Source organism: Lichenostomus cassidix, chromosome 2 (assembly GCF_008360975.1).
Source record: "Lichenostomus cassidix isolate B80296 chromosome 2, HeHo_3.0, whole genome shotgun sequence".
Lineage (NCBI taxonomy): Eukaryota > Metazoa > Chordata > Aves > Passeriformes > Meliphagidae > Lichenostomus > Lichenostomus cassidix.
Genome location: NC_139482.1, coordinates 20,647,650 through 20,791,828, shown reverse-complemented (window position 1 = coordinate 20,791,828; position 144,179 = coordinate 20,647,650). Strand labels below are relative to the sequence as shown.

The 144,179-nt window shown below is 38.7% G+C and overlaps 1 protein-coding gene across 2 annotated transcripts; it reads right to left on the bottom strand.

Annotated features, from left to right (window-relative positions):
* Positions 1 to 26,249: 26,249 nt before the first annotated feature.
* Positions 26,250 to 140,377, bottom strand: ITGA8 (integrin subunit alpha 8). Of its 2 annotated transcripts, XR_014849721.1 has the most exons (31): positions 140,010 to 140,377; positions 139,737 to 139,861; positions 128,569 to 128,669; positions 125,888 to 126,011; positions 124,385 to 124,446; positions 123,386 to 123,431; positions 122,343 to 122,468; positions 121,179 to 121,223; positions 119,768 to 119,811; positions 118,762 to 118,818; positions 118,525 to 118,577; positions 112,811 to 113,016; positions 110,461 to 110,652; positions 97,989 to 98,034; positions 95,953 to 96,060; positions 88,749 to 88,804; positions 88,095 to 88,249; positions 86,832 to 86,969; positions 86,298 to 86,365; positions 85,182 to 85,329; positions 78,698 to 78,790; positions 73,110 to 73,189; positions 70,006 to 70,086; positions 64,334 to 64,439; positions 62,350 to 62,508; positions 56,786 to 56,911; positions 53,871 to 53,984; positions 41,024 to 41,125; positions 31,610 to 31,732; positions 29,778 to 30,355; positions 26,250 to 26,841 (listed from the first exon to the last, which is right to left on the bottom strand). XR_014849721.1 is itself a non-coding variant. In XM_085050622.1 (30 exons), exons 1-30 carry the CDS (start codon positions 140,192 to 140,194, stop codon positions 30,269 to 30,271), a joined length of 3,156 nt encoding a protein of 1,051 aa, XP_084906748.1. In that variant the 5' UTR covers positions 140,195 to 140,377; the 3' UTR covers positions 26,250 to 30,268. The 2 variants fall into 2 exon arrangements, 1 of the variants encoding a protein (XP_084906748.1); XM_085050622.1 differs by having other exon boundaries at positions 26,250 to 30,355.
* Positions 140,378 to 144,179: the final 3,802 nt, after the last annotated feature.

Here is a 144,179-nt window from a genome sequence, read left to right as displayed (position 1 = left end):
GCATTGACTAAACTATAAAGCTTTCCTCATCACTGGTAACACCTAAGCACAATAGAGTGTTGAAAGGCATGTCTGAGTTACGGACAGAAAACCCTGATCAGTGGTATTTTTATAGAACCCATTCAAACTTTCATTAGGAGAAATGCTGGGTACTGAGTGCATTGAGGCCTGCATGGAGTGCAGAGTTTCTGGTTTCAGAAATTTAACTCTTCATAAAAAGTTAGTAACACTTTTCATTGGCTGGTACCTGAACAAAACCTTGGGTAGCCTGAGGATACTCAGACTAGCATGCAGTGTCAGAGATATCACTGTACTTATACAAAGTCTTGCTAGTCTGGGCACACAAATTGGGTTTCCTTCCATTTATACAATGCCTGAAAGATACATTATTTAAAATTAACAAAGTAAATTATCAATAAGAAGAGTTCTGGGAACATTTGTTGCTCCATATTCTTGACTGTGTTCATGAAAGTTCTGCTCTCTATGTCTTAATCCATCTTCCTGTTTTAGGAAGATCCACTTGATCTCTCTACCTCTAGAACAACAATGGTAACCACATTTGAAGTGGTTGAAGTGAATTGTCACACAATCTGCCAGGACTTTAGCCATACATTTGTCCTGGGGGAATGCTGTGTGGGGCTGTACATCCTCCTCTCAGCTACATCCCCTCCTTCTTCTGTCTTTGGCTCATGCTGTACCAGAAAAGACAGTGTCAGCTGTAGAGCTCCTGGTCTGGAAATGTACCTGACCTTGAGTTGTTTAATTTTAAATAGTCTTTGCTGAAGAACAGTTAGGGAAGAATTGCTAGATGACCCCAAAATACTGTCCTTTTTATGGTTTGGCACAGGGATGTGGTCTGGAGTCCCCACACACACAGATCCTAAAATCGTGGGGCCAAACTTATTCTCTGTGTGCCTGTATTGGCACTAATGAAGTTACATCTGGGATGAATTTGGCCCTTAGCTTGCGAAAATGGAAACCTTATGAAAATCTATTGCTGGGTTAATGACAATGCTGAGCAGTAAGCAACTTTCCATTAGGTTCCAATACACATTGTAGTAAGTTGTTTTCCTTCTTTATTGGAACCCAGCCCTGTTTAATCAGGTTGCTAGAAGGTGGGAAGTGTCCAGAAATCTTATTTGCTCTTTGCTCCTCAAACACAGTATCTTTTAGGGCTAGAAAATCTGACTGTATGTACACCTGTGATGCACCAGCAGAGCAGCCTCCCCTGACAGGTCTGCTTTGCTTAGCAGCATCCAGGCACAACCTCCACTGTTTGCAAAGGTCTGGGGTTGATGGAGAAAGCAAAACCGATGTCCTGCCAGAATGGTGGAATGGGACATCTCCCTAATGCAGTAAGTATTACTTGAATGAGATATAGCTGGAGAACAACTCCCAGGAGAGAAGGGGTAAAATCTGTAAGAACAGAGTCCCATTTAAGTATGACCTCTGCCTGAGAGGGTAAAGACTGGAAGAAAACCTCACCTCAGCAATCAGGATAGGTAAAGAAATGCCTGTTCTCAGTGCAGCTCTGTTTTACCCTGCACTCTTGAGAGCAACACCAAGTGCACAACTGGCTTTGCAGAAGGTCTGCATGGGGCACAGGAGTGTTCACTGTGAATTCATGTTCCTGTCCCAGATTCTCAGTTCTGGTCGGGAGGGGATGTGTTGCCATCTCAGCAGGCTTTGCCACTGAAATCAATTTTGCTCTGACTGCAAGACACTAGTATTCATTGTGTTGCTGTAAAAAAATACCAGAGAAGAATAAAATGCTTATTTGAAAACAAGTTCAATAAAATGTTGCCAAATGTTAAAAAATGGAACTTTAAAAAAAGAATTTTAAAAAATCCATACAATAAAGATTTTCTCATAGCTTTTGGTTTTCAATCTCCTTTCTACTACTGAAAACAGTGGCCTTCATCTTGCACTTAACTTTTCTTGCAGCTTCACAGAAACTTCCACTGGAACATCAAAAACCCTTAAAATGTGCTGTTGCTTCACACTAACCATGCTCACACTATTATGATACAAATGAATGCATCTCTCAAAGCAGTCATTATACCTATAAAGAACTCAATGGCAATAGTATCTCTTAAGACCTCAAACAACTTAATGAATTGTAAACCATTCTAGATTTCATTAATTAGAGTGAACCTTTCCAGGTGTTCTTTAGCCAAATCACGGAAGTGGTGTCCAGGTTTATATACAAACAATGTTCCATTTGCTAGTTTATAGTTTCCTGTCCTTTGCCCTCTTTAAAACGTGAGATTCAAATCTGCTACTTCTTAATCTCCAGGAATCTCTTCTTGACTCTTGTGATCTCCTAGAAAATGTCAGTGAAAGGATTGCAGATGTGCCTTTCCTAAAAACTTATGTTATCTGGACTTCAAGCTCTGTTTGCTTTTAGTGCATCTAGAGTTTTTGTAGCTGATAACCGCTGTTATCTCTAACACATGGGAGACTCTCACCCTCCCTTTCCTTTCTGCAGACAGCTACAAATGAGCTGCTCAACAAATGTTCTGTTTGCTATCACCCAATATCTATTCCTCACTATCATTTTTCATTGACCCTATGATTATCCTTTGTCTGCTGTGTGTATATATATAAGATCATAAAACATTTATCACACTAACCACATATAAATTCCAGAACTGGACAGTTGTAAGGCATTATTTTATGTGGAACCCAAGTCACTTATCTGAATGATTTGCAGATGTGATCTCAGAACTGCCTCCAAGTGCAGAGGGAGGAATAGTTACTGTGAACAAGAGCCTCCCATACACGCTTTGCAGTGTCAGAGTCAGCGTCAGCCTCAGCTCCTAAGAAGTATGATAATCAAATTATGCAAAGTGGGCAAAAACCCCTTTTGATGACATAAACAGGAACACTTATTTTCAATTCCTTCAGGAAAAACAAATGAATTAACACTTGTGCTTGAATGATTATACTCAGGAGTACATGGTGGGTTTGCGATTGTTCTACTGATGATGACCCTGTCACTTTACATTGGGGTTCTCCACATGATTTCTGGAGCATGTTGGAAGAGCTGACAGTGCCCTAATTGCTCAGTAGAGAACTCCAATGACGTCAGTAGCAATGGGGTTATTGTTTATCTGCTTTTGAAATAGTCTGATATATTTAATTTTCCCCAGCAGTTTCCTGGAATTCTACAGCCTGGGTTTCCACACAAAATGTAGTGTATTTTGTATTTAGTAGCACCTTTTCTTGTTTATTCTCAACATTTTGCCTGTTCCATAAATGTAACAACCTGCGATGGACAATGAGGATTGAGAATGCACAAATGATTAGTATGCCTATTGCCACTCGAGGTATTCCTTATGTTACTTAACAATTCACTCCCTAAAACTGTATCTATTTTTTAAAGCTATCTTGAAGCATAGTATATATTTAGTATACATTATAGGAACTAATTTAAAATTCATGACCAACAAGTAAAAAAATTTCTACTCCTTGTGACATCCTTCCTTGTTGTAGCCAGCCCCAAAAATCCCCTGTAGCAGAACAAAAATTCATTTTACTTTCCAGGTAGGAACAAGGACCAAAAGCCAACTTCATTTATTTAAATATATGCAATGAATGTACTTATTACTATACCTTCAGCCATGGATGTTTGTGCAGTAACAAAGCAGTGATTGCCAGTATGAAATGGACCAATTAGTGTAGCTCATGTGCAGCACCCAGCAGACACTAACTAAATCACAGGGGTAATGTGATTCTCCTGAATAGACTGACATTTACAAGGACAATTGAGCCTTTAAATGTTCAGTAGGTGTATGGTGGGATTTCATCACATCTTTTCGTCTTCCCCATTTTGTTCTGCATGGCTCTCCTTTGAGCTCCCCTGTACTTGGTTTGGATAATGGTTAGAGTTATCATCTGATAAGTGATGTGGGTTACAGATTAAGGGGAAGTTTATTTTATAGGGATTAAAACAAAGTAATGTCAACAGATTTTAAAAGAAGTTATCCCACAGCCTCATTATTTGATTTTCTGCAGTACATCAAATTTTACATTCACATAGTAAACCACGGCTTTTCCATATCAAAACAGAGACAAAACTGGTCATAGCCTATCAGATAAAGGTATTTTCCACCAGAAACACACACCAGTGACTTTGCTTAAAGGTGTCTGTTTCTCCCTGACAAGAGTAATGTTAAGTTTTCAACCTCTCGCTAACCCTCAGTTTGTTTATAGTGCCAAATACAAACTGTGCATCCCAGCTAATATTTAAGTATGAATATTTGACGTGGGCTCCCGCTAGCTGCAGTGCAGGTTTTGCACACTCTCATTTTCACTGTTTAAAGTTTGCTGAGGTCCTTACCGCCTCCAGAGAGATCAGGGCAGGGCAGGGCAGGGCCGGGCAGGGCAGGGCCGGGCAGGGCAGGGCAGGGCAGGGCAGGGCAGGGCAGTGTAGGGCAGGGCAGGGTAGGGCAGGGCCGGGCAGGGCAGGGCAAGGCAGGGCAGGGCTGCACAGGGCAGGGCAGGGCAAGGCAGAGCTGCACAGGGCAGGGCAGGGCCGGGCAGGGCCGGGCAGGGCTGCACAGGGCAGGGCCGGGCAGGGCAGGGCAGGGCAGGGCAGGGCCGTGGCGCGGCAGGCGCGGCTCCGCTCCCCTCACAGCCAGGCCGAGGAGCCGCGGGGAGGTGCGGCCGCCGGGGGGCGCTGCGTCACAGGCCACTGAGCGGCCTCAGAGCTGAGGGCGCAGCGGCCGCGGGCCGGGCGGGGCGAGGCTGGGCTGGGCTGGGGCTGGGCTGGGGCTGGGGCAGGTGCTCGACGGCAGCGCGGTGCCCTCCTGTCCCATTCCATTCAGCGGACACAGCCGTGTGCCCGCGGGCCTCCCCGCTGTGCGGTGCAGGCGCTCGCCTCCCCGACAGGAGACCTTTGCCCGGCCAGCCCCGCGGTGGGCGCAGACCGAGCCCGGTGGCAAAATTCTGCAGGCAGAACCCTGCAGAGAACTAAGGACAGCTCTTGGTCTCAGAGCTGGCACCCGTTTCGTTAGTTCTGTTTAAAGAGACAAGCAAATTCTTCGGTCTCATTGAGTCCATTTAAAAATTATTTTTAAACTTCTCCTGGAATGTTCTTAGAATCGTAAAATCGTCGAGGTTGGAAGAGGCCTTTAAGATAATCAAGTCCAAGTGTCACCCTGGCACTACCACCGGAACCCCTAAACCACTAAACCACAGTACTCAGTGCCAGATCCAGACACCTCTTAACCACTTGCAGGCATGGTGACTCCAGTCGCTCTCTGAAAGGGGGAGTCAGCTGTTAAGGGGTTGGAATGGACCTCAAAGATCCTCTATTCCCAGCCTCTCTGCTATGGGCAGGGACACCACTCACCAAACCAAGAGGCCCAAGGCCTTAACCAACCTGGTTTTGAGCACCGCCAAGGATGGGACACTCACAACCTCCCTGGGAAACCTGTTCCAGTATCTCACCACCCTCGCAGTAAAGAATTTCTTCCTAATATCTAACCTCAATTTTCCCTCTTTCAGTTTCTACCATTACTCCTTGTCCTACCACTACAGTTCCTGATGAAGGATCCCTCTCCGGCTTCCCTGTAGTGCCCCTTCACATACTGGAAGGCTGCTATGAGTTCTCCATTCAACTTTCTCTTCTGCAGACTGAACAGCCCCAACTTTCTCCTTTCTCAGCCTGTCTTCTTATCAACTTTGTGGTTGTCACCTGGACTTGTTCCTATGACCTTCTTATGCTGGGGACACAGTTCTTTGGCTATTTTCCCCTCTTCATTTTTCTATCTTGATCCAACGTCTTTGCATTTTTCATTTCTATTCTCAAAACAAGCAGAAAAAGTGCTTTCTTCTGGTTTGTGTGCACCCTCAAGATATCATTCTAAATATTTTCGTTTACTTTTTTTTTAAATCCGCATATTTATCTGTGTCTTAGTCCAAGTGAAAACAAATACTTGAGTATTATGTCAGTTCCTCTCAATTCTGCTGCTTGACTGTGATTACACAGCACTCTCTGAAACACCCTTGAGACAGTGAAGTGGCTTAGAAGTGCTGTTTACAGCCCCTGACAGAGGCCCTGTTCCTCTTCCAGCTCTGTCTCCAAAGCTGATTAAAGCAACCACAGTATAAAATGAAGGTTGAGGTCAATTATACTGCCATCCTGGTCAAGCAATATTTGGTCCAGAATTAGAGAATTCGGACTTTTTGGACATTATATTCACCTCTGAGAGTCAGTTGAGAGACCCAGCAGTCCTGGGCAGCTGGCTACAGCTGTCAGCCTGATTTGTGGCCAAAGATGATGTATTCTATTTGAAACATTATATTTAAATTAAAGAATTAATTTTTTCCCCCGAGACTTCATAAAATATCATAAACAGGTAGAAATTAGACCATATATTACTTGATATTTCAAATCTTTAGGCAGTTCTGCAGAGTCTTTACTTTCAGCTGTGCCAAGAAGGCACTGACTGGCGCATTCTGCCTAAAGCTATCCCAAACTTAGTGGAAGACATTGTCACCTAAAGGGGAGAACTGCAAACTTTCTGTAACTGAGATTAATTTTGTGTGAAAAAGAAAATTATTCATAATATATATCTGCCATGAATTGCACTGGCAAGTGATGACATACTAAATAAGAGAAAACATTAAAAAATACCGAGATCTGGTGGTTCAATTCTGATTTTTTTCTCTTTCACAATAGTTATAATATTGAATAGGGAATCTTAAGAGCCATCGCTTGAAAGAAATCCAAATTTCATACAGCCGAGGAAAGTTTTCTTTCCTGCTTACATTTTGCATTGCAACACCAAGTTATATTTGTTCTCTTTTTGTGGGAGGATTCTACAGGTGGCTGGAGAGCAAGTAGACCAGACCTTTGGAGGCAAGTTGAGAGCAGATTAGTCAAAAGAACTGCCTAGAAGAGACAAAATTTTTATTTAAAAATATTATGTCCTGTTTTTTCCTTTTTCTAACTTAATATTGGGCATATGATTAACCCAGCAATGCATGATGCTCATGTGATGACCTTGCAAAGAAGTTGTATCCAATTCCCATGTTTGGCTGGAATCATGGGGCCTTACAGTGAACAGCAAGGGTCTGTGACACAGACCAGTGCTGAGAGGCAGTGGATATTAGGTTTGTCACAGTGCCACACTGTGAGGCACAGCTTCCACACAGGAGCTGGCTCCTCTCCTGCCAGCTCAGAGCTCAGGCAGAGTGAACACGTGTCTGTCTGCACCCATCTGCCCAAAGTCTCTCACATTACCCTGAAGGTAAGAAAATGCATTATATGCAGAACATACAGATTGCCCCATGGGTCCTGGTTCCCATTTGTGCAAATGGTACTGATTTCCATATATTGCTGATTCATCTTTAAAACAGCAAATCTTCAGAGTTTACTAGCTGAAGCTGCGCTCCCAAAATAGATTGTATTCCTGCTGATTTTCTGGAGTTCATGTGCAGTTTCCTTCTCCTGTAGAGTCTGGGGAACTGATACTTCACTTGATCTGAAGAGGCTATTTAGGAACTGAGCAACAGTTCTATGATGATATGAAGCCATTTAAGTCTTTAATGCTGGGTGCTTGGGCAGTGAGCATATGGGTTATGCCATCTTGTGCAATGCACAACCACACATTAATATACACAGAAACAATCTGAACTAGAATTCCCGTTCCCCACACTCCCATCTGAGAAACATAAATGAAGCCCAACAGAACAGGATTTTGCCCTCATGACTATTCCAATAACCATCCCACATCCTCTAGAATGTTCTTTCATAGTGTGTTTATGGGATAAAGTTTTCCCACTAAAAATCACCACAGGAATATTCTCTGTTCATCAAAACATGAAACCAAGTGGCTGCTTCTTCTTGAAAAGCATGAAGGCGTTGTTGTGAACATTGCTTTAGTATTTACAGGGGAAAGGAAAAAATAGCAGCTTTTTAGAGAGGTTTAACTCAAATCCCCATGTGCAGCAGTGTTGCCTCCAGCCTAAAGCCAATGGAGTTTTTGATCCTAAGCCTTGCAATCTGAAGTTATCCTGTGGTTCTGCAGTTGTGTTTATTTTGGAAGATACACAACAAATAACAAGAGGAAGGATATACGAGATAACACAGAAAGCTATAGGGAAAGGAGTTGCAGCTCCAAGGAGAAGGGAATTTTATGCATGTGGCCTCTGAAAACCAAAAAAATGTCTGTAGATAATATTTGATTTTTCTACGCTCCCTTAGGCAAACAGAAATAAAGGGCAGAGGGAAATTATGTTTTTTTCTAAATTATAGCCCTGGGTTACTAAGGATCAGATGTTTTAATCAGTAGATCTACTGAGGAGGGGAGCAGAAAGTTTTAGCCTGAAACTCCTAGAGAAGGTTGTAGGGCAGACAGGAAATCCACACTGTAAATGGGAATCTGCTGTGAGCTGACTGAAATGCTGAAGTTCTGTTCTGGGGAAAAAAAATACCCACCATCTGAATTTGCTTCCATCTCAGTTGGAATGAAAAATTAGAATTCATACTCCCCCATATACTAAGCATTCCCCAAAGCTGAGTTTTGGGAATACAAAAGTGACCTTATCAGAAAATTTCATTTGAGTGAAGTCATAACGTTTTGTCTTGATAAAGTCAACAGACTTTGTTTCAGCTTTTGATCTGGAAGCTATTTGACAGAGAACATGATGGAAGCCTGTTCTCTGAAACATGTATTGCTCCCTGAAAAATCTCATGGATTGTTTTTTCAAGCAAGCTGGGGCAAAAGAAGTTAATTGGAATATAACTCTGCAATGATGGCCATCATTGTAATAATCCAAGAGCCACTAAAGCATTCTAGTAAAGGGCAGTATTAAGAGTGGCAGCAGCTTGAAAATCCTTAGTGCCAGCAAGGATACTACATTTTATAGATATATACATATATATTTGTGCTACAGTATAATGAAATCTATTGAAAAACTGCTATATTTTTCAGTAACATTTTAAATGAGCATAATTAAGCAGATAAGGTCAAAGAAAAGAGTTGTTAGTACCTGAGCAGTTAATTGTGACTGGTCATTTGTTTTTAGTGGTAACTAGCACTTGTTATCACGAGGTCAGCTCCTCTTGAAAATGTCAGGATAGCCTTGCCAAGCAACCAACAAGCAGGAGTGAAAAAAGTAAGGATGAAAGTGTTACAAGTAAATTAAATTTTCATCAGTGGGAACAAGGAAAGAAAGAGCAAGAGAAAATGTTTTTGTCCTCAAAGAAATGGTAAAGGCAGCGAGATAAGGAATCTAGAGGCAAGGAAGAGCAGGATTCTGATTAAGAACAAATAAAAACACATTACCTTGGCCTGAGAAGCCCATCACTGCTAACTTTCATGAAAATTAAATCAGATGCCGATCTTAATATTCACTAATCATTAAAGAGGTGATTTAAAAAGTTGTGTAACTAAATGCAAGAAAAATTTCGCAGGTGAGCAGGTAAGGGAGAGGTGGACCACTGGCCACAGCTGATAGAAGCAAAGTGCATAGAAAAAGCGAAAAAGAAAAGTGATGAAAACAGTTATTAACTGTAATTGAGCTCGTAATGGAAGCAGACTAATTTCAGGTTCTACAGGAGAAAGACATGAAATATGTGCTCTGTTATCTGGTCTAATACCGAGGAGGAAGGCAGTTATTTTAAAGGAGATTCATATGGCTGATAAGGAGGAAGGAAATTAGGACAAGTTTAGATTAGGACATGGGAAACCAGGGAAGAACAAAACAACAAACACTGTCAAGAGATGAACTAGGTGACCTTGCAGGTTCCTTCACTCTTTATGAAGAGAGCAGGGTCTTAGTAGCAGATATTTAGGGTATCATGTTATTGGCTAACTTCAGCAGACTTTTCCTGCTAGAAAGAGTCCGCTTCTCTGCAATCTCTTTAGAATAATGAAATTACTAAAATGCAGCTCAGAGTTTCATCAAATCATCTCTTTAGAATACTGGCAATGAATAGAGGGGCAGCTTTTCTTCTCTTACTGTCTAGGTGTAGTGGTATCTGAGTTGAGAATTATTTTGGTGTCTTTCCAGCTGCTTTGTACTCTGCTGAGAAAAACCAGGGCTGACAATAATAATAATAATAATAATAATAATAATAATAATAGTCTGGGCTGCTCCGCAGTCACTTCATACAGAAGCCACCTTGTCCACACAGGGACTTGCATCCAGTTTGTATCTGTGGGTCACACTCCAGTAGTTTGCTCTAGCCTTGCACTGGGAGATATCACAGCCCACCATTTAATAGAATCCTAGAATGGTTTGGTTGGAAGGAACCGTAAAGATAATCTAACTGCCCTGCCATGGACAGGGATGCCTTCTGTTAGAGCAGGTTGTTTAAAGCCCCATCCAACCTGGCCTCGAACATCTCCAGGGATGGGGCATCCACAGCTTCTCTGAGGGGTACCTTTACGTATTGGAAGGCCACTATAAGGTCTCCCTGGAGCTTGGCTGAGCAACTCCCAATCTCTCAGTCTCTCTTCATAACAGAGGTGCTCCAGCACCCTGATCATCTTTGTGACTCTCCTCTGACCTGTTCCAGTAAATCCATGTCTTTCCTATGCTGAGGGTCCCAGAGCAGAGTCGAGGGGAAGGATCAGCTCCCTCAACCTGCTGGGCATGCTTCTACTGATGTGGCACAGCATGTGGATTGGCTTTTGGAGCTGCATGAGTACATTGCTGGCTCATATTCAGTTCTTCATCCACTGATACCCCTAAGGTCTCCTCTGCAGGACCACTCTCAATCCAGGCATTGTCCAGCCTGGGTCCACATTTGGGATTGCCCTGACCCGATCTTGTTGGTGTTCATGAGGCTCACATAGGCCCACCTCTAAAGCCTGTCAAGGTCCACCTCGATGTCATGGCTTCCATTCAGATTATCAACTGCTCCAGTCTGCTTGGTGTCATCCACAAACCCGCTGTGGGTGCACTCAATATCACTGTTCCTTCCCCAGTGAAGATGTTACATGATATTGATCCCATATGGATATGGGACAGTATCAAATGCTTTTCAATAGCCTAGGTAGATTTGAACTGGGCTGTTCTGGATATCCCAGCATTGTGGGGGAAAAGAATGAGAAAATACCAGTCTTTGCACCCAGATGTGCAGAAGTGTTGAAGAGAATTGATTAAGGGAATAGCCAGACAATCACTGGAATGCCATGCACTGTTGAATTAAGTCAAAGGGTACTGAGATGACAAACCAGTGTTCCCCCTCTATTGTCTGCATTTAGATGAGTTGGATGGAATTTTCGTAATGGATACCAATGTCTTGGATTTGATTCTTGCAAAAGCAGTAACTGAGTACTCTACAGATGTATGTGGGAATCCAGCTGGTATCTAGTAATGCTGGCTCTCTCCAGCCTGGTCAGGTGCTCCTCATCCCCAGCCTTTTCTCTCTGAGAACACGCACGTTGGAAGGAGCACTGCATTGGAGATAAATCTCTAGTCACCAACCACAGACTTGTAGGTTATAATACATGTCTGGGAGCCTTCTAAGTCCTTAGTTTTGGGCACATGCAAGGTAGTTTCTTTCTGAGTTCTCCTTCCCAGCTAACAAGAGTGACTAGAACTGTGGAGATGATATTAAGGTACTTTCTAGTAGTCCATCCACCAGTTCCTTCCTTCCTAAGCACTTATTTTTTCCCCTTCTTTCCTGTATTCTTTTTTATTTGCAGCCACTCTCTGACTGTTAAAAAAGTCAAGCAGCTACAGTGTGGCACAACAGGTAGGACTGCTGGAAAACACCTTCTCCAGAGCTGCACTTCACCCCCTATTTTCCTTCTTTGTTGAGCAACCCTCTCACTTACACTTGACCCCCAGCACCTGCACAAGAAGCATTTTAGAATTCCCCTTCACGAGTGCAGGTGGCCAGAAGGACACTTAACCAAATATTTCTGTCTTTTATTTTCATGCAAAGAGCAAGGTGTTTCAGTACAATTGGAAATAGTCTGATTAAAAATCATGTCCAGTTCTGCCTGAGTAGATTCATCAATAGTGAGGCAAGTGCTTGTCCTCTCACATTTGCATTAGCACCAGCAAGAGCACAAGGTGATTCCATCTCACGGGACAGGTTTCTCTGCATTTAGAGGAGAGATCAACAGTAGCAAATCAATAGGTTGGGTTACAGGCTTTCAATAGCCCCCATAGCCCAATGGAAGGGGCAGCTCCCAGACTGTCTGAAATTCACTCAGATATAAAAAGATGCAAAGCAAACCATGTACTTCTAGGACTATTTACTCTGACAGCCATGCTCTTTGTGGTGTAAGGGCAAGTCCAGCACCACGATGTCTTGCACAGGGAAAGCAGATGGAGGACATCAGTCGACATCAGCACTGCAGTGTTTTTGGTGACACCGGCACCTGTGATTACTGAAACAATCCATGGCAATTTTCTCTAGTTCTACTATGATCATCATAATCATCACTATCACATAAATGAGTACAGGCATGCCTGAATGAAGGAAGTACAAGAAGTGGTGGAAAAATGAAGGAGAGCAGATCTTTAGTGCCACTTTCCTGCAGAAGCCTGCCCTCTGTTTTGGTTTTAACAACAGACCTTGATGATCTGGAAACTGTTTTTTTCAGAACCCTTTGGAGAGAGAGGAGGTTCTGTACTAAAAAACTCTAGACAGCAACTCCAGGCAACATTTACTAGTCTTGAGAAAACTGACCTGTCATTAATATTAGTGGCTCCTTAGTGGTGCATCAGCTTGCTGCTCGGTGTTTGCAAACTTCTGTCAGTTCCTCCAGGGTCTCTAAAAAGCGTGGAGCTGCCACAGCTCCCCAGTGCTGCCGTTGACACCCAGCTCATCCAGTCTGTCCCTTGTTTGGACAAATCTCAGTAGCAAACTAATCTGATATACCAGGATCCACCACCAGAAAATTTGTGAGCAAGGTGGAGGCTCAGGCTAATCAGACTATCTGTTGCAGATAATTTGTCCAGCTTTAGCTTTATAAACAGTATGTAATCTGCCTTCTACCACTGTGTGAGGGTGTGGGAGACAGTGTGTACAAACACAACTGGAAAAGCCCCTGATACATACTGTCTTGTAATCGAGTATGTCCTAGAGAGGGAAAGAATAAACATGAGCAAACAATTCTGACTTTCCCCTAACCTTTGCAATGAAATCATCCCATAATTTATGGTTTGATTTTTTGAAATGACTTTTTATTGGATAAAAAAGCTCATGTGTGCATAAAAGTTCATCAGTCAAGAACATATATATACACACGACTCCTAAAGACTAGGAAGACCAGGCTCCTTTTTGAGTTTTTTTTCTCCAACAAAAAAAATCCAAAAAGAGAGAGTCAGGAAGAATGCCTTGTGTATGAGTTGGAATCCAGACAAGAGTGGAAAAAAGACCTTGCCCTTTTTGTGTTTTATGGCATTCTACTACCTTTTTAAAGTTATATTTTTTTTTGTGTCAGCACTCAGCAGATTTTAGGCAAGATAAAGTGACCATTCTTTTCTTTTTACCTCCTTTTTTCCACCACAGCACCTGGGATCTTAAAATGAAAAAAAGAACCTTGGTGATTTATCAACTCTAATTGTCTTGCAGTGGGGTTTCAGAGAGATCATTAGCCCACTCAGACATAAAGCAGATGTTCCAGTGATGACATGACAGCAGAAGGGAGTGTGTTTCTCTTTTGCCTCCTCCCTTTTTCTTATTCCTTATCAGATCTCATTCCCCTCAACACATATATCATTTCCATGGGTGTGTTGGTGGGAGTGGAGGGGCAGGAGCAGCTCTTGTAGCACGTGCCCTGTGAAGCCATCTCTGTACTGCGAGGTGTCCTCTGCTGTGCCTGGCCATGGCACACATGCACACAGGTACTGCTTCAGGATGGTAGCAAGGATTAGTAGCACTGCAATGGATACACAGGTGAGAGGCTGTTTTTGTGTCACACCTGAGTAAACCATCCCACCACAGGTACTTGAGTAAAACATCTCAACTGCTGTCCTGGCTTCATGTCCCAGCAATGAGGCCCTTTCCATGAAGCTGTTCATTTGCCCGCTGCCAGAGTGGAAAAGGCTCATGACAATACAGCTTCTGAAGCACATTTATTTAAGCAAAGTATTATTTATGAAGATTTTCCTTTTAAAAATAGATGTCCTCTGGCCTGAGGGAAAGCAATAAATGCTCTAAATTATGTTCTCAATCAAGAATTAATCTAGATGACTGGACAAGGGAGTAAAGAAAGGGAAAAACAAGAGCTTCAATTTTTAAAGAAGAATTTTTCCCCCAGCTGCCTGGCAGTCTGTGTCAGGAAGCACAGAACCTAGGGCACATTGGAGTCTGAAATGATAAAGAAAAATATTGTGGTTATATCTAGAATTTTAAAATACTTTCTCTAAGAAAAAACTCAAAGGAACAGAAAAGAAGAGAAATATCCCAGATAGCTGTCTTGACAAGAAACATTTCTCAAAGAAAAACCAATGGAAACCCTGCCAAATCAGGATCCTTAGTGCATGGTTATATATCAAATCCTTCTCCTTTTCCTCTTAAACCTGTGCTGCATGCAAGATTTATTTTATTCTTGTCATGGTAAATAAATCCATGGCTGCTTTCCATTTTATGAGTAAAGACCAAACTTTTAAGTACAATTGCACCCATTTTAAGTTTATCTGCACTCATAGTTATTACACTTAACACATTTACAACAGAAATCACGCAGAGGCATCATATCTCCAACAACATTTAGTGTGTTTCTAATATGAGGAACCCAGAAATGGGCTAAGCTAGAATACTTATCATTTTCCAGCTTCCAATTTCCCTTCCCTATTAAGAAAGCTGTGGAAGACTTTGAAAAGAGCTGAAGAGCTCACAGCTGCTGTTCTTCCATGCCAGAGCCAAGATATCCACAAAGACACAATCACCCTCTTTTTTCCCATTGCCCATCACTCTTCATGTGGAAAGAAGGGAGGTTTTGATAGCACCTCTGACTTTGTGATGGCAATGGGATGGCAATGGGATGGAAGACCCTTGCCTAACATTGCGAGGGTCTTCAGTGCTCCTGAGTCTTTTACAGATGAGCATTACCATTAATACTCCATACTTCCATCTGGAGTCAGTCTTGTAGTTTTGTGAGTAACTCCTGTAGTTTTGTGAGTAACCCTGTATTCTGTATGGCTGATGTTCATGTGTACCTGTGTCTTAAAAAAAAGACTCTAAATGTATTTGATAAAAGCTGCAGCACTGATGGAAGGTGAAGTTCTTTAACCCATTTGATTTTGGATGGTTCTTTGACTGCAAAGTAGCTTCAATCAAAATCAATGTGGCTCACATTGAGTGGATTACCAACTGAACAGATAAGAAGAGACAAATTATAATTTGGAAACAGGAGAACATTGGCAATGGAGCCTCATCACTTAGCAGGTGTGTTTCTAAAGGTATCCAGTTCTGCTCCCATGTTATTTAATGTTTTTTATCAATAATCCCATAAACCCCACAAGCATTACTGTAATATTAACATATAATAAATACTGATATTGATATAGCAATGATAGCAAACTCGCTGTTCAAAGGTGAAGTGTAAGAACATGAAGCAACTGCTGCAATTGAGACATGAACTTTCAAGAGTGAGGACTGTTAAATAGCTGACAAATCAGAATATCTCTCAGATTAATTTAACATAGTGTGTAATTAATTCCTGCATAATTAGATGCTCAGGAGATGCAAATAAGCAACCGAGCATGAAGAAAGGAAAAATCCAAGGCACAGTTTTGGCTTTGTGTTCATCATGATGGACTGTCAACCCAGTGCTTCCATAGCTGTCCTGTTGGGACCACTGGATTTGTTTCAAGAGGGAGGAAGGAGATCTCCTCCAAGGAGAGGTCTCTGTCCAAGTTTTTCCAAAGTGTTTTTCACCACTTTCCAACATAACTTCTCCTGCACATCCATTCTGGTGACACATATAGCTACCAGGAGTAGTTGCTGGAGATGGTGCAGGAACAATTCAAGCACACATGGGAATGTTCGAAAAGCCAGTTGCTAGATGCACTGCAGATGTTGCTTGTTTGGAACACTGGTAGCTGTTCTGCTCACAATAATTTCCAAAAATACATTGAACACTGATGTGAATAGCAAATTCTTTTTTAAATCAATACTTTCACTTTTGCATTGTTTTATTCTATATTAGATGCTTTAGAGAGAAAACAAAAAATGATTGTGAAGAGAAGCTAGAATATCTCAGGCCCAAGAAGAGGAAGATCAAGACAATGGGGAAGGCTATTTTTGTGCTCCGCTGAATGGCATTTTTAAAAACAAGTAGAGTTCAATATTTCTCACAGAACCTTGTCCTTAGTCTGACATGCTTGAGAGAAAAACAAAACGAGAACAGTATGCACAATATTGCATATTGCAAATACTCTATGCCTTACAAATGGAAAAAAAATCTGTCACTGTAAATGTTATTGCCTCATAGTTTAGTTTTTTTCTCTTCCCTGAATTTCACTATTCCAAAATTAGTTTGTTTATGAACTAACAAACTTATTAAACATGTGTAAAAGATTATGGTTTTATAGATAACACATTAATTTAAAAAAACCTTTGTAACTTTTGCCTAAATAAATATTAAATGTTTCAAACATTGACCCTTCTTTTCAGAAATAAGGTTGTTTTTAAGTGGTAAGGTTTAACATCTTTTAAAAATCAAAACCAGATGCAGATAAAACTTGAACATCAGAATCAGAAATTAGGTGCTTGTTTAAAAGAAATTTTAGTGACAACCTACATTTTCTTGAGAAGGGAGTGGATTTGAACTGCATACCACTCACTTGCATGGAACAAAAAAATGGCAACCTCAACCTTTGAGAACTGTAGTCTGAGGGAAATCCTAGACATGCAAGAGAAGCGGACTGGACCCTCTGCATGTGTATTTCTCCATCACTAATTTACACCAAAGAAAAGTATCTTCCTTTCCCACCTCTTCATTCCACATGCTCCTCAAAATTCAGAGTTGAGCCTGAAAGTGGAAGATGTCACCCACCAACGTAATATCTGTAACAGGTGAATGAAGCCGTGAGGCTGTGGCAAACTCAGTGCTGCTCTGCGCAGAGGGTCTTTTCCTCTGCCAAACACCCCCAATGCCAGTGACTTCAGCGAGGTCTGCAAGCACTTGGCTTGTCAGAAATACAAACCAAAAAGTATCAGAATTAGCCAAGTATGAAATTTGCTGCTATTACTGTGGCTGTGGCCTTTGTAGTTAGTTTCAACACAGGCAGAGTTTCTGATGCTGAGTTGCTCCTGACAGTGTGCATAAGGCCGAGTGGGTAGCACCAGTGTAAATCATCAACCCTGCTCTCAGCAGGGATGCTGTTGGCGTTCCTCACTGGAATTTGCACTGGGGCTGTGCTCTGTGAACAGCAGCAGCCTGTATCTGTACTTCTCAAGAAGAGGAAAGACATGGCTTTGTGGAAGAAACTTCCGCATTGCAGACATTCCAGTTGTTCCTTTGAGCCACAGCCATAACTGTCTCCAGATGTAACCCTTCACTTCTCCCTCTTTGCAAGTTTATTTTCCTTGTAAGGAAGAAAAACATGGAAAAGATTTTTGGTGGGTATAAACCAAACTGAGAAGTACTGAATGTAAAGAATGAAGAGGGCTTTATACGTTTGACAACAGCTAGTGAGCTGAGTCACAGACACAAAGCCATGAAAGAGCTAAACCCCATCAGATGCTTCTGTCTAGGTGAAATTCATCTTCTTGCCTAACATTGCGAGGGAGAGGAGTATGTGTGTGCTGGTGCAAACACAGGAGGGGAAATCTTCCTAAATGGCTTGAGCAAGGAACTCTGGCCTCTACAGCTCCTGCTACAAACTCTGGGCCAGTCTGAAATCTGGAGGTTCTGTAGAACACATCCTGCCTCAGAGGGTTCTACCATAGCAAACATGTATGCACAAGGCTATGGCAGCTCTATAGCTCTCATGCTTCTCTGAAGATGTTCCCTAGAGCAAGAAGAAGGTACACAGTGAAAGCTCTCAATTTTCATGTTTTTAAAATGTTCTCCTGATGAGAGTATGGTGATAATTCCGGATTTCAGTTTAAGTTTTGTGCATAAGCATATGCACTTTTAGTCTCTGTATGAAGAAGAATACTTCCTACTTTTCAAGGCTGGAGGGTCCCTGCAGCTAAACCTATGTCCAGGCATGACATAAAACACCTTTAGTTCCCCAGCCTGGGAACCCTATCTGACACTATGACTAAAGGCACGGGTGATGGGACCGAAATCATGTGTGCTATTGTGACCTTTTGGTGAATAACAGCATCATGGTAAAAGCTGAAGTGCTGACTGAGATTAGCTGCCTTTTAACAGAAATCCCCAAACTCCACTTTCCTCCCAGAGGAGCTGTGGATGGACCTGCCCAAGCATGTTCACAGCTGTGCTGCTCTCCAGAGAACCAGCTGAGCAGAGAGAAGCTGCAAGAAGAAAGTGTAGACCCGAGAAGAACTTTGGGGATTTTTTTTACTTTAGTCTACTAGATGGAGAAATCACAGCAGCAGTCTCAAAATAGTTGTTGTATTGACTCTGGTGATGTATTGCTGCTCTCTCTGGCCACATTAATGAAAGAAAAGATGTGGGCTTATTTTCCCTGCAAGCATACAGCACAGCTTGTCAAGGGACCTTCATGTAGATATTTCATTTTTCCAGAGGTTGCAGGTAAGGTAGCAGGCCCACCATATTTGTGCCTTTAAAAACAAACCCCACTGACAAATTGTAAATTTAAAAACAGATCAAGTAATTTCTGATGCCAGCAGCCCTTGGCATCTCCTAGATGCAGCCAAATGTGGCCTCATACCATTTACTTTTTCTTCACCCAGAAACCCTCCGGAGGCTGTCAGTTTGCAGAGTGGGCCTGATGCCCAGAGCTGGAGTCCAAGGGCAGAGGTCAGCTAAGACAAGAAGAGAAAACATGAAAACCTTTACTCATCAGTGACACCAAAATTCATTTTTGAGAAGGCCCAGGAAAGTACATGGGAGCAAGTGAAGACCTTCTAGTGAGGCATGGTGGGCACCTGAATTCCACTGCAAAACATCTCAGTGTGGAGCCTTGCTGTTTTGGTATGTGTGAGATACAGTAGTTCTCTTCCAAGGACAGGCTGAACTATTGATTCAGTAATTCACATTTGAAAGAAAACTGCACACACAGATGCAGTAGGCTGGGATTATTCCATATTTTATGTCAACACATAAATATCCTACAGAGCATTGTTTTTCTTTCCTTCCCCCAACTTCTCAGTTTTTTTGGTCTGGTTTATGTTTAGGTTCTTATTAAAAACATGTGAGAGTATCACAAACATGAATTTGCCTGCCAAGACCTAGGTCCCTAAAGCCATATGTAGCTATCTGGAGTGGCTCATTTTCAGAGATCAGAGTTCAGAGCATGGAAGAGCAAAGCATTGATTAAGGGGCCTACATACAAATACAGTTGCTTGTTTTTAATGGCCAGGTCAGAAAAAAATGTCCCAGTGTATTCAGGAAATTGAACATGAAAATGATGAATCTTTGAGCATCTGACAAGTTAAATATTTAAATGATTAGCAGAATATGGCAAGGCTGTAAACTTTTTGGGACATTCATTGGGGATCTCAAACAACATAGCTGGAATTCCAGGCTTCTTCAAGTTCATTTATTGGCAAGGGATCACATTTAGACTGATTGTTAGCAAAACTAAGGCTGATTTAAGAGGAATTTAGGAGCCTTAGTTCAACAGAGTAATTTGAACCACATACTAGTTGGGGCAGCCAGCCCACAGAGGTATCCAGCCTTAACAGTGCTGTTTCTACTGCTGCTGTCTGTAGATGCTTACACTTTACTGCACAAACTCAGAAGTCTATCAGCATGAGCATGTCATTGCCGGAGTTTCTGCAACTGGTACAGAATAACTCAAAGAATAACCCAAAGCCACTGAGCCTCTTTAGATGGTGCCACACACTGACAGGCTCAAGAAAGGATTAGAGAGAAAAGAACACTACACGTGTAACAACCTCTTGGCTACTGTACTCAGCCACAAAGCAGAGCAAGTGAATGCTAGAATTAATTAAACCTGTCAGGATCTGAACAACCATTTATTTCTCAGGAGAGGACCAAAACTGGGTGATGGACATGTCTGGAAGAGACACATGCATCATCCTTCCAACAGCTCTAGTGCCATTGGTGCAGAAAAAGACACTGGAGACCTGGGAACCACAGGACATCAAGCATGGGCACTTGGAGAGAGGGGATCTTCTTGGAGGGGATCTTCTTGGAGCACACAAAATCTCATGCTTTGAGCATTTTGTAACACAGAAGATGCAACCCACTCACTCCTATGAGCACAGACCACAACTTTCCAGTCCCAGATCACTCTACTCAGTTGACTGCAGCCAGACCCTCCCACTCTCTCTGTAGTCCCTCTGTGCTGTGGGCTGCGGTGAGCCACAGCACAGCCAGAGCAGAGTAGACAACACAGGGCTGAAATGAGCTCCTGGGCTCAACCTCTGCCTGCTCCTGGGCACAATCTCTGCCTGCTCATCTCCCCTGCATTGCAAATCAATGCTCTTCTGAAAAGTGGCCTTGGGACAGTACATCCCATGGCACCTAGTCCCTCAGCCCCAGCAAGGCAGGGAAAATAGCCCAAGTTGATGCCTGCTGTTTCCTCCTTGACAGCAGACTTGAGCCAGATGGGCTCAAGGGAGTTGCTGGAGGGTAAACTCAGCTGTCACTTCCACTGGCTGTATAAGGCATTGGAATAACTAAGAAAGATGCTCTGGGTTGCCTTGATGGGCCAGATGACTTCTATTTAGGTATTAAAATGCCCAATTTAGGAATCCAGAATAGGAAGTCTGCTTATGGCCCTGGCATGCTATGACCATTGCTTATTATGCTGCTCATAATTATGTCATTGTTTCCGTATGGTTGTGTTTTATTACATCCATCTGCTGCTCCGTATTTTATATTTAAAGTGCAGGCTTTCTGTGCCACAAATTTGCTCTATGCCTAGCACACAATACAGGCATGCCAACACCCAAATCCTGGACTTCCCCCACAGGTCCTGGTGGAAGCACTGAACAGCTGAATGAAATATTCAAGACACTTGATTGTGTGTAAAAATGCTTAATTTCTCCTTAGGGCACCAGCATTTGAGGTGTTTGTCTGCTGGTGCCTGCTATCTAGTGAGGCAAAAAAATTCAGGACTTGGAGGGCAAATTAAGAGATTGACTATCCTTTTAGCTTTTTGAGCTGTAGACATCATTGGAGCTTGTGGAGAAGAGACAATTTTTACAAAATTTTTACATGTCATCTTTACATCTGTGACACAAGCCAGCCACAACAAGAAACTGTGTTGTTAACACATAGGCTCCACTGCCAGCCTCTTTTACTCATAGTGGTTTTATGGCAGCTTTGGATGCTGATATGAAGTGATCCTGCTCAGTTTGACAAAAAGCCATGCCTAGGCCAAGACTGTCAAGTGTTATAATGTTTTTGACTGCTCAGCTTCAGGCAGGTCAGAATTTTTGGAGGGCATCCAGGGATTCAGTGCCCCAGTCACTTCATCTGTAACTGCTCCTGATTTGAGTCAACACACCAGCTTGGCTGTTGCTCAGGGACACACATTTTCATTCCTCAAAATCCTCTTCAGTGATCTGATCAGTGGTTGCTTGTGTATCTGTACTCCCATTCAGGGCTGTGCATCTCTTCTGCTACAGAAACAAAAATGCAATAACCTGCTGTGCAGTAGAGCATAGACAAGGCTCTACATTCCTATCTCATTGCTGAAAATCTCCAGGGTAATTCTAGAGAAGCTGTAGATGTGACATGCAATTCCTATATAATTCTATGTTCAAAAGAAATACAGAAGCTTGATCCTTTTAGTATTCATGGATCCAAAGCAGAAAATGTAGGTACTTAATGTTACTACTTCTTCCCACCTGAATTGTTCTACACAGCAGCTTGGAAAACTATTTGTATGAGTTCAGGAGCTTTATATGTATTGGATTGATGAGAATGGAATAAGCAGACTTTTTTCTGCAAGGCAAAGATGCATAAATAGCTCAAATCGCAGTATCCATTACTACTTTTTCATCAGCTTGGTTTTACTGCACTTTACCAGTTATAACTAAAGCAAGCATAAACAGCTGAAAAATAACCCCTATATTGTTTTTTTGGGTCTGTGGGGAAAGAAAGGGAGAAGTCACATGCATCTCCAATACAGGCAGTTGAACTTGAAGCAGCTGGTCCGTGAAGACTGATGTTACTCAGCACTGATACAGCTTTTTAAGCTTGTTTCAGCCTTAGAGAAACAGGAGAGTCCTGGTTTCCACCTGAGGAGTTTATTATTTGCAACACATATCCAGCACTGCTATTTGGTGGCCCTGCTGCAGATGAGGAAGCAAGGGATGAAGTGTTTTCCCAAAATTACATGAAGTTTGTGGGCAATCCCACTGCCCAAGCTAAGTCCAGCAGCCAAGCCCAAGGCCATCTTTTCCCTCCCATGTCCCCAGTGTACGCTGGGAACAAGCTGAAGGGCCTGGGGTGGTGATGAGGAAGATATTATAAAGATCCAGGGTATGTATTACATGGGCAACTTTGGGGATTGGGGCTGCCTTAGCAGCCAAGAGGAACAGGCAGAACTTAACTAGGAAAAGGTCACTGGGAGAGGTTGTTTTGAAAGGTGGTCTGCAAGGAATGGGCCAGGACATTGTTCTGGGACATGGGGGATCAGTCCAGAAACAAAAATGGGGAAGAGATAGAGCAAGATGAGCAGACCAGAAGGATGGTTTATCTTTGTGGAAGCCTATGTGTGGGTGAAACAGTGGGATATGAGTGATTTGGGGATGCCATCCCATTCAGCAGCCCTGTGAGAAGTACATGGTTGCTGTATCCTCTCTGGCTGGACTGAGGTCTGCCCAGACCTCCCTGGGAAGGAGAGGAGGTAGCCATGGGGTGAGACCTGCCTTTGGGAGACCTGTGGTGTCCAGCTAGGGCCCCATCACATCACAGGGCTGGCAAGCAGCTGGTGATGACACAAGTGGGGAGCTAGAGCAGGAGAGCTGCTGTCACTGTGGTGTAGGGAGGCTGGGGCGAATTAACGACTAGAAGCACAAGGAGGAGCTGGGAGGGGGCTGGAGGGTAGGCAAGCCACCCACTGCAGGAGGGAGCAAGGGAGGGAGCAAAGGGGCACAAAAGAAGAGAGTGCAGGGAGGAAAAGGGGAGGCCAAGCACAGAGCCCCTCAGTCCTATGGCAGCTGAGGAAGCACCTCTTCATGCCAGGTCTAGGACAATGCTGGAGCCAATCTCCATCTTTCCAAGCACTGCTCCTCCTTGGTGGTGCTCACACCCCACACTGCCACCTCCCCCTCTCCTGCAGACCTGCTCAGCAGGTCCCTTTGAGGGGCTGGTAGTTAAAAGCTCACCAGCTCTGAGTGTGCTTGCAAAAGACAATTCACATTTTTTCCTGCACTTCATTCCCACTCTCCAGAGAGAGCATTTTGGAGGTAATAAAATCCACTAAGCATGATCTACATAAAATCAGTATACATTTAACACAACACAACAACTGTAGTGATGACACTGAGGAGTCCGCAACATGTTTTACAAAATTATTTCCTCTTAAAGACATTGCAGTGAGTCAATGGTTTCACACAGATGTTTGCTTAAAATGGCTTGGGGGCCAAGTTCAGGCATACTTTGTTCTACTAAATTACAGAACAAAGACTTGGCTAGTTGCTTAGTGAAATAATCTGTAATAGATACTAAAAGACTGAATTTTTGTGTATATATGGGCATTAGAAAAGTGAGGTGGAGACTAAACACCCCTTCCCCCCAGTATCAAGTAGAATATATTCTCACCAGTCACATGGGAATTACTGAAAACTTGCAGACATGTTCATGAGACAGGACATATCCCTCAGCATTTTAAACAAGAAGCAGATGCAGAGGAGATAACGTTGATTTTCTACCATCCAGTTGAGTGTGGAGGAGCCAATGAAGCAAACGATATTAATGAAGCAGCACTCAACAGAGCAGAGCAAGATGCTCCAGAAATGATTGAGGCAAAGCGAGTATGTCCAAAGGACTGAAAACTGTGATGGTATCAGCATTTTCTCCTCTTGTGAGGGTAACTGCTCTTTCTGATTTGTTAATATCTTGTTACGTTGAACACAAATATCACTGTTAATAATGTCTAAGTGCTTCATTAGCATCATAATAAATTAAATGTAGAATTAAAGAACTAGTAAACCTTGAAAATATCAAGCAAACATTCATTACAGCCAAAATTAAACTGGTCTGTCATCTTTACTATATCAATCAACTTTTCAATTCCATTGTGACTTAGTTGTGCCTCCTTCAATCTGTTTACAAAGAATTACTTTGGTTCAACTACTTAAAACTGTATATAAAGACCAAAGCTTTCTGCATGTATAGAGAAGCTTTTTAGTGCATATAGCAACACTTGATAAAAACATCCCACTTAAACACCACTTTACTTCTTAGGTCTCCAGGGCAAGCCAGGCATAGACAGAAAGTTTCCACAAAAAATTTAGTTTCTACTGGTTTGAAAGAAAAGTCTTTCTATTACCTTTGGATAGCACAGTCTGTACCACTACAGTGAAAGATGTCACAGTGCCTCAGAAAATATTGAAGTCACTCTAAAACAGCAGTGAAGCCAGAAGCTGGAAAAAATTCAAGTGTCATGTCTTTATCACCTCCTTCCTTCTCTCAAAGTCAATGAATACAGCCCTTCATTTAGGAATGAGAGAGATTCACAGTTAACGCAATAGGCCTGTCACAGCTGCAGATATTTTTTTTCCTTTCATTATCTTACTACTAGGGAAATAGTCTTCCTCAAACTTTGCATGAGCAATGAATCAGTTGGCCATTGGGAAAAAAATCACTGTAGTAGGTCATTAATTTCATGATATTCTGAGGTCACAACTTCTCATCTGCTGTAGCTGAGTCTTATTTCTAATCCATCCATTTTTTACTAATCAACCTTTTTGTTACTTCTGTTCTACTCTGTGTTTAAAGGTTTGATTTCTCCTCTAGAGCCTCCTCCTCCTCTCTAAGTTGTTTATAGTTAATGTAGTATCCTGCAGCCTCCTTAACTGCTTGATAGCAAGGCCCTTGTGCCTAGCCACCTTGTTTATTCTTGTACCCATGGTGCTTGAGGGCAGGGCTTCTGTGGTGTCACATTCCCCTCAAGAAAAACAAACCTTTCGTAATTTTAGGTACTGAGAAAATTTAGTTTTGGTCCTTCTCCACAAAAAAACTTCTTTTTGGTGTACGGAGTCAAATTGTGAATGTCTCATTCTACCCCTAGTTTAATGGTGCCATTTACCCATGCTCTGCCTGTTCTCACATACAGGGCACATAGGAGGAGATGACAGACCTGGATCTTTAAACTAATATTTTTTGGTTTTTACATTAGTTGGCATGGGAGTATTTGTTACAACAAAGCCATAACACTCTTAGAAATCTCAGAAGACACCTGAGATATCTCCTGATGCCTCTTCCAAGGCTAAAATGGAAAAAAAATTAATCCAGATATAAGCCTGGGTCTCCTTTGAGACTTCACTGTTAGTTTAAATGTATTTTCTTTTTCGGGTCTTGCTATGCGGACCTATCTTTTCCCAAATGCTATTAAAGTATTAAAAAACAACAAAAAATCATTAAGGTTATTTGAACAGCCAAGAACTACCATATATATTCATAATGTAAAATTGCTACAAAGAATATGAAATCCATGGAAACTTTTTGCAGCTTCAGAAATTGTTTTCTGGTGCTATAGGTCTAATGCAGTAAATGGGCAGAGTGCTTTCACTGGGAAAATGTTAACCTTCGTGACCAGGAGGACATCACAAGAGAGATGGTGTTTGTGGTTTTGCCATACACTTGGTTTGGTTGCTATTTATTTGTCGTGTGCAAGTTTGAAACACACCCTCCTCTCCCCAGCTTTGCAGTGAGAATTGCTTGGTTTTGGGCTTTTACAGCAATGATAAACAGGTGCACACCCTGGCCCTCCTTGACAAGAGAATCTAAGGTTGATGCTTTGTTAATATGACTCTGAATATGAATTTGGGTAAACTGCTGAAAAGGAAGCTAGCCCCTGCAACACACTGACCATTTCACACAGCATGCTGAATTCTCTGTGCTGCTGTTATCCTGAGTATCTTCTGGAAAAGCAATATTGTCTGATGCAGTCCAATTTTGGAAAGAGTTCCTGTAATCTGCTTTACAAACACCCACTGAAACAAAGAACAGTATACAACCAAATGAAATGTACTGCATTGGTTAAGTAGAGTAACATGTTGAAAACAAAGGAAACCATCTGAAAAGTGAGTCGAACAATTACTTCCATTCTTTTTTTCTAAAAATCACTGTGTACAATAGGGTAGCATCTTGAATAGCTAAGTGCCTCTCCAATACAACACACAGACAAAACAAGAACAGTCCTTCAATATTAAAAGCATTCCTGCTGTGTCACATCATGGTGCCTGCACGAGCTGAATTCAAGACTTTTTATTGTTAAGAGGCACTACCATTACACTACATTTTAAAATGGATCTTTGCCAACAATCATAAATAAAAAACTCACTCATAAACAATTCCTAAAGGCAGTGTGTCAGATGGTATTTCATTAAAAAGAGGCTTGCTGCAATGGAGTACCACAGGCCATGGCTGGCTGGGGCTTTCTTTCCCCAGCATATTTCTAGGTGTTTTGTTGGTTCCCAGAAGGCTTTTTAGTTAATGTAAGCTATGCCTACCAGAAGATCCTTTATGCCAATGGATAGAAAGTTCACAGCTAAAATGTAGACAAAATCAGTGCTGCTTTCAAGAGCTGTCTAATGTGGGAAACCTGTAAAGGCTGTGAGAAGATAGAAGAAACTCAAAATGAGTTACAGAATGGTGACAAGAAAAAAGAATTAACCTGTGGTAAAATTAAAATTGTATCTGCTAAATATCTGTAAAGATTAAATCTGTAAGTGAAAACATATTCAAATATACTGATCCCTGTTACGCAAATTCTGAAATTTTTATGAAACAGAAAATATGATACAGTCTGATGCATGGATAAAATAACTGTATCTCAAATTCAACAAGAAGCATGTGAAGTAAAAGAACAATGTCTCTCTGTTTACTAGACTGCTGTGGTGGTCATAGCAATAAAGATTTTTTAAGGACTTTAATTTTTCAAGTAATCTTCTGTTTTTCCCGCTCTCTTGACTGCTCCAATGTTCTCTGCAATTAGCAGCTCACCACATACACTGGGAAGCATAAGGCTGAATTACTTTTACAAAAAGCTGCATTTAGTAACTCATTACAAAGCTGACATCACTGAAACAAAAGTTCAGTCATGTAGGGATGTGGCAGAGGTTATCGTGTAGCACATTACTAATATACTGGGGGGAAAGATTATGTCAACTGCCTGCTAGTGTCCACATCCAGGATGCAATCTCCCCAGGGAATAAACACTCTTGGCAAGCACTGAAACCCAGAAATCTTCACAAAGCTGTTTGCAATTTGCAGCCAAAACTATCCACAAATGCTGGGAATAGACTACAGTCCTTGACAGCACACAACTCCAGACATTTCCATGGGGGAAGTTTAATCTACAAGGATGTAGAAATATAAAACAAAGTATTGCTCAAAGTAACTGTTTGTCAGATCATGTGCCTCTAATTTGGTTTCCAGTGACATTACACAGCTGCAGCCAATGGATTCCAGCCAGGCCCAACAGTCACTGAAGTTCTTTTTTGTTTAAATTTAGTATCTGAACATGTTTTGCCTATCATTAAAATGGAGAGTAATTGCTCAAAAGTGAACTGTAGAAGTTGCAAATGCAAAGAACTTGTTTGGTCACTTAGTCCCATCCTCAGAACAATGTAGGATTGAAAACACATTGCAAGGAATACTGAAGAGCGCTGTGTTTGTTTTCCTTTCCTCCCCCCCCCCATTCCTTTTTTCTCCTTTATTGTAATCATTATCAGTATATTCAAAAGTTTAAAAAACAACCACAAATGCCAGTGTAAACATGCTTCAGGTATATAAGTAATATAAAGTATTGCACATACAAAAGTCCTATGTTCAGTATCTCCTTACAGTGCTATTTCATCAGAGTTGTGCAGATGACATGATTACAATGAGCTGCTGATATTATTTCTGAAGCTGCTACACACAATTAAATACTTACAAAAGCTAGAAGCTCATTTTTTTTTTCATGGAAGGATGATTTTGCCTGGAATGTATGGAATACAGAGGTGTGCAAATAGGGGGCACGCTTGCTTTGTGGTGGTGTTGATCAGCTGATCTCTCTTATCTACAAGGGATCTGCTCAAAACCATTTGGGGGAAGGAGCCTGTTAATGATTTTCTGGGGGACTAGGAAGCTGTCAGGCCCCCCTATCCCCAGGAAACAGAGGTGCTTGCTTGTGTGAAGCACACAGGTGCTTCACCTTCATGTTCTGAGGCACGTGTCTCCTTTCAGTAAGTCTTGTGGGCACACTGCATCTGATGAGCTAAAGACTCCATAATGGCCTTTTTGCAAATTTGCCTTAGATATGAAGATGTAACGCAGCTCCTGCTTGGATTTCCCAGGTAAGCCAGCATGCAAGAAATGATAAAACTGTAAAATCTCGTGTCAGACTGACAGAAGTGACAATGTCTCACGACTGCTTCTATTGTGAAGTATTAGGAAGCAGCAGAGCAGTTGTTTAAAAGGAGCCCAAAAGTGGCAGAATGGATGAGCCCATTTAACAGTTGAGAAGCTGAGATGGATTGGAAAGAAAAGTAACTCAGGAGAAGGCAAGTGGTGTGTATGTTTCATAAAATGAACAATCCCTCCTGAAATCTACACAATATAGCTAATTACACACTTATGGGCAGCACTGGAAGACTCAAGCTTTCACATACAAATTGGCACAGATCAGGGCTTAGAGCCCCTGCTGAGTTAAAGACCATTTGCTGATAGAAGGGAAAGAGTGAAATATCCCTTCTTCAGAATCCTAAACGCAGAAAAAATAATAAATACTAAGTGTATATTTTTACTCTTTACCTCAGAGTATTGTTCCTTCTTTTTGTTCTTGCTTGTCTGGCTGGCATCCTATTTTTCTGCATAAATACAAATTCTGCCACCCTTTCCTGCAAGACTTTGCTTAAAAAATAATTATATTAAGCCCTAAACTTTGCCAAAAGCAACACTTTTAAGATGCTGCCAGCTTGTAGATTGAAACATAAAAAAGGCAAAGATTTCTTTAGGTGAACAATTTTGGCAGTAGCTGTTCCATTATAAGAGGCAATTTCAACAAAGCAACAGGGCAATGGCCAAGAAAATTTAGCCCAGCCCCAAACCCTCCAAGCCTTTTCCGTATCACCAGCGTGGCAGCGTGATAATTTAAAACTGTTTCAGAAATGACTGTGTCAGTGTACAGCTGCCAGCCTTCAGCAAAGCAAGGACAGGCTAACTCATCCCTGCTCTATGCTGTGCATGAATTTAGTTAGCTGGGTGTGATACTGCCAGCTCTGGGCTGAAAGAGATACAACGTGTACTTGCTTATCATACGTCTCATCTTGTAAAGTGTTCCATAAATCTTCTGCTTTGCAAAACACTTCGTAGCCAAGGAATTTGTGTTCTGGATGTACAATGGTTTTACTGTTCTATTTACATGCAAAGTAAGTACATGATTTCTATTATTTTTATCTTTCTTCTCTCAAAATCTATGTTGATGATTATATCAGATACTTATTTCAAAAAGGTGGAAAAATAAATAATTGTGCCCCATCTATAAAGTTATTTATAGACTACCTTTGTGTTTCAGGAGTACTTTCACAGTACTGATATATTGCTTGTCTCCCTGAGCCATAATTTCATAAAAGTTCTTATTCTTAGGGAGGTTTCAAAGGCATTCTGCATGATACAGTAGCATTCAGAAGTTTTGTCCTGGTTCCTCTTCTAGACAATACAGCAATGAAGGCATTCTCTCCTTGAGAGATTTCAGCTTGTTCTGGAAGCATCTCAGTATACCACATGTGCTCAAAAGCATCTGCTGAAATGTGGACTGACTGGAATATGGGATAAACGTTCTGTTCAGTGGCGAATATGTTGATAAGGCAGTGATAAAGTTGCTTTCTTCGGCAAGGATGGCCGTCATGTGGCATGTTCTCAGAACATTGCATAGATCAGATTATGACACCATGTCACTTGCAGGTACAAAGGAAGACTGGTGGAAGGAATCCCTCATTTAATCCTCATAATGTTTCAGGCAGGATTCTGACTTGAACTGTCACTCTCTTCCTTTATGCATCAGTAGTCTTGTTATTTGTCAGCTGTTGCCTGTCAGCCATGTCATCTTGAGGAGGTCTAGCTCTGTCAAAGAAGCCACACTGCAGAAAACAGTCAACAGAAACAATGATGTCATGGTAAGACAACCATAGAAAGATTCAACTGCATTTTGATTCTTTGCTCAGGCAACCTGAAACATTGGACACAAAGTATGGCAGGCTGATAGACTGTGAAGGTATTTTATTTCTATCTAAATCATTCCCTATGAAAGTTTTAGGTGCAAGGCATTGAGTTCCAGAGCATAGCTTTAAAAACCCAAATATGAAAGATGTCTTTGCAGGAGATATAAAGTTGGTCTGAATGCCTATATGGACTAATAATAATGAGAAATCTGCTCATCTCAATTCAGCAATTCAGGCATTCATTCAGGAAAGAGATTTAGGTTGATAAGCAGTAATAATAAGAGGGGTATAATATGTGTTTGAAAATGTGCACAGGACAGAGATGTGACATAGTCTAAAGATCACTAAAGATGAGATTCCTCTCACCTTACTTTAACTGCCTAAAAGTCACTCATTTAGTGGAAAGGTTGAAAGCTCGAAAGCTCACAAGATGTTAAAGGAAGGTACCTCCAAAAGGTAATTTCTCTCATCCTTGCATGTTTAGCCATAGCTTTTTGCTGCTGTTGTCACCTGACTAGGTGACAACAGGCTGTACTTCTAACCGTACCCTTCAGGCAGCTAAGGATAGATGAGTCAGATCCTAACTTAGGGAATTATTTCAATCTTATTTTTAATGTCAACTGAATGAATGGAAGAAAGCTACACTGGCTCCCCATAATGTAGCAGTTTCCAGTAACTTGTCTTAAAACTTGTGGAGGAAGTGTAACAACCAACACAGAAATAGAAAACTTTAAAAAACAAAATATATGGTATATTAATATAAAAGGAAATATTCTAAAAGTTAATTCTTAGAACTGGGAGTGCTGTTACATGCTGACAAAAACTGGAAATTCCTGAATTATTCAGAGAAAACAAAATTAGAGTAACTTCTTTTTGAACCTAAACATCCTGAAATAGAGGATCATAGGTCTTGGGAAACAGAGCCAAACTCTGTATGCCCATTTATAACCAGACTTCAATAATAAAGGAGGACTTTGAAAACAAGTTCCCTGCATAAAGGTCAATGACACTAGCATGTCAGAAATGCCAAAACAAAAAAGACACGTGTACTGTGTTTTGCTCCAAAATGTTAAAGATCACAAAGTTCCAGCCTTTTTATTTTATCTGTTAGTATCTTCCAGCATCTTTCAGGGGTCTTTTTAAAGCAACACTAATAGGAATAATGCAACATACCTTCCATAAAGCTAGGGTCAGCAGAGCTAGTACTAGTAGTCCAAGAAGTATGGCTAGTATTATAACCCATAAAGGGATCTCAAAGGAGACATTTGGGGTGGACCAAATGACCGATGTTCTGATCTGTAATGAAAGGAATACATTTAATGAACAAAAATGAAGCAAATAAAGCACATCCAGCAGTAGATTACAAAGGTTAGATGCATTGACTTCAACAGCATTTTGCAGATTAGAAATATACATTGACTGAAGTTCTCCCATGTTGGCTTAATTTATTTTAATTTCCTTTCCTCTTGTTCATGATAATTGTTAGAAATGGAATACACACACACACACAAAAGTCTTGTCACATCAGACATACAAATCATTTTCCCATAATACAGGGCAAAAAAGATGCCCTTCTATGCAGATGCTTCAAGAACATTCAGGGAGCAAAGTTCTGCTCACATGCATTCTGGCACAGCTTAGGCCACTACACTGACTTGCACTGAATTATTCTGAAACAATGGTTGACTTCGGCCCAAACTCTTAATTCAAACCACAGTAGATACCAGCTACATTTTTCTTATTTTAATTTCTGCTGACATACTAATATACTTTTTTCCGATGATTTGCATTTCAGCTAAGCAGTCCAACAATGAAACACAAGCAGCATGCATTGTCCTTGTGATAAAGCCTAATGCAAAGTATGATATGATCTTTAAAAGAAGCCAAGCATACAGACTATTACCTAAACGGGAAACAAGCATGAAAGATGCTCTCTCACTGTCTAAGGCTGTACAAAGAAGCAGATGTTACCATCAGTTATCAAAGGTTTTAACTGACTTGGCAAAATTTCCCTTTAGACCATCATGTGGACAAAGAGTAACAGTAACCCTTCTGTATTTCTCCTTTGGGGACATCCACACTCTCCACTCTCCTTTCCATACCTTGTACAAAAGTTATTATATGCTCTCAGACTCTGCTTGGAAGGCTTCTCATCAGTCTCACTGAATATTTGCTCTGTCCCTACTGCTCCCAAGTGGGATGGATTTGAGTTTGAACTTTCCTTAGCTCTTCTGCCACAATGATGTCCCTTCAGTCTTAGTTTATTTTCTCAATTTTTTTTTTGTTAGCTTAGGAAGTGATTTCTTTCTGGGGTTTTCTCTTGGATGTCACTTGTCTACTCCTAGCCTCCCTTAAACAGGATAAGCATATGACAGATGGAAGTTATGTGGTTTATGAAAGGATGAAATCCGTTTACAAAGCAACTGATGACACAACTCTCAAATGATATTCCTCTTCTGTGCTCAAGGTACAGATAGAAAATCTACTCTTTTTAGTAAGTTTCTTGGCTATCACCCAGTCCCTGAGCTGCACTCATTGTAAAATGTCTTCTTTTTTTTTCTGGTATTACCTTAGTAATTGATGCACTTGAAATTTAACACACCACTAATTTCTAATTTGTACATTGAAGAAACAGCAGCCTAAGTTTTAAGAATGGACACAACTCTGTCATTCAGTTCAAAACTGTTTCCATTCCTATGCCTCTCACTTCTCTCCTTGCTGATGGCAAAATTAATAATGTAATCCTTCCTGCAACAGCCAGTCCTTTCTCACTTTTTCTTGTTATCAGCATTCTTTCATAGACTTTTCATTCTGAAAGCACCAGTAGATCTGTCTTCCAGCTACTGTCAGGCTTAATTGGAAGACTCTTTTAAATAGTCCTTTCCACTTCATCTGTTCAGCCAACTGCTCCCTGCTCTGACATAGCACTTACAGAGTTCACAGTCTGTAAGCCAACTTACTTGAGCTCTACTGATGCACATATTTTTTATAGTATACCTCAGATGGGAAAAAAAAGTAGGGACAAACTTTCTGTGTAGGACACCACTTGCTTTCTACCAAAGGTTACACAGAGGGTTACACAGAAAACACATAGTCCTGGTGTTTTCACTTTAACATTGGCCTGTACTCTGAAGATGAAGTACCTGCAGTGCTGGCCATACCATTGTTGATCTAACAAACACAGCTAATATATATCTTTGGAGCACCTCTAAATTATTTAGTAATAATTCTAAAATATTTCTAAAATAAATAATTCAAAAATATTTAAAAAAGATAACATATACAAAGAATAAATAAATATGTGATCCAATTAAATTAAAAAAAATTATTTTAAGGCAAACATCATTAACAAAACAAGCCATGAAATCTCACCCATATGTCCCAACAGATATCCTGATGGTGTGATCGAATGACCAACCACACCAGTGCAGGAATACCACTCCCTTTCCCAGCTTCCTCTTTGGGTTGCTTCTTAACCCTTGCAAAATTTCACAGGCTCTCTGCATCATTACATTTAGCAAGAACAGAGCTCATTTAGTAAGGATAAAATGTTTTTGAATGGCTCTGTTTGTGTCTCAGAGTGGCATTAAAATGCAAGGGCAGAGAAAATGAGAGAAGGGTCATCTGAACCCTGCAGAGATTCTTCCCAAGAAAAGAGATTCTTCCCTGTCTGCAGAGATTCTTCCCGAGAAAAGCTAATTAAGGAAAAAGATTAATTCAAGTAAAAGGTTAACTGACCAGAGAAAACAGAAAAGATGCAGTTGCAAGGGGTTGCATGAAGCCTATTGAAAACAATGAGCTCAGCTGTCAAAGAAAGAAATTATCTCCCTTCTGCTGCTTGAAAATCATGAATGCTGCCTTGAAGCAAGCCTGATCACTTACAACACAAGAGCTGGAAAGTGCTGATGAAAATTCATGGGCCCCAAGACAGCAAATTCAGATTGATTCAAAAAACCCCAACTCATTCACAATGTGCACTCCCTCTGTTGGTAAACTCTGAGGTATTACTCACAGTACAAATTTTAATTATTTGGAAAGGACCTGACACTCTCAACATAGAGATTGCATATCTTAATCTTCTAAGATATGAGTTTCACTACCATTTGAGTTTCTGCTCTTAACACTATCACTTGCTTGAGTATGTTGTTGTGAAGCTGGAGCACTAAAGTTACTAAAGCACTTACCAAAACCATCTTAAAAAATATTTTAAGACAGCAGCAAAAATAAAAGTCAAGCAGTGCTTTCTGTTGTCTCAAGTTTAACAAAATGACTGACCCAAATTTACAGCAAGATCAAATCACAGGGAAGACACGTTTGCATGCAAAGACTTTATTTTGCCATTTCTGCCACTGATGGCTTCAGCCAAAGTCCTAGGTGGCATACTGTAACTGATATAAATTCAAGAGGAAATGGGAGTCAGCATTGCTGCATTGGGGTGGATTGTAGAACATCAGCAAACAGAATAAAAAGATTCTGACAAGCTGCTGGCCAGGTATGGATGGCTTGGTACATGGACAGTTTTCCTGGCTCTGGCCGGGAAAGGATTGATTTTAGGAGTCGCCTGGAGGGCATATGGCCAGGACCTGAAGGTTGCTCTGTACCACTTCACACTATTGCTGGAGGTGGGGAGAAGGGAGTATTTTCCAAAGATCCTCCCAGTCGAGTAAGTGTGGCAGAGGGAGCTGCTGGGTATTGTCTGTTGTCAGCGAGTTTCCCTGTGAATCTTTCCTTTCTTGTGGCCTCTGTCATTAGTATTGTTGCTGTTACTGTTCATTTTCTTATCTCGTTGTTTCCTGTAAATTGTTCTTAATTCAACATGATCTTTATTTTTTGTGCCTCCAATTCTCCTGTTGAGAAAGATTCTCTGAGCTTTTGCCCCCCTTCCACCAGCACAGGTGCCTGTCTGTGGCTTCCAGGGCTGAAGGCTGAACTCTTAATTCAAATTCAAATTGTAGGTAACAGCTCTGGCACGATGGCTTATCAGCTAAGCATGCATTTGAAACCAGCACAGAAACCACTGAATCATCCCATGAAGGACCTTCACCTTGGAGGGGGCTTTGGGGGTCTCCAAAGACCACCAGGATATACAGAGCATGCATTGTGCACATGCTAATGATATTAATGACTTCTGAGAAATGATTTGTATAACCACTCCTATCCTGAAGAATGTAATTAATATTCATGATTTTACCTATAACACTGTGTCTCTGGGGTACTGCGTGTTTGGTGGAAACAATTCCCACACATCTGGTGCACCGAATAAAGCAAATACCCACTTCTCTGACTTGGTCTCTGAAGTGTTTCTGAGCTCGATTGGGGCGAATCACTGTCCATCCTGTTGCAGGGTGAGAGGGAGGAGAAAGTAGGGAAGATAGCAAGCGGTGCATGGTTTGGAGAGTGACAGTGGAAGAACTAAATTGGGGAGTACCATTTCTAAACCATGACAACAGTCTACTGAAATTGTACATCCTGAATATGGAAATTATCTAAGTGGGCAAGTACTTCTGTAGGAAGAATTTTTGGTTTACAGATTTCTTCAGATACTATTCAACTGAACCACATCTGGTTCCTTGGGCACCAAGTCCTCTTTAACCCAATCTAAGGTAACTACTTGAACACCATAGGTGCTCTCAGACAGGGGTGAAGTAAGCTGCTGCCTGGTGCTTGGGTCTGAATAGCTCATAGGGCTGCATATGACTGAACAGGAGCAAGAGCAACAACTAGACTCTTAATGTGTTCCAGTTCACTGTTAAATATTAGGTAGGATCAATTCAGACTTTGAAGCATGTTTGAGATCCTCCAGAAATCAGTGGAAACAGACTATTTCTTTAGGGATAGTAGATTTCATTAGGTTTGGGATAAAGCAGATAGTAGTGTATGCAACTAAAAGTACCTATGTTGCCTTTCCATGGCTTCTTTTATGCGCCGCTTCCTAGATGTTTGCTGTGGTTTTTTGCAGCAAATTTGTGTGTTGTGTTTTCTTTCCTCTTAGGCTATGAAAATAATAAGACAAGCTAGCTCTTCTTCTTTTATCTGTAGAACAAATACCAGCATGGATCCAGATAAGGACATGTGGATTTTCCTAAGGATGCTAAATAATTACGAGTGGTGTAGCAGCACTCAGCCTTGCTTGTCCTGCCTGAGTTCAGAATCCTTTCTCTCTTCCTCCTTCTGTCATTCTGCCTTTACAGAGAGTTGAGTGCAACTTGTGGTTTAATTTCAGTAGCTCAGGTGGAGCTTGGCAAATGTTGAAACATAAACAAGAAACTGTAATCTTGTAGAAGAGCAGGGTATCATGTTTATAATCCTTAGATTATCAGCAGTGAGCAAAACAGAGCAGAAAATAGGTATATCCTGTATAGAGCAGAATGCTGCTGCAAAACTGGCACATCGCTCTTCTTTTTTAGCCTGAGTGCAGCCAATGCTAATGAAGTATTTGTCTGCTAAAATCTTGAAACCATCCTGTCACACCCACACCCTTTTTCCATGAATCCTTCTTTGTCTTAGGTTTTGAAAGCAAGGGAATGGTTGTGCTAAGTACGTGAGATTCATTTCCTGAGCAGAGAATTATTTGTACGCATCAGTCTCGCTCCTGCCTGGGGTGCATTACCAATAGAATATAATGCCCCTGGCCTGCCACTCTTTATACTCTACACAAAGACTTGCAAGGCTACTAATGCAATTGCTGGTGAACAGTTTGACAACTGCAAGTCATGAACACCCACAGAGTTGAGGCAGAAGCTGGAGGGGAAGAAAGAAACAAAACATCCCTTCAGTTTTGTCTGCCTTGTTTCGCTATTTTCACAGAGGACTGTCCCTCCTTCACCCCATGCTGTCCACAACAGTTTTACATATGATTTTGATTTAAGACAAGTTTGTATTTTCAGCTTGGATTTCTGTTCTTCTCCATGTGGTAGGTTTAGTACTGCAGGATTAGAGCCAGGGAATGTTTCCATCTAAGGTGGCTTGTATGAAAAAGTGGAATTTTTGCACAAGGGTTGCATATGGACACTGTACTTTAGATGTGTGTTGGCTTTCCTCCCCATTCAGGACAAGACTTTAGGCTGAGCACTGAAAACAGTGCTTGCTTTTCTGTCGGGTGAAAAGCACAGCTCACAGACTTTAGAGGAGCCATCTGACTTCTGACACTGTTGAAGGTCTCACACCTTTTGTATGCAAAGGGTGCCAAAGAATGCCATCTGTTTCAGGCACTGAGATGAGTGTGAGAAGTCAAGCCAAGGGTTAAGGACAGAGCCTTTGTTCACCACTGGAAGTGAAATCCATGCTGGTCTTAGCAAAAATGCTGCCTGATGGTCTTTAACTCCTCCTGTTGTTCCATAAAAGTCACTTGTTCATGAAAGTGTTCTTCTGGGGAAGCTTTTATTTTCCTTTTTTAAAATGTGCCACAGTTAAGCCCATTTTAAGTGGATAAAATAATTACTAAGTTTTTTGCCACTGTTTCTTGTACAGTTTGGAATTTGCTTCTGATTGTGGTGTTACTCAGAGTGTCTTCAAAACAGTCTTTGATTCCTCCGGAAGGGAGCACAAAGCAGCGAGAAGCACATGTAGTGAGCTGCTGGTTCACTGGCAGTACCTTGTGTATAGATGGGAATTAGGTTTGACTGGTGCAAACTTCCAGCATCTGTGGAACTTATCCATAATTTACTCTGCTTCTTTAAGAAACAGTAGCTAAATCAATTATTATTTGAGCGCTACTACTTTTACTGCAAATTACGACCTTCCTTTAGTCTTCAGCAATTTTGTTTACAGAGGCTGGGAACAGGAATTCTTTTGTACTCCTACATGTCCCCATCCAACCTTTGCAGCATGATGTTCTTATATGTTCTGAAAAAAATGCTCAAAATAAAATGTAAAACTTCCCTTGGGCTTGAAGTCACATTTATGTTTGCACTTTACAAATGTTTATGCAAATATATTTCATGAGGAATATAACCTTGTCTAAAACAAAAGTACTATCACTGTGTAGTTGCTAAAAAGAGTTATAAGCCTTAGTCTGAAACCAATTTTACTCACTGCAGGACACTGGCCAAACAGTTTAGTCTAAAGGCATCCACAGTGAAAATTGTATCAAATGTTTAAGAAAAGCAATCATATTTTATTAAACTCCAAACTGGCTCAAGAATCATAAATTACAAGAGAAGAAATTGCTGCTTATTCCAAGTTTATACTTTTTGTAATAAAAAATACTTTCATGTTGCACATGAACTTCACCAAAGTAAGACAGTATTATTTACCACAATAATACCTGTAACAAAAATAAAGAAAATTTTCTCTTGAATGATATAGCTGTTAGCAAGGAAATCCAACCAGTTGTACAATATATGGTTGCATTCTTAAGCCTATCAAAATTAATGGAAATACTATTATTCCTGTCAGTGGATTCTGGTTTTAACTCCACTCTAATTTTCTGTTTGATGCATTTTAACACTAATGTTTTACTATAAAAGATCCATTCTGACATCTACCTAGCATTTCACACACTGTTGTATTATGACCCTGTGTTAAAGATCCATGTGTAGAAGACCTATGTTTCATGATGATGGAAATAAAGTCCTCATTGCTGCAAATAAGACTACATGACTCTGTAGTTTACTGATGTGTATGGGATTATTCATGCCATTGAAGCTAAATGCAAATATCAGTCCGCATAATTGGAATACAGCACTATATGAATTAAATGAAGAACAAATGCTCTATTATTTTAAATATATCACCTGCTCTATATAAACTTTGAAGTGTTAGCTGATTATTAGATATATACTTTTGAAAATTAATTTAAAAAATATTTAAATCTTTCTTCCACTTCCACCCTTTCATTGTCTGAAAGAAAACCATAAACCTTGAAAGAAATATTTGGAAGCTTTTAAAACACAACTAGTGATCTTTTTCAGAAGGAGCAAAAATATTAAGCATTGCCCAACTTCAAGGAGATATTTCATCTTGCAAGTGGAACATCAAAGAACTGGTGCATATAACACATCAAGCTGTAGAACTGGCAAGCATCCACTGCCATGTCCAGATATGAAACAACATAAAAGCGTTATCATTTTTCAACATTTTACAGTTGCCATTACAGGCATTTTACTGTAAATCATCTGCTGCAAATAACAAGCATTATACTGGCTGGAGTAAGAGAATGAAATGCTTATCTGATCATTTGGTAGATCATCTGACACTTGTTGAGAACAGCAGGCTATCACCTGGGGTAAAGCACTTCAGTCCAGATGAAGGCCCCACTATCAACAGAATTCTGCACATGTGTTTCTAGTATGGAACACATGCTGCAAGAAAATAAAAAGAGCCTGAGTATATCTGTCAGCTTGGTGCCTTTGAACCTTTCTGGATGAATACTGCATTAAGCACCAATTCTCTCTAGCAAAATCATGGTTCTTGTGATGGTGGAGACTGAAGTCTCTGTTCACACAGAACCAAGATTTTACCTTGTTTCTTCCCAGACCACGTACCAATTAACCATTCAATCTGTGCATGTACAAAACAAATCTTTGTATTCTGTATCCTCTAAAATATACTCAAAGTAAGTCATAAAGCGTATTATTCTGTTGGTTTTCTAGGTAAGAAAATATTCTGTTCCTACTATTACATCTCAACAGACTGATATGATGTATTTTCACCACAATTCAACTTGGTAAAGTCTGAACTTTTAAAAGTTTGAATTTTAAGCTTACCTTTTAAAAGGAGGACTGTAACTGATAAATCTTTATAGAGATGAGAACAGTAAGTCTTAAAATTTCAGATTACTTATACTAGAATCAATTTTTACACTCATATTTTACTTATTTCGATCAGTAATGACAAAATAGAGTAGATTTTAACCACAGTATTAGACACCATAAGAAGCAAATTACTTTAAAGTGCTCCCCAAACCCAATGCTTTGGCACCAGCAAACAAATCAAACTTATACCTCCAAAATTAATTTTTCATATAGTACTCCAGGGCCATATAAATGTTGGTCTGCACATAAGGCAATTACTTTAGTATCTATCTATCACGTCTGTAGGGACTACCAGGTAAATTCGTATCTTGCACTTGATGTACTGTGAGGTGGAAACCCTAAAGAGGCATACAAATCTTCCTGAAAATCAGGGTATCAAAGAAGCTTCATACAGATAAGAGAGAAGTTGCTGCAAACAATACACAAGCTTGTGTGAGAGAACTGCTGACTGGGAGAAGAGTGAGATCTCTAAACCTGACAGAAACATGACTTTGGATTTTGCATAAAGATTTCCTCCAGATTTTTTTTTTACCCCAAATGAAATAATTAGACAGTTTCTTTCACAGTTGTTTTCTTTTCTTTATTGCATCCTAATTGCAATAAAGTAGTCTGCACATTAGTACAGCAAGAAATTATTTTAAAATGTAATAAGAATCACGTAACATCAACTTCCACAGAAAGCAATGAAGTTATTTCCTTTAGGTACTACTTTAGGAATTTACACTAGAAACACAGGAAAGACCGATCTCAATATTTTAATCTATAAAAACTTTCACAGCTGTGATCAGAGTGACATGTGCTTTACACAAAGATATAATTTTCAGTTACTTACTGCTATGCTTCCCTCGGGGAGCTTTGCTGGTTGCACTTTATATGGCACACTCTTAACTTTGAAGGACACATTCGAAGAAAGACTATAGAGATCATTCTTTCTCTGAAATTATAGAAAAAAAAGGAATTATTAAACCCCATGTTTATATTTAAAAACATTATGAAAAATAAGCAGACAAAACCCCCCAGAGCACTGATTTCATAAGTAAAAGATGGTTTCTTTTGGTGAAGAATGTAGGAACACTGAGACTTGTATGTGTCCATGAGATAAATACAGCATAAAGCTGCAATACAAAGGCTACATGTTCAAAATGGGGAAGAAGAGTTAGATATTGTGAAAGATACATTCATTTGTTTCTCATATTTCTCTCTGAAATAAGTGAGTTAGAAGCATGGGAGAAGTTTATAAGGTGTCTGTGTTTTAAACCCTCACCTCTGCTTACCAAACTCAAGAACCAACATGAGTATATAGAGAACAAGTGCAGGTCTATGTTGAGAACAGTTTGGTAGAGCTTCCTGTTAACATCAAAGGAATGGCTGTGCCTTCCCACCAAAGAATAACAGCAGGAACAAGCATCTCTGAACTTCACTTACACAGAATCTCAGTATAGTTTGGGTTGGAAGTGCCCTCTGGAGATCAACTACCCCAGCTCCTCTGCCAAGGCAGAGTCACCTAGACCAGGCTACACTTAGAATGTGATTGATTTCCTATCTCAGTAGAACTCAAAAATCTCACTCACCTTGCTTGTTTACTAAGTTGTGTCAATGTTAGAGGAGTGTACAGCAGCCATTATTTAACTGACCACCTAGCAAAATATTTATACAGCTGTCATTAAGTATTTCAACAAACCCAAAGATGTGCAGAAAAAACATGCAACTGATTTTTTGGGTGACACTTCATGCAACTTGTCTTATATAAACCATCCCCTGTAGATTTGGGGTAGTGATATGGATCTCCTTTGAAAGTGCTTTGATATTCTCTGAAAAGCATTAGATGGTTAAGTGACAATATGGTCAGTGGAATCCAGAGGGCTAGGAGTTATGACTGTTATATCCTTTTTCTATATTATTATTATGCTACCTGCCTTAATCCTTTATAAGATATGATGACCAGATTTCAACATATTTAACTGATGATTTACAGAAAGACAGAGCCTTGTAAGTAAAGCAGTCTTGCCTTTTGTCACCAGCTTTTTATAGTCCAGTGTATTTGGAACATAGCTGTCACTTCCTAAATTCGCTTCTACAAAACCTTGTCCTTCCTTCTATTTCTCACACATTTAGGAGTTCTGCTCCATTGACAAAATTTTGTTCCTGTGTGATTGTTCCACATGTTTTGCCGTTTTCCCCTATAGCTTCCTGTTGCTTTAAAGACATAAACCCTCTCTAAGAACTGCTTTTCCTCATTCATCTGTTTTGTTGACCAAAGACTGAGGTAAGAAGACCCCTTGATATTTTGGGCTACTATTTCTTTTCTTCACTGATGGAGAAAGTTTTGTGAAAATGACCTGAAATAAGCATAACATAAACTGGGAACCAACTTGGATGCATTTGAATGACCATGGCCCAAATCAAAGTTTTCACAGAACTGCTGTGGTTGGAGGGCATATCTGGAGTTTGTTTGCTCCAACCACAGCCTCAGAGTAGAGTCAACTAGAGCAGTATGCTCAGGACCACATCCAGTTGGAGTTTGAATATCTCCAAGAATGGAAACTCCACAATCTCAAGAAGCAACTTATTCCAGTTTTTGAACACTCTCAAAGCAAAAAAGGCTTTTTTCTTATCTTTAAATGGAATTTCCTGCATTTCAATTTGTGCTTCTTCCCTGTTCCTGGATATCAAGAAGACCCTGCAGTGACTTCTTTATTACCTCCTATCAGACGTTTATACATGCTGATGAAATCCCTCCTGAGGTTTCTCTTCTCCAGACTGAACACCAACATCTCTCTCAGCCTCTCCTGGTACATCAAATGCTACAAGACCTTAATCACCATTGTGGCTCTCAGCTGGACTTGCTCCAGTATGTCCATCTCCCATTTGTTTCAGGGAGCCCAGGACTGAACTCCAGATCTGTTTCTGTGAGTACAGTGGAAGAATCAATTCCCTTGGCCTGCTGGCAACACTTCCTAACACAGCCCAACAGGTTGTTGACTTCCTTTCCTGCAAGGGCACACACAGTGGCCTCATGTTCAATGCTGTGCCCCGCAGGACTCCAAGATCCTTTGCTAGAACACTGCCTTCCAGTTGCTTGGTCCCCAGCCTGTACTGGTGCATAGGATGAATGCTCCTGTGGTGCAGCACTTTGCATTTCCATTTCACACTTGTATGAATTTCCTGCCAACTTGCTTCTCCAGCCTGTCGAGGTTCCTCTGAAAGGCAGTACAACCAACTGGTGTATCAACCACTCCTTCCACTTCATTACCATCTGCAAACTATTGAGCTATCAGGTTGCTAAGCATGATACCCCTTTTGTAAATCCATGCTGACAGCTTCCAATCACCTTCCTGTCCCTGAGATTTTCGCAAATGACTTCCCCATTTTTTCTCCATCACCTTCTCTTCTCGGGGATTGAAATAAGGTTGACTGACCTATAGATCTCTGAATCCTCCCTGAAGACAGGTGTTATCATTTGCTTTCTTGAAGTCTTCAGGAACTCCCCCCAGGCACCATGAATTTTCAAAGATAATTGAGAAAGATCTCACATTGTCATTGCCCCTCCCTCAGGACTTCTACGCATATTCTATCAGGTTCCTTGGACTTTTGTATGTCCAATTTGTTTAAATGTTCCCCTATTCTGATATTCCTCCACTGAAAGCAAATGTTGATAGCCGAAAGTTTCCTCTCTAGTTGCAGAGGCCTTGAATTACTGTATGCTGATTTTGCCAGTAAAGACAAAAGTGTTGGAGGCATTGAGTAACTCAGCCTTTTCCATGTTCCATTGAGCAGAAGACCTATATTTTCCTTAGTCTTCTTTTGGCTGCTGATATAGAAGCCTCCTTAATGCCCTTTAAGTCTCTTGCTAGGCTTAGGTCCTGGTGGGCTTCTACTTTCCTAACTCTGTCCCTGCATTCTCATATACTCTATATTCCTTGTCCAGTCCCTGTACTGAGTCAACTGACTCTGCTTCCACGTCTTTTGTGTTTCACAGAATCACAGGATCATAAAGACTGGGAAAGACCTCCAAGATGATTGAGTCCAACCCTTAACCTATCACCATCTTTGTATGTCTGAGTTGTACCAGGATGGTAAAACTCCATATATCAGGATGGACAGTTCTTGAGCATAAAGGACGTAATTATGATCCTGGAGACTCAGTAGTTCTTCTGGATTTCTATTTTTTCCAGTATCATCTCCCATGGACTTCTTCCAAAGAGATCCTTGTAAAGACTTCTCTCCTGAGCTCCAGGGCTGTAGTTCTGGTATTTGCCTTGTCCATTCAGTTACCTTTTTAAAAACTAATTTTCTCTGCAAATATGTGAGGCTTTACTGGTGGTAAAAAGCCCGCATATTTATTGCCTTCTGGAACTCATTTGGCTATGCCATAATTTTGTTCTTTTAAAATACTGAGAGCAGCTGAATAGTTATGATCAGAAAATTCAACTACTCCTTGGGGCTTATATTAGGAAAGAGCAATACTAAAAAATCTGTCTCAAACAGCTACACAGGGATAGTCAAATCAGCTCCTTAACACAGATGGCATCAAATGAAAGCGAACTACCTTTTCTATCAGTAGTGTTTAAAACGAAACATTAGACTTAGTAAATAAGTATTTTTATACACTTTCATGACGCTGATTATCTATGAGATGGTATTCAGAAATATAACTTCCTTATCACATTAATTATTTTCCATTTTCAGACTCAAGCCATTCTTCATGTTTTATGCTTCAACACTAGATTCCTCCTCACAAAAAATCTCAGCATGTTTCTGCGGCTATGTATCCAGAAAAAAAGTCTGAAAAAAGCCTTATACTCTCAATCCTAAGAAATTCATATTAAGCAGGATTCTGGATACGATTTATATGATTTATAAAAGTAATCTGTACGGAGAGAGCAAAATATATTATATTATTGAAGTAGACATTAGACATTCAGCCTGATTGGCTAAGGTACAGTAAAGGCATTAACTCTCTTAAAACCTCCTATAAAGGAAACACAGCACTAATGGAAAAATAAAGCCTTTCACCTACTATACATGGCTTATTTCATTTTCAGCTTATATCAGCAACAAGAACATCAGAGGAGGGTACTTCCTGTGGATTAATGCTTGGTTTGGGTTAATAAGCTTGGGTTGTTACCACAGCTATGAACTCGCTTCAGCCCTTGATTAGGCTCCTGGAAATGCTGGAATACAGGAATGGAGACTATGAAAGACTAGAGGGTATTTTCCTGCATTTACAGAATTATGTGTTTGTGGTAAAGGACTTGAAAACAATGACTGTGGTCAACACTGGCTGCAAGCAAGATTCTTACTTGTACTAACACCTTTAAGATACAAGCAGCTGTCTTTGCTTTTATAATTCTCAAAGCAATTGTAAGAAACAGCATTTTTTTACCATATAATTTTTTAAATAGCATATGTTTAAATATACAGTATTTACTGAAAGCCGCAGCACTTGTGGCTTGAAATTCAAGCTGAGGAGTTAATCATGGCTCAAAGGAAGGGGAAGAAAGAATTTGGTATTTGTGTCAGTGCCTAATGACCAACAGTAGAGAGCCCAGCCCCAACTGCGTTGGCCTTTTGTGGTTCCCCTTGTGTTAGAACAAGCAGAACCTGATCTTGTGCTTGTTGCTGAGACAGTAGTTTGCAATATTCTGGGAAGTAGGCAAAACATGGCCATCCCCTGTGTTGCCTGGGTGGTAGATCCTGCTGATGTATTTATTAAAGTTTCTCTCTCTCTACATGCTTTTGTTTTACAAATAGATTTTTGAACTGAATCCTTTGTTTTCTTTGAACATTGTGAGACAAAAAGGCCAGAAATGAAGGAAAGTGTTCCCAATAAATATTCAATGCAATGTTTTCCTAAGTACAATTGAGACTGAAATAATGTGAGAAGTGCTGGAAAATCTTTGACAATTTGAAGGACTCCAGGCTTCAGTGGAATGCTGGTGCTTTCTGCAGGAAGCTCAAGCACAGACCTGCTGACCCCCCCAAGCATCCCTAAGGCATGTAGGCATCCTGGGCAGAGAGCAGAATGAAATGCAGGGCCAAATTTGGCTCCCAGGGAGCTAGACTGAGGGTGGGAGGAGCAAAACCTTTAGCAGCTTAAAGACTGGCAGATCATTGCTGTTCTGCAGGTGTGAAGAGTGCAGCTACTGGAGAGACTCCGCAGAATGATTCTGCACCACTTTCTCTATGGAGAATTGTTCAGACTCTTGGAAATCCTTCTATTTCTTGCTAGGTGTAGCCCACCAAAGTCTCCCCAGCTGAAGTGCACACACTTTCCCTACAGCAAGCTGCATGCTGTGGTGGAATTTTTGCCCCAAGAACTAACGACTGCTGCACATGAAGTTCAGTGCTGTTACAACAATATTGTCACTACTTGATTAAAACTTGTTTCCCTTCTTGACTGCTGGAGTCTGGCACACTTTAAGGACAAGAGGGTAAGCAATACCTTTTAAATACATGCTTTGGGAATTCATTAGCTTGCCTTCTTTGATCAATACCTCCCAAAATCTGAACTGCTGTCAACAGAGTAGCTTACATAAATGCTGAAAGTAGAGCTCACACAACCACTTATTCTTGTATTAATTTCCTTAAAAACGTATGTATGACTCTATACATAGTCAAAAAGTATTTGTGCTATTTGTAGCAAGAGGATATGTCTACCCAAATATATCTGTGACCAAAGACAATACTCTGAAAATCAACACATCCTTCTCTTTGTCATTATTTTCTTACACTTCACATATTGTATTTTTACATTCATTTTAACAGCCTATTTTACGTTATAATAGAGGCAGCTATTTTGTTGTGATTCCAGAAGATTTCAATATGCAGATTATAATGGTTATCAATTTATTTATTTCTTCATATATCTAACACTACCTATACTATAGCACATCGAGCAAGATTCTCATGTTCTGATCTTGTCAACACTGAAAATATTTTAAATAAAAATAAAAGAAAACTAAACTAGGCCACACCCAAAAGACCTCCAGTTAGTTCAGCCCCATTCAAATGTCTCTTTCTTTTTAGACTTCTTTCCACATAAACAATTAAATCCAGTATAATATAGTATTTTAGGCCACAATGAAAGTTTTGATTTTTACTAATTTTGTTTTTTTCAAATAACAACAGGTTTTTGATGCAACTGAAATTTTTATTGACGACTTCCTCCTTTTGTTATTTTATATGGCTTGAAGGGCAGTACATAAAATGTTTGGCTTTTAATTGTCAGTCTAAATTAAAATAACTGACTTAAACTTCCATGCATGGCTTATATGTGGCAATGAATGAAGGCACAAGATGTCTCTCTCACTAATTTTTCTGCATCCACAGATGGGGAATTTTGGGCTACAGAATTATTCTTTGAAAATACTAGGCACTTTTCCCTTGACTGAGATGTTTTCCACTAGACACAGAAAGAGTTTCTGTGCTGGAGGATGCTGATGATAGGAGTTATTGTTCCTTGGGGTCACATTCCACTTACAGATCAAATAATTGCTCTCATAGTAAAGATGAGAGGAAGAGAAGTGAACAAATAAAGGATCTTACACAAGAGCTGGATCTCTCACCTGTCTCAGATCACTTCCACCAGTTCACCTCTCTTCTGAGCTCCAAGCCTCTGCTAACACACATGTGCTGCACAGTGTGTGGGGCCCCACTGCATGGGCTATCTGCATTCTCTAGCTCCTTTTGTGCAGCTAAACTGAATCCTCACCACAAAAGCATTACCTGGCCTAGAGAACTTTGGCTACACTAAAGAGGCTCTGACTTCACCAGTAATAAAATATGGAGATTTTCAACACAATTTCTCATCATGGAAACACAATTAGAGCATGCACTCTAACAGTGGTGACAGCTCCAGGCTCCAGGAAATGAAGGCAAAGGTGGATGACAGGGAGGACTTGTACTTGATGGTCCAAACCAACAAGGTGCTACATCAGGCTCTTCGTGGTTTTCTATACCCTTCCAGACCTCTCAATTTCTTTTTATGTCCTTGGTGCAGCTTCAGCAGAAAGGAACACCATCATTTTAAAAAGCAGGGATATGGGGCCTCTCAAGCTGAGTTTGAATTGAATTTGTGTCTTCCAGTCCTGAATTCTCTAATCATTAGACTGCCAGGTCTTGCTTCTGGCAATGAATATGGAATAAACCAAGTCCTCTGATTCCTCAAATTCTGTAGGTACCTCCTAAGCAATTTTTGGATTCTGTGTTTAGTGAGGGTGGATATATTCCCACTTAATCCTGATTTGGGTGTCTATCCTCCTGATAAGGGATAGCCTCATGTACCACCCTGATGGTTAGTGCAAGTCATTTGTTTTGGATACCAGTTTGGGGCCAGGCACTTAAGATACTGGTGTTGCAGCACACATCACTATTAATATGTCAAGCATACATTTCCATTTTTAGGCATCTAAAAAGAAACAGGATCAGTGCATGTTCAGAAACATTGAAATAATGAGGATTTAACAGAAAAACCAAAATTTGACTTTGGGTACCAAGAGAGCACCCATATGCAGTGGTGCATCTCTTGCCTTTCAACTTTTTCTGATTAAAACTAGATTTTTCTCCCTTCTAACTATTAAAGTTCATGCAATCAGGACTGCCAAATTCACAGATCTCAAACTGTCAAAAAGTCAAGAGAGAAACAATACAATTATATTCAAAAACATTAAAAGAAAATAAAATAAACTTCAAACTTCTTGGGAACATCACACACCCTTTGTGGTTTCTTTACATTACTGCCTCCCCTAACTCTCCCAGAACATTTGTATCATTGTGAGGAGTTTTCAGTACAGGCTTAATTAATAGCTAAGAATGAGCTGAATTCCATATCCCACAATGTTATAAGCTCCAAAGAGCCTGGAGCCCGAAGGTTGTCACAAATCAGACAGATGGTACAGATTCATCACTTAGAAATGCATTTTCAAAACAGATGTTTTACTAGAAAACTCCTGAGTCTTATATTTAAAAATGTCCATCTGTGTCAAGAATACTGGACAAGATCCCCTCGGGTCTCCCTCAGATGACTCAGAAATATGATTAGACAAATAGGGACATAATGGAGCTCCATCAGAAGACAATGTAACATAACCATGTAAGGTTGTTTCTGTTTTGCACGAGTCAGGCTATTATTTGCCTGATCAGCAAGTCTGATTCCAAAAGTCAGCTTTATTAGAGGGCTCATATTTATGGCCAAACTTTGAAGTTAATCCAAAAAAGTCTGTGATTCTTCTTGGCCTTTGCACAATGTCTGTCTCTGTCTCTGTTGGCTGGCTGGGAAATTTGGGCTGCTTTATTTACTCAAACATGTCTAATCATTGCATGTCATTTGACTGTCATTTGTTATGGGAGTTTGGGTTTTAAGGTGACAGATTACAACTGTCAAGAGACAAAAGGGTCAGCTGTTGTCAGTTAAACTAAGTGGAAGAGGAAGGAGTCACTCAATACATGACAGATCTTTTGTGGCAACAAAAGATACAGGCTGGCCCATATAACTTTGATGAAAAACAATAATTATTTAATCCTAGCATAAATCAATCACTTCCAACAAAATCTTTCTCAGGTTTGCATTAGCTATCTATAAGAAAAAAATACATCATGACACTGTGTTCTCAGCTTTAATGAGCACAAACGATTTCTTCTGCAAATCATCATGACTTCATGTAGATTATAACATGAGGAATGTTGTGTGTCACCAATATTTTGCTTTCTTTGGCATATGAAAATTTTTACATTAACTGAACGCGGTAAAGAGGTTGCAATTTTGCTTTAGATACTTTCTCCCTAAGTTTCTTTACAAAACCATGACTGTGGGGTTCAGTCTGGCTCTTGAGCAGTCCTTGCTGGTCCACAATCATCTCATCCTGATTCTGCATTTGACTGCATTTTAATCCTCAGTTTGAATCTGCAGACTTCAGCCTAGTTAAGAACACTTGCAGACTTACTAAGAGCAGATAACAACCTTTTTAGGAAACTAATTATGTTATACAGTCTTTTATGGTGATGGCTGTGTAACTGTGAATTTTAAAAGGGGCTATGAAAAGGGAACTGTTTTGAGATGAGTGGAAGGAAGACAACCAGACCCTAGGACACCATTTACTGTCTCTCTCCAAGTTTGCTTGCAAAGTAGAGATCATGTTATTCTGGCAGCTATTTAGACATAAATGGGGGGATGCAACAGTTCTCTGGGGACTACTTTTTTCTGCTTAGGAAAAAATTCTGTTGCTTTGAGTGGATTTTTTCTGAGTCTTAACAAGACTTGCGAGTTACTATTCAAAGGACACAGAAATGTTTACAGGGAAAAGGTAAAATCACAGCCCATAAAAAGTCTTGTTTGATAGTAAAGGTATGTAAGACCAGTGAAGTTAGCAGAAGATGATCTGGTACGGGTGTTTCCCAGGAGGTCTCCTACCCAGGAAATCTACAGGATGGATCATCCTTGTCCCTGCCCACAAGCTGGTATAACATTCCATCTCTGCCTGGAGCTCACCAAGTGAAGGGAAGTGCAGGCAAAGCATGCAGCATTTATTAAGGAGCATGGAGAAGCTAAAGGGAATGCAGCATTGGCATTGCCCAGTGTGCTTGCATATCCCAAGGCCCAGCTTTAACCATTTTCCCCACCCGGATCAGAAGGAGAGAAGACAAAATGTTTCAAATCAGCTGTATAATGCATCCTCTGAAGATATTTTGTCACTATCTACAGAATTAGGCAACCAGCTTTGGTATCTAACTTTCAGATTACTAAAATTACATGAAATGAGTTCCACTGCTCTTGCATTAAATATGCCACTCAATTCCATGCAGTTCTGAACCTAAGTCAGGCTACCTAAGGTTACAATCTAGAAAAAGATTCTGTTTGTACTGAGTCACTAAAAAGAGGAGATTTAGTCTCTGTAGCTATTTTGTTCCAATTGTTACACATCCTCTGTCACAGACAAAAACTCAGAAAAACTCTGTTTTCCATTAATTTTGTTTAATTTCTTACAGATATTTCTTGTTATATACTTAATTAGACTTAGGAAAACCTTTATGAGGCTAATTCCCACTGAAATAGCTGTAAATAGCCTAGGAATTTCATCTAAGAATCTGTGCACAGGGTTTTTCTCACAAGACCTTGTTTTTGGCCTTTGTAGAGTTAATTCAATTTCACGAGCAGAATGATGAGGAGAAAGACTTGACTGGATCCAGAATATGTCAGGGTCAGTTCCCAGTAAGGAAAATAGCTAAAGGAGTTGAGTTTTATCTTTTGCTCAGTGAAGAAAATGATGAAGGTTCTCTGTGTTATTCCTTGCCCACTGCAGTGCTTAAAATTATCCCACATTGTTCCGGTCAAGGAAAATATCTGCCTCTCTGCCTGTTTCTTTGTGTTGGGAACAGAGAACTAGTGTCATGAAGTTCCTACCTGAACTTAACAGCCTAGTCAGTGTAAAATTGTCAAGCAGTCTCTTAATACAATTAGAAAACATTGGAATCAAATACCCATCCTATTTCTCAATATATATGTTTTTTCTATAGCTGTAGAGATGCTTACATACTGGTATTTTCTGTCCTTTACAAAAGTTTGCACTAGATGACCCAGTTCCCAGATTTGAAAGGACAGAGAGACATCCAAGGTGTCATGCTTTTGGGCTTAAATTTGAACCCAAGCCTTCCTTTGTTTTTTCCTTTTGCACTAGCAGATGACTCACTCAGCAGACCTAAATTAAGTACATCAAGTCTAGAGTATCAAACATATTTGTTAAATATGCCTTCTCTTAAAAGCATTTTATTTGTGTTAAAGGAACTGAAAAAAGGATATGAAAGTTTCTTGGGACTGACTGTTTATAGAAAGAAAATGCAGTGACATATCAGGAATTAGTTCACCTGGTATCTGAAAGGATGCCCTTTGTTACTGAGCTAGACAGAAATCCCTTTTTTTTAAAGCAAGACGAGATAGCAAAGACAGAACTTAAGCACTCCTCAGTCATAATGGTCCTGTAACAGCTTTTGGAGAAGAAACACAGAATATGACCCGATGTCCTGACAGATAGGTAGAAAAATGTTTCAATTCATCTTTTCAAGTTACCACTGCCCTAGTCCTGTACACTAAGAGAGATCAGTGACCCCCCAAAAGTTTGAACCTGTTATGGATTTGGAGCAAATATGGTTAGCTACTGACCTGGCACTCAATTTTCTGATAATACCATCTTATCTACTCTCATTTCTTCAGGAAAGCAAGTGAGGAGGAATTTCTCTTGTCTATTTTCACATTTGAGGGAAGGGAGAAATTAACTTAAAAGGTGTGACAATCTTAATTTAAAGCTGTAAACTGAAGATCCTCAATTCTTCTCTTGTTAGGGTAAGAGGCACCCTGTGTATAAGGAATTCTCCCACAGCTATAGGGAACACAGGAAGGTTCTTGCATTCCAGGCAGAAAGACTAGAGAATTCTAAATTCCTTGAGAAAGAAATTGATAATAAATCAGTTTGATCAAGACAGGAGCTGCAGTTATTTCCTAATAACAGCAAACTGAATTATAAAATTCTGTGTACTGCGCAGTGTTAAAGAGATAACTACACTGTAAATACACATACATGGCCAGCTATGAGGTAACAGCTCACAGTGCAATCCCTCTACCTTCCAGAATCATAGAGTAATTTGGGTTGGAAGGGACCTTTAAAAGTCATCTGCCATAAGCCTGGACATCTCCAGTTAGTCCAGGCCGCTCACAGACCTGTCCAATCTGACCTCGAATGTTTCATGGGATGGGGCATCCACCACCTCTCTGTGCAACCTGTGTCAGCATTTCACCACCTCATTGCAAAAGAATTCTTTCTTACATCTAATCTAAATAGATCCTCCTTTAGTTGAAAACCATTACCCCTTGTCCTATCACAACAGGCCCTGCTACAAGATTTGTTTCCATCTTTCTCATAAGACCCCTTTAGGTACTGGAAGGTGGTACAAGCTCTCCCTGTAGCATTCTCTTCTCCCGGCTGAACAACTCAAACTCTCTTAGCCTTTCCTCATATGAGAAGTGTTTTATTCTTCCAATCACCTCTGTGGCTCTCCTCTGGGCTCAGTCCAACAGGTCCCTTTATGCAGTGTGAGTATCATCCTGAGAGCAGAAGTTGTCAATGCAAATATTTGCCAAGAGAAGTTTATTTTTTCCATTGTCTACACTGTCCTCCCTTCTTTTAGTAGTAAGACACATTGTCCATATGTGAGTGTAATGTATCGTATGAGCTTGAGACAAAATATTCCTCTCTAGATTAACAGAGAATGAATAACAGTGAATTTTTAAGCTGGACATAGTGTACATGACATGCTGTTTGGCTCCAAGAAAAATCTTCCATTGGAAAGAGGTTATGAATGCAGACACATCATTGAGACCTAAGAGATTATTGATTTGGGCCAGTCCAGGAAAGCAGAAACAAAACCAGGAAAGGTATTTAAAAACATTATTGGAATTTTCAGGTAGAATTTGGAATCTGAGGAGGAGTGACAGCAAAAAAAAAAGAGAAAAGTAAGCAACATCCAAACAACCTGGGCAGGAAGCAGTGAGATGTTACCTTCAAAGAAAGAGTAACAAAAAGTATTTGCATTTGACACATTTACTATAATAATTTATATTTTTAAATATCTGGTCAAATAAAATATATTTTTGTATGTGTATAGAAAGAGATGTTTGTGTGCATTACCTCCAGGAATGTTTGCGCCCAAAGCCGGGACCTGATTTTCAGTGCAGCACTCTTTCCTCTTTCCAGCTGTCCCACCGTGCATGAAATTAGGACACACTTCACATTTGTACAGTTCTGGGCACAAAATAAAGGGAAGTCATATGGATGCTTTGAAAATGTATTAAATTATTTTCTAATGCTATAAATAAGCAAAAACAAATCAACTTTCCATTAAAGAGCTAAACAGTCTGAAATCAGTCATTTCATCTAATATACATGAGATACCCCATGAGTCACTGCGAGAACTACAAACCAAGGAGCGGATTCTTTTTGCATCACCAATGAATACAAACACCGACCTGTACTAAAGAAAATAAAAGTAACAATTTTCAACAGTATCTGCTCTGAAGAACTCTTAAAATGTTCAGGCACTTACCAATCCTTTGAAGCATGTGCTTTTTCTTCACATGTCAATCATTTTAAGATTTCAACACTTGTTTTTTTGTTCTCTATACATGAACTGTTTATTTATACTCCTAAATATTTCCTCTTTTCTAACTCTCCTGGTTTTCCCACTGATATTTACATTATAGCAGCCAGAACATTTGCTGAGATTCATTAGTTGCTTTACTTGAAACTTATTGTCCATGAAACATTCCTGATGAGCAGTGATTCTGGCTCATACACAAGGTTGAAGGCAAAAGCCAAGCACTGCAACTCAAAACTATATACTCTTAAAGTCTGCCAGAAGAATGTCACAAAAAAAGGTTAAAAGCTGACTGGAAGCCACTGAAGGGAATGAGTTGAGTTTCATGGGGTAACCACAGAAATGATGTGGTTGTTTAGGGTATAAAAATGAAAAAATATATCATAAAAATGATTAAATGTCTGTGTAAAAAATAAAAAAGTTTTGTATATACAAATGGGATTTATCTGAAAAGTTTTTTTTGATTCAGGGGAAGGCTGAGGTTTTAATTGATTCCAATTTTTATAACAATGAAGAGAATCCCTCCCACAACAGAAGGCCTTGTGACCTCAAAAACAAAGCAAAGTTTTCACAAGTAAGTATATTCCCTAGTGAGAGTGAGAATGCACTACCAATGCCCATACTTCAGGAAATGAAATGATGATGCATGTAACAGATCTGAAAACACCCTTAAGGAATCCTGTAGCTTTACAGACAGCTTTCCCCACAAATCTCTATCTTATCAGAGGATAAGCAGAAGCTGCATGCTTAATTCCTGCTTTCTATATCTGCCTGAAAATGCAACTGTGAACCCTGGAACTTGCAACTATGAACTTTTTTTTTAAATTAATATTTTAAAGTGTTTGTTTATTTAGCTTTAAACATCGTCCAAGCAGATTTATTTATTTTGCAGGAAGGAGAAGAGTTGTTTTCATTAATCATAGTGGCCAAAAACACACATTAGCAAAATAAATCATTATTATGCAAAGAAGTCTACTTTTGGCTGACATTTTAGGACCTGAACACATATTTCTGTTTTTCTTAGTAATGCATTTAGCCTGTAGTGATTTTCAGAACAATGTAACATTGGAACTAATGGAAGAGAAACCAAATGTTTAATAAGCAGTATAAATAGAATAAGAGGTTTTCAGAACATTTTGTCTCTCTGCGAAAATGCTTTGATGAAAATGAAAATAACTTAAATTTTCTAAAAAAAAATTATCAACAATTTTTAACAAAGAATTCTCTTTGGCCAATCAGTCTTTTTCCAGAGCAACATTAATTTTCCGTGTATATTTCCAATGTGTCAAAAAAAAATTATGCATCAGCAGTAACTAATGCTGAAGGCACACAGAACTGGGACACCTTCTAACTGAACTAATGACACTGCTTTTCTATGCTCATCCTGGATAAGTCTTGCTACATATACAGTGGTATGCACTGCACCCAATCCTATCCTAATTTTTGCTGACCAAAAGCATAGTGTACTAGAAGATTGCTCATCAAAGTGCCAAGTTCATATTACAGAGTACTCCACTAAATATATTTGATCCACCTACATCAAGTAGCTGAAAATTCTCTGCTTCATATTTTGAGTTGCAGACACAGAGCATACTTCACTACTTTGTTAACCATTTCCAGTTGCTGCAGTCATTTTTATGCTGGCAGCCTATGGGCCTAGTCACTGAGAAAGGAAACTGAAAATTAAGCTATCACTGAAGAATGGATTAAGTGTTATGTGATATTGACTGGCATGTCTTCGAAAATCCTGGCATTTTTCTTTCAGACACAGTGGAAATGGATTCTTCCGGGGGTATTGGGTTGGTAAAAGAATGGCACAGGAATCAACAGTGACTATTGTTTAAAATGGGTTAATCTGTGATTTTGTTCTTAATAACATTATGGTTTTCATTACTTTCAGTCTATCTTCTTCCTGTTATAAAAATTGCCAAATTAACTTTCAGAAGCAATGTAATTATTCTATTACTCCAGAAGACTTAAGTCTGGGAGGTTCTTCGCTTCCTACCAAATTCTAGTGAGGTCAAAGAATTCAAGCATGAGTTTGCAGTAAACAGATTAATAAGAGACTGGACAGCATGAAAGAAACTCTGCCAAAGGTTCATAAAAATAGATGGAAAGCACTGACTGTGTGAATCCCTTGACTGATCTCAAGGTCACTGAGTTTGAACACTGCCTTTAGGCAATGGCAGCTGAAACCTACAGTGCTGAAGTATGCTAAGGATGGCACTTTGAGTGCAGGAGAGGAAAAAATCCTCCTGGAAACTCCGTCAGGTCCAAATACTGAGGTACCAGGCTGTCTATCAGAACTACTTTCCTAGGAGAGTGCTGCTATTGCTCCAGCATTGTCTGGATTGTTAAAAATGCAGTGACTGGTCCCATTGGCCTTGCTTGTGTAGAGAGTCTCACTGCTCCCTGCACAGTCCCAGTATACAGCTTTCAGATAGCTCACCAATATTTTTGCAGAGTTTTTCCTGTGAGGTTCTGCCACTGCGACATCCCTTCTCCTGATGTAATGAGAAATTGTGGAATTATATAAAAAAGCAGCAAGTTCAGGAGTGTCTTGTGGAACAGCAAACTGCAAAGAAGAAAATGGGAATGGTAACAACATACTCATAGAATGATTCTAACAGATTTGTTCCCATCTAAGAGGTCCTGAATTTTGGATTAACACTGTTTTCTCAATTTAACAACACAATCATGAGAATACACTGTCTTCAAGTAGGAACAGAATGAGTAATAGCACAGCTAGATACTGCCCAGTTATAGGAATTACAGTAGATAACATTTTTTTCCACTTCTTACTGGTGTCAATTTTGTTGCTTTACTTTAATTTTGTTAGACTCTTGAGGGCAGATTCTGAAATATGTAACAGGATAAATTCAGAGTTGCACAGAAATCTAGTCATTAGTTCAGATCAGAATCTGTCTAATGAAATATAACGATTTTACCAGTTTTAGAAAAAAAAGGAAGTCTGACTTTACACAACACAATTTTTGATAATGTAACAAATATGTTACAGATCCTTTTTGGTAACAATTCTACTTGTATAAAGCAAAAGTTTCTTCATTTTTAATCTCACATTAAAATTCATTCTTTTTAGCTTTATATTTACAGATTTTTTTTCTCCAGTTAAAATCTGCTTTTTTTGTTGGCAGTTTGTCTTTAATTTCTTCACAGGGCATTTATGGCTTCTTTTATGAAGCCTCAAAGAACTCCTGGAGCAAATTGCTACAGAAGGAAAGATAAATTTTAATTCATGGCAATCCCAGTATGTAAAATCAGAATAAAATATACATGGAAGTTTACAATAAGAGCTCAAAGGAACTCAACTAAACATGGTGAAAGGTATTCCTTAAGGACCTCCGATTGTAAAGAGTTATACCAGATCCTTCTTATCAGGTCTTTAAGCCTGAACACAAAATATCTTAAAAAAATTCCTAAAGAAAATGTTTGTACTTGTAATAACTGTTGTAGTAATGAAGGGAAGAGATTAGTTATAAGCTCACAAAATCTTCCACACACTATGCTGTGTAGTACTAGATTTGGAAAATTTGTATAATTTTTCTGATTAAAATTATAATTCTGTAAACAGAACATATACATCTGACATTGTCTGACACCTTCTGTCAAAAGCATCCTACAAAATGAAAGATATAATTCATTAATAGATGAAAACCCATTAAAAAAGAAGAATCCTCTTTTTTCAGTTGCTTAATGAGTTTAACATTGTCTATTTGCAATACGGGAACACTTAAGTAGCTAGTAAATCTCTCCCTCTCAATGTGATAACACGTGCAAACTCTCCTTCCAGAATTCTTTCACCAGCGCATAGACTTCTTTAATGATGACAAATTAAAAAACCCCACAATATAATAATATGCCTGTGAAGAAGCCCTCAATATATGACCACAACAGATAGATATGTAGATCAATTTGAATACTAGAGGATTTTAATATTTACATTTTTCTTTTTTCATAGATCCTAGAGTGTTAGCATCTTCAGGAATGAATTGTTATAGCAAAGGCTCGAAAACAGCCTTCTGGGGTTAAGAGAACACACATGTTTCTCCTGCAACAATTTAAAAGCAGAATTTCTTCAGTGGCCTAAATGTCCAGGCTAGAGATATTCTTTTATCCTTCTTGAGCTGGTCACATGGAATTGCACAACTGTACAGTCTGTCTTTGTAGCTATTTTATATGCCATGTATTTAGCTCACTGTGTTTTAAACAGATAATCACTCCTTCCCTTTGATTACAGTGGACTCTGACAGTTTCCCCACCATGGAAAACTGTACTGCTTTCTTCTCCTGAGCCTTATTACTTTGAGCAGGTTTCCAGATCTCTCCTGTTCACCAGACTTCTCATTTCAAAACCCTGTTTAACTTTTCTCATTTTTCAGCCAGGCAATAGCCTCTGCTGCATTGTGTAACTCCATCAGAAAAGTCCTGGAAGAGGACTTTGTGTAAAAGCTATTACACAAGAGGGGTCAGTGACCATTCAAGAGCAACACATTGGATGGTATTATTTTGTCCTGAGACAAAGATTAAACACCGTGGTAACAGTTTTGCAGCAGGAGAAGACAGTGCCTCTGAAGGGGTTAGCTCCTGCCACTCACGTTTGTGGATGCACCTTATCCATGGGGTGGATTTTTGCTGTTATTTCACTGCTTCCCTGACAGATGCCTCACTTGTGGTACTACAGTGTCAGCTATTGAGAATGTGCCATGTGTGTCACCCTGCAGAAGTGGTATTTATAGGTACAGGTTTCAAAAAAATGCTATTTGGAGAGAAGAAACAACTCATCAGGAATACTGTCTCAAGACAAAAGTGTATCTAATTGAGCCCTCCTCTCATCACAGCTGTCTTTAGGAAGAGTAAGAAGGAAGTAAGAATGGGGCATGCATACACAATATTCTCCTAATAACTTTCAGCTTCCAAATGTTTTCAGATCCAGGACTTCCTTATTGGTATGAAGTTTTTGTTCATTTACTAATCTTCACTGGACTCCTATTTTGTGAATTTGTTCACTTTCCTCTTAAAATAATGTAAACTTTTAACCCTGACTACTTCCCTTTGGCCACAAATTCCAGACACCTAAGACCTGCCACCATGAACCACCACTTCCTTTTGCTTGTTTTGAATGACTCTCCAGGCTTCATTAAATGCTCCAGTTCCTGTGCAGGAATAGGCAGAGAACAGTCAATCCACACCCACGCTCTTCCTGCCACTACTCATTTTGAGGATCATATTGTGCACAGTCACCTCTTTTCTAGATTGAAGTGTCCTAGTGTACTGAGTTATTCTGCAATGGAATCCATTCTGTATCTTTGGTTTAAGTACTTTTGCTCCTTTTTACACCTTTTTCAAGATTCATAATTTTATTATCCTTTCACATCCCTCAATGCCTTCATAGAAAGGTAAGCTACAGAAAAGTCCCTAAACAAGTCTTCCCATGTGTGTACAGGTGTGATTGATCTCTGTGGACTAGATACCAAAGCCCAAAGAAAACCTTTTTACAAGACAAGAAATTCAGTAATGGGGAGGAATATAGTGCTTTGATTGAAACTGACAATCTGAGTGATTTCAGAGGGGAAATGCTTGAGTGCCCTAAAAGAGCTAGGTTCAGATATCCAAGAGAAGTCAGGCTTTTAATATCCTTAGCCTTATTTGGAAATTTGAGCTAAGCATCCTGCTGTTTATACAAAACTCGAAGGAAGCTCTCTTTGTGTCCTCTTCCCATCTGGAGCAATAGATAAGTGTTAGATATTTGAAACCTGATTTGTGTATTCATGCTGTTCAATGCTTTGAAAAACTGAAATAAGGAAAGGATGTTTAAATTCTTGCAATAATGATTGTACACCTAAAGCCATATTCTGCCACAACAGATGGACTGTTATTACAGGAAAATTTCTCACAAGCTTCACAAGAATTTAGTCTTGTTTATGTAATAGATGCAATCATTATGAAGTAGGAGAAGGAAGAGCAAACGGAAAAAAAAAATTAATAATGAAAATATACATTGCCTGATAATGTCAGTAAGGATTGTGGCAGTATTCTACCCGGATTCTTAATTCAAACTTAAGAAAGAACACAGTGGCTATACTGGGAGTATGCTGAACTCCTTTTTACGTACTTGCAATCTGATTGGAACAGTGAGCTTGAGAAGCTAGGCTTGCAAGCACAAAGGAAGCACCTCAACTTCTTCCTCCTTGCCACTTTTGAAAAAGAGGGGAAAACAAGGTAGAAAAGATATCTAGAAAAAAATTCTCTGTCTCCAATATTCCTGGGCTTTGGGTATAAAATGGACAGACATTTTCCATCTTCTGTGTCCTATCACTCATTTGCTTTTTCTTCCTCTAAAGAAACTAAATAAAAGGGTGGAATTTCAACCCCTCTCTAGTTTCCTGGATGAAACACAAAAATCTAGCCATAATGTATTTGGTAGACATCAATTTTTCTCTAGTCTTTTATGTACGTATTGTATGTCTGCTTAGGCTAGAGACTTGACTTGTAGCTCCTGAGGTTGTGAGCACTCCTTGTCACTAGAAAGATGTCTTTCCTTTCACCAAATATACCAAACTCAAACCTCTTCTGGTATGCACTTTTAGCACTTGGAATGCAGCTCTCTCTGAAAGATGTTTAATAGGTTACTAGTTAAATTTGAGAGGTGTTGTTGTTTACTCCAGACATGTCTGGAATCAGTTATACTTTATAAACTGGATACCTTGTTTTTGATGGGATAGTATGTAGAGCTGTGTTTTGCTTAATCTCCTGACTTTGAGCCAAACCAAGCTCTTTTGAGGGGGATTTGCCATCACAAACATAGACCTTAATACAGGAAATTGTCCAAGCAGCCAGGGATCGGATTAGGAAAGCTAAAGCCCTGACAGAATTAAGTATGGCCAAGGATGTCAAAGACAACACAAAAAGCTTCTATGGATATTCAAAGGAAGATGAGGGAAAATGTAAGAGCTCTTCTGAAGGAAACAGGAGACCTGGTTACCCAGGATGTTGAGAATGCAGAGGTACTCAGTGACTTTTTTGCCTCAGTCTTCACTGGCAAATGCTGCAGGCACACTGCCCAAATCATAGAAGGGAGAACGAAGGACTACCTACTACATTAGAAGGTCAGATTTGAGAATATCTAAAGGATCTATAGCTGCACAAGTCCATGAGACTTGATGAGATGCATCCATGGGCTCTGAGGAACTGGTGGATAAACTGGCTAAGACACAGTTCCTACCTGAGAAGTTGTGGGAGTCTGGTGAAATTCTCACTGACTGCAAAAGGGGAAACACAACATCCATTTCTAAAAAGGGTAAAAAAGGAAAACCTGCAGAACCACAGGCCAGTCAGTCTCACTTTCATGCCCAGCCCAATAACGGAGCAGATCTTCCTGAAAACAGTGCTAAGGCACATGGAAATGAGGAGGCAATTGGTGACAGCCAATATGGCTTCACTAAAGGCAAATTGTGCCTGACAGATTTGGTGGCCTTCTATGACAGGGTCACACTGTTGGTGGATAAGGAAAGAATAACTGACTTCATCTACCTGCACCTAGACAAAGCATTTGCCACCATCCCAGATGACATCCTGGTCTCTGTGCTGGAAGGACATGGATCTGACGGAGCACTCAGATGAGCGGGCTGAATGAGCTGTGTGATCACACTCAAGGAATTGCGGTCAATGGCTCAATGTTCTATTTGAGACCAGTGATGCGTGGTGCTCCTCAGTGGTTGGTATTGGGACAGGGCGCTTTTTAACACATCTGTTGGTAGCATCCACAGTGGGATTGAGTGCAGCCTTCTCCTCATAAAAAGAGTACAGAAACCAAATACGTACCGTGCAACACCACTGCCACATTAGAAACATTACAGACTATTTATATCTTGCTTCTTCCCCAGGAAAATGATCTTGGGTTGTTAAAAAATTCCCCAAAAGTTCCATTCCACTGTGAAGTGTAGGCAAAAAACCCCAATCAAAATGAAGAAAGGGAAGAAAATAAAATACTTACCTTTATTTGCATTGTGTTAATAGGAGAGCTTGTTTGACAGTGCAATGGTCCATGTGTCTGAATGTGAAGAATATAAAGAAGAAATTCTTCTCTACTGGACACAGGCCAACCAACATGGAGAACTGTATTGTTGATGGCACTTGGTCCTATATTGTGCAGCTGTCAAAGAAATATCATCAGTACTCTCCAAGGCAGTAAATAGCAACAAAAAACTGCAACAACCACTCAGATATTTTCAAATTCTTATTGGCCACAGCCTTGAAGTATTTAGGGAAGGATGTATAGATTATTAATATCATTATTGATGGAGAATCTGTGGCAGGTAGGAGAAAAGAACCTCTCCACATTAATCACAAAAGTAATGGCAAATCTGGGAGAGCACTCTTTTCTGTCTAAGTCTGTATTCAGGAAATCCATCACCTTTCCCATTTTTTCCCACATATGAAGAGTTGAAATTATCTAAAAAAGTATCGAAAAAGACTAACCCAAAACCCACTAACAAATAAACCCTATATAAATATGAACAATGAACAGTAACAGATCATACTTGAGAAGAGTAGCCAAAACGTCAGAATACAAAAGGATCACTTTTCAGGGCACAGGAATAGAAGGTAGACCAGAACTTAAACCACCTTCTTTGGTTAAGAACTGTATCTTCAACACTCTCAATCTGAATTTCCTCAAAAGAACTAAAGGAATTAGTTTTCCCAAATTAACATCCTAGGACATTATTTTTCTCTGAGGAAAATGAGCAAAGATAGGAAAAATAAAAGTTAAGAAATCTAAGCTATTAAAATAGTTTCCTTATATTAGTTTACAGTTTGAAAATAACTGATGGGAACAGGGAGTCTGGACATGTGTTATCACTGGGCATGAAGAGCTGAAGAAACTGAACACCATGGACCTTTACAGTGTCTAGAGATGTGAGAACCTCCTTTTGTTAAATTCGCAGAATTTTTATGACTGATGACCTTTAGTTAGAACTAAATAAAAACCACTTTCGATCTTACATCTTCTGGAAGGGTGTTTGGTCTTTTTAATGCTCTGCTGATATAAACCGTGAAAGTGGTTCCCTTAATAACTGTAACTAATCACTGTAATTATTTTAATACATTTGAGGTTGCATATATATTTTCACAAACAACCCAAATGCTTGAGACAGGAAGATTCATTAGGTATTTTTCAGTTTAGAGAAATCTATTAAGATGAGGAATTCACAAATGATAATTTGTATTTTACAATTTTATTCACTACGCTTTAGTATGTCATGCAAATTGTAACCTTACACTGCTGATTCAGCTCTGTTGCTTATATTTTCTTGAGTGCTAGCTTGTGAATTATAACCATATGTGAAGCCCTCTGTTTTACCCTCTAGAATAAAGGCCATCCATCAGATTCTAAGGATGGCTCCTATTCCATGTAGCTCACTCACACAATGCCCTTTTTCTAAGATGAACTCTTCTCTTTTAATTCATGAATCATCCATAGGGAAAAAACCACCAACAATATAACTAAAAATATGTGTACTTCAAACATTAAGAGTTATTTTCAATAGAACATTTTCTGAGGTAACAAGTTACATGTATGTCTACATTATTTTTTTCAGTTAGCTAAATGTCAAAGAAAACATTTTTTCCTGTGCACAGCATGCACAGCTTCTAAGGAGAAGATATTTGAAATTGATTATAAGGAACTTATAAGGACTGTTTTTAATTCTTGTCAAACACCCAAAATGTTTATATATCCCTTAAGTATATATCCCTTAAGTATCAAAGACAGACTCCCAGCATAAACTAGTATCTCCTCCACTCACATGAACAGATAATGGAGTTACAAATGCCCAGATTAAATGTGGGTCTTGTGCTAAAGTTAGAGTATTTACATTTGTGGCTTTATCTAGCTACAGATAAAGACAATAAACCAAATCCATCATGAATTCAATGGGGCCAGCTTGAGGTCCTGTGGCAAAATATATGATTTTTACCTCATAGATGTGTTCTACTAAAGGACCAACTTCTTCTTCTTTTGTAGGTTCATCTTTGGGTTCCCAGTTGTGAAGTGGCAAAATAATTGTTGGGGGGTGAGACACTCTGTAATATACAAAACAGGTTAAAACAGTAACTGCTACCAGTGACTGACTGCATTACTTTTAGAAAGAAAGGAAGAATATTATAGAAAACTGAGCCCTCAAAAGCTGGTTATTTGGGCACCTTAATTAGAATTAGGTGAGGTGAATGCTACAATGCCTCCATAAAATACTACCCAATCCTTGCAGATGAATGAGGGTGTGCATATAGTTTCATACTTCCTCTGATGCACTGTCCTTTCCAGGTAAGGGAGTAGCCCAATTTGGAGAGAGGAATCCAAGCTGTTAGGCATTTATACCAGTCTCACTGATGAGATATCTAAATACATTATTGACAAAAATAGAGTAAATAAATATATTTTCCCATTTCCATTTGAAACCTGTAGGTGTTTAATGCTATGCATCATTCTTCCCTAGAATACATTTTTGGATATTTACCTGTTCTAACAGGTTCTATGACGTGTTATTATTCCTTTAAAAAACCTTGCAAAGTAGCCTACCTCATTTTACAGACAGGAAACACAGATACTGTGACTTCCATAAAGTCAATGGAAATTGGTGTATTGAGAAACAAAATTCAGGACTAGAGCCTAAAAGAGTGCTCTAGGCTTTCCAATAGCTTTGCAAATGAAGTGGCAGCTAAAGCATTCACTGAAATGCTGTTGCAACTTGCAACACATAAATTAAACATAAACAAAGAAAACCGTGATTTAATATTTGGCATCTTTCTTCCCGTTCGCTATTTTATTTTTTCTTCCCTTCTCTGTCTGACCTTAAGAAAGTAGTCTTCTGCTAACATTTGAATTTGAATCACAAACATTTCATTTCCCATAAAAATTGGAAGTTCATTGCACCGGTCCCATTCAGATGCCAACTTAACCTTGCTCAGGTGTTCAGAATTTGGAAATCAGATCCCAAGAATTTCTTTTAGCATGGTAGGTGAATTCTGGCACAGACATCTGTCGTCTACAAGTACAGTATGTGTGGCTAGCACAGGTCTTTCCCATGAGAACTTCCTCCTGTGTTTTATAAACAAAGATAAAATTTGGATGTTGTTAAAACAGTGTCTCGAGATTTGGACAGTTCAGGCCTGGCCAATCAGGCCTAGGGGGAGGTTTCTGACTGACCAATCTGGGTGACCTCTGAAAAGTCTATATAAGTTGGATTCAAAATAATAAAGTGCTTTTTCTATGCCACGCTGAGAATCCGGGATCTCTTCTCTGCTAGCGGCTCAACAGCGACAAGTACGTATTACCCTTTCTTTGCAAGGGCCAACTCTCACTCAGTTTCGCTGGTTTATGGAGTCTTTAACTGAAAGAAAATCCAAAAAATTTCAGTGCTGGTTCTGCCAAAGCTGGAATTTTGCTGACATAAAACTGTTATAAAACAATAATTTTTTTTTTTTCAATGTAACATTTAAATAAGATGATGGACTTCTAGGCACTGATGCTAATCATTTTCCAGTGGCTGTGCTGCAGATTGCCCCTTGAATAAAAGATTGGATGGATTTGTTGCAAATGCTGAAAAAACACTACTGGAAGAAACAAACTGTTCTTGATTACAGCTCTTATGTCTTATACAATGAATGAAATGGCTGCAAGAAAATTTTCTACAGTATACAGCTTCTCAAAGCAGCAAGAAATCCCAGAGAAGAGCAACTTAATACCATCCAGCTGAAGTACAACTCTTTGTGAAATTTGGTGTATTCTGGATTATCCTGCTAACTCTTACTGCTTCCTCAGACATCAAAAGACCAGCAGTTTGTACTAACAGGTCCTAACAGAGGACAAATTCACATGCCAACCTAACAATAAAAGAGTATAAACATTTTCATTTAAAAAGTAATTTCTGATTAAGTACTTAGCCTTAGTTTCACAAATCATCTTGTTTCCAATATGAATTTTAATTATTGATTGTTGTTGGAGAATACAAACTTTAGGTTGTTGTTAGAAAAGCCAAGACACATAGACCCTTAAGCTACCACAGAAAATTGCAAATCAGAAATTGTACATAGACAAAAAGAAGAAGGTGTGAGGTTTTAAAACTCAGTGTTTTCACTTATTGCACTGCCAGGGAAGTATCATTCTTATCCATAGCATTACAAAATGCAAAGTAGAAATTTAGACACCAAATTAAAATTATTCTAAAGTATATAAGAACATTTATTTTAACAGAATTTTAACAGAAATAAAATTTACAGTTATTTTGAGGACTTCTGCTGTTGACATGAAAGTAGCAAAATTAGGTCAAATGAAGAACGAGTCCACTCTTTTCACTATTTTATTTTGCATTTAACTGAGAATATTTTTAACACCTGCGTGATTTATTAGACAAGGATTTTTCCTAGACTTTTAGGTGACAATTGTCATCAAACAAGAGCACTGAAAAATAAGATCGATGAAGTATGGTCCACAGAAAAGGCTTATGAGGGATATGCAATAAAAATTCTGCCAGCTCCAAATCCTCTCAATCCAAATTAATTCCTTTCTGAATCCCTCATTCCTCTAGCACTCTTTCAGCAGCAGGAAATAACAATGACATTACTAAAACTCCCACATTTTTATAGAAGAAAAAAGGTAAGCAGAATAATCAAATCTTAGTTATCAAAGCAACTGCTTATTGAACTATCTAAGGAGCAATGTTAATTTTCTTTTGAAAAGGGTATTGAAGAAGACTTCTTCCTTTCTCACAGAGGAAGTATTTGCATGGTTCCACTGTGCAAGTTATATACGTATGTATGCACATGCACAATTTCATAACTACTTACTTTTCCTCAGTAAAATGTACAATTCATACAGTTCCACTTTGTGCAGCTCTGTGAAGAGCGGTAGATAAACTAATGCAAGATATTTTCCAGTCCAAATGTGGACATAGTCTCTCTTTTATTTTTATCTAGGAAATAGTGAGCAATTCCCTTGGAACTGCATGTTTTAGCATCTCTGAGTAATTAGCAAATTCTGTCAACAAAGCAGTCAGCAATGTTTCCTTTGTGCACAGATGCTATAGTTAACAAGAAAACTAAAATAATTAGGAAAGAAACTGGAAGTCACTCAATTAAGTAATTCCCCTGTATTTAATAATCTGTTTCTTAGCACTGCAGGCAGCAACTCAAGCAACTTTTTCCACTCGTCACCAAGCTCATACAAACTGAGGATTTTGTGGTCATTTTCTGGTCTATCTATTTACCTGTTACAGAAGTTTTCATTAAAGAGAGCACACTATGGCACAGAAAGAACATGATGGAGGCAAAGTTTCCAAAAGGTTGGCAAACAATAAAAAGGTTGTAAGATTTTTTTTATGAAAGTGAGGAGAAACTTCACTAAAAATAACAGAATCCACAGCACTCGAAGCAACCTTTCCTGAGAAGTCCTGTGTATGTAACCATAACTATTTCAGTCAGAAACTCCACAGTCCATAGCCTGGGTGTTCATCCATGGCAGCACCTAGCAGCTGCTGGCTCCCAACATTTTCTCACGCATCCGTAGCCCATTAAGTAACACTTTTGATTCTTACTTCTGAAGAAGCCTCTGCTTCTCCTTCTGCATTACACTTTTTGTATTTTTCACCTTTATTCCTATCCAGCTCATTTCCTTAGATCACCACCAGGTACAGAAAATGAAATCATATTCTCACTTTTGTTCTTATTAGACATGTCTTTAAAATGCTCCTTTCCAGAAATAAAATCATTAACATATATCCACACAGTCTCTGAGTGCCAGCCCTTTTTTTAGCACCTGACTAGCTTTAGGGTTAGTCTTCTTAACCTGGAATACATTTACAAAATATGATGAAAACCCTTTAAAAATCTGTTTGATTTAGACTGCATATTAGAGCAGAGAGATTGAATATTAGAGCAGAAAACATGTTCTCTGTGATCTACAAAATTATTTGACTTATTGCTAGCACTAGGTAGTCATATTGTCTCAGAAGTGACAACAATAAATACATTTTTATAAATTAAAAAAATCATAAATAAATACATTTTTATTTGTTTACACCTAAGGCAGCCCCTTGAGGTGCAATCACATAAGAAACATCTATGCCTCTTGCATCAGCCAAGCCTCATGGCCTGACTGTGGAAGTGGATCTGGGCCTTCTAGCTCCTGTTCAACCCTTGCAGAGCTGATAATGGTTAAGGTCTTGTGCTGTAGTTTCATAAGAGGAGATGCAGGAAGTCTAATATCCCAGATAAAAAGTGTTGGGGGCAATTATTTGCTTTAAAAAGACATCCTCCTGACTTGTTCCAGGATGCCAGGATAGGAGTCTAGTTCCAAGATTTTACAGGGTAGTATGATAATCTTACGAAATCTTAGAATCATTTAGGTTGGAAAAACCATTAAAGATCATTGAGTCCTACTGTCAAGTTCACAACTTAATCATGTCACTCAGTGTCAGATCTACATGTCTTTTCAGTATCTCCTAGGATGGTGATCCTACCACTTCCCTGAGGAGCCTCTTCCAATGCTTGACAACTCCTTCTGTGAAGAAGATTTTCCTAATATCTAAACTGAACCTCCCCCGGTGCTATTAGAGGCCATTTCATCTTGTCCTGACATTTGGTGTCTGGGAGAGGAGCTGGATCCCCACCACACTACAACCTCCTTTCAGTTAATTGTAGAGAGCAATAAGGTCTTCCTGAGTCTTCTTTTCTCCAGGCTAAACACCCCTAGCTCCCTCAGCTGCTCCTCATCAGACTTGTGCTCCAGACCCTTCATCAGCTTGCTCTTCACTGGACTTGCTCTAGCACTTCAATGTCCTTCTTGTAGTGAGGGGCCTGAAAACGATCCCAGTATTTGAGGTATGGCCTCACCAGTGCCAAGTACAGCAGGATGATCAATGCCTGCTGGCCACACTATGTCTGATTCAAGCCACAATGCCATTGGCCTTGGCCGCCTAGGCACAGTGCTGGCTCATGTTCAGCTGGCAATTATCACCTAACTGCATTTTATAGTTTCCAAAACCAAGCTCAATGTGAAAACAGAGATAGAAATGATCATCTTTGATCATATCCTGTACTTGTTTAGTTTTGATATATTTTGTGCAAGTGAACAGGCATTTGCTTCAGGCAAAATATACCTACAGCAATAGCTGGTTGACTTTTTATCCTAACTCATTCCTTACTCATCCTTTTTCCAAAGGCCTCACTCTGCTCTCTATTAGTATATCCCTCGTCATAATGTGTTTCACATTTCCAGCCATAAAAGCAGCAGATTCTGTTTGGTATTCAGCATTAAGTGTCCAAGTGGTTGCACAAGAGGGCCCACACATATGAACAGGCATTTTATATTAGCAACATCCATGCACAATTTGAATGCCCAAATAAAGTGTGGGCTCTGATGGGTGTTATTACGGTGTGAGATTCTACAGGTTGCTGTCTTTGCACAGACACTCAATAAGTCTGTAGTAGCTCCATCCTACAAGGCTTGCAGGGGTGTGACCCAGATGTCCTAGATGGGTAAGGCATTTGGGTTTGTAATCTGCCAAAAGATTCACTACAAGGGGTTATAATATGCAGTAAGATTCCATAAAAATGTAGTTATCATTATGAGTTGAAATAGTTGAATACTTACCCTCTGATCTGAACTTGAGTCACAGCGCTGATGTTGATATGGAGGTTCACTAAGTTGCTGGTGGGATTTATCTTGTTAGAACTGGAAAAAATACATACAAGTGTTAACAAAGGTTATTTATCAGAACTCTATATTATCACAGTACTCAATACACAAGGCCCACAGTTAAGATGTGATGCCACTGAACATTACAAAATTGGATTCCTAGTGCCACTCTTCAGTCTTGTAGGACACTGGTATTTATGTTTGATATTATTTGAGCTCATCACATGTTTAATTAACTCAAGCTGCCTTTAAAGAATCCTATGATGATGAACAAGATGATACAACTTTATTTGGCTCAGAATATCATGTAAATTCCTTGTACAATTTTGTTATCTGTGTAGATAGAAGTATCTGAATAGACTACAAGTTTGTTTCATGCATTGGAGGAAGGCAGTGTTAATGAACAAGACAAGCTTTGTTATAATAAAATTTATTTTTATGACTCTTCAAACTTGTGACTTTTGCGTGACAGAGTATTTGGGGAAAAAGAACCAAGGTCAACTGTTTCTTCTTTTCTTATTTTCTTCCTTCTCCTATCCAGAGAGTGTTTACTCTCTTAAAAACACTTAGCAGTGAAAAGAGATCCCTATGTTTAAAATCTAGTGCTCTCACTCCTACTGTCTTTTCTTGTTGCAAATCCTTAGTTATAAAGGTAGTTTCACTTACTTGAAAAGGCCATTCCTATGACTACAGCCCATTCATATAAAGAAAGGTTTGCAGGTTCAAATCAATGAAGATAAGTGATGTAATTACAGACTTAGACTTCAATCATGGGATTAATGACACTAAATTTGGATTTTTTTTTCCAAGCGAGTGTGGACTTCCTTGCCTCATGAACACTAAGTTTCTATTGCTGTCACAGTTTGCTGTTATCACATCTGGGTAGCATCAGTCAAATGGAAACATTCAGAGGAGGTCAGCATTCCCAGTGACTGACTCCTGAGGAGTAAAGAGTAATACTGCTTTGATCCAGACTTTCTGGTTACAGATTGCTAAAATTAAGAGCAGCTCTAATTTGTTTGTAAACTAATGCAGATTCCCATCAAACATTATTTGAACTTTTATGTAATCCTCTATGGCCATTGTTTTCAGTGTAAAAGTACAAAAACCATTTAAAATATAAAAATTATACCAAAACTTTGTTAGAATAAACTGCTCTCCAATTTGTATATTGGTCCTACTTTCCATAAAGCTAAAATACAGACTTTGATAATATATATCTGGCATTCCAACCTTGTTTGTGCTTTATGGCATTTTTTAGAGAAGAAAATAGTTTAAATAAAAGTGCCAGGACATCTCTCTCTCTATGGGGTACATAATTGCACAGCAAAATCCACGTCAGAAAAGGAATCAGATTTCAAGACACTACTCAGCCTCTTGCTTGTTTCTTATAAGTAATGAACTTCAGTCTTGCAAACCAAAATATTTATTTTCCACTTGATGTTTTGAAGTAAATCAAAGCTCTCTCTTTTGAATAAATTAAAGTAGAACTCAAATTCCGATGTATTCTTCCCTTTCCTTCTATTTAGGCAATTTCCTCCTTTTGCCTCATGGAGTTCTGTTCCCTTTTCATTGTAGGATTGTTTTACCTGTTCACTAAGGAGACAGAAATGCACAAACTGTCCCGCTGCTTGTGAATGAATGTACAAGACAGTGAGTTTTAACTCCAGGGTACATTCCCTATGCAGAGAGAAGTTTTGCTCTTTTACTCTTTCATTTTCTCTTGTTTTGTTTTGTTTTGTTTTGTTTTTTAAATAGCTGTCTGCTCTTCAGCATTTTCATACCAGTTTGTAGCCTAACACAAATATTTTCTTCCTTTACATTTGAGTGAGTTGCTTTCAGAGAGGAAGCATGAGATGTTGTCTCCTGAAGTTCAAACTTATTCCTCAGTAAATTCTTGTCACTTTTGAAAAACAGTGACCTACCTTCAATTCTTATTACCCAGAAAGATTTGACTACCCAGAAAGCTCTGGACCTCCCCAGTTTCACAGAGTGAAAAGGGTAGGGATGTGAGCCGTGGATACCCATTTAAAACTACTGCTTGCATTAAGAAATGAACAGTGGCATGGACAGGGGAGCTGCAAGTTAAATGTTATATCTCTCTCCAGAGGAGCCCACGTCCAGGTTTGCACAATCCCCAGCTTGCCAGCCAGACTCCAGGGAGAGGGCCGAGGCCTGACCTAATGGACTTCTGTGGCATTGCTGTGCCCTTCCTGAGTTTCTGCATGTCCTTTCCTTCAAGGGTTTTATTGTGGAGACATGACTTAAACATTTTAAATGTCTTAGTTATTTACCGTAATGAACATGATCAAGGCCCTCATTAAAGGCCAGACATTAGCAATTAAGTCTCTGCATGTGGGGCAGGGAGGGCCCCATCAGGAACTCCAGTGTGTATTTCATGAGGGCAGATGGAGCAGAAGCCCTGCCACCTACTGAAAAAGTCCCAGGTTTGATTTTGCTCTTATCCTAACCCAGCCTGCTCTGTGCTTTTTTATCCCTGTGGAAGAAGTACTGCTCTGTATAAAACACAAGATTCTACAGTATTAATATGTGAAGATTCTACAGTATTAATATGTGAGGCTCACAAGTGGGGAGGAAACTAATGGAAAATTACAAAGGTTCACCTGCATCAAACTGAAACAGTTCTCTCTCTTCATGCCAGTAAATCTGTTGAGCAGATTTTAACTGCTTTCATTTGCTAAATTTTTGTGAAGAGGCATGTCTGGTTTAATTCATGGCATGGTATGTCCGTACATATTCACCTTTGTTACAAAGTGATCACTGTTTATTGATTATGAAGTAGAAAATAAAGTTCAAATTTGGCAAATCTGTAGAAGATCCTTGGATTATTGACCATTAACCTGAATTTTAAAGAAATAAGACTGATTTTGCTAAAAGCTAACAAGGCTCCAACTCCAAAAATCCTCCTGAAGTGAGTTACCATTGGAAAACCCATGAAATAATTACTGATACTCAAGAGGAACCTTATTAAATAATAAACTTCATATGTCAATAGGAATTAATAATTAAAAAAACATGCTCTTGATAAAATATCTAACCTTTTTATCTGCAGCTCAAAATTGATGCTGAAATCCGCATTTTCAAAATGCTGAACAGAAAATCGAATGCCTGTGGAGAACTGAGAAAAAACCAAACAGCAGGTTACTAAGAACAGTTGATCTCTCCAGATCAATAAAGCAGTGCTGTTCAACATTGCTTTACACAGACTTAAACTGGATACTGTTGCTTTTCGAAATTAATATGAAATAACATCATCTAGTTGTTCTTAGGAAAAAAATACCATCCTGCCTGTGTATGTCACCAGATGGAAAACTTGGCTGGACACAGGAAAGATCAGAGGAATAGAGAAGAACACTCCCACGAACACAGCGGTGGGCCCTTCTTCATCCAGACAGTCTTTGCTTTGCTTTGCCAAGCCGAAAGAAAATAATAGTTGTCTGGCAGCTCTCATCCCTGCCTCCATCCATGCTTGCCTTTGTCCGGGTCTGCAGGGCTTCCTGGTCCCTGCATTGTCTCTGCACCTGTGAGCTCTACACTGCATGCTTTAGGTGTAGTGGGACTGACTGAGCACCTGAAGCTAAATTAGCAGCAGTTTTAATTTACTTCTAGCTTGACTCTTTACTTCCATTGCAGTTCTGTTAAGGGGAATACAGTTTCAAAGTTATATTTGCAGTTCAGCTTGCCACAACTTGCAGTAAATGACCAGAGGAGATAGTAAAACACCCAGTTCCCAAAACTGAAGGAGGTAAGTGCTTCCACAGGTGCTCCCTTGCATTTATGCAGACCTGGTTTCCTCCCACTGACAAGTTCCATTTGCTTTACAAGAAGAGTAGGGATAAGCAGAGTAAATTAATTCAGAAGAGAGAACAGCTAACTAGAGAAGGGATATACAATAGCCTATGGTGGGGTCTCTGTAAACCTCTTGTTGGGCATATGTACAGCCCCAGTGTGTAAGTGGCAGGTGAGTAAGGGGAGAAGCCATCTGCCCTCAATGTAAAATTAATAAAAGTCTAGTGCAATGTTTAAATTATTGTTTTTAATTGTATAACTGCACATTTTAAATCTGGTTATTTTTGAAATGTGAATTTTGCAACTCCTATAAGTTTTCACTCCCCCTCTATTTTCCATCTGGCCTGATGGTAGAGTTTTTTGCAGCACAACATGCACATTGTGATTTCATTTTTTAAAAAGGATGGTTACACATAGACTATTCTCCATGTGGAGAAACAGTCTTCCTGAGAAATTAACCAAAAGGCATTAGGAAATGAGGACATAATTCCCTCATTTCTGCCAATATCTGAGTAGATTGGGGAGTGGGAGGGAAGGAAGAAAAAGTTGTCTGCTTGGCATAATTTCCTTGGAATACTTGAGGTAACCTTGTCAGCAGGATGGGACACATGTTTGGGAATTACATTCAACATCATTGAAGAGGAAGAATTTTCTTCCATGGATGTAATTTCATATGTTTAAGCAATTCCTTTTTCCCACCAATCTTTTTTCATTTCATTCTCCTTCTTCACTTACAGTGGTGCAACACAATCTTAATCCATCTCCAGAACAAGATTTACCTAACATGTTTCAACCACTTTCAGCTGGCCCATGCTGAAGCAATACTGTCATCATAAATGGAATGGCAAGTTCAAATCTTTGAATTTTGATTATCTTAATGCCATAGTTACAGTTGATCTCTCCTTTTGGAATCAAAATCTTTCATAAGAAAAGACAGCGCTCATTAAATTACTCAGAAGTTGAACAGCTGATTTGGAATAGAGATGTAAGCTCTTGTTAAGCCCACTTTTTGGAGATGATATTGACTGTATTGATATTCCATTCACCTTCAAAATATAATGACTTTCTTTAGTCTTTGAGACAAAAATTTCCAAATATTCAATTCACCATTTCTCCTACTGTTTTTATGAACCAGTCTAAATAAATTTGTTTCCACTTACAGCAGAAAAAAATTTAATGAACCAATGATAAAATTTTCATCAGATAGAGCAGACATAAACTACAGTTTTGATGATCTATTACACTCCTGAGGCTCAATCCCCTATTTAATAGTGAAACACACTCCTACTGCACAACTCTAATAAGTTGCAGATGTTGTCTTTGTAGACTTGTATGACTTTGTTCATGTCAAGTAACCCTTGACATTGCTACTAAAAATGGGCAAAGATGCTCACATGCCCTTGCTGAAAACCCACTGAGGCCAAAGGAGTTGAACTTCCTTGAACCTGTAACTTAACAATCACTCAACCTCCTCATTTTAGCAGGGCATAAATTTTATCAGAATAGTTTAATTTTACTTAAAAATTTCAAAGTGAAGGTAGCTTCTTTAAAATTTCATTATTTCCATGTTTGTAACATCATGTGCCTTTGAAATTCATGCCATTTCTGTTATTATTGATAAGTTTGAAACTATTATGTTTGACAGGATTTAGGAGTATGCTGGGAGACAGAAGTATAGCCTTTTTTGAACTGTCTTATGGTGCATAAGAAAGATAAAACCTGATGCTCTTGAAGAATCAGTTTGATACTTAACAAGGAAGAGGCAAGATTTTCCAAGCCTCCAGTCTTCTAACCTTATTTCTATTTATTTCTATTAACTTCCAAATTTTTCTATCAGATTTTTAATAAAACCTTCATCTCACTTGCTAACACCACTAAACAAGCTTTAGGAAGCTTGTCAGTCTGATCCATTTCAGTGTCATAAAAAAAATGTTGAACAATCTTTGCCAGTGAGATGCTATCAGACATTTAGTTTTCATTCTGGGCCATGTGGCATTGAGGCTTTCCTCACCATGTCTTTTTATCTTCTTCTTTACTGTTTCTTTTTTTTTTTAACTTCAAAGATATTACCAAAAAGGTTACATATTTTTCTGTGGCCAGTAAACAATTCTAAGGACACAGATGTCAATAATGCATTTTGAAGATGTGAAGTGTCAGACATCTCTGTAGTCTGCTGCAGTAATATCCGATGGGTTATATTACAAAATCCTGACATAACCCTCATACTCAGAAGCTGATCTCCAAGAGCTCAAGAATTGTAGGACTTCAGGGTGCTGGAAAGTCATTAAGGTGACTCAATAGTTAAGAGTTTTAGGAATGTTTGATTTTGACCTAACCCTTCCTTCCCACTCACAACTTCCACAAAGAGTCCCTTTCTGACAGTATTTTGAGAATAACTGATCTCCTGCCAGGGCAGAATTGTTTTGCAAAATTGGAAATGGATCAGAGCAACTTTGTGAGATTTATGCAATTTGTACAAGGGGCTGGTATTTTGCTTTTGAAAGAACATTTGCCATCATAAATATGTTTGGACCAAAAAACCACAAGTCCTTTCACCTTTACTGAGCCTCCAGGAGAGTTGGCTTCAAAGATAAACTTAGGATTTAAGATTTTGCTCACTCTAATCAAACAATTTTGCCATCTGGCTTTGTAATGCTCTATCTTTGTATGCCTCAATTTTCAAGGGTTGGATTATTTTGTTATAAACTAGAAAATCCTTAAATATATTATGAACCCTGCTGTTTTATTCTGCTACTTCTAAGTCTCTGTGGAGTAGTTTGCTTAAGAAAATCTGGTAATGGCACTTATGGCAGGGCTAGAGTTGATTCTGAAGAAAAGAAGGATTAGTTATGCAGTGAAAATTCATAATGAGACAGGTGACCATAGTACTGATTTAGTGGCCACCAAATGGCATTCCTGAAGTCTTCACACTGCTAGCATTTTGGGTCAAGGATGATGTGGAAACAGAAGTTTGGATTCAAAGGGAGGAATATGAGACACTGACACACTCAGACCTTTCCACTACTTATGCTTATGACAATATGCAAATCACAAAGATTTTCTCCTTGGTACGTAAGTTAAGTGTCTCTTGTGTTTAGTCTTCCTTTTCTCTTCCAAACCCAAGGGGTTTTATGCTCTCCTGCCCCCCTCCACTGCATCCCAATCACCCACAAGATTCTTGTCCACTTCTGTCTGTATCTTGAGAATTTGCTTCTGCCTTGAAATTAACTAAGAAACTACCAAGCAGGTAAGTAGAATTGCTGTTTTTCAATACAAGAACTTATTTGCCTCTACCTGGAATTTGGCTCGTGCTTTGTCCCATCATTGCATCCCATCCTCCCACTATGAAAATTCCACTCCTCAGAAATGTTTTCAATTACTCTTAGCTTTTAGGAGTTTTACTTAGCAGAATAAAACAAAACCTACAAAATCCTTTTGCCTTCTTGTCTGTGTCCTTCCCAGAAAATGTTTATCATATTATCCTCAGACTTCTAGTTCACAGTAGTTTTATGAACAAGGATCTTCACCAGGAAGATTCCTCTTCCCAGGAGGTCCATCACCTAGGGATCAGTTTTCAATGGTTCCCACCTCCTTGTAACCCCAAAGAATCCCTAGGACTCCTTGTGACCATGCAAGCAGATGACTGTATGAGACACCTGCCCTTATTCACTTTCAAAAGTTCTGTGGCCAATCTGAGGCTATCCCTAGGATCCAAGGAAACTTATTCTAGTCCCAATCTCCTATATGACCCATTTGGTTCTGCTGAGGTCAATCATGAACAGCTTCAGGATCATAAAGCCGGGAAAGACTCTCTCTGTAGAGAGGCTGAAGACTGAAATATTGATCTTCCATAGAGCAAACCTTAACTTAGCAGGGATTTTGAAAATACTAAAGAAATTTGCTTTGGTTTCTCTGCAAAGTCATAGGTCCAATATGAAATTAAAACAATTGTATGTTTCAATTAAAAGCTATTATTTCTTCCTGATAAATGTTCATGCTGTTGACTGCTTCATTTTTATTCGGACAGTTTTTAATCTAGATATTGATGTTTGGATTATTTTCTTTTAGTTAAATATTTACAGCACTTACAAATTTTTGAGAAACACTAAATTCCTCTGCAAGAGCATCCATGGCTGAACATTCCTGGATTTAACACTTTTGGGATTTCCTGGACTGTTTTGTCACGAAACAGGGACAAAGGACAACAATTTTTGATTTTTTAATCTCCAAACCTATTTTTAATCCTTATCTAGTGTTCATCATCAGTTGTTATTCAGTTCCACTTTTGTCCAAAAACAAGGCTACCATCATCCCATCTAATGTGTGGTATGATTTATGAGAGACTGTCTTAGGAAAATCTTTAGAATTGCAATAATATCTTGAAGCACAACTTTATTCCAACCACATTTTCCTGGATATAAACTGGTAAGACAACCATTATGCACTCAAGAATCAGGCTGAAGAAGTTGTCATTTACTATACATATATCTGAATATTTTAAGCAGAGGGAATACTAACAGGGAGAAATAAACAGATCACATTAAGGATTGGAATTCTCATTATACTACTGCAACTTCTGTGATAAATTGAGTCACTCTCACTTTTTTAAGTGACATAAAACCCAAGTTCTAGTGTAATTAATCTTTTAGAAAAACAAATTTTTAATTTTTCAGAAGCACAGTACTGCCTCTAATTATACCGACAAATTCTTGTTCAGGTAAACAATTTGGTTTATGTGCTGCTTACTGGTAATTCTGGTAATTGAATAAATTTCCATTTGTTCCTCTTTAAAATCAAATTAGATAAAAATCAGTAAATGCATCTGGTTTTCCCTTACGTTTGCGCCAGCCACCATGGGGTTCCCAAGATCACAAACCACCATTCTAGTTTCATTTTCCATCTTGTAATCACAGCTCAATACACGCAGTGCCTGCAACAAAAGGACACCAATACGGAGGTCAGAGATCACAGTGAAATGTATCCAGTTGGGAAAGTGATGCCTTTTTGACTGTGACCTTACTTTTGATTTCGGACACCTGCTCAGTGCACTATCAAAACATTTACTTGGTTATTGTCAGACAACGGGGGAAAACTGATGCCAGTGAAAAACAAACAGGATAGTTTCCCAGTACCTTAAGGATCATGATGAGATCACTCTATGTCTAGTTTTACCATGCAGCTTTGTTGTTGTGAATCATTCCTATAGCCATAATGACTCAACAGAGAAAAAAAGAGTAGGCAAAACTAGGCAAGGAGAATAGGTCTTACACCGATTACAATGGTTGTGTTATCCATCCCCAAAAGTCTCTATAATGAGTTCCTGGCATTGGCAAAACCTGATTATGGATCAATTCTAGATCTTTTTTTTTCCAATCTATGTTAAAATACTTAGAATATTAAATATTTCTGTAGAAACATAAATTGTTATGTGTGTTTATAAATTAGCAACAGTGGAGATAGGCTTTCACATTATTCAATATACAGGTTTTTATTGTTCATAGCAATCTTTATCACTGGTAGTATCGCCTGTAAACAAAACAAACTGTAAGAGGAGGAACAGCTATAAAATACTGCAAGTTAGGAGATACATAATAAGACGAAGCAATAAAATGTGGTTTGTTTTTTTCTGTTTTCCTCTTTGACATCTTCAGTAATTGAAGGCATTTCCATAAATGTGCAGAAGTAAACCAGCTTTGTAAAAGCAGGATGCAGCAAGTTGCATTACCTTTCTGCTCATTTGTGATTCTCACAGATGAAGCAGTGCGAACAAGTTCATGCTCTTTATATAAAACGACCTGGGAAGTCTCTGGACAAATTCACCCTATCTGTAAAAGCCAGCATGGACATGCTGTCCTCAGCATTTCCTGAGATTAAAAGAAAAGACAGGACATGTCCTAAACAGAGCCCATGTGAAGCATGCCCTCAGCACACACCTCATTGCACACTGACATTTTTACAGTTTGGAAGGAGGAAACAAAGTTTGTTACACAGCATGTCCAGTGCACTAATAGCCTTCCCAAACCTCTCTAGGGTTGGGAAGGAAGGATTTTTACACTCTTTCCAGCTGGTTCATTAAAGGTGGGAAGTAACACATGGGAGAAAAGAGGGTGTTAACACAGTTGAAATCAAACTTGTCTGGAAAATTGTCCATTTGATCTTGGTGTGTGGGTTTATAGTTTTGCTTTTGTTAGGGATGGGGAGTTGAAACTGAGGTCTAAAAGTTAGAAGTAAATACTCGTTTATATTAGATATTTGGCAGTTTCTTTAAAAATGCTGTATCATAGACCAGCACAGAGCAAATCAGCCCTTATCACACATTTTTTTCCCCTCAAAGGCTGAGAAAATACAGGAGTTTTGCAAGTAGTTCTTTTGCAATTTGGAGGCTATGTTCCTAGACTGAAAATGATTAATGGTACAGAATTCATATCACCAGCATCACAAAAACTAATTTGTGTGGTATAAAGATGTGACAAAGGGTCAGCCATGGTAGAATTCCTTCAATAATGAGATTTACTGCCTTTGATTTTGCACTGATCACCTTTTTGAGGTGGTTAAGTAGAAAGTACGAAAATTCAAACCAGAGAGGAAGCAAGCAAGAGCTGAGACTTGTACATCTACTACTGTCAGTATCAGTGAGTTCATATGTAACTCAGCCAGATGGAAGGGTTTGCCACAAAGCCCTTCTACCTAACACTGGTAGCGATTTATATTTCTGTAGCAGCACATGGTCTTTTTGGCAATCTTGAGCAGAAGTAAAACCTCAGCAATTAACACATGTGTTCCCAGGGTGCATTTCAACTAGAAAGTGATTGGATGCTTTAAGTAATCCAGGCAGTCCACCAACTTGAAACTCTTTTTCATGGTTGTAGTGATGAATTACTAATTGATGTCAGAACAGTTAAGCACAGCAGGCTGGTGAGCGATACACTTCCTCTTTTCTTTACCATCACCTACCAATTTTATTTTCTACAAAAAAGGGAACGGATTAGGTACCTTCCTTTAGCCAATGTATGTATCTAGTTGATGTATGAAGAAGTAGTCTTTGTCTTCATTGGGCTCAAATCACCTCTCATCTAGCCAGCTACAATGTACTTAGTATAAGAATTTTCATGTAAGACAAGGATGTTTCAGGTCTTTTTCTTAAGACTGCCATGCTTTAGTCCAGAAAGGCATGGGGGAAATGGCTCCATTTATCCATTGCAATACAGATCTGGATGTGATCTGCCCCCCTCTGCAGTTTCCAACCTGAGCAGAGGCAGTTCTGCCAACATACATAATATTTTTGGTGTGTAACAAATACCTGTTAGTGCTTTGTATCTGCCTGATTTGTTTCTGCTAATTAGTCCGTAAGAATTTGGGCCCAAGCTTTTGCTACTAAGGCAGGATTGAGCTGTTCAATATGGGCAACTGTCATGGAGCAAAGGATTAGTGCACAGTACTCAGGCAATGGCTGGGGATTCAAACACACGGTCATGCTAGTGACTATTTCAGAATAAGAATGTGCCATATGGCAGTATGTGCTGTCTCTGCATCTACTGCTGGAAGTATGAGGTAATATAATGTAGTTGTACTTTCTTCATAGCTGCTAATTCTAGTAAATTCACACCTACTGCATATGAACAGTTATTGCAAGCCAGTGGGTTTCCAGTAACTAGTGAAGCTGTGGTAATTTCTTATTTACGTGGCCTCTGGACCTTCTAAGTGTTTCCACAGTACAACTGATGATTTCATTTTAAGTAATTCTATTTCAATCATCAGCTTTTGACTGGAGGAACTTTCAGCATCTGCAGGAATCAACGAAGCTCCAAAATCATGTCCTTGACCTCAGACTTTAAGGTCACACACATTCTCTTGCCTCTTCACTTTTATATGATCACATTTCTGCAAATTGCAGTTCATTTTTTATGCAGTTGCACAGTCTGTGTGTAATATTCTACAGAATCAGGTCTGAGATCAGAAGATAATGCCAAGTGAGGCAGGTCAAACACTATTGCATAAAGATGAAGGGAGAAGGTAGAAGGCAAGTGAATTTTCAGTTAAGTTTTTGACTTCAAGAGCTTCCTAGTGTAATTCAAAAGATATAGAACAACACAATATATTATTAAAATGAAATAAAGGAAAAAAAGCAGGGCTGGACAGGAGGCACTGATGGTGTCTCTCTATTAAGCGCTTAATGTGTGTTTCTCTTAGATAGACTAAATCCACAATAGCCTCACAATAAAGCAGACAAATATCCTCTATGAGTATAGTTACTTTGAAATTATGAGAGTGTAATTGAATGATTTGATTCTACAGATTATTCAGTTCCATCAGAAAATGTATCAAGTGATTTATTCAGCTGAGTACATTTCATTTATTCACGTCTCAGCCTACCTGTTTTGTTGGCTCAGAGGTGAATCCTATCTCTGCCTTAATATGAGGAATTCTGCAGTTTGGAGAAAAACAGCTACAGAGAAGACTGTAAACACAGACACAACGAAGAGTAAATGCAATCCTAGAGGCAGAGCTTTACTAACATGATTGCAACAGGCTCTACCATAAATCCACCCGTCTGCTGAAACTGCTCTGTATTAAATTAAGTGTATTTCAGGAGCAGTCACAGAGGCCTCATTGGCAGGATACAATACAAACACAAAAATAGGAATTGAAATCCTGACTCCTTTGCAAGTGACATGAAAACTGTCATTTTCATCTGTAGTCCATGCCTCAAAAAGTGCCTGCAGACCGGGAGACTTTTTTTCCATATACCTCAGTGTTTACTGCATCCAGTGTGATAATTTCTTCTGTTACCTTGTCAGTTCAAATTGCTGTATTTTCTCAAAGCCCTGTAAGTTGAATGAACTCAGTCCTTCTCATTTATACTCACTAATACTATGACTCCTAAGAATTTGGTCATCCTGGTAACAGCATTATTTACATTTAGAAAGTTTTAGAATAAATTTATAATATCAATTTCTTTATCAAATACACTTAGAAGTTAATTTTATAGTTTACTTAATGGAACTATAATATTGTAAAAAACATAGTTTTAAGACATATACATTTACCATTTAAAAACAATGGAAAGAATAAACTTCCTTTCAGTGCCATTTGTTATCATTGTAAAAAAGGTCCTTGCAATGAAGAAAGAAAGACACTAAAAATTATGCAGAAAGTAGGAGTAATGTTTTGATCCTTCTCAGAAAGAACATGATGACATCTTTTTGAATGGAGTAAGTATGAAAAGCAAGAGAATATGAAATAAATTATGTGTGGGAGTGAACTAAGTAAATGTGGGCAAAAGGAAGGTGGTTTTTTATAAATCTACAGTGATTCAGAACTAGATTTGTCAGAAAGGTATTTTATCTTCCACAAAATCTGGAGAGAATGAAGCAGTTGTATTATGTTTCCTGGGTTTTTAAATTTTGTTTAAAAAAAAAAAAGTATTCTAAATTTAAAACTCCTTCCCAACCCATTCTAGCTTCTCTTTATTCTTCCCAAGCAACAGAATCTCCCATGTATTCCTTACTTCCTTCCTTCCTTTCTCCATGAGTCTATTATGTTGGCACTATAAAATTCAGTTTTTCCTAAAATCACAAAAAACTCTGAATGGTTTCTCTCCGGTCCAAATCATAGAATAGTTTGGATTGGAGGGGACTTTAGAGATCATCAGGGACACCTTCCACTAGACCAAGTTGCTCCATCCAACCAGGCCTTAAGCACTTCCAGGAATGGGGCATCCACAGCTTCTCTGGCTGTGTTTTAGCAACTTGTTCCAGTGTGTCACCATCCTCACAGCCAAGAAATCTTCTCAATATCTAATCTAAACCTTCTCTCAATTTGAATTAATTCTCCCTTGTCCTGTCACAACATGTTTGTGTAAGAAGTCTTTCTTTTAGGCTTCCTTCAGGTACCAGATAGCTTGATTCAGCCCAGCATGTTTGGCTTTCTGGGCAGTGAGTCCAGACTCATGTCCAGCCTCTCACCCACCCCTACCCCAGGCCCTTCAAAAGATAGATATGTGCTAATATATGCTGTGGGTTTTGGAGTTAAGTGCCTCCTCTGACACCTTGGTAATGTCCAAAAGAACAGCAAAAGATTTCTACTGAGGAATGAAGGAAAAAGGTAATCCTGTGTAGTATATTAAAGAGAACTTTAGTTTTGTAAATTACAGTACAAAAAAACAGAGGCTTTGCTAAGAGAACAAAAAGAATAAACAATAGGAAAAGGCTGGTGTCTTTAAGATATACTTCTGAGATGTGAGGTTGCACAGAATTTCTATCATCTTTGATGATATCATCACTTCTTCTTGTAATTTGTTCTGTAATTTTTTTCAGACTAGGTTAGAAATCCATTAATAAAGTCAATGACAGAAGGAGAATAAGGAAATACCTTGTAAGTTACTTTCAACTTCCTTAAAAACATTTGCCTTTAGAAAGGAAATTAACTTGCTTTCTCCCACTCTCACCCTTGAGGCCCTTTTGAACATTCCAGGCACTAACAGAAAAAAGCAGGCTCATGTTGCAACAGCTTGGGAGATTTATGTGCAGATGAGGCGATTCAGCCTTGCTGTCCAACAGAGAATACATGAACACTCTGCTTGTTTGCAGGATTATGTTTCATCTTTGCTCTTAAAAAACAAACAGACCCAAAAAGGAAAAACACTGCATGTTCAGTACAGCTCAGCAGGACTTCAGTCAAAATTAGTCCTTCTGTGAGCACTGGCACATTTTAAATGATTGCATTTTTAGCCCATTCATAACATAAAAGAATGATGACAAGGGAAAACAACTTTGTCAAATTTATACTGCAGTTAATGTCCAAGTATTCGGGATACTGGAGACTGGGACACCCTTAATAATGGTAAAACACTGGTGTGCTGAGAGAGGAGACAGCAGTGTCCGAGTACCTGGGGTTCAGCAGAACTCATTAACTCTGACTGGGACCTGCTACCATGGGATCCCAGGTTGGAAGCACTCAGGTATTTTGGCAGTATTACTTTCTGCTACTGGTAGTGTTTACTGGTTCAAAATATGAACTATGTGAATATCTCTATTCCTAGGAGAAATGTGACACTATTTGTGTAGAATTATAACTGAGTTAACAGGAAGGAGCTGAACCTTTGCTGGGTCTGAACAGAATGGTCCTGTCCTTCCCAACTTTTGGAGGCATGACTAATCTTTACCCTGGGCTTTGCAAGCAAGGATAGGTGAGAGTTGATGGAATCTCCTTTCCTGAAAGGAACCTTTTTATGTACTGCTTTCAGCTGGTACAGCCTATGTAGGTTATCCTTGCTCTCAGTTGCCTGCTTCATTATCGCTAACATTTTGATTTTCCTTTACCTTGTTGTTGCGTTCAACCCCAGTGTAATCTGCTTCAGGTGGAATCTTTATATGTAGCTCAGCTTCATAGGCTCCTTCCCCATCATTCCTTGCATTTATTATGAGCATGACAAAGTTTTCTTCTCCAATTATTAGCTGATCTGTATCTCTGTATAGAACATACTACATGTCAGGAGTTAAAACAGGCACAATTAGGATTTACATATGAATAAAGCAGAAGAAAATTTTGCTCTCAGAGCATCTGCTCTGGAAAATACTTTGTGAACACAAAATAAAATATTTTCCATAAAAAATGACCCCATGAAAAAGTGTACCAGAACCTAGGTAGACAAGATGTCAAGAGAAATCCCACCATGGGCTAAGTGGACTAGCACAGAACTTGGAAGTTACTGGTATAAATTTCAAAGCCTGATTGCTTTCTAAACAGCAAGAAGTATTTAGTGGAGGAACCACTTGCCACAGGGGTCTCATCAGCATTGTTTTCTGGCGGACACAAAGTTCGTTGTTTCCTCCTCATGCCCATTGTAAAACAAACAATGAAAGAAATTCTTCTGAGACCTGCCATGGCACTGTGCCTTTTTGTTTTACAACTACAGACTGATTCTGACTCTATGGCACAGAGACAGCTAACTGTCAGATGTTCCCCCCTCGTCCTGCTTGGCATATTTCTCCCTCCATAGGAAAAATTGTTGCCATGTTTCGATTTTTTTTTTTTTTTAAGATTAATTTACTTCACTGTGTATTGAGTTCAGGAGAATTGCATCCAAGTTCAAAGTCACTGGCACACTGAAACAAAAAAATCTTGAAACCTCCTGTAATCAACAATTTGTATTATCTCTTGGTTTTCAGAGAACTAGGACCACTCCTAACAAACACCTACAAAAACTATTTTCTATGATAACCATTGAACATCATGAATGTGGTTTGCAGGTGTGTATTTCTCCATGTCTTAGTTTTATAGATGAAATGGATGCACAGATTAAAATCTGGAAATCAGGTAAGGATTATTAGCTACGGAAATCAACAGAACTGTGTTCTACATACTGCATTCTATTGCAACAGTTAGCAGTGTTTGGACTCTCTTATATACAGCACAATTTATTTTATTTAACTTACGGCATAGCAGAAAGTTGCAAGTCAGGAATACATATGTTGTCCTCCCCACAGTCAACCAGAATGTAAGCCTGTATTATTGCAAAGTAAAAAATTATAATACAGTTAGTACGTGCCTTGGAGTCCAAATCACTTCATTAAATGTCTCTAACCTAAATGTCTTAAATACCACTAGCACTGCTTTAGCAAATTAAATCTTTTTCTTCTTTCTGTAAGTTCCTTTTTACATGGTAGCTGGAGACTATTTAGATGGTCAAATATGTCCTTAGCAAAATCATACAATCTTTAGGCCCTTTCCCACACTAACTTGGCTTACATATTCTAGAATGTAATCAAAACTATGGGCACAAGAAAGTTTTGGAAGTGCTTGAAAGGCCTGATGGTTCTACATTTATATTCAGTCTACATTTTGTATTAATTAAATCCCTGTTGTGTAATTTCTGGCCATGATACTCTCTTTTAAGGAAGATGACAGGCATAATATTTGTAAATTCTTTCATGTTTTTATACAGAAAATGTGGCATGCAAAATTCATACCTGCTCTGCTAATGAGCTTTCCTGGTAATAGTTCAGTATTGGCTTCACAGTCAAACTATCTTCAAAACTGGACTCATCCAAACTATAATTGAAGTTTATATTGATGGGAGATAATTTATCTCTAAACTCCGTCTCATCCTGTGAGTGACAAACACACAATAAAAATCAATGGTTTAATATGATTATTTCAGTTAGTATGGTATGACAACAGATTCAGACTTCTGAAGGTAAAGTTGTATTCTTTATTGAAGTTAAAGACATGGCTCTTTGACAGCTGCTGGCCAAATCCTGGCTGCATGTGGTGCCGTTGGGAAAGCAAAGTGACTCACCATTAATTGGAATGCCCAGAATACATTACCTCCACAGCCCCACATCTGAAAGAAGCTGACTGAGCTGAGTAGACTCAGAAATTTTTCAGAGCACTAGCCTAAAATGAAGCTGTTTAAGAGAGACACACAGAATCAACTCCTAGAAGCTACTGACCCTCTTCCTTTTGAAATGGGGGTAGGGCATGTGTGGATTTGTGGAGGTAATATTGCTGACTTGTACCATAACCAAGAATTTGTATGAATTAGCAATGTCCTTACATAGTGCTTGAAATTTCTCCATTTCACCTCCCACTGCATTTGTTGGACAGTCTTGGAATCTACTTGAATTGCATAAGGTAACTCCACCCACAAGTGAGCAAGTGTTGACCCTTTCTCCTTTACCACTTCAAGTTCACAGTTTTAATTTTTCTAAAAACATTTTTAAAATTCTTAAAATATTTTTTTTAAATTTATGAATTTTAGGCCAATACTTCTGCTAAGACTCCTTTAAAATATCTTTTGAACCTGAATTGGCATGATAGTTAACATTATTAATTCATTACTGCACTGTGAATAATGAAAAAGTGAAGGGATACCAAAAAGGGAAAGCAATCTTGCATTCTTGTATCAGGAGATGCAGTATTTGATCAGAATTTCCAGACAGCATGACATGAATGTATTTTTACACAGAGAAACTCTACACTCTTCAGAAGAAATCTTTCTTTTATACTTGTATTGACAAAAGATGAGCCAAAGATTTACATAAGGAATTTTTTTCAAGGTAGCAGTATGCTCTGGACATACTGAACATACAGATGAGGTCTACCTTATATCCCATTTCTGTAATTTTGGAAATTATTTTTCCTTTTCCAATGGCTCTTTTTGTATTATTATCTTTAAATAGCTGGTACTTCTAAAGTGATGATAACAGTCCAAAATATTTCAAACAACTTACTCTGAGATAAACAAGGAAGTCCTGGCAATGGAGTTGTTTTTGTCTTTCTATCACAATGGAGAAATAATGATGTGACTGATGATAATCAAAGAAGAGGGTCCTCTTAACAGCTCCTTTCTGTTTCAATGAGTCTAAATGCAATTCACCTTTCAGCACTAAAGGATGCAAATAAATATATTAGTTATTTATTTCATAGAAAGAAAATAGTAAATAATTAATTATGCATTATAATTAATTAATCTAACCAACTCTTCCAAGAAAAACGAATCCATGCTTTAAGTGCCTGTCTGTTTAAAAGCCTATTAGTTTTTGATCCAAAGTATGAAGCATATGTAATTTAAGCTTTCTGATTTCATTTACAGATCAAATGTGTACAGGACATCTGTCTCTTAATTTTTTTTTTTTCCCCAAAATAGAACACTCTCCAACAAGGTACATTCCTGGTTTTTAGAAAATTACTAAATCTGAAACAAATATACTCTAAGTGAGTAATAAAACCTTTGTTTTACACACACATACACACACAAACTCTTTTTTTAAAATATGTTTTCTTGCCTTAGGAGGATCTCCTATTGTCTTTCCAAGTGCAGGAGAAAAAAACATCTGAAATGGAGCAGGCCAGAGTACATTATAAGAAGAGAAAACATTTCTTACCTATCTCATCTGAAATACTTTGACCTTCAAAATCTGCGCAGACTCTTACAGTGAAGCTACATATAAAAAAAGTAGAAGTAATTAATTATTAGCAGCAAATGGACTGACCTGGGAATCATCAGTTCCCAAGTCACATCTCTTAAGTTTTATTTTCACTTTCTTAAAAAGATGTTAATTGAGATCTGTATCTTGCTACCTATGATATTCCCTAATTAAGTCAGCAAAGTCTCCTAGGCTTCACTAATAATCACAGAAGACAGTCTCTGAATACTTCCTGGCAAAGGTATGGTGAAGATTCTCTGATCCTAGTAGTTCTCAACAGAGTCTGTGGAGATGACCCTTCTAATACTATTATTGTACTGTTGCCAAAGCTGGGCTCTTCATGCTGAGGTTCAGCAAAACACCTTTGTAAGAGCCTTTCTGCAGAAATCCTTTCTGGTTCCTCATGGTCAAATCAGAAAAATCTTAGAGCATGTAGTCAACGCTCAGCTGTTTTCTAGCAAATTAAATCACTCAGGATAACAATGTGTTCCATTGGCATTACTGTAAGATTTTCCTTATTTCAAGAGGCTATAATTAATTCCAAACATAAAACCTAAACTGTTTGATTTTTGTAGCATTAGACTAACCAAAATTTATTGCATTTAATTTGCTAAGTTTTGCAGAAAGTGGCACATATATTACCTAAATCACAGCATAGAGAAACTGCTGATTCATGTTCTTTATTTAGTATGCTAAAGCAATGCATTCTACAAAAAAGCAACACAATACAAGTTAATTGTTTTTAATTTGCCTGTTCAGAATGTATAGCAAGCCCTTTTGAGCCTAGAAACGTTCACATCACAATTAAAGCTATTATACAAACGTCACCTCAACCCTAGGTGAGTCCTTTCTCATGGGAAATATTTATCTCCATTTCTCTGTAAGACTGGCATCAGATTTGCAGTTATACTCAACAACTGATAGGAGAAGCCTTTTATAGTTTTATTGGCTGATACCTTCTGACCAGAAATTTTAACTTACACAAAAATTAATTTAAGAAACCCTAAAGAAGTAATGATTATAGAAAGGTTTCACTTTGTAAGGAATCTATGCAAATTTTATAAATATTAAACTGAATTACATTTTGAAAAAGTTTTCACAAATTACTCTGGATGGCATGAGAAATAGGATCAATTATGCGTATTGATGCAATTAGCAGGGTGTACTTCCCTGACAGTGGCAAACCAAGAAATCTGTCACTGGAAAGATGTTCTTGATCTTTGATTTGTGCTTTCATCTGCCACAAAGACTTAGTTCTCCACATCATAATTCCTAATGAAATCCTGTACAATGTAAAAAAATTGCTCAGGTGAAAGATTCTTGCAAGTGTCCCTGTTTACCAACCATGCTTAAAGAAAATTTTCATCACTTCATGAAATGTTTTGGTTTGTACATGGAAGACGAATTGTAGGTCAGCACTAAAATTAGCTTGAGTTAAAAAGCAAAATATTTGCATTACCCATTGATCTTGATCTCCTCACTACTGTTACACTGTATACTAATGTTCCCATGCAGTGGATACAAACCACTAACATAACTTTAAAACAACCTGTAATTACATTGTAATTGGATGTTTGTTTCCTCTGACAGATGTAATGAAACTGCCACATCTGGGATACGTGTCACTCTAGTTACCTTAAGGAAAAATTCTTTCCTTGAAAAAAAAGCCATTATTTCTTGAGGAAAAAAAAAAATGGCATTATGTTGTTGATCTCTACTGAACTGCAGCCTTCAAATGAGATTCTATTTCATGCAGAAATTGCAAGTTTATTCATATTCCTACATCTTTACAATAATGAGTTAACACATAAAGAACCAATTATTTCTGAACACACAAGGACAAAACAACAAAAATGAGGGAATCTTCTGTAATTGCATAAATACAATTTAGACACCAGGCTTCACCAGTCTCACACTGGTGAAGACTGTGTGGCTGTTTAGACAGACACACCAGTCTCACATGTCAGAGTATAAGAGAGTAGCTTTTCAGATGTAAACTCAAGAGCTGCCACTGTACTAAACTCAGTTATCCTGCTTTGGAGCAATCCCATAAATTTTGCCCTATCATGTTTGAAAAATGTTTGAGTTCAAAAACGCAGCTTGGAATGCTTTACTTGTTAAACAGAACAATTTCAGTGTATGCTTTATTTACTGCAATGAACAGAATATTTCATCATGCATATTTAATAACTGAAGAAATGTTCTTAAAGATTACTATAAGAGTCAAGATTTACTCCTCCCACTCCAGGCAGAGTATGTAAAAAATGGAATGGCAGAGCAAAAAAGCAAAAATTTGGAGTGAATGATCTCCCACACTCTGGCCACACAAAAGGCAAGGCTGTGTTTTTAGCAGAATTCTGCCACACATTTGTGATTTTATTATTTAATTCAGAAATAGTTGTAAAGACATCAAATATTTCAATTGCAAACCTAGATGAATTTAGATATGTTCACCACTTCAACAAGAAGATGCTATGGAGATGTTGAGAGATGTTTTAGCTTCAAGGAAAAGAAAAGCAGAGGGAAAGACAGACCACAGAAGAAGACAGGAGGGACAGGATCCTAAAGGATTTATGGAGATTTGAGATCTGACTCCTAGGCACAGCAAGAAATAAAATAGCTGAGTTTTTAAGCTTGCTTGTAGGAGCAATCAACCAAACATCACAATTAACAATGAAAGGAAGAAAACTTCAGCAAATAAGAAACAAATAGGAAATAGTACATCATCCTAAAGCATATGAACTTTTTATGTCCTATCAATCTTGCCTCTCTGAAGAGATTCTCACGTTATATTTATCCTGCTGTGTCTGTCATCACTATGAGATTATGTTTTGAACAGTATTTGACTGCAGTTACAAAACAGAGGGAAAGCCTTAAAACTGAACACACTAGCTTTTCCTGACAATCTTGGGACAACAAAGCAGTTTGCTTAAAATAACTTTATGTTCTTCAGGTAGACAGAAACATTTTTACAAGAACAAGAACCTTGAAAATTTCCTTTCTTCAAAACTACTCTTGGCACATATGGGAGCAGTCTCTTCAAAAGTCAAGCCTAATAAAATTACCTGATATCACCAGAAGCGGTTAATCCTTAGAAAATCAGAAAAGTTAGTTATAAATGTATAATATTTTCTAGACTGCACTGTGTACCAGGAAGAATTTATTTTGGTCTGGCTTCTCTAGCAATTGAAAAAAATAGAAAACTTACTCCAGGAGGTGAAAAGGAAGGCTTTAGCAGATCCTACTAGATGTCATTTGTCATTGTTAACAATTTCTTTCTTTTCCACAGGAGAAGAGAAGAGAAGAGAAGAGAAGAGAAGAGAAGAGAAGAGAAGAGAAGAGAAGAGAAGAGAAAGAAGAGAAGCTGTTATCGTCTACTGATGAACAACCTTTAAACAAAGTTTCCTCTTTGAAGTCCAGTATGTAAAACCAAGTCAATACACGTCTATTATGAACCCTAATACTTGCCCTGCTTTTAGGTTCTGTTATGCCAAAGTCTAACCCAGTGACCAACATAAAATTTTAATGCTGAAGGCATCTCATGGCTAAGCTACACCACATGTCCAGGCTGCAGCAGCACTAAGGCTGCTAGGTAAGTCAAGTGACTGCCCTTTGGATGTCTCTAGGAGTGCTGAAGCTAAAACCTGGCACAGAAGTCTCCTGTACAGCAATCCAGCTGTGTTGGTATTGACACCACCTGCCTACCCCTCTTTCACTAGCTCCTGTGGAGTGAGGTATCTATCTTCTCACTCCTGGCCATATGGCTTTGCTATTTGACCCACGAAGTTGTAGGCTGCCCAACAGTCTATGGAAAATCTCACACAAGTTCATCTCAACAATGGACCCCAGTCCATATCCATGAGACACCAATCTTTCAAATTAGGTTAATGAGAAAAGAAGATGCTAGCAGTAGAAAGGAACAAAAGTAGAAACACAGTCTAACCTATAAAGCTAGGAAAGGCTGAAATATTATTTTGGGGTTTTATATATTTGGTAGGTGTTTTGTATTCACCTTTCTTTTAAGTGTATGTAGAAACGTATCATTTACTGCATCTAGCTGACTCTAGATTATAAATATTTTATTACTACTTTAACAGTAACAAATTTGGAGATAAAGGAACAACTTTTCTTTTTTTTTCAAAATATTTTTTGATAGTAGGAACTTGAAGATCAGAAATTTTAGGCAGTTTGCTTCCTGTTTTAGTGGGTTTACAGAAGGTGGCACTCTACAAGGCACGTCTCAAATCAGATGTCCAAACCTGAAAAGCACTTAAAAATAAAAAGTAAATTCTACAAATATAAAAATAGAAATATACAAACATATATACAAAATATATTCTACAAATTGACTTTTTATCATGATTTGACACTTCTATGCAACGTTTGGTAAGCCCAGTAACTCCTCTAACTTATTGCTCATCTACAAATTTGGAGTTAACAATATTTACCTGAAATTAATGAGACATGAGTAAATAACTTTTGCAGATGCAATTTAAGAAAAAAATCCACAACATAGCTAGCGGATAACCAGACCTCAAATGGTAATAAAAATACCAATGCATAGATAAGTTAGGCCTCCCAATAGCTAGAATCCAATCTTGAACATAATAAATCACATGGTGTTGAAACAACTTTTGAAAAATTAAAATCTTTAATTTATTTACCACTTTTTACAGATATTAGCTTGCATCTTTCAAACTTAAGGGGGAAAAAATGTCTTTTTTCCAAATTCCTTTATATTCTTTTATATTTCATATTCATTTCAAAGTTGCAGAATTTGTTCCAGATTTGCTAGTTTTGGGAACTCAGAAATAGTCACACTACACGTAGCGGAGAATGAATTATATGCTTCTAGAAGTTCAGGACAATTCTCTTTGGGCTGTGCAAAAAAACTACTTTCTGTGCTTGTTTCTTCTGTTGCTTCAGCTTTGCAATTTATATCATGGCAGAAATAATATTTTCCTAATACTTGGAAATGTACAATAATCCCCATTATTCATGCACACACACTTCCTGAAACTTTTCTGGTAGGAGGTTTCCTTTCATTCTAATTTTGCAGTGTCAGTCAGTAGAGTTTTTATACATGTTGCACAGCTGGCTAAGAGATACAGAAATCTATCCCCTGGGACTGAGGAATTCTTTGCCTGTTGGAGTTTCCCTACTAATTGTTTTCATATGTACAATACAACCTTATATCAACTAAGGAGAAAAATTACAGTGTGGAAAATAGCAGCTGCTCTTCAGTTATTTTGTAATGAGCTAAACCTTTAGGGAACAGTATTTTAGAATAAAGCAGACAGAAATTAAATTATGCTCCCATTAAAGTTCTTGTAGACATGAACCAAACATCTTCTGGCTTATTGTAGCAGAGAAATGAAAAGTAATTAAAAAATATATGTTAAAGTATTATGCATTTCTTCCTTCCTTTTCTAAACGATATATCAGAGCAAGAATATTTTTTTAAGAGAGATGTTTTGCCTCTTGCACAAAAGATCACCTTTTTTCTTTCAATACTCTCTTGGTAACTGTCATGGTTCCAAAATCTCTTCCATTACAACATTAAGCATTTTTTAGAAGTCTTAAAATCTGGAGCTGTGAAACAACATATTTTGGATCAATGAACATGATTCAGCCAAGTATCCATATTTCAAATTCTCTTTTACATCAATTGTTAAAACAAAAGGTACATGAATCAAAAAAATCCAGAAAGGCCAAAGCTTTGAAAAGTTCTGGGATTGCATAGTTCCACCAAGTGCCTTCTACATTTCTCTGTAGATGGCCAATTTTCTACATTGGATGTAGAAATGAGGAACATGATGACAAGTATGAGAAGTCCCATAAAGTGTAAAAGAACAGCGCAAGAGTGAAAATCTCTTGACAAGCCCATCCCAGATGCATTGAAAGCTCATGTATTTATTGGCTTCAGAGACCATCAGAGTTTAGGTCCTTTATGGCTCTTAAATGAACTGCTTCTCATGATTATGTTTTACACTTCATATTTATCAATTTATTCTAAAGACTCTTTTGCAGAATCTTACATTTGAGATGATTTTTAGAACTCATCTCCAGCAAAGAATTCTCCAATGTGAGGAAATCCTCTGACCATCTTTGGTTTAAAAGCAGTGCAAAATTTCTGCAGTCATATTGTGTTCTGGAGTCCTCCTTTACACCTTAATATTGTTTTTGTCCAGCCCACATCCTGGCAGGATTCCTGCTTCTAATGTTTTTATGTCTTAGAAATCTGTTCCTCACAGTCTCTCTGGCAAGACTTACTAGCATTTTATATTCAAGTTGCACGTGTTTATGCTGTGTTTTGATTTTAGTTTCCTCATTTGTTATGATTTCCACTTTTAAACAGTATCTTATTTATTTGTAATAGCCTCTTTTGTTAACTGTTCTTGGGGTCCTTTCTAAAGGACTTTTTCTAGTGCAGTAAACGTGTCTTTAATGTGGCATTATGTGCTATTAGATAGCCTCCAACTGTCCTGCAAGCATTTTATGCTTGTAACTGATCTTAAATTGTTTTAATTAGCTCCAAGGTTTTAAATGCTGTGGTTTTTATCTTTTCAAAGTTAAATGCTACTGTGGTTAAGAGTTTCTCTTTAAAAGATAGTTGAAACATTGTCCTGTGTGATGTGCTAAAAAAACTTTCCTCTGACCAAAGACAGCCAGAAACAATATCCTGTGAACTTCTCTCAGGATGACCAGCCAGATATCTTCTCTCTTCCACAAAGGACTAAGATCTGTCTTTCTCCAAAAGAAAATGGTGGGCCCACCAACTCTGCATCACTTTCACTTTTACATTTTGTCAACAAACAGACTTTACATGTTTTTGTCTGTTTTGGCTGTTTCATGTTTCATTCATCTAAACATTGCACATAACTTCGCAGCTTGATCCTGGGAGACACTAAGCATCCTCCTGTGTAGAAGGAGACCCAGTATATCAAAGGACTCAACTTTTAGTTACCACAATTAATTAGACAATCTGTGAAGTACTGGAAAATATAAAAAATAACTCTATATGGGGGTTTTGCTGTGCTCAGATCATGTTTCAACATCTTGAACTTCAAACATGTTCAACAAAGAGCAGCAATAAAGTTAAGGAACAAGAAGTTATTTGAAAAAGAGGATAAGGATATTTTTTGAGTAATCATGGACTTACCAGGCCACCAAAAGCTGAGAGCCAGGGAGCTGACAGGTTTTATTGTCTGGATTCACAATCATGGGGTTCAGAATAAGATGAGCATTTACTGTCACAACAGGTCTGGCTCTGAAGGACAGAAATAAAGTTCACTGCATACAGAAGGAGCAGATTAGTACCTAAGTTGCAGCAGAGGAAACACTTAACTGAGTTGGCCACAAAGAAACCAGAGATGTAGGGTTACATGGGGGAACACAGTCTTATAATGCTGCCCATAGCCAAAAACTCTTTTTTTGTTTTGGTCAGAATCCTACTGAGATTCACAGAAAAAAAAAAAAAAAATCAAGGTTAACACATCACGGAATGAGTTTCCTATAGTTAAGCAACAGATGTGTCCCAGGACTGAGGCACATCAGACACATTTCAACACACTGAGTTTTCTCAAAGGGACAAAGTCTGCCTTTTTGGATTTTACAGGGGTCCTCTGGCCATCTTGCAGATTTGTTTTGTACTGCCTCCATTAATAATTATACATTCAGACTTACTATGTCTGTTTTAAGACTCTTAAAAAAATAAACATAATTTGGTTAAAGTAGAAGTTGGCGTAGAGTATCTTGAGCCAATAATGAAGTAAACTCTGTCAGACACTCCTTGAGACAACTGACTTTGCAAACCAGGAGTAATGAAATTCTGCTGAGTTCATGAATATATAGTTTTGGTGATGGAAACCATCCCTCTGAAGTTGGTATTAAATAATGAGATAATCTATAACTGCAAGCAGTTTAGAAGACAAATGAAAATGAGTATGTGCCCAGATTCTGGTTTTTTAAGACAGCAGTACTATTTTACAGTGACTTACATAATTGTGGCTACATTATTCTTATATAATTCTGGTTAATTAGAAAATTTCCTTATATTTTATCCACATCTGAGCTTTGATGATTACTTGTTTATATTACTTCAGCAAAACATGAACAAATAAAATTACTCTCTTCACTTTAGTGCAACAGGGAAAACCTTTTATTTCCTAGGAAGTTTCAGTAATAAAATTCTATTTCAACAATATTACACATTGCATATTTGATACACCCTGACCAGGAAATGGCCTCCTGCTATTCACTTTTTTAAATTAAATTAAACTCATTTCATTATTAGCGAAAATGCATAATGGATCTAATTCTTCAATGTTTCACATCCTGTGCAGTCACTCATGGCATTAGCAAAGTGATCTATTGAAAAGTATTTGCATGATTCTTTCATAGTGCAATAGGAAAATCAGGTCTTCTCACTGCACCTGCAGTATTAGCTGAGATAAGCTAACATTCCTGATTTACAAAATTTTTATGCTTTCAGAAACATTCAGTTGGGAAGTAGAGCATGCCTCCTCTCAGGCAGGTGCTGTTGGGAATACAGACAAGAAGAAGCCAGGCAGGAATCAGAAATACGACTACATTGTTGTAGCAATGGATGTTAAATATTTAAATGAAATGAACTGTCACCTTGGCTGGACCAAGAGAGCATTAGCAAATTTTTGTTTATGTATTTGGTAGTTTTAAATTTTACATCTAATCAAAAACTGCATTTAGTTAAACTCCATAGTCAGCAAAACCTTTTTGCTTTGTAAAATGGGATTTTGTGCATTTTTTTTAAACTGACTGCTAAAAGTAGCAGTCTTTATTTTCAATAAATGGTTCACGTCTTAGCATGCACGATCTCTGAAGAATCAGTCACTTTGAAATTTCTTACTAGCACCATTCATCCCGGAAAAGAAATGAATTTTCAATGCCATGCCATTTAAATTTCTTATTTAAAATTAACTAAAGAGTCAAACATTCCAGAAGCTTCTTGCACTCTGTCTAAACATGGAAATTTTCATTGAAAATAACAGGTTTTGAGCAGGGGAAAAAAGCATTTGTTTCTCACAAGATGTTTAATTCATCATCTCTAATGACCACCTTTTACGCATTGCAACAGGGAAACAGGAATATGACCTTTTTTAATTTGCAGATCTCCCACCAAAGCTGTAAAATATCAAATCCATTGTATTTACCACATACCTGTAAACAACTGCTTTTCCAGCTCCAAATGCACCCACAATCAAATCTGGAAAAAGCAAAATTGCTTCAGAATAGCTACAAAGAAATCTCACACATTTTTTTCCTGGCATAAATTAGATTATAACATTTAAATTACAGTAACATAAAACAAATATGGTAATTCCTTTCTAAGCATTTTTTTCACAAGTGTAGACCTGAGAGAAAACATTTTATACATCAGAGATGATCTCATAAATGTCTTCGTTGTATCCAGTAAGTGCCAATGTATTTAACACAAAGTCACCCGTGCCACAGCCTCACTTCTCTCCAGCTTGCATCATAGGGCAAAAAATGCTATTAAACTCCATGCATTTTATTCCAAATCCTTAGCTGTCCATTACATGAAAAGCTGCAAAACAATTTCTTGCCACTTTCATACAGGTCATGTTGAAAATTTATGGTGTTCTTTCTTTACAATCCTCCCATTCTGCTTTGTGTTTTCAGTAATTTGTTTATTAATTTAGGCACTACATCTCTGCAGAAATAAATACAATGTAAAGTCAGAGGATGCCTGATTTCATAGCTTCTAATGTTTCCAGCATTGTAGCAATATGTGCTAAAGCTTAAGAAAGATACCCATCTAAAGCTGTCATTTTCCCTGACAGATGGAGTCAACAACACAGGTGCTACACAGGGCCTTGGGCATGTCTTTGTTAATGTTCATTGGCCTGGGTAGGGGAACCCACAGGCTAAAATATTTCCTCTATTTGCCTGCATTTCCCACACAGGGGTCTCTGGAAAGATCCAGGCTGGCTTGCTGGAACCATTCCGGCCTGCGGGAGAAAAACTGGAGCCAAGCCATGAGAAAAAAGGATCAACTTTCCTACTGCCTCTGCTTTTGGAAAGAGCTTTGTTTCATTTTCAAAGCCCCCAGAGTCTATCTGGGCACAGCTTTCACTCCACCATTCTATAATTCAACATGACTGACACGTGCCCAATTCAGAAGACTGAGCTTTACAACAGACCTTGCAGTGGTACAGACTGGCAACCTAAACTGATCTAAACAAGTTAATTAAACCAGCACTTAGGCTTGTAAACAAACCCTTACTTGCTGCTTCTGTAGTTTGAGCACTGGTTTGCTTAAGAAGCCCTGAAGTCATCGAGCATGATGCAAATTCAAAGCTTTGATGTTAATTAGTTGGATGGGTTTGGTCCAGGGCTGGCACTGTGTTTTGTAGTGCTTCTCTGTCTTTCAAACATGATTTCAGAAGTTTAAACAAATACTTCACATGGGCAACAGCCAGTCCTTCATTGAGTTCCACTGATTAATGTCCCAACAAGAGCAGACACGGACAGTTTATGGGTCTGATCCTCTTTTTGTACAACGTTTACATTTTTCTAATTTCACTGGCCTTAGAGTAATATGTTTCAGGGTGAGGAACACTTTAAATAGCAGAATAAAATAAGTGTTTTTATCTCCTTTTTGGGACATTTGGGACATTTGTGAGTCATTTTCATTAGTAGCTTTTATAGACAACTTGCACACAGTATCAAAACCTAAAGATGTTTTCCTCTGAAATAAACAACTGATTGAGACAAAGCCATCACCATTAAGGCTGCACCTTGCACAAACAGAACTCTTCCTGGCAGCTCACCTGTAGTGACACCCATAGTAACCCCAAAAACATTTAATATTTTGTTGATTTTTTTTTTTTTTTTGCTTATGTTCAAGGGGTTTTTTGTGAGTTTTGTGTTTGGTAGGGTTTTCTTCTGTTTGTGGGTTTTTAAGGAAGAAGAAACATTATATTATGAACAGAAAGTGAAATACAAGATGGAAAGGGTTTCCATTCTGCTCTTCCTAACTGGACACCCTTTATGAATTCTAAAACAGACTTGACTTAGGATATGTACTGTTTCATACCAGACTTGATAACTCAAAAGGTTTCAGGGCTATGTTATAAGAGACAAAACAGGTAGATACCCAAGACTTATTCAGATCTTGGCCTAGTGATGGTTTCATAATACGCTTTCATTAAAAAATAAAGGTTAAACACACAACTTGGGTAAGCTTAATAAAATGTAGCCTGCTAGAATGTGAAGGTGAGAAGAATGAGCCTGTCAGATACAGTTGGCCTCACCAGTGGGAGTGAATGCAATTTCAGTATGTACTGCTGTGCAGAGGTCCCCTGTACTTCAGCATCCCCACTTTAATATTAAAGAGGATTTTGTACACCTTCTTAATGGTTAAATCCTGGTTTTTGTGGCAGAGAGCCTAGCTTATTCTAAGACAGAGGGTGATGGGTCTAGAGAAGCGAGGGTAGATAGGCCTCAGCCACCAAAAGACTAATTTTCCATGAGCAGTCTTTCTACATTGACTCCTCAGTCAGGCTTAGAGACACAGCAGATAAGATGAGGATCCTCAGTCATGGCACCACCACAAAAGCCCTGTTTGAAACTAACTTGAGGGCAGCCAGGACTGCACTCATGCTGCTCTTGTTTGGAAGTTCGTACTTTTACCCTGACATATCATTTATTTTCTGGTCTAAGCCATGCTTATGCTTGATCCAAAGGCTTGAGTGAGTGAAACTATTCAGTAGAGAAAGTGGAATTAAGAACGAATATGCAAAAAAATAAGACATATTTATACCCAGTAGTAACTTCTACACTCTAATGTAAGGACAAAGTGATTATATATTCAAGCAGAGCATTCACTGGAAGATTAACGAGGGATTTTTCTTAGCTTTGTCTCATTCTGTTACAATGCAGTAGTTTCACTCTTTCTTTCACTGCTTTGTGGAGTGCAACTCCTATACCCATAATTGGAAAAAAAAGTTTTGATGTTGATATGAACGCATGAGATTTGAATACACATCCAACCAGAGCACTTTTATAAGGAGAAGTTTCAAATTTGTTGTGTATTCTGCAGAAGAAAAGTTACTAATCATTTCTATCAAAGAAATGCACGAGATGTCTAAATTATCTGAATTTTGGCAACTTTCCCCTCCTAAAAATAGAGAGAAGTTTTCTTTATTAATTCTTGTTAATCCTAAGCATGCTATGACACTGATGCAAAGGTCACTAGCTGCAAAACAAGGTTTTAACAAGCAATTACACAGCAAAAAAAAAAGCCAGTAAAAAACCCCCAGCTTAACTCCTTATAACCCTTCCAAACAGAGCCTGAAGAAAAGCATATGAAAACCTTTAGTCCTTTGCATCACTGAGGGTTTTTTTTCAAGCTCAGATTAAAATGTGTAATTAAAACATAAAAACAAAGATGAAGAAGTAAGAGAATCACAGAATCTTGTTCAGTTCTTCTTTATTCATATTTCATGTTTCTGGGATGATGAGGGACCTCACTGGTTTAGTTAAGTGACCACTTTGCCTATGCTGCCCATTTGAGAAGATTGTCTATCAGCTGCTCCCCTTCAGAGAAGGAGAGATCTGTAAGGAGGGGTTGGTGGCAGCACCCATGTGCTTCTGCCGCGGTGCTGTTGAGGAATAAACGAGCTATGGGGTCACAACTACACAGCAAAAACTAAAAAAACAAGCATGGAACGACTCCACAGATATTTTTAACTTCCATTTCAACACAGCTTGTGGGTTGTATGCATTTAAGTCCCTACTGGTGGAGCTCACAGAGCTTAATTCTGAAACAAGTGTCTTTGGGCATATATTTAACTGAAGTCAAGGGGCACTGCACAAAGTTAAACAATCCTTATGCTTATTTCAAACCTTGTTTTGCTCTAAAGAGAAGGGTTACAAGGTGCTGTCTGGTGCAGAAAGTCTATTTTCTGAGACAAAATTATCATAAAAAGTTAAGGAGATGGCACTGAAAGGGACACTGGATTTTGTAAGCTTGTCTGTTCACCTTCACCTTCCACCTCATGGCTGTGCCAAACCTGAAACACTGTGTGATGAAGAGCAGAAACTTGCCATGATTCTCACTAAGCCTTCAACTAAATGAAGGAAGTAAGAAGATCAACAAAGTCCTACTTCTAGTCTCAACAAGACATAATCATTTATTAAGATGAGAAAATTCTTTGATCCCCTGGTATTTTTAAAGGACATCTACATTCTCTGTGAGAGATGCAGCCTCAGGGAGTCTGAGCAGGGGGGAACATGCATCACATTCAGCACCCCACCCTTGGCTGGAGGTTGTCCAGCAATCCCAAGAGAAGTTGCCAAGACATGGTGTCTCATATCAGCCCATAGGGGACAGTGGCCAAAACAACCAATGAACAACTACATAACTGGCTCACATCTCACTTGTCAGAAACCCAAAAATGAACTGACAACTGAGTCACTTCCCTGCTGCAACTTTACCAGGACACAGGCAGGAAAATGTTAACATTGGGGACTCAGAATGGTTTGCTGACAGCTTTATACATAACTTTGTGCAGTCTGTCAGTTTCATTGTATATTATAAAAGGGACTGGAAAGCAATTATATTCTCTCTCAGTACAGGTGCTGATGGAAATTTTGTAAAAATGAGTGAGAAAACTGCCTAACTGTAAACCCCGTTAAAGAAAACCTTTGTGAGCCTTTTTGCATTTTATTTTCCTCAGCAGATCAGGTGCCAAAAGGGCCTATGATCATATTATAGTTGTCTTCTAGGATTTCAGTGTGCATTACAACCCCAAATCTCAGTCAGAAAGGTCCAGAATAAAATTTTCTTTAAACGGACATCACTTCAGGCTTGACCATAGTAAAAGACACAGGCCTGTCCAGTATAGCCAGCTTTACTCAAGAATTTTAGCAAAATACTATGAACAACCATCATTCAAAGCAGAGTCACTTTCTTCCAGTCCTATCAATCTCAGCTGCCTTCATCCTTCTCTGCTTTTAAATCATTCTGGTAGCAAGTCTGTTATGGATAACACCTAAGACTGACTTGTATCAGTGCTTCCCCTTTGTCTGAATGAATCCCTTCACAATACAACATTATTCATTATATTATAAAAAAATCCCAAAGAGGACAGTTAATGTTTTATCACTTTAGTAAAACACTACTTACTTGGATCAATTGCTTTACCCTTATATTCTAGTGGGCACAATACTGTGATTTCATAAAATATCATTAAGCATTTTAGAAAAGCATACCTATAAATTACACAGACAATTTCCCATAAAATCAACATATTTGTACACATTTCTTGGCTTGTCACTACATTTTTGACTGATTATTCATGTGAAAAAATAATTAGCTGGTAGAAGCACTTCAGCTTTTCTGCATTTGCTGGGAGAACCCAAGCTGCTGTTCTGGCTCCCACACACAGCAGCCCTTACCAGAGCAGATGCAGCTTCTCATTTATTTAATTTGTTTGTCTTCCACAAATCTCTTGGACCAACTTCATAATTTAATCATCACTAGATTCCGATTTGTAATATTGTTGGCACAATGCCTATTGTTCTCAAAAACATTTATGAATCTGAAGAACCCTTGCCTCTCAGGAAGGAATTTGAGGATTTTCTTCCTGCTATTTGAGTTACCACACTCAGCAGATGGAGCTGTTAAATACTCCTATTTTCTTAAGATTAGATGGGATTATGGAAGTTCTGAGGAAATTTTGTCTTTTTATCATGCTTCTTTCCTTCTTAAAATGTTTCTAGAGTAATTTCATATTAACAACATGATATTCGTAAGATAATAACTGAGTCCAAAATAACAAGGCGTGAAGACGCCTTTATACATTTCCCTGTGCTGACAAAGGCTTGACTACAAAGAACAACCAAAAGAACAGGCCAACAGCTGTGTTTGTGATAAAGTCGGATACCTTGAAGATGAAGCTTCAGTGGCACTGATTTCAGAATGACTCTCTTAAGTTAATAAGGAAGACCTACACAAGCACCTAAACAGGCAGATAGCAGAGTCAATAGTGCATAATTTATTTGAGCAATTAACTAATCAACAGTCTGAACAGTGAATTCATCCAAAGCACTGTTCTGAACTTCTGAATCTACCCACACTGTTAAAAGAAACTGGTTAAATCATCATGATTCACAAACATTTCAAGAAACCACAGTCTTTGGGAGGATATGCCACAAGAAGAAAGGAAGTTTAATGAGTTGAATAAGTCATTCATTATAAACTATTTGCTCAGCTATAATCAGCCATCAAGTGAGTGAACATATGCTGAAATGTGAGGGTGGAAACCTTACAGCCTCCAAATGCCTGAGTCCTGTACAGATAGATGAACCAGCTGGAAGTGCTGCACCATCACCTAGATAATCATAGACTCCAGGCACTCAGTGGGGCCAGCTTTGAATGGATGCCCAGAAGCCAAAAGAAACAAATTTCTTTCCCATTAAACAGATTAATGGATTTCTTTTGTTCCTATGAAAATTGAACTATGCTAATAGAAAAAGAAAAATAAAATGATAAATAAAATAAACTATAATTAAAAATGCATGCCTTTGCTTCTTTCCCCGCTCCAGGCCTTGATGACACACATAAAGCTCAGGATGGAGTAAAGGGGCCCTAAAAGCCCCAGACTTACAGGACAGTGAAAGCTGCCTTGAAAGTTACCATTATGCATCCCAGATGTCCCAGCACAGAAACAGGCAGGAAGATTGTGCTGAGGCAGATACTTCAGAATATCATTATGCAAACCTTGCAGAGCTGCTGTTACAGAGAATCCCGTGGTTATATAAATTATGTTACAGCCCTCACTAGTACGCCTCAGACACAGCACAACGCTGCTTTGCTATGTCCTCACCTCAGCACAGAATCTTGCACAGAATTCCAGCTACCACTGTATTTGAACTTAAACTGATGGGCAAAGGCCTTCTTTTACATTTTTTCAATACCGTCACTTCCGTTATTTATTTAATCCCATTTGCTTTTTTTATGGCTGTCAATCCAGAATAATAACGTTAATCCAGTATTTACTATTGCAGCAGAAGTGAGGTCAGATCTTCTTTTTTGAATATGATCTTAGGACACGAGTTGTCAGAAAACAGTGAAATGAATCTTCTGCTGAAATATGTTAAAATTATGTCAGTGTTAGTAAATTAGTGGCAGAGGATGTGCCTGTGTGCTCTATCTATACTGTCTGCAGTGGTATCATTAATATCGCGCTAAAGCAGCTCACCCGTGCCAGTTATCAGACTCCAGAAGTGAGAATGCAGCAACCCTGCTTTGGCAAAAAGTGAGTTTGATGGTATGGACAAGGAGCATTCAGTGATAGATCAAAACCAAAACCAGCCTATTTCATTTACTAGTGTAGATGTACCTTAGGAAGATTATTTTCCTTCAAATAGTGGATACATGTTGTGTACTGGAGAGATACTGAGTATTTCATAAAAGTATGGTACTAAGCTTGTCAGTGTCATGCTAAGAAGACTGGGAAAGCTGCACATTGTTTTTTCCCCTGAAGAATCACATGAAAAAGCACAGAACTGGTTTGGCACAATCTATGTGACTGATACACTTAACCTGCTTCCTTTTACTAGTCTTACCTGACTATAAAGTTTAATTAGCTTCTGCCTCTTACATGACTACAGAGAAAGGAGCATCCATCCATTCATTACCACCATCAACACTGTTTGGCATTGAAATCCTGCTAGGTGAGGAAGAGCCCTCTGTGTGGGTCTAAAGGTGACGAACACCAGCACAGAGAGGGCAGCTGCCTGAGTGACACAGCTGTTAAGCATGATCAACACAGTTTTCTGCCTCTGCTGCTTGCCAGGGTTGAAAGTTTCCCACTAACTCCAAGCCTGCAAAGCAGAGACTGCCATATCATCACCCCTGTCCCTGCTGATAAAGAAACAGTTCTGGGTACACAACATCTGGAGTGTCTGTAAGTATGACACCATCTACAGAAGTCCTTCCCTGGAAAGCTGTGGAGATGTAAACCAAAGGTTGTGCTTAGTAACAAAAACTCAGTCTTCCCTGTTGAAAAAATCTCTGTTATTTTCACAATGCTGAGAGTAGAGGTCTGTTACTGTTCCAGTGATAACAACTGTGCCAGGACAGCTGAAGACAGATGGTCATTACACTGACAGGACTGCTAAAAAGAAGGAAAAGCAGTTCTGTCTGCATGCTGACCCTACCACAGAAAGTTCCATTTTTAGGCATGATGTTGACTAGTTAGTCATTCAGCTGTCTGTATTCTGTTCTTGTGCAATAAAAGCAAGGCATGAGCTTGAGCACTGTGTTAGTACTGACAATATTTTTGTATTGTTAGCACAGATTAGCTGTGATTTTAGTGTGTGCGAGTTAGTACCCTCCCTGATAGTAGCTAGGAAAGGTCTGGGGAATTGCCTGGGCCAAAGACCTTTTCCAAAAGGCAATTTGGGTACAGCCATCCTGTTTCAGTGGTTTCGTCTGATGATAGTGAGCTGTGCAATGCCATGTAGTCTCAAGGCCAGACCACAGGTCCTGGTTTACTTCATTTTCTTGCACAAACATAATTACTGACACCAATGAAAAATATTCGGGATTGCTGTTTTGTGAAGTACTAATTCTGATTTTCTTCTCAGTAGAGAAGATACAGCTCTTTTTTGTGTTGGTTAAGTATGAAACCCAAGTCAATGATAACATCTTTATTAGAAGCAATACTTTACTGAGACACAAATCATAAATTACGAACAGCTCTTTACATAAAAATATATGAAGAAGAGAAGAGGCAGCAGTGGTGGCAAGACTGTACAATCATTTGGTACAGCAGAACTGGTATGCCACTCTCCACTACACAAGGAACAATTAAACATATTAGAGCTCCTTCCAGGAATCCTTCCACAGGATCACTAAAACACATGGCTGAGGGAGGAAATATGTCAGAAGTCTATAAAGTAACAGTGGACTGCAGAATTGTTCACTGTCTCTTCAGTACAAGAATTAGGGCATCTCCAAAGAAACAGTCCAATGGAACATTCAAGACTTGTCTGCGACAGTGAGAAGAATTACTCCTTCACAGAACATTAAGCTGGGCTGCGGGGTCCCCTGACAAATACTGCATGTGCCAAAAGTCTGCATGAGTTTTTCAGATGATTGGTCAAATTTATGGAAGAAAAGTCTGTCATGAGACACTAATTTTGGAGGTGCCATCTCTGACTCAGGGCCACCTTAATACTCCAATTGGTTAATGCTGGGTGAATATTCTGGGAAATACCACCACAACTGTACAATTTCCAGAGTATCTATTGTTGGCCACTGCTGGAAACATGCTATGGTGCTAGACAGGTTTTTCATCTGTATCAGTATGGCTGTATTATGTTCTTCCCTGTCTGCTGCTGCTCCATTATTAAACCTGCCTGTGAAGAGTTTTCTCCCAAATTTATTATACAACTGAGGTCATGGGGGACAAGAAACTCTTTCTCTGCCTTCCCTAAAGAAGACCAGAGATTGGGGGGTGGCCAGGACTCTCTCACTTTAGTGGCCAGGAAAAAGAGAAAGAAGAAACCACTCCATCCACAGGAAAGCTGAGGGATTTGAACAGCACTGTGATAGGGAGTATTTGCATGTTCCCTGTTTCATTCTCTGTTCCTGAGCTCATACTTGCATTTGGATAAAGAGAGAAAGATAGTTCCTCCTGTACCAAATGGCTACACTTCTCCATAAGGCTAATACACAGACCTCAGCCTTAATTGAAATCCCAGCCAAGAGTGGATTTAACCTTTGTCCAATGGGAAAAAAAATTGACTGTGATTCACCTTCACATTTTAGGATATGCATCCCCCAGCTTGTAATCAAAGAGCACTGGCTCCTGGGATCAGTACAGCGATCCCAGGATGAAACTCAGTGGTCTGTGACAAGAAGCCATACAAACAGGTGGTATTTTCTACCCTCTGGGTCAGTGACCTGCTCCAAAAACATTAATACATGGTCTGATTTAAAAAAGGTCTGAACCTCTAAAAGCTCTGAAAATGCTACACAGTGCATCAGAAATGAAATGGCAGAGTAACTTCCATGTCTTGGCCTCCCATTTCCTAGCATGGATATGTCTGCCTCAAGAACAATGTCAGGAACAAGGGCTTTAGTAAATTATACATGCACAGTTCTAGTTAACACAGGTCAGTACTGAACATTTGAACTCTAGCCATGGAAGAGCTGCTTCCTCAGAGAATCTCATCTTACACAGTGGCGATATATGTTTATACTTGCAGTGAGACATTACAGCTGTCTCTCATCTCCCAGTCCAGAACTTCTGAGAACAGAACCGATCTTCTAAGAGTCGTAAGTCAGAATAATCTGCTTTTATTACATTTTTCTTTTTATAAAATGGTTGTTTTTAGAATATACACATTAGAAAGCTTAAATTAATTTTTTTTCCTAATTTTTCACAACCCTCTTTGAATCACAGGCACAAACAGGAGTTTGGGAAGCATGGAATTAAAGGCTAATTTTCTAGACCTCCTATAGTCAGCAAGACTCTGTTTCTCTAAAACAAAACTTCCTTCCTAATCCTTCCAACTTCAGTACCTTGTTTCCTCCTTTTACAAGGGCTGTCCTTCAGCATTTCCGTCAGGAGGTGAAGAAGAAAAGCTCTTTGACACAAGAAGGATTACTTACTTCATTGCCTAGCGTGTTTGTCCTAGGCTCACATTTCCCTGTATTATTTCCTTTCTTTTTTTTTCCCCTTTTGCCCATAGGAAGGCACTCTATTTTTGTGCTAGCACTGTGCCATGTTTGCACTATTTTTACAGCTCTGTTTTGGTGCTCAAAATTTTCATGAATTAAGGAAGAGGCAGTTGACTGACAATAAGGAGGTTTTCTTCTCATTTTCTGAGAGATTTAGATTTTCACCAGTACTGTGGACTGCTCACCCAGATACTCAACTGAGGGATGGGGGGGGAAAGCTAATTGCCATAAACACAGGGTGGTGTTTCTTTTGCTTTGCTTTTCTTTTTTTTTTTTTTTAAGGTAAATAATGTAATGTGAGCTCATAACACAAAGTGAAATTCTGCAAGTAGGATGCATGGTGGAGGCCACAATGAGAAGCAGAGAACTCACAATTACAGCAGTTCTGCACTACACATTTGGAAAGATCAAGACTAATCACCCAAGCTTTCCACAAATTGGCTTAAAAGATGCTTCACGTAAAGTATGCTAATACAGCAGTAAAACTTCTACTCTTCTTTCTTCCCTAAGTGAGTCAAAGAATCTCTCCCTTCCCTCTATCTCCTCAATCTTAGAAATGTCAGGAATTCAATATCCTGTTTTCTTTGGTTTTGCTGGGGGGCCATGTGGGTGCTTTAGGAAACGTTTAAATGCTGAAACTTTAATAAAGAGCTCTGTTTTCCAAAAGAACCTCATTAGTCATGGACAATGAAAGACTATTAATAGCAACATCAACAATATGCAAACAAAAAGTCAGAACAGTGTTTAAAAGCCCTTTCTTCTCTCAAATGCTGAAGATCCTCTTACTTTAGACTCATTATAGCCTCAATTTATTACTCTGCAGTCAGCTTTTCTGTTTGTAAAACTGTAATTCCTATTGTAAACACCCCTTCCCAGAAATTCCCTTCCTCTTTTGGAAAGACACCCCTTTCAAGGTTTTTACAATCCATCACAAAAAGGTAAAAGATCCTATTTTTGTCCCTTTGGAAAATTACAATTTTCAGTGTTGAAATAACACATCTTTTAAGAACTCTAGCCTTGAAATAATCCAGGTTAACAACAGAGATTTCATAGCAAGTCAGGGAAGAACAGCCTGTTAGCATTTTACTGTGGATGAACCTTTTACAATTGCAAAATACGTTTTTCTGCACACCTTTCCTGAGGGTTCTGAATTGTGATGAAAAGAAACCAAACAGATTTGCTTCCAGATGAGAGAGAGTACACACAAGCCCCCTTATGTTCAGACTACTTAGACGGTAGGAAAAGTTTTCTTTAAACAATAAACACTTCCCTCCAAAACTTAAACTAATGTTACAAACTTGATAAATGTGAATATATGTCAGGTAAACTCATTAGGAAGAATCAAACCCAACCTAAAAAGGAAGAGTCCATATAGCAAAATGAAAACATAAAAGGGATGGAGAGGCCCAAATAAAATAACTGCTTTAAGCAATTTGCATTCTCTTTGCTTTTTGGTAATGCAATCAAAGCCATTAACTATATATAGCTCAGTGTCTCTTTGGTCAGCAAAAAACAACTTAGCAACACAACCAAATCAATCCCTTCTCTACAATGCAACATGTTTTTAATTAAGAAAGAATGCCAGGATGACGGAGAACTTACAAGTTCAATAAGCTGAAAGCATTCAACTTTTGGAAGTGGGGGGAAAGGGTTAAGCTTTTTATTGTAAACTTCACATGTTTTATGTTAATACAACTATTTAAGCCCTTTCTTGACTTTCTGATCATGTCTTTTGACAGGAAAGGGAGTATTTGTTTTGTCTGATTTTAACTCTCAGGAAAGCAAACTAGAACTGTCCAGAAACGTCTATCCTTTGTTCTGACCTCTGCCTTCTAAAAGGAGCAGTTTAGGCATGATGTATTTACCAGAGAATGGAAGTATGAAATTCCTTTTCTAATGCAAAAATCTTACCTGGGTAATCATTCTTGTCTACATCTGAGTCTCCTCTGAGAGTGAAGCCAAATCCCGAAGGCATGGACTGTGAGGCCCAGGCTCCATTGAGGACCTGGGAAGGGTTAGCTTTTAACCCATTCCTGTGTCCATTGTAAATGAGCACTTTCCCTCTTCTGTCTTCTCCTGCAAATGGTGCACCAATAGCAATGTCTGCAGTTAAAAAAAAAAAAAAAATAAAAAAGAAAAGCAAAAAAAAAAAGAGTGGACACAATTAAACTCAGCTCCCTGCAGGAAAACAGACACAAATCGCTTCTGCTACAAACATGCAAGAGCTTCAACATTTTGTACTTCTGTAGGTATTCTAGTTTAAAGGCAAATATAAAGGATGTTTGCAGTGTCTTTTCTGTGTCAAACTTTCATGACAAAAGCTTATAAAATAATCCTATGAAGAGGTTATTGAATTATACTAAATAGTCAGTCCACATTGGATTCCTTTACATATTTCCAGGACAGTTAATTAGCTTTAGTAAACCAAGATCAAATGAATGCCTGCTTTTACTTTCATATTTTTAAACAGGCACAAATTTTCCTTAATTTCCTTTATCAACTAGTTAATAAGGAGCAGCTGTTAGATAAAACTAATTTTCTTTTCCCAGATAACGTATTCTACATGGACAAAAACCTTCACCCCCTCAAACATCCAATACTTCAAAATGCAAAAGGCAACAATAGAATATCATGTTTTCATCTATAAAAATTCATCATCTTATTAAGAAATAGGAATAGTACTGTGTCAGGAATTTCACAGGCCTTAGGCACTGTGAAATTAAACACTTCACTCCTCACAAATGACCTGCCATAGCCAAGAAGCAGAACTCACAGTGCTCTTCTTAGTTTCTATGCATAGGATCTGGAGACAATTGTGTCTAGATTGAGATTCAACAGCTGTACTAGCTGAGTTAGCCAATAGGAAGCAAAAGAGGATATGTATCTATAGCTCTCATTTTGGGGTTCTGATCTAGGAGCTGATGCTGGACTTCTTTATTAAACTTAAACTGAGCACCTAGACTCTGTAGCTTCACTGCAATGGCAGAAGTGCACCAAAGCTCTATGACTGGCATATTCAGTTACGAAGAAGAAGACTTTGGCTCTAGAGCTTTCTCAGTCTTTATACAGCGACAGACAAAAGCAGGAATGTCTCCTTCCTGCCTCATCTGAATTCTGGAGAGAAGGGAGACCAACACGTCCTGCCTAGAGTAGCTGAGGGTATCTGCTCAAAGGTAGAAAGCTTGAATTCTCCACCATGAGGTTCAGCTTTGCTGAACTCCACGGTGGGATTCCAGCACAAGCCAGTGCGGGTGATCTCTGCTGTCACAATCCAATGGCTGCTACCCACAGGATGGTATTCATATTTTGTGCACTCTGAACCCCAATGCAATTCTATGACTCCTGACATCACTGATCCCTTGCACAGCAGCCACACAATGAGGACATTGCCCTCGAAGCTAGGGGCCAGAGCACAGTGCAAAACAGCCCTCAAGTTAAGGAGGAGCAAAGTCCATTCATTTTTCCTCAGCAGGACAACTACTCTAAAGACTACTGTGCAAAACAGCTCCTCCAGAAAAAACTTCTTTGCGTTTTAGATGCAGAGATGCCTGCACTGAATATCCCTAACATCCTAGAAATAATAAGTCAGGAAATGCATGCAGGGAAAACCGAGGTGCTACTGTACCATGTCTAGGAGGCTAACTCTAGGTGCTCAAGGCATCCCAGCTACCTCAGGTAATCAAGCAGTTAGTTTAGTTGCACTGTTTGCTTGAATGTAGGGTGCCAGTTAACTTACATGAACATTTTGTTGTGTGCATGTACCAGAAACATTTGGAAAAGAACCCATTAGGCACCTGTTTCTTTTAGTACTTAAGTACCAGTGGAAGGCTGATTCCAAAATAGTACTTCTGTACTTGCCCAATTCTTTCATTGTTGACAAAATGCTCCATGTACTGAGCCTCATTCAGTTATCAAACTCCTCCAAGTATTTGAGAGAACTCTGCTTTTAAAAAATGAAACATCTTAACTAAGTAATTAAATGTTATTATAGCGATAACACAAAAAATATTTTTATTCAAATGAACATACTAATATTTAGTAAAAATTCCACTGTAGTCAATATAACTGCCCTCTGATCAGTCAGCTTTTAATGATTTGGCTCTCAATATTAGTTTCATTAGCATTAGTGTAAATTCTCATTAATTTCAAAGGTGTTTGTATGCTAAAAAGCCTTTTCCAGCACTGCACACTTGATATTTGCTGCTTAGGCATTTTTAATTTCAATGCTAAGCAGAGATATACTACATTACATACAAGTTACCATTATATCCGTCTTGATTGAGATCTCCGAGGTGTGTGATTGCACTGCCAAATCTACCAAACACTTCAGTGCCGGTCAGAATTTGCGCATCTTGGAAGAGAAATGCATTTTCTTGCAGGTACAAATAAACTTGCCCAACTTCTTTCGGCTTGCTCTCAAATTCTCGTTCCATAAAGAGAGGGGCACCAACTAAGATATCATCTAAACTGGAACAGTCAAACAAAAAACAGTGTCACTGAGAGACTGAGTGTAAACAACATGGTTTATATATTTGCTAAACAGGAAGCTGATAATTATTATACATTCGGACTAACTGAGGTAAGAAGGCACTTCTGGAGTCCCAGTCCAAACACTTGGTCAAAGCATGGTCAATTAGGGAAGGCTGTCCACAGCCATACCCAGTCCAGTTTTGAATATCTCCATGGATGTAGACACAACCTCTCTGGGCAACTACTTTCAGTGTCTGATCATCATCACAGCAAAAATGTTTCTTTCTAAATTTAAAGAAAATTTCTTACACTTCAATTTATGCCCACAATAGACAATGAAAACTTACACTTTGCAATTAATGATGCTGAAGTCAGGAATTGAACTAAGAGCGAATCTGTGTTACTAGAACAAATTCTGTAGATCTGTTCTGCTGACAGTGCTAGTGAAAGACAAATTTTAGTATAAAATCTAGTTTTTGAAACTTATACATCAGTAGGTGACCAATAGAAAAAAAATCCTTGCACTTTACAGCAGATTTTTCAGTAACATACATGAAACACAAGTACAGCATCAATTAATAGAGAATGCCTTATCACTTCCTCAAATAGAAGCTGGGAGACAAAGCCAAAGATCTATTTATGAAAACACTTCTGATCAACATTAGGTATACAAGTAGTTGCACTGCTCATATAATTTGCTGTACTGAGTACTAAAGAGAAAGGACACAATGTAATCATAAAAATGTAATGCTTAGAGGGGAAAGTCTTTCTGTCCATTATGCTGCTCCAAGAAGAATCTGTAAAAGAACGCAGACTGATCAAAGCATATTTTGCATGTTGCTGTTCTGAACCAGGCATGTTTCAAAACATGTAATTAACATTTATTTAGAGGGAATAAAGAGTGTCTTTTATGAACAGCGAAGAATAAAACCAAGTGTGATTGACAGACTCATAACAAGGACAAGTATTCTTAATAGATAATTCTGAGATATGAAATGACAGTATCAGATTAACTGCTGAAGGCTGCTCAAGCCCATATAATAAAATAAGTTGCATTATATTCAGCAGACACTGATCATCTGTATTAATGAAGTCTGCTACTGCAAATAATTAGGACTATTTGATCCCAGAATTTTTAATTTGAAAAAAATATTCTCTTCCTCTAATGTGAAAATTTGTTCAAACTTTGTAAAGCTCATAGAAAACTTTCTATTCTCAATTTATCAAATTTCCAATACTGGCATTTTCCCAAGGGCTTTACCTATTAGCAAACTGAACAGTAAAGTTGCACTACATTGTTTTTCCCAATCTTGACAGAAAAAAAATCTGTATGATTTAGCAGTAGCTCAGCTACTATTTTACCATAGATATATACTGTGACTCTAAGATACATACCATAGAATGTAGCACAGAATATTTCATATAGGAAAAAAATTAATTACATTGTAGAATTTATACATTCTATAAATTTTGACAAAAAAACTTCCATGAATGTTATTTTTCTACTAAGTTTTATAGTATGTTTCCATAAAGGAAAGTGTAATTCCAAATGTCAGGTCACTTTGGTATAGCTGTCCTATTTTTTATATTAGATTTTACCCTATGGCATAAACTAAAAAAGGAAGGAAGCAGATGCTAACTTGACATCAAAGGTGGGACTTTCCTTTCATACTATACATCAAAAGTCCTTCTCTGCTAGTGGAAGATGTTTGTGGTTGGGACAAAATACGAGCTGAAATGGTTGCCATGAAACAATAGCAACAACAAAAACAAATCATTATTGCTCTTTTAAAAATAAGTTATTTTACATATGACAAGTACTAAAAGCATTACATAGTAGCACTATCATCTTTTATTATTTCAGTATCTTGCAGTACAGATATTCCCAGTACATTGGGACCCTATGGAGTTATATGCTGTATAAACCATCAAATAAAAGATGAGCTAGGCTCCCTTGAATATTTTAGAAATGAGCAATTGTAAGACCAAAGAAAGATTTTTTTAGAGATGATAAGGAGCCAAATCACTGGGAGTCAGAAAGCTCCCAGTACATCAATGGAAAATAAATAGATACCCAGATACCTTTAAAACCCTAGTCCATAGAGCAATACGCAAAGTGCCTAAAATGGTGAAAAGAGAAAGGCAGACTGTCTATTGTGTACTAAAATTCTCTAAGCAGAAGTCTAGAACACAAGATTTACCAGGTGAGATAGAAAGCAAGTAGACAGGAGCTGGAGCTTGTTGAACAGGGAGCACAGCATCTCAGCTAGAAGTGCACAGTGCTGGGTTATTTTTCTGGGAAAATTTCAACTTTGCTAAAATAAATGACAATGACTATAAAATGCATGAACAGTACAGAGAACAGGGACCAAAACCCAGTAGCTAAGGTGGCTCATTTTCTTATGTACTGAGGTGGGAGGAGGCAGTCATCTAATATAGTGACCTATTTCTAAGCTGGTTATAGGCAGCAGAGCCACCTGGGATACCCACAGCGTTTGGTTTGCCTTCCCTCCAGGTCTACATATGTCCTATCCCCACCAAAGCCTTCTTTTCCTCACCCTCTTAATTTTTCCCCTTCTCTTCCAGAGCTGAGCTCTGTAGGTCAAAGCACGCTGCCTCAGCAAGTCCTCTACAAGAAGGAATTCTCTCAGGCAATTGTACAGGTAGGATTAAAGTTAGGGGGTTTTTGTGCTGTCATAGCAGAGTACTACAGGTAGAAAGGAAGGATTTGTCAGCTACCCAACTCTCTCTGATCCTCATTTACTTTTTCCTGGTTCCTCTTCAGGTGGGTAAAATAAGCAAACAATTGCTGCCTACCATACTTTATACCCAGTTTTGTCTCCCAGCTTCTATAATTTATTTATTTAGAAAACAAGCAGTAAAGGGGGCATGGGGAGTGTGTGTACTTGTTGGGTTTTAAGCACCTATGTGATTAGTATTTTGCTTTTTTTTTTTTTTTGGTGAAGGAGGATATTTCAATTGGCTTTTTCAATTGTAGGAGTTTGTATTTACAAAATTGAGAGTTCTGAGTCAAATTCAGTTTGATGTGATTGCTCTTAAAAAGCTGCAAGAGTAAATAAAAGCAAAAGCCTTGGACAGTAGTATTAAACCATGAAGTGCAGTTCAGTTTGCAGTGGTATTTTGAAGTGGTTCATTAGATTTCATTACTGCACTGAGATGCTAGAGTTAACATAAATCATATATTAATTTTTGCTCCAACACAGAAAAGTACCCAGACGGTATTACTTCCCTTCTGATTAAAAAAAAAAAGAAATCTTTAAAAAGCACAAAGCTGACCACCTGCTGAGGCTGTGTGCCATTCCTTTGTATCCTGCAGAGTAATAAAAAGCAGGAATATGGGAAATGTCAAGAGGTCAAAGCATAACTATGGAAAGCTTTGATAGAGGCCAAATAAAAAACTCAGTAAACAGTTTATTTCACTACTTTTATTGGACTATTTCAGCCTAAATTGAAAGTGTTCTCTTTTTCTCTCTTTACTAGGAATGTAGCCTGTAAGCTGATGGGCAAAGCTTGATTTGTTAAGTTTCATTGTGGATTTCTCATTATTAGCAATGGGCAACTAAGGGGTATTTCAAACACTATCCTCCATTTCTCTGTTCTGCCTACAATCCAATCAATGATGTGGTACAGATAAAACTGCATGAGTCACTCTGGAATACAGGAACTGCTGGGCCAGAAGGTCTTCAGAGCCTGTTTTCCGAAGATGAGCCTAATCTTTGAGCCATGTTATGAGTCTTATTACAGCAAAGCATAATTCCTAATAATATTTTAATAATTTTTTCAGCAAATAACTCAATCAGGTTTCTCATACTGATAAGGCCATCACTACCTCCTTATCTTTAGCTGAATAAAATGCTTAAGTGAATTTGAAGTGTTAATTTCCCTTTTGCTTTTTTCCCCTTTCTTTTACTCTTCCTTTCAGATAAATATTTCTATTGACTATATGTGCAAACCAGCAAAGACAGACTACATATCTAATCAGACATGTTTATCAAGTAGAGCTTTTTGTGGTTTGTTTTCTGTGGGATGTTTGGCTCTCAGGAAGAGTCCTTAGATTTCTCTTAAGATATAGGCTGGGAGACCACACAGACCTCAACAGCAGTTTAATTATATTATTTACATAAACTGTGGTTTTAGAGGTACACAGAAAATATGAGACTTGCCAAGTAACCCTATGGCTAACAGGAAATAACCTGCACAGGAAATAGCTTGGTTCAGTGAAAAGTTAAATAGGTTCCCTGAAAGTCTAATAGTGTCTATTGCAACTTAGATTACTAAGTTTCTCCACCCTTTCACATTTGCAATACATTAGTAGCACTTAATTAATTCTGATTCTGTCTATAATAAAAACAAAAATTTTCAAAAGCTGTGATACTTTGACAAAATTTAATCTCATAAACTTGGAAACATTTGAGTAATATGAAGCTGTCATGGAAACCACTAAAGCTCCTGTTTCGTTGTTTTGTTCTGTAACTGCAATAACATTTTACCACCTTGTTACTTTTCTCTTCTCTTGTTTTCCTCAGTCTTTAAAAGGTCACTAGTCACTGATGAGAAACAATGACTTAGCCCAGAAAAATTATTTAATGCACTATGTTTAAGCACCTAATAAGAAATGATCACAAGAAAAAAATATGAAGTAGACACATCTGAGACCTTTTGCTAAAAGCAAGAGTATACTACATCTCTAAATATAGTCCTGGCTCACCCCTTTGTGCAGACTTCCAAGGCTCTGAGCTTCAGGGATCTTCATCTCCTTGCTAGATAGCTACTATCAACATTCTCTGACTGAAGTCCTATTCTTCTAAAATATTTCATCAAACTTTACATAACTTGAAAGTTAACAAGTGTTTTGCACAACAGAGCCTGAAACCTCCAAGTATCTTAGGGATTTGATCCCCAAGTATCACGACCCTGGGAGCTGAGCATCATTCTCCCTCTGACACACACCATGCCTGCCTCAACAACTATGGGACATAGACACTCGTCGGTCCTTGGGATGATAAAAATGGATGGAGAACCAACAGGTGCTCGAAAGAGGAAAGAAGAGCTGAAGGCTTTGGAAGGCTTTTAAAATTGAGAAGTGAAGCTATGGATGGTCCACATTTGAGACGACTTACCTGTATTTGAAAATGGGGGAATGAACTTCTGACTTTCACCTATCTCTTCCCAGTGGTATCTAGTTCTGTTTATTCATTGTTTTTCTACCTGGATCTGTTTCCTAGGACTCTGGACACTCCTGCTCTGACACACTGCTTTGAATAAATATTCAGGAAGATAAACTCACTCAAACTAAGCCTGCAAATACTCATGCCACTGGGACTGCGTAAAGATAAGACTATGTGAACAATTAAAATTAGTAAAACAGAGAAGCCAAGAAAAGCATTTTGAGGAATGAAGCACCTGAAAACCTACATTTATTAATAAGTATCAGGCATTGCTTCAATTAATGTTCAGTGGAGCTGAATACATTTGGTAACCTACCCATCATTGTTAACATCAGATACTGCAACTGTGTACCCAAAATAAGACGCCATCTGAAAATAAAAAACAACAGATAGGCTTTCACATCTGGTATCAACTGTAAAAATTTTTGCTGATAATCCTCTTTGCTTTTATGGTCATTAATACAAAAATTATTGTATATATTCTTGACACTATGTTAATGAAACTAGATGCTCTAGAGATAAAATGTTTCATCACATAGTTGCTTGACATTACCTGCTCACCGGTGAAGTTCTGGATAAAGGTCAAGTCAGAAGAATTAATAATAGAGACCTGGTAACAGAAGAGTAAGGAAAGTTTCAAGCACACACGGAGATGCTACAGCATGACATCACTGCAAAACAATTTGACACACTGAAAGATGGTTCAAGTTGCCAAGAAAAAACAGTTATTTTTCTGTCTCACCACAGTCTTCCTGTAGGATCTTGAACAAATTGCTAAGATTTCATGACTCGCAGGTTCCCCATGAAAAAAATGTGGCTAAGTGTTTCCCATCCATGCTGGACACTGAACAGCAGCAAATCACAGACTATCAGCTAATTAGTGACTAGGCACAAAAACGCGAACTAAAAACATAAAGTATATACATATATAGATAAATACATATACGTACATATATACATCTTTTCCCTAAAAAAAATAAAAACAAGTTCCAGAGACACAAGGTATTTGGGGTCCACAAAACCAGAAAATGTGCCTGTGGCTGGGATCTCTCTTTCCAGTCAGGTTAGTTGTGGAATATTTTCCTACAAGTTAAAGCTGTATCCACAAATGTCTGTTGTTTTCTTCCTTCACTTCTAACTGCATATCATGACTCTTTGCATCTGGATTTCAGTGTATACACTTACAGCACTGAAAGTAAACACTGGGTATGAATAATCTGAACTTGGACTCCTCTGCACTGTGGACATAGCATTGCACAAAAATATGTTAACCTATGTGAGCTTAGGTTTGATAACACTCGGTGAGTATAGGGATACTAGTCAGACTCAGAGCATGTAATTGTAAATGTGATTGCCTATAGTGCTTTCCATTTAAAACCCAAACCAGTAAGGCGTTTCAACCCAGCCAGGCAAGCCTGAGGCTGAAAGTCAGTGGCAGTTTTCTCTGATTTGAAAGTTTTGTATCAAAAAGACAGAAAATATAATGTAGCCTTTAACCTTACAAATCACTTAACTGTCTTCTCACTATTTAAAATATAAAATGAAGGTCCAGTACATACATAGCCAAAGTTCTGTGCTCCCCTTGGGACTCCAGCAACCAGCTCTGAAAGGATAAATGATCAACAGTGAACTGATTTTGCTGAGTGGTGCATGCAACATGTATCCCATGCCACATAAACCTTCCTTGGTACATATATGTATGGCAAATCCCTTAGAATTTTGATCTGTGATTTGCATCAGAAATACCTGTAGGTCACTTCAAGCCATTATTTCCTAAGACTATAGCATTCGTTCAGTGCATTTACTTGCACAAAATGTTACACTCTGACTTTTGAATATACTCATTCATGGATCTCTTTCTAACATTGATTAGCATAGCACAGTATAAAAAAGTTCTTGGTACAATCCAGCTTGCCACCTGACAGCTGTGGATCCATGGAACCAGAATTAGTTATTGCATCACATACTAGAAAACAGAAGCTAAATACAACTGTCCTTACAAATACTTCTTTTATTTTTGCCTAGTGACAATTTGTCTTGTCCATTATTTTTTTAGGGGTTGAAGGGATCCACTGAATAAGAACATCAAACATTAGACCTAGCTGCCTTCTAGTAGTAATTTTGCTCAATAGTGAAATCTTAAAATAACTGTAGAAAACATGAGTAAAAGAAAAGAATGAAAAAGCTAAGTCCCAGCCTGCAATCTTATGGTCTAAGCTCTCCCTCATTAGGATATCCACATCAGAAGACAGCAGCAGGAGCTTCCAGATAACAGAGCACTTCATACACCTGCTTGTACTGACCTAGCCTTCCTCTGCTCCTCGTTGGGATCACATACTCCCCTTTGACTGAAGGTGTTTGGTCAAGGGGAGATGGAAGTAATAATGAAGGCCTGAACATGACACAGGATGACTCTCGAATCAGCTAAATATTTTTGTGCCAGTCATTCACATGACACACTGATTCAAAAATCATCCATTATAAAACTTCGAGTGTGCATTAAAAAAGAAGCAAAAATGTAGCCTTCCATTACCAGGGATTCATTTTTTTACACATCATAGTGTTTGGCTCAAAACTGTGTGGTTTTTATTTATTTTTTGAATCCTTCATAATGCAGGACAGGCAACTTTACCTTCAGAGGGATTAAGCATGAGCAGTTCTCCAGAACTGGGTTTACTAGTAGAAATGTACTGTGTCTCTATCGGCTTTGTGAGTCTGGACCACAGAGCTGTTCATCCCCTGAAAAAAGCCACCCCTTCAGGAATTCAAACTTCTGTGTTACTTTAATTCTATTCTGTTCTGTTATACTGTCTAAGGAAATAATTTGCTCTGAGAATACTGACTACAGATAGCTAAAGTCGCACCAGTGTTTCAAATGTATAATAGGTATGTTCCTGCACAGAGTCCCAAAAGGAGGAATTTAGTAAATGCACAGCCATATGGTTTTCATTCAAGTACACAGCTTCTTACCTTGCTCAGAATCCCCAGTAAATTCCCCAGCAGCCACTGAGTACCCTGTTTAAAGATAAATTACAAAAAATACTTGAGAAACAATTTCTGTCAAAAAATATGCATAGACCATCAGATTTGTCTGTTCAATGGATCCTCTGAATGCAAGTTTTCTAACATTACTATATCAAAACTGTGTGGAAAAAAGGAAAAATGTTTATCACACTATTATGACTAAATTAATGGTAGGTCTGAACGTATAAGAAATTGATCCCTTTTCTCCAAAAATGGTCTTCTAAATCATTAATACTTACTAATTTATCTGAAAGAAAGCCAGGAGGTATTAGGCTGTTTTGCCCTAATAGCTGTTGACACACTTTAGGTCTTCATTACTGTACTGTAATGTGTGAGTGTCCTGGTTGAACTTTATATGGAAAACAGATTTCCAAAGATGCAGTTAAGCACCGCCTGGAGCTTCAGCAAACCTGTGAGATAGTTGGTATTGTCACAGTAAAGAAAGACTTTTGGATTGTATCAGGGACTTTAATTTCCAGTCTACGGGCAACAGTGAAAGGACGTGCCTTTGCCTTCAAATTCCACTGAATCTTTTCTATAACTACATGAAGAAAAACCTGCCTTACATGCAGAGATGTGAGAATCATTAAATTTTTTTGAGATTAGTACTAATAAAAAGTAGATAAGGAGCCTTTTTTCTATTAATTCATAATATCTTCAAATTGTCTTTTTTATTGCTTACTTCTATTGTATCTTTTACATATCAGTGAGAATAAATTGAGTATTTGTGTAGTATTGTACAGTATATCACAGAATTGAATTTTAATTTATCTAATAAAAACTGAAGTTGCCTTTAATTACGTTAAGTTCAATCCATCATCTTGGAATGAAAGAAACATAAATGGGAAAATTTTTTATGTCTGCATAATTATTTAAGATAAAATTATACTAGCCCTAATGAGCCATTTAAGATCTCAACCTTCAAACCCTGTTGCTGTGAATCATTTTGAGAATGTTAATAATCTCACTGAAGTAACCAGCAAACCACTGATTTGCTGTTGTGCTTAAGGTAAAACGTTCAAATCCTCTCACAGCTGGGACAACAGCAATGTTTGGCTTGTTTTCATATTTATACAAGACTCATGCTAACTCATATAGAACTCAGCTTACCCATGTAATTGTCATCATATGAGGGTGGTGCCACTCCTGTTTGCTTCTCTCGTGCCAGTTTTCTCAGAATATCCTTGAAGGAATAATTTGCAATGATGTCCGCAATACTTGCAGTGATTACCTGACCTGGATTCAAACAGCTTCATAAATGAAAGGGACCTAAAAGAGGGCCAGATTCTATAAAACAGGGCTAGCAGAACAGAGCTGAAAGGACACTAATACAGCACAGATGCAAAGGGCAGATAACTTCTCTCAAACTTTCTCCATTATTGCCCTGGGAAGTGTCAAGAGCATGCATAAATCAACACAAGGCACTGAATCTCTATTGAACCATCACAGAAACATTTGCAGACCCATTTCAAGATACTAATTCAAACTAAAGCCACTGCACTGTACAAATGTAGTAGATCAATGGAAGTAATTTCTTAATGGAGAATTCAAAGCTATGAATTCACTACAATCCCAATCAATTAGATCTTCCTCCTTTAAAACCAATGCAAAAACACACATGAAAGAGGCTGACAGTGGGCAAGTTGGTAGGCAGAGGCTGGGAATCAGCTATATCATACATGTAAGAACAGGTTAAAACAAAAATAATCTCTTAACCTTTTACCAAGACAACTTCAGTGTTTACATGTGAAACTACATCTTGAAACCTACAGTGATGCCACAGATGAACTTAAAATACATGCAGATAGCTATGAAAGGTTGTGTTCAGAAACAAAGAGTAACAAAAACTTTCAAAATGGCACATTTTCTGTGCAAATATTAGCAATTTTTAAACCTGCAGTATTTCTAGGGAAAAATTCAACTTATTAATTAAATGACAAATTTACTAAGCTGCCAACATAAAAATAGTTATTTGTTTAACATCCTATACAACCTGATTCTGAATTTTCATGGCTTATTTTTATGCTCAGTTGCTTTACATTTGTTGAAAATAAGATCAGAGATTGGTTTTTTTCAACTGACAAAACAGTGGAAATCTAGAACAACTTTCTGCTTCACTTTTTAGATCCAGTAAACCAGCCAGATAAACATACCTTGCCAATAAAAACTACCGGGCCCGCCTACTATCAGGTCTCCATTCTACAAAAAGCAGAATTGAATAAAATTACACAACAAAAGAACACAACAAAATTAAGCATGCATGGGAAAAAAAATTAAATTACCAAAATAATACCAGAATCATAATAAAGGAGAACAGCCATGTTCAAGGAAAGGATGTAGGTGCATGGATGTGCAGGAAAATCAAAAGTTACAAAAAGTTAAAATCACCCTTTGTATCTGCACTTGAGTGAAAGCCATTTATTTTACCACTAACATCACATTTCAAAAATTGCTGCTTATTTGTAACAAAACAAAGTTAGCAGAAAAGAGGGTGCTCACATTCAGTAAAGCAACAGTAAAGTTTTATAGAGTATTATACAATGCAGTGGCAGAATGCTCACAACAATGGCAATGGTCAAAGTTCCCTGAGGCCCTGGTGCTGTAGTAATGGCACAGATAACAACAATCATGTGAAGTTTACCCTTTGTCCCACAACATTGTTTCTGGACCCTCAGCATTTAAGAAAATCTATTTTTTTTCCATTATGTACTTTCACCCCCACATGACAATGGTTTTACTCAATGACTAGTCTGCCAGCAAAAGCATCCTTACATAGGCTATTTTAACTTTTTAAAACTAGTTGGTGCCTGCCCACTGGGTCCTGAAAGTCAAGTCTCTGTAAAGCATTCTAAGTGGGATAGACAGAGATAGAAGCACATAGAAATTTTTGCCTAATTATCTGTTAAGACAGACTGAGCAGAGTCAGAGTGGAGTGCTGCAAAGAGATAAACAGGTGGTGATTGAGTATTTATTTTATTAATGAAACTAGAAAGTTTGAAGCTTGAAAAGGAGGAAAGAACTTGCAACAACTTCACAAAACTTTCCATATGCAACAACATGAGGATAAACTCATGATCACTGAGACAGCACTTGAACCCTGGGGATATATCACAATGACATTTGGTGAAAATAATTCAGAAGCAGAATCTCACCTTGTAAAAATCTAGGCTGAAGCCTGCTTGACAAAAGCCTTGTCCTTCGGGATCTGCATTGCCTGCAATTATGAAGGTAGAAGCATTTTATTGATTTTACAACCCATGTTGAAGACCTCACAGATGCTCCTGGAGCTGTAAGGCTATGAAATGCAAAACTGCCAATATATATGAAAATATGTATTCTTTTTTAGAAGAGGCAGAGCAAATCAAGTCCTTCTACAGGACCCTGAACACTGAGCCCCTTTTGAAGACTTTGAAAAATAGGACCTGCTACTTGGGACTTTCTCCTCTCACTGCCAAGAAAGGACCCTTGAAACAACTATCAGGGATTCAGCTTTAATTTGGCTGAAGGTAAGTAAAAAACTTGACAAGATTGTAGAATGCTCATCACAGTCTGATCTGTCATAAATACCAAAGTAAATGTTTACCAGACATTCTCAAAAAATGTTGACACAGTGGAAGGGTCAGGATGGGTACAAGGAAATACAACTTTCCTGCTTCTGACTACTTTTATTTCTGTTCTCCAAATCCTTATATAATTTTGCAAAATGTGTTGGCATGCCTCTTATGGCAATTAAGTGTGTGCCAGAGTGCTGGAAGACTGCAGGACTGTGAAACTGAGAGAAGGAATGGCCACTTGAACTCCCTCTTCAAATGACATAAGCCTTTGCCAAATTCCCAGTGAGACATCAGTAAGTACCTAAAGCAGATGTTAAGGCTACCATTTCTTCCATATTCAGCTTCTTTATGTACCTGTCCATGCAGGGACAAGGATTAGGCTTTAAAATGAAGACAAAACAGAACTCTGTTTAGAGCCCTACTACAATAGACATAGAATGCTGAACAAGATGACTGACTTAAAATAATCTAATGTGTGGTACTTTCTGCAGACTTCTAGGTAGCTGAACCTGGTTCTAAATATACATACGGTTTATCCCTATTTCTCAAGAAACAAGGCCCAGAGGTGGCTAGTACATCCTCAGAACAGCACAGAGAAGAGTGTGGAACAGCAGTGCTAATGTGCATGGCTTTCTTCCAGGCTGAAAGTTCTTCACCAATGAGCTCTTGTGGAGGATACTGGCATGAGTGGTGATATAGGTTTGTGTGATTCTATGCAGGGTCTGATCTTCAAATCATGATCTTGTGATGAGACATTTATACTTGGCATAAGTATGAATAATTGGTTTAAAACACTGTCTGGCTCTTATCAAGATCTGTTTGCTACATTTTAAAGCCATAAAAATTGAACCAATTATAGCTGATTACTATAACTGCACACTAATTTAATTAGTTTCTCCTCTTTCTTTTAATTATACAATAAGGCATTCAATTGCAGGTATACAGTTTAATGTTGATTTTTCTCTACACCTTCATTCAATGCAACAGCATCATATACTAACCTTCATTCAACCATGACTGAATGGTGTGAAGACTGAAAGAATGAAAATATTGAGTGCAAATCAATTCCTTCAACACAGGACTATTCATATAAATACTTACTGTTGCGACAAGGTGAATATTCAGCATAGGCACTGAAGTTCTGAATTGCTACATAGCAGGTGCCAACAGGGTCCTTCTCAGGACTGTCTTTAAGGGTTCTCCAATGATACAAAGGAGCACAAGCCTATAAAAACAGAAACACAAAGCACAAAACATATATACCTTTCACACACTCTTGCATCTAGCAAATGTAGTTTTTAACAGACTGTGTACAAGGATTCTCTCTGGTGTTGTATCATTCATACAGCAAAGATAACAAGAAACTGACAGAAGAAAATGCAAGAACACTGCTTCATATAATTTCATTATAACCTGAAAAGCACACCTATGTTTCACTTATAGCCCTTCCCAGGTGAAATCTGTCAGGGACTGCATGTCACATTTAAGCAACGTTACAAATACCTTCTAAGTCTGCTTCACAAGTATTATGTTCTATTACTGCTCATTGCACGGGAGCTGATCCCGTAGTTTAAGACGCATGTAGCATATATATGGCTGAAGGCAATCCCAAATTGTTGTGTAATTTTATTCTTGGTCCTGGTCAGGTCTTACCAGGACCAAAGATCTGTCCTGGTAGATCTTAAGATAATGGGTGTTGCAGCAGAACTGACACTACTCCACTTAGCAGGAGATTTCTCAGGGAGTTGTGAAGGCTTGTCTGCCGTCTTTTAACCCCTAGGTAGAAATCTTCCTAGATAGGATACAGTTATAGTGCAGTCGACAGTCTGAGTGAAGAGCTTTTTGCTAAGGAAGTTTTGGCTAGATATTTAATCTCTGCGTTATGGCAGTGGTGTTACATAAAGATAAAAGATACATAACTTGTGTAGAGAGAACCATTATCTTTTTGAAGGTAATCCAGATAATTAGAAAAATAAGAACAGTAAACTGTCAGGTCTGCAAGTCTTTCCTCACAGTTTGCTGTGCCCTAAAACTTTTCATTGCCTGGGAGGGTGAAGTCACTATTTCTCCCTGCAACCTTGCCTCTGTAAGATGTAAATAATTCCTTCTTTCATGTCCTGTCTTGTCCTACTTTTCAGGGAGAAACCTGTCTACCTCTGGCAAGGTATTTATTTACATTGTTGTATTAGCCTTTATTCTTCAATCAGTAGCAACTGTATGAACCATTGTGCTACTCAGAGCTTACCACAAAAATCAGAGCTTCTGGAGCAACGGCTTAAGGAACAGGAACTCTTCACATGCCCCTGCCTAGGAAATCTTGCATATTAAAATAGAGATCAAAACCAGAGTGCAGCAAAGAGGTGTATGTGTCCTGTGAGGGTGATTTTAGGTACATCTGACATCATGCCAACTGGATTGAAACAAAACTCAATACAGTCATAAACATTGACAATGTAGTTTACTATTACATCCGTAGCTTAAAAAACAAGTTCCTGACAATTTGATGACATTTTCTTTTTCTCCCCTTTCAGTCTACAGAACTTAACAGACAAAGTTTTCCACCTCTGCTGCCCAAGTTTTTGTCTGAAAAGTGTTGACTGTATCTCAGTTTCAGATTTTGAGCAGTTACCCCAAATAAACCGAAGTTTAGTCAGTACAGATACAGCACATCTGTTGGAGATGAGCTTTTCTGCTCACTTGATTAACAAATTGTGGGAAGAATTACTTTATTTCAATTTGTGAATTGTTTAGTATAGTACATAAAATGAAAAATGTTCATCTACTTCTAGAATTTTTTAGAATTTTTATGTTTACTTAGCTCTGTAACAGAATACAGTGAAGTTTTATTCATTACCTGTTTCATTTCAAATCCTTCTGTACATTAACCACAAGGGACACAATGTAAGGGAAAGCATTTCCTTTCAATACTTCCTCCCTTATGACTACTTTTTAAGTAATAATTGGAAGTTTGAATCAAATCCCAAGGTAAATTTTTGTTTTGTAATTGTAAAAACTAATAAAACTAATGACCAAACCAATTATTCTTACCACAATTACTTCAGCGCCATTTTAAACATAAACCTGAATGCACAAATTGGAAATAGTTCTGCGTATAAGCAGCATCACCAGCACTTTAACAGGCAATAGAAATACTTGCCCACTGCTGGAGGCCCCTATCAGTATGGGTAAAATGTTCAATGAAACTGGAAAACAGATATTGCATTTTGAAAACCATCTTATTTGGAGCTTTTTTATCAGCTGTTTTAATCAGGTTTTTTTTTACAGCTGTTTTACCATGACTATGACATAGCTGTTCAAAACAATGTAAATGTGAAAAAAGAGCTGTTTTCCTAACTGAACATCAACAGAGGTTCTTGGCTTTCATAACATTTCACTACATTCAACTACCTGCAATTTCACTACAGTCTGTATTTAACATTCCAAATATATCTTCATAATACAAAATACTTTGTAGCATAGAGCTATCAGTTCCTGTGTATCTCTGAAATATGTCCATTATGTGTTAAAAAATATCATCATTCACTTCCACAACAATATGAAATTCTGCTGTTTTCATATGGCAGTGGGATCATCTTCATTTGATCAGTTCAACTTGATTTTATAGGCTACTTTCATTTTTTTGAATTACATACATCATCTGTTTTATAATTCATGCATAATCAGAGTTATTTCCACAATGTACACATAGACAGCTATTAAACATATACATTTGAGAAGAATAAACATTATCTCCAAATGAGTACCAAATGCATAAGACTTACCACAACCTTTTCTTTATGAGCTTTGACTGTTGCCCCAAACCACTGATTTGTCTTAAACTCAATAGGTTCCCGGGTGCCATTGACTTTAATTTTTCTGTTGTCTGATAAAGAAAGAAAGAGTATGTTGACAGCTTATTTTTAACAAAGCATTTCCTTGTGAGCTACACAAGTGAACAGATTAATGGATAAATTACACTGCATCCACTGTCATCATCCAATCCGTTTAATAGAAAATGGACTTTCTAGTATCATTTACTTTTCACTGGTCAGTGGAAACTAGCTTAAATTGACACATGAAAATTCAAAATAATTACACTTAAACTTTAGAAAAAAATACACAGAATTGGTAAGAAATACTGTGTTTCCCTCTGCAAAAAAAAAAAAAAAATACTAGGAATTTATGATGAAGAACGAACAAGAATCTACAAAAATAGGTGAAAAGCCCTAAAAAGTTTTCACAGATGTGGTAGAAACTTTCCATGTAAAAAGCATGTTCCTTAATTAGTTTTTGTCAAACAAATGACATTTCTCAGCATGCTTATTCAAAGACCAGCACTACAGATAGCAAAGGACTTAGTTTTTAACAGAATTACATGTGTACACACTGTCACAAGAGACAGCTTCTTAATGTTGCTTTATATACACTCTTGCAGATGTCAGCATAAGAGAAGCCATCTGGGCAAAGATTCAGGCCAATTATAATGCATTTCAGGTTTTAATAAAAAGCAGACATCCCTTCCTTTCACCCTCAGTTCTCTGAAGTAAACTGATTTCCCATATGTTCATGAGCTATGCTCTCCCCTTACCAGTCATTCCTAATGAACTTTTCAATTTATATATAAGCAGGGCATTACTCCTTCCCCCTTGTATCTGCATTCCCTTATGTTTGTTTCTGGTTCCTATCAGGAGGGATTTCAGAAGAATCAATCCTTTTTAGTCACTGTAAGTGAAAATAAAACCATATACTGTATACCTTGGAATGTTAAAAAAAAGAGTAGTGTCAGATTATATTCTACAGATTTACATACATTTTTAAATAACTGAGAAAAAATATAGCCAACATTTTAAAACGTCAACACTCCTTGGGATTTGCCCAGCAGGAATACAGGGGATACCTGAATATTTTCTAGGATGTCAGCTCACCACTGACTTCAGCTTATGGTAACTTCATAAATGTTATAAACTAAATTAGAAAAAAAATGCATCATACTTGGAGAACAAGGGTACTCTATCTCTGTATTTTTTCCTAATAAACATGAAGGAAAATTGAATGAGAATGAATCTGTTAAAGTCTGAAAGTCTCTGAGGAAACATCTTCCTTTATGCAAGTATTTAGTTCTGTGCTGCGCCAGTTACAGCAGCTACTATTGAAGTTCATGTTCAGAGAGATAAATTTCAGAAATATTTAGCTCTTAAAAATTCAAGAAATATAACTTAAAATTACTGTAAATATATTAATTTTAAAAATACATTTCATTTAAGTTAGGCCTAAACTTGTGTGGATGTGAAAGACAGAGTATTTGACACACTGCATTGTAGGAGCTGCCAGCTTCTACCTAGTTGTTGGCAACACTACCTTCGATTATTTTTCCCAGTGAAGTCAGACCATTTCAGACATTAAAGGATTCTTTTTTCTTTTTTTAATGGTCCAGCAGATCTGAACATGATCAACATCCACAGATGGGGTCTTCATAGAAAGAAAGCTTTTGAAGCTTGAAAATCAGCCATGGCCAGCTTACAGCAGCCAATGCTAGCCTGGCTCTGAGGATACTCAAGACCAGTATTCTAATTTAAAAGGAGCTTACATGCTCAATCAAAACAACATACTTGTCTACTGGCAAAGTATACCAATATTTGAAAAGAAGTTAAATTTTAAAATTTAGACAACCATTTGCAGGATTTATAAAGCCACAGCTGAATTTAACAGTAAATCTGCAAGAACTGTACACACATACAAGCACAATTTCACCTCATTGAGTGGCATACAATGTAGCAGGAACCTCTCATCATGTGACATGGGATTTTAATTATAAAATAATTTGAAAAATATCATAGACACACAAATTAACAATTAGTTTTCCCCTAGATAAATGTCTTTTGATAGACATTTTCTAATCACTTTTGTTCAGGATCCTTGCCAGAGCTATGGAGTCATATTCCCAGTTTCTGAGGTTGTGCCTTAAAACAGTTTAGTCTTTTGCATGTAACAACTAATCAGTATTTCAGATTGTTATGAAACAGCTACTACTTCCCATGTAACTTTATCAAATTAAAGCTATATACACAACTAACTTGTCTGAATACCCATGAGCTGACATTACTGCTCCCTGCTGCAATTTCTGAGCTAGTCATCCACTTACTTTTGAGGACATGATCTAAGCTAGTTCTTTTCCTCCTAAAGCAAAACTCTGAGGTCAGAAGAATCATGGCCTAAAAGTACATTTTTAATTTTTTTTTTCAACCAACTGTAGACAACCTTGGATTATACTCAGATAAGACTATTCATTACCCAGATAAATCCCAATCCAATTAAAATAAATTCTGTATATTCCTCAACACAGCATTATCTAAGCATTTCAAAAAGTAGCACGTCTGTATTCTGATAACACCATTATATGACAGGGAAATATTTCTCCTTGTTCTATTTATGAGAATTGGAGGCCCACAGGCTAAATCTATACTGTGCCTTACCCACAGCTATACTTTTGTGAACAGCAAAAACTTGGTGTGAATTCAGGTTGCATTCAAATGTCCTCTTCTGGATGAGAATGCTTCTCCCCTTTTCGGAAGGAGTCCAGGCTATCCTGTATCATGGTATGTGACACTAGTGCAAAGACAGCAATAGTACAAGGCAGCAGCTGGGCTGGGCACACAACGCCTGAGCCTGTGCACAGAGAGGTCCAAGGAGTGCCTGAGTACCAGCTGGATTGCTTCAGAGCCAGCCCAGGAGCTGTTCCAGATGTCTGGATGACTCGCAATTTTGGCTTGAGAGGCAGCTCTGGAGTCACTCATAACTGTACTGCCTAAGACTGCACTGCAGACTAAGGCCCAGACAACCAGGAGTATGCAAAGAGCAGAGAGATTCACAAATATAGATTTAGGTACAAGGATATCCTTAAATTGCATTTCATCAAACCCAAAACACCTAATTTTCTACTGCAGGAGTCATGACTCCTATACATGGCACTGCCCCACAATCCAGCTTCAGAGGCAGCTGTGGAGATACTGAAATATGATTCTTAAAACCAGCATTCCTTCACCCAGCTGAGAGTGTTGAGGTATCCAGGGGCTACCAAAGGGGAAAAAAGCCCCCTACATTGCCAAAACAGTAGCTGAACAAGTAGAAAAATTTGAGTTTCAACAGTAAAAAGCAAACCTATGTTAGAAGTAATAGTGCAGGATCCCTTGTAGGAATTAAAGCCTGAATCTAGAGCAAGCATTAGTGCAAATCCATCATTTGCACACTTTAGACTAAATTTAGTGCTTTCTATGGGAATTGGTCTCCTCTCAGTCACTGAGTCAGCACATTATAAACAGTTTAATAAGCAAGAATCAAATATTTCTCTTACAAATATTTCTTCTTTGTACTAGTCAAGATTTGCATAAGAGATGTATTTGCAAACACTGGCAGTGACTTATTGTGATTCATTCAGCTCTTGAAAACTAGAAGTAAAAAATGCAGCATCTTTCATAATTTGAAAATACTCAAATGAACAGAAGCAAACCAAGGTGGTGATCATTCAAAGGTTCGACTCCATGATCTTAGAGGTCTTTTCCAACCCAAATGATTCTGCAAAAATATTTTGATCAAATTTAACACAGGAAAACAATACTTCTAATCAAAGCAAAAAATCTGTATATGTAATACACCTGCAGCTCTTTCAGGTAAGTTCTCACCATTCCGGAATTTTGAAAAGTATTATGTCTAAATGCTCTGTGTGTATTTGCCTGAATGTACTGGATAAACACAGATGGCCATTAACCAGGCACCTGCAGCAAGTGCAGTTACACTCTGCCCTCAGATCTGTACCTACATCCATGATAGTAAATCCCTTTCAAATACCTGTTTTGATATCACAGACAGCTGTTCATGTACCCACACACATTCATAATATAAAAAATATAGGTAAAATAAAATGCAATACTTGGATTTCATTAATTTGTACATAATTACCTATACACAGAATAGAAATGAATAATCACCTCAATCCATATTTATATAAAATGTGAATACAAACATATAAAACAAACAAATATTTCTATAAATTTATACAGGTAAAGGAAAGTGAGTATCTCTGACATTGAGACAACACATGGAATGTTCTGTACAGTTTTGAGACATTAGTACTTGCAGGTGTTTGGCCCAAAGAAGATAAAGCAAAGGATGATCCATTTGCGCTTCATCCAGCATTCAATACATACAGAGAAGAGGGTGCCAAACTCCCATCTGAGGTATACAGCTAAAGGAAAAAGGGCAACAAGACACAGCTTGCAGCAAGGCAATTTCTGAATAAATCTTTAGCACTAGAAGAAATTCCCCAGAGAGACTAAGGAACTCCACTCAGGGGTGGTTTTGGAAGCTGGCTACAAAAGGCTCTGAGCAACCTCAGTCAACTTTGAAATCATCTCTGCTGCATCATTAATGTTCTGGCTTATGGAAGGGAAGAGAGGGAAGGCTTTGTACTGGCATACTTGCTCCCATACTCTGGAAGTGAGGGAAATGAGGGAATCTTGACAATCCTACCACGATGTCACTACCAGAAAAGAGCCCAATGATACCACACATTAAAAAGCAAAGGTAACTCAGTAACCTTCACAGGGTCATTGACATTAGACCCTCACCAGAGAGACAGAATTCAAATGCAAAGCTAAACACTAGGTATGATCTGGTGAACCAAGCCAAGCAATTGCTTTTAATTAATGCTGGGGAGAAAAGGGGACTCTGCAATGTTTAGAGACAGTAAGGACATGCAAAATGCTGGCATGATGAGAAGAGTTGCTTCTATATTTAGATTTATCTGGTTCTGCAACCATCTATTTTATTTCTGTTTTTTACTGTAACTTAGCTGCTATTCATGAGTTATTTTCACAGATCATATCTAGAGAGCTTTGTTTGGACTTTCATTCCATGATTCAAAAAAAAAAAAAAAGACTCATCAAACCCAGTAGAATTTTTCCCTGAATACAATCTGATCAAAAACAAATTAAGACCTCAGGGCTTGAACTAACATAGCTAAGGGTATTTTTTTCCTTCTTAAATAAGGCTGAGACTTACAAAAGAAACTCAGGAGGGTCTATTATAAATCAGAATGCTAAAAGTTCCAGATAAGGTCTTACTGGCACAGTGGACTACAAAGTGTCAACATTTAGAAGTACAACAGAGTGCTCTCTCAGCAATTTCTCTTGAGATGCAAATTCTGGTTTATAACAGGATTCTAAGTTTTCCCCAGAATCTTACCATCTCCACAGCTAATGATTTTTTCATGTAACTAGAGCTCTCAAGTCCCACAATACATCTTTTCCTTATATAGTACCTGGGTTCTGTTACAATCAGCTCAACTGCTGGCCAGATTAGCTCATGTTTTTTATCAACTGCATGCTTGGTCAAAACTGATTTACATCCCCCTTCCCTGCTCCTCTTCAGAAGCTGTACAGATTTTTTTAAAGCTGGTTTAGAAAAATATAACCTATTTTAGTAAAACTGGTAAAGTTAACTGATAGCTAAGAAAACACCCCAGTGAGTTTTGGAAACTTAAGGAAAATTCTGCCTTCAGGACCTAATTTAAAATATAAGAACTTGATGCAATCTATTAAGTATTACAACTAAAAGTGACCTTTATAATGAGTTTCCAAAACCTGAACTATTAGCTTTTTACCAGATTTCAAATGCAATAGTGCACTTTTGGGGGTATTTAAGTTTGCTTCTGGTTGCAAGATGCTTTGAATGGTTCAGAAGAATCCCAGTTAATCAAGGGAGGAGAAAGTTTTCTTGATATTGCTCTCCTGCTACCTCTCCTGGCAGCTGAATGGAAGAGCACACAACTGAAACAAGGACTTGGTAATTGTACCTGAATGCTAAAGCAGAAATAGTCATTGTAAACCCATTTCATACAGAAGAAACTGAAAAGAAGTTAGCTTTGTGTGGGTAAAAGAGGAAAGACAGACCACAAGCCTTTAATATGATGCCAACGCTTGTTTTCCTGTCCTCTCATTGAGTTTCAGAGTATCACAGCATCACAGCCTTACACTGCAATGCAACCGGACAACTTCACAAAGTAGGGAAACAAGGGAGAAGAGTCACTGCCCTTCAATCTATATTTCCTGGAGTAAGGGGATACTAAAAGCCCTTCCATTATACTTTATCTCAGTTCCCGGCTGCAATGGAGCAGGTTAAAGCACCCATTGTGCTCTCAGGGGCAGTGCTTTGAGCTTCTTCCCAGAGCCTTGACCGCAGCACACAAATTTAGGGAGCTTGAAAGAACTGCAAACATTGGACTGCAGAGTCAGTGCTGTATCAACGGCAGGAAACACAGAGAGTTCCTGCTAAAGCCCCTTGTTGGCTACAGGCCATATCACTGGCCAACCCATATGGGAATGTCCGGTTACATGACTTGCTTATGGATGGGTCAGCTCAAATCCTACAACATGACAGAATTTCACCCTCCTTCCCTCCTTTGCTCCTGTGTTGTTTGTCACGAATGATATTTCATCAATAGCATTAATTATTGATGCAAGTAAATAATCTCATTGCTTTGGAAATCTCTGGGTTAGCTACTATGAAGAACAGAGATAGGTGGCCAGAAACTAGTAAGAGCGAAATTAATAACCATCTGGGACAACCACCTGTAGAGCAATTTCAGTTAGGTAGTGGCTTTTAGGAATAGGCTGCAGATACTCCTGCACCTATATTAACTCCAATTAAGCCATCTTCTCAGCAGGGTAGTTTAGCCCACATACATTTCCACATTAACACAGGTTATGTAGTTGCCCACAGCACTCAGACCAGCTTGGGCACCCTAACACATCCACAGTGCCACAGGGACAATTTCAGCATTAATCTTGTTTTTGAGTATCATTGCTAGTAGTAAGGCACCCAGTCTGTGTTTGACAGATTGAACTCAGTAGTCATATATTTTTTAAAAGTTTTTTTTATCTTTCATTGGGAGTACAGTGTCTACTCCCTCATGTGATCTTAGTCTCTGAGGGGAAAAACCAAACCAGTAAGGGAGTTTTATAAACCACAAGGACTTTTCTTACATGATCCAAAAAATACAGCTTAATACTGGCTGCCACAGTCTGTGTGATGACAGGGATACAGCTGCACCTTGGCAGTGACTGTGGTGCAGTCCTTGTAGTGTTATGTCCCTGATCCACTGGGGAACACTGCAGTTGGCTCCCACCAGTGACATGATGTCAGGTCCAGTTAGGCCTGGCACTCGTGCTCTCCCTTCAGGACTCTATGGCTCAGGATACAGAATGACTTTCTTTAAAATAAGACTTTAGTTATTTAAAAATATATATTATTCATGTAACTAAGTAAATAAACATCCCTTCAAAAAAACAGCCTTTACAGAACAAAAAACATCCTATCTCAGCACTGAGCATCATAAAATTAACTTAACCATGACTAAGTTTTTAACTAAGGTGTCTGTCACTTACTTGGTTCCCTCATACCACTTCTTTAACAAATGCCCCCTCTGTCTAAGGCAATATATAGTTTAGACACTCAACACTTTATTTTTTTCTTCTTTCCCTTCCCTGACTCATGAACCTATTCTTGTTCATCACTGCCTCTTAACAAGCCTTAAATGGTGGAGAGAGATTTTGTTCCTTTTTAGTTAACAAGACATATCTACCCATTCATTAAATAAACACCTCAACAACTGTAAAACACAGGACAACTATAAATTAGTACAAAGTAACTCCACTCTATGATAGTTGAAAGTGTCCAGAATCTTGACTAAAGCCATCACAGAATACTAGTCAGTGTCCTCACTATTTTCATTTAGTATGATCAAGATAGTAACAGTGTTAATACAAATAACATTAAAGCATTTGCGAAAAAAGGAATCTCTCTTGAAATTATGTGTACGATTCTTGTGGAAACAGAGATATAATCTGTGCAGTTACGTATGAGTCTTAGCAATGAGATATCTACTTAAGACACTTGGTTGTGGCAGTAAAAGTCCAAATATTATCCAAGAGCACTTACTGTATGCTCCCTCCTCACGGACAAAACATAACTTGCATTGAATGCAACATACCTGAGCTTCATTTGCGCATCCAGTCCTCATGAGCCCTCATGCTCATATGTAATTTAAGGTACTGGCTTTCAACCTGGATTTGTTAATCTCTTGAATTTTTATCAAACAGTGAAAGTTTTAGTTTCTGTGACCTGAAGCAATTCCACAGATTGAACTTTGGATATAGTGTATGTGAATCTGCTTTACTTTAACGAATGTGTTAGAATTCAGAAGTCCTCCCCATTGAACTTTTGAGGCTGAAAAATGCCCATTTAGAAAATCCTTTATGTACTTGTTGGTTCACATTGTCTTTTAAGTGTTACATTCATGTCTCCCTTTCTTTCTAGTTCCACTGTTTTTACTTCTAAGCTTAATTAAGAATGCTCCCAATAATTCAGTAGTTTCGTTTATTTTATTGTGATTTGCTTAGCTAATAGAACTGAAAGAGCTGATATTATTTAGAGTGAAGAAGAAAGTATTGAAAAATGGAAGCTTCTTATAAAAATGCACCAAAATTAAATCTTTCAGCTCTTAAGCAGTCTCTGTAGTTTTTCTGTTTAGTTTCAGAAGATTCTCAAAGCTTTACAAGACTTTTAAAGATCTCCTATGAGGCATGAAGCATTAATCTTTAAAATTAAAGCTGCTGCAACAGAACTTCTAGTCTTCTAACAACTCTTGACTGTTTCTGTTTTGGAAGACAGAATAATCTTGTGGTTAAGGCATTGGAAGAAGAAGAAAAAACTCCGGAGTCAGTTACCAGTATCATCATCAACTTCCTGTACGATCTTTGACAACCCAGACTGACTTCTTTCTATTAGAATATTAAAAATGGGAATAGCAACATTTCTGAGTGATGTTGTAGAAGGCATAATGAGTACAAGATGCCTGCACAAGAAAGAGCCATGAACTGAAAACAACTCCCCATATTTACCAAGGACTATCTAAGTTCCAGTAGGCATAACATGGCTAAAGGCGTTAAAAGAAACTGGGTGTGACCAACCATATGAAACAATTTCACCTAGGATAGAGCTCATGTGGACTGCTCTGCTTGGAGGAATAGTGGAAAAGAAGGAAAACTCCTCTAAATAGCGGATTTGGGAGAGAAAAAACTAACATGAAATACACATCCACACATCAGCAAAAGGAGTCACCTAAGGCATATTGGAAATGGCTTTTCTGTTGCTGGCACTGAAGAACAGGGGTTGGTACAAGCCATATAAACCTTCCTTGTCTACAGCACATTGCTGAATTGTGCAAAATGACACCTTTACTGCCCTTGGGACAGAATCAAGAGAGCCAGGGACAACACTGCTAAACCTGCCTATACTGCCATCTCTCCTGCAGGGATAGTGCATCTCTCTCTACACAGTGGTTGCTCTCTGGCTTAACATCAGCTGTCTGTAAGTCAGGATTCTATCTAGAAGGCACAACCATCTCAGGGAGACTGAATGAACCACCCTTTGGAGACTCCAAGCAGAAGAGTTACATGATGAGGTCCAAAGCCTTATTGATACACTTACTCCTCAGTTTGTTTGTACCTTTATTCAAAACACAGTATCTGCAAAAGGACATCTCTTGCCAAGAGCATGGAGTTGTCATGAGTTTCCTACAGGAAAGTCAGATGTCCTTCTAGATTTCATCACTAGACTTTAATAAATTTTTCAAAACTCCCCTTCAAAACTGCAATGGAATTTTCATTTGGTCTGTATGTTTTCTATTCAAACTTGAAATTTTTGTGTAGCTAATACATTCCATTTCTGTTACATGAAGTATCTATGGTTGTAAGATGGGAAATACATGAATATTTCCTCTATTTCCTGGTTTTATTTTAATATTTACACTCATGGTATATCACAATTAAAATAATGTATGCATACTGTCTATGTACATTTCTATTTATATATATAACCAGATGCTGTATACAGTTTTACCTGCCCAAGTATCCATATACATATACATGAATGATCACTTTGTTTTGATGAATGCTTGGCATGATGGGACAGTTGTCCTGATCAGTGTTCCTAGACACTAACACAGTAATAAGATGTGGGTGGCTGGAGTTGGGAGGAATAAAGAACTGCACTGCTTATTTGCTACAGCTTTAACTTGTGCTCTCGGTAAAGAAAAAATCGTATTGTGTTCCCATTGCAATAAACCACAAATATTAAGATGAAACATAACCTAAAGAATAATAACTTTTGCTTAATGGTCAAACTGTCAAAGTCTGCCTAAATAAAGGAATCACTTTTAACATCTCTGCAAACACTAGGTTTAAATTATTTTCAAGACCTATAAAGAGACAACAGAAAACATAAACAGCTTGAATTGTTTAAAACGTGTGTTCCCTCTAATTAAATAGGAAACATCTGTCTTGGGATTTTGGAAGTGGATATAATCTATCCACATTGTGCCTAAATCGGTTTGCATTTAGCTTCCAATATTCTGAAATAAAATTCTTGCTTTCTGAATAGAATTAAATAAGCATGCCCCACGAGGCACTTCATCCATCTGAACAGCCAGAAATCCCCTCATTGAAGACTAGCAAAGACTAGAACTCCTGTTATTTCCAAGGTTCAGAGCAGCGTGAGACAAGGCTTTTGGGACTTTGCCTTCTGAACATGCAAAAGTATTTTCAAAAGCAGCAATCAAATACCTTCATTAAAGAAGAAAAAGGGGGAAAAAAGGCAGTTATTAAGATGAACTACTGGTCCTGGAGGTCACAATCCTGTTATTCCTCTGGGGACCACTAAACCCTTCCCTGCAAGAGCGCACGCATTGAGACTCCGCGGAGCGGCATTTCTCCAGCGAAGTGCAGATACTGGGATCAAAGCGTCCCAAGTAACGGGATGGTGGCGGAGCCCAGGGGACCCGGGCACGGCGGCGCGACACACACAGCGCTGCGCCGCGGGGCAGCCGCGCACTTACTGGTGTTGTCGAAGGGGATCTGTCTGCACCGGGCGGCGGGCCAGGCGCAGTAATACACCGCTCCTCCTTCCACGATGTCTGGCTGCGTGGTGTTGGCTTTGGGAGCTCCCACCAGGACGCTGACCCTGCGAAACACAGCGGGAGGTCACCGCGGCGATCGGGACGGGCGGGCGATGGGCGCTGTCACCCCGCCGCCGTTCGCTCGCCGCCTTCCCCAAGCGCTCCCCGGGCCCGGGGGCGGCCCGACCCCACCAGCCCCGCGGCGGCACTCACGTGCTGGGGTCGGGGATGTAGAAGTCCACCGAGTACCCGAAGTAGCTGCCCGGGGGCCCGCTGTACACCGTCAGCTTCTCCTCGTCCAGGTTAAAAGCCACTAGCGCCGGCGCCCAAAGCAGCACTGACAGGAGGGGCAGCGGGTGCTGCCGGCGGCGGGGCCGTCCGCGGCTGAGGGGCAGCATCCTCGCCACCTCCGCGGCCGGCTCCCGCTGGCACGGCGGAGCGGAGCGCAGTCGTGCGGTGGCCGCGCGGTGCCGGGAGGAGAGGCGGGGAGCTGAGAGGTGCGGGGCGGTGCGGAGCGGAGCAGCACGGAGCGGAGAGGTGCCGTGCGGTGCCGCCGGGCGCGGGCGGGGGCGGCGCGGGAGGCTCTGCCCCGCTCGGCCGCCCTCAGGAGGCGCGCTCGGGCGCCCCCTGGCGGCCCTTGGCCGGCCCCGGGGCAGGACTGCTCCCGCCGTGCTGCCCGCTCTGCTCCCAGCGCCGGAGCGCCGAGCCGAGCCGAGCCGAGCCGAGCAGAGCCTGCCGAGCCGAGCCGAGCCGAGCCGAGCCGAGCCGAGCCGAGCCGAGCCGAGCCGAGCCGAACCGAACCGAACCGAGCCGCCCGCGGCTCTGCGGGAAGCGCCAAGCGCGACACCCCCTCGGCTAGCCAGCGCATACCGATGGCTGCCGTGGGACCGTCATGGTCACGGGGGGAGATAGCGGAGTCTGGGCTGGTGGTATCTAGTTGAATTTCTCTCGACTCCCAGCATTTTCAAGAGTTTAAACTGAAGAGCCCGATACTTGAAAATCCCTTTTAGGAAACTGAAGTGCACTGAAAAAATGTAAACCTTCATCAGATTGTTATGTGGTTGCCCGGCACGGCCATTATTAAATAGAAACCAAACAACCCCAGCAAAGAAAAATGCCTTCTAACCACGGGAAAGATGTGAAGCCGGGCACAGAGCTCAGAACACGGTAGAAGATGCTTTCTTCCGCTCTTCTCGAAGTCCCTCCGTGAGTACCTGACTGCGGAAAGCTTTGATAAGCTGAAGAGCGCACCTCGCCCTGGCGCAGAGGAGAGCCTTTAGCACAGCTCCATGCAGGAGCAGGTGCCATGCCCCTTTTCCCACAGAAATAACCAATACTACCATATTGCACATGACACGTAAATGTAATGGTGCTTCTAGAAAGCTCCTCTAGTAATTTCTTCATAAAAAGTAGTTAAAAATGATGGGGCTGTATAACTCCTGTCGTGAACTGTTCTGCCCCTGCAAGCCCCACAAGAGTTTTAACTGGTTAAGAACGTACAAAAAATTCTAACTGCCTGAAACGCTCCCTTCCCCTACAAAGCTAAATGGGGCATCACACATATATCTTGAGAGGACAGAATCATTTGTATATCTTTCTGGCCAACTCAAAGGTAGGAAGAAAAGGAAAAAAAATATTTTCCATGTAAACAACTCTGTGACAACAAGGAAAAAATAATTGTTTTTCAGCATTTCTGATGCAGAGATGTCCAAAACAATATCAGAGAAAGATCAGAAGAATAGAAAACTCATTTGTAAACATGATACAATAGATCTACCTACGAAAGCAGCTGAGAGCAGGGGTTTTTTTTTGTTGTTGTGAGGTTCTGGTTACTTTACTTTTGTGTTTGTTTTATTTTAAGTGCTTTATGGCAAGATTATTCAGATAAGACTGGCATTCCTTTTCACAAAAATAGAACTGTGTGTTTATTTCCAGCATTAACTGTGTGACCCTTAGCTATCCCCATAGGCTTGTAATATCTCCTAATTCTGCTTGCCTTATATTTATACCAAATTTACTTTTGCTAAATGGTGAAACATCACCACTGATACCATTTCAGTGTTTTACACTGAACAAGTATCTCTTAGAGATCTAAGCACCAGTAATAAATTCAGAAGTACCTCAATGACTTGAGAATTAACAGCTGCTCTTAAAAATAATGCAGTTTTAAGGCAATTGAAGGCATGTAAAAGTTCTGTTGCCTTATGCTAAATAATGGTAACAATGATACAATACCTTGCTCTTTTTTAGCGCAGCAGTTTCAGGGCTGAGTGTCACAAATGTAATTTCTGAGGCTTGGAGAAGTCCTCAGACTGCAATCCAGAGCAGTGGCACTTAGAAGTGAGAAGGCAGCACATTCTGGTGCTGTAGGCATCTTGTACAGATCCATCCAAAACAGTTAAAATTCAGTAAATAGCACAGTTTGGGATAGGTGATAAGCTGAAGAGGCATAAACAATTACACAGGAAGTTCTCATGTGTTTCCCTTGTACCTGCCTTTCAGTTAGAAATACATGCCACCTTACCTGGTTGGTTTGAGCTAAATTTAAAAAAAGTAAAAAAGTGCTTCAAATGGCTATCAATGCTATCAATGCTAAAACCTGTAGTAAGGCAGGGCAGAATGAAAATAAAGAAATCTCTTTCAAGATTCTCCTACCCACAAAGTGTTAACATATAGCAGTCCCCCTTGCCTTACCTTTTTCTTTCTCCCTATAAAGAAGAGACACATGCTTGCAGGATATTCCAAATCAATCCAAAGGGACAAACAAAAAGAACATAATTTTTGTTTCTTAGGATTTGCAGTGTTTCCCTTAACAAGCTGGACCGGTTCTGATCACTGGAAGCTTATTTCAGATCTTGCTTTCCTAAGACTTTAGAAATGTTTGAAGAGGACACTGATCTGCACTGCGTTAAGAGGTGAGAAGCTGCTCCAGCTGTTGGTAGAGAGAAGTCTGCACTTTAGCATACCTGTGGTCTGATACATTAACTGCTTTTAATATCTAACAAAAAAAGTCTTAATAGGCTCTAGAATCACACCTGGAGCCAGGACAGAGAGCTTTTCTAAGAATATTTAGCCAAGAGTCTAAAAGTCATTATCTACCTTGCAAGGTCAGATGAAGGATTTAGGAAGAAAAAGGTAAGTTCATGGTGTGGATTTCTACAGCTAATATCATGTACAGTTGGGAGGTTGGTATGTCGGTATGTCATTATTGTCTTTCCAACCTCAAAAACAGATGAGTCAAATCTTTTGTGGAAAGCTTTGCTGAAGCAAAATGTAAATATTAGTATTTTGTAGGAGGCTTCATTATGGGAGCTTTAATGTTATCTATGCTATTGTTTAGTATAATGAACTTGCTAGGTGAGCAACGACAAGTTATTTAAAGAATTGTATGGGGTCTCATCATAAATCTTATCAAAATTAATGACAATTTTACCACTAAATGTTTTCAAAACATGGCAGTACAGAAGCTGAAGTGTCCAATTCCCACAGGAAAACTTACCTTTCCTTTCAATTGTTTCCTGGTTTTGTTTCTGTAGGCCAGAAGCCTTCACCTGAACTGTAGTTGGAGCCACTACATAAACAGTATATTGTATTGATTATCCTGTCGCAAAAGGATAAAACGAGGATGTGACCATGAGCTACAAAGAGAGTTTGTGGGATCTGAATTCAGGATGACATGCCAACAAAAGACGTTCAGCATTCCTCTCTGAACCTTACCTTTGTGAACATTGTCCAAGTTAAAAATCTTAGCAGAAGTAATTCCTACAAGAAAAGCATTAAAGCTAATTTTAGTTTGAGCAGACTAAACCTTCTACCATACAATCAATCAAACCATACAATCTGTAAAAAAAATTGTTTCAAGAGTTCTCCTGGAAATACTGATTTTTCAGTAGTTACAGGCATTAACTAGTTTATTCACACAATATCAACGTAAACCAGAGTCTAATGAGCCAATCTACCACGCTGGTGAAAGCAGAGAGTGGCTGCTTTGTGTGTGAGACCCCAGAGGATGGGATGTTGCAGGAGAAGCTGTGGATGCACTGTGCTCCCACTGCACATCTGGCTATTGCTGGCAGCAGAGCTGCAGCACAGGGGTCAGCAAACAGCTGAGGGAGGCTGAAGGTGCTCTCCGGAACATGCCAGATGTTTTGTGCTGAGCAGCCTTGCTTGCAAGCAGGAGATTCCAGAGTAGCTGTCCACAGCCTGTGCGCAGACACTCATCTACTCGGACAGCAAATCAGTGCATTGCACTAAGGAAGGTTCTTGTTTCTGCTCAGGAACAAGAGGAGACACAGCCATTCCTCTCCCTCAACAGATTTTGCTCCCACATTCCCTGCCTGTTCCATCCAGGCCCATCTTGGGCTCCTTTGACCTAAACTCATC

Bases quoted from the DNA above. Each gene is read 5' to 3' on its own strand.
- ITGA8 (XM_085050622.1), bottom strand. From the start codon at position 140,194: ATGCTGCCCCTCAGCCGCGGACGGCCCCGCCGCCGGCAGCACCCGCTG. The intron at 88,805-95,952 runs GTAAGTCCATGA...TTTTATATGTAG, and splicing joins TCTCAGCTTTTGGTGGCCTG to CTTCACTGTAAGAGTCTGCG. The intron at 53,985-56,785 runs GTGAGCTATCTG...TTTTGTGCCCAG, and splicing joins AAAACTCTGCAAAAATATTG to AACTGTACAAATGTGAAGTG.